At 52.6% G+C, this 137,672-nt stretch overlaps 7 protein-coding genes across 12 annotated transcripts in view; 4 read left to right on the top strand and 3 right to left on the bottom strand.

The window, feature by feature from the left end:
* Positions 1-11,511, top strand: part of WNT2B (Wnt family member 2B) — an 18,596-nt gene extending 7,085 nt beyond the window's left edge. The window contains exons 2-5 of the mRNA XM_054804073.1: positions 6,647-6,867; positions 8,519-8,796; positions 9,200-9,464; positions 10,507-11,511. Of these exons, the coding sequence (XP_054660048.1) occupies positions 6,647-6,867; positions 8,519-8,796; positions 9,200-9,464; positions 10,507-10,736 (994 nt within the window). The 3' untranslated portion in view covers positions 10,737-11,511. The remainder of the gene's footprint in view (positions 1-6,646; positions 6,868-8,518; positions 8,797-9,199; positions 9,465-10,506) is intronic.
* A 7,492-nt stretch (positions 11,512-19,003) lies between these two features.
* On the bottom strand, positions 19,004-41,990 carry ST7L (suppression of tumorigenicity 7 like). 4 transcript variants are annotated; one of them, XM_054803547.1, is made up of 16 exons: positions 41,641-41,990; positions 40,530-40,612; positions 38,824-38,983; positions 38,231-38,285; positions 37,440-37,555; positions 35,813-35,891; positions 34,845-34,999; positions 34,201-34,298; positions 33,447-33,561; positions 31,799-31,871; positions 31,033-31,135; positions 27,765-27,915; positions 27,527-27,619; positions 24,603-24,742; positions 19,768-19,837; positions 19,004-19,530 (listed from the first exon to the last, which is right to left on the bottom strand). In XM_054803547.1, the coding sequence occupies exons 1-15, from the start codon at positions 41,837-41,839 to the stop codon at positions 19,784-19,786; spliced, it is 1,674 nt and encodes a 557-aa protein (XP_054659522.1). In that variant the 5' UTR covers positions 41,840-41,990; the 3' UTR covers positions 19,004-19,530; positions 19,768-19,783. The 4 variants fall into 4 exon arrangements, 3 of the variants coding, with proteins under 3 accessions (XP_054659522.1, XP_054659523.1, XP_054659524.1); XM_054803548.1 differs by lacking the exon at positions 27,527-27,619; XM_054803549.1 differs by lacking the exons at positions 19,004-19,530; positions 19,768-19,837 and adding an exon at positions 19,844-22,765.
* A 139-nt stretch (positions 41,991-42,129) lies between these two features.
* CAPZA1 (capping actin protein of muscle Z-line subunit alpha 1) lies at positions 42,130-53,987 on the top strand. Its single transcript, XM_054803550.1, has 10 exons — positions 42,130-42,283; positions 46,945-47,008; positions 47,267-47,318; positions 48,156-48,219; positions 49,439-49,645; positions 50,060-50,139; positions 50,565-50,643; positions 51,139-51,210; positions 51,810-51,872; positions 52,450-53,987. The coding sequence occupies exons 1-10, from the start codon at positions 42,245-42,247 to the stop codon at positions 52,588-52,590; spliced, it is 861 nt and encodes a 286-aa protein (XP_054659525.1). The 5' UTR covers positions 42,130-42,244; the 3' UTR covers positions 52,591-53,987.
* Positions 53,988-56,122: 2,135 nt separating this feature from the next.
* On the top strand, positions 56,123-63,509 carry MOV10 (Mov10 RISC complex RNA helicase). The gene is made up of 22 exons (XM_054804037.1): positions 56,123-56,363; positions 57,516-57,612; positions 57,735-57,868; positions 57,961-58,199; positions 58,279-58,519; positions 58,768-58,890; positions 58,997-59,150; positions 59,231-59,385; positions 59,528-59,704; positions 59,780-59,927; positions 60,018-60,179; positions 60,274-60,377; positions 60,596-60,693; positions 60,785-60,904; positions 60,991-61,093; positions 61,325-61,448; positions 61,530-61,721; positions 61,864-61,938; positions 62,053-62,178; positions 62,368-62,456; positions 62,627-62,748; positions 62,971-63,509. Exons 1-21 carry the CDS (start codon positions 56,230-56,232, stop codon positions 62,739-62,741), a joined length of 2,910 nt encoding a protein of 969 aa, XP_054660012.1. The 5' UTR covers positions 56,123-56,229; the 3' UTR covers positions 62,742-62,748; positions 62,971-63,509.
* A 402-nt stretch (positions 63,510-63,911) lies between these two features.
* Positions 63,912-74,054, bottom strand: RHOC (ras homolog family member C). Of its 2 annotated transcripts, XM_054804039.1 has the most exons (6): positions 73,896-73,973; positions 72,520-72,592; positions 65,769-65,926; positions 65,376-65,496; positions 64,935-65,065; positions 63,912-64,766 (listed from the first exon to the last, which is right to left on the bottom strand). In XM_054804039.1, the coding sequence occupies exons 2-6, from the start codon at positions 72,524-72,526 to the stop codon at positions 64,593-64,595; spliced, it is 591 nt and encodes a 196-aa protein (XP_054660014.1). In that variant the 5' UTR covers positions 72,527-72,592; positions 73,896-73,973; the 3' UTR covers positions 63,912-64,592. The 2 variants fall into 2 exon arrangements, with proteins under 2 accessions (XP_054660014.1, XP_054660013.1); XM_054804038.1 differs by lacking the exon at positions 72,520-72,592 and having other exon boundaries at positions 73,896-74,054.
* Positions 74,055-75,956: 1,902 nt separating this feature from the next.
* On the bottom strand, positions 75,957-85,385 carry PPM1J (protein phosphatase, Mg2+/Mn2+ dependent 1J). The gene is made up of 10 exons (XM_054804149.1): positions 85,070-85,385; positions 83,592-83,718; positions 82,742-83,065; positions 82,106-82,218; positions 80,518-80,602; positions 78,818-78,936; positions 78,523-78,586; positions 78,237-78,344; positions 77,936-78,087; positions 75,957-77,641 (listed from the first exon to the last, which is right to left on the bottom strand). The coding sequence occupies exons 1-10, from the start codon at positions 85,312-85,314 to the stop codon at positions 77,494-77,496; spliced, it is 1,485 nt and encodes a 494-aa protein (XP_054660124.1). The 5' UTR covers positions 85,315-85,385; the 3' UTR covers positions 75,957-77,493.
* A 7,718-nt stretch (positions 85,386-93,103) lies between these two features.
* Positions 93,104-113,588, top strand: TAFA3 (TAFA chemokine like family member 3). 2 transcript variants are annotated; one of them, XM_054804287.1, is made up of 6 exons: positions 93,104-93,257; positions 100,096-100,180; positions 100,469-100,584; positions 108,613-108,762; positions 109,737-109,861; positions 111,226-113,588. In XM_054804287.1, exons 3-6 carry the CDS (start codon positions 100,470-100,472, stop codon positions 111,235-111,237), a joined length of 402 nt encoding a protein of 133 aa, XP_054660262.1. In that variant the 5' UTR covers positions 93,104-93,257; positions 100,096-100,180; position 100,469; the 3' UTR covers positions 111,238-113,588. The 2 variants fall into 2 exon arrangements, with proteins under 2 accessions (XP_054660262.1, XP_054660263.1); XM_054804288.1 differs by lacking the exon at positions 111,226-113,588 and adding an exon at positions 110,697-110,886.
* Positions 113,589-137,672: the final 24,084 nt, after the last annotated feature.

Below are 137,672 nucleotides of genomic sequence, written 5' to 3'. Positions count from 1 at the left end.
GAGCAATGGGGAGATGAATCAGTTTTCCCAGGGAAGGACTCCACGAAAGCCTCTGATACCACCAAGAAGCCAGACCGCGCTCTCATCTCATCTCAGCCTCAGCAGCAGAGCTCTTGGAGCAGAAGTCAGCAGCGACGCTGCTCTATGCAAAGCAAGCTCCTGGCCCCAGCCCGCGGGCTGGATTGCACAAGAGGCTCAGCATCTCCCACCAGAGGAGACGGGGACCAGGGCTCGGGCAGCTGCTGTCTTCCCGCGCTGATCCAGGAGAAGAGGCTGGGGATGTCCTCACGGGCACAGTGCTTGGGCACACGTCGAGTTGGAAGAGGCACAGCCGGGCCATGCTTCACCTGGGCATGGACAAGGGCAACTCTGGTGGTTTCACAGCACTTGGTTTGCAGAAAGACCTAGAGAAACTCCCAATGCCCTAAGTGATGGCGGAGCCTAAACCAGTGCCACGCAACCCCTGCCAGGGCCGGTTTCGGGAGCAGGCAGCGTTCATGGTTGGCCGTGGCACGGCACGCTCGGGGGCGAGAGCAGAACCAGTGCCAAGGGGAACGTCCCGAGCCAGGACTGAGCCCCAGTTACAGCTCGGCTCAGGGGTGTCTGGTGGCACCGAACGGAGCTGTGGAGGGGCTCGAGGCTCAGCTTCCAAACGGTGCTGAGGGTATTTGCCTGACTCGTATTAGGTGGGGGAGCTGCATGTGACAGGCAGTCGATGGCCATCAGCGGACAGCGAGTCGAAAGGCATGCTGAACGTGGCCAGGAAGAACACCTTGGCGCTTTTCTTGCTTGCTTGCTTTTTTTGTTTTGTTGGTGCTGTTGTTGTTTTAACAACTTGTTCGGTCAAGTTCTGAGCCCCCGAGTGCTGCTGTGTACATCACCACACAGTGCGATGCCGCCTGCGTCCCTTTACTGCCAGAAACACAAGGGAGAGGCTGGCAGGGCCCCCCGGGAGCGGCTGACGTGGCTGGGCACCCGGGGATTTCAGCTGTCCCAACTGTCTTAACCCAGCTGAGAGCACCCTGCACTTCATGGGGAGAGGAGCTGTCAGGAAAGGCAAATAAGCTGAAAAGCTGTTCTAGGGTATCAGAGCCGAGCCTGCTGCCTGTGCTGAGACCCGGCTTCAGGTCGGAGGAGCATCTCTCGATGAGTTCAAAGCCATCGCGCTGACAGGGTTCACGGTGCTGTGTCTGGCCGGAGCACCTCTTGCCCCCCCAGGTGCTGCATCCCCCCCCAGCTGCACTGCCACCGAACAAGGAGTTACAAACAGTTTGCAAAGTGTTTGGGGGATCCTCGGGAAGAGAGAACTGTTAACCTGCCATCGTTTTTCAGCCATTAACTCTCTTTGCATTAACAAGTGACAACGACGAAGCCTCGCGCCTCGGCTCGCCACGTGCCGCAGCGGCAGCCCCAGCTGGAGCAACCCCAATTACCCCGCTGTGGGAATGTCCAACGTTTCAGCAGCTGATTTCATTCTAAAGCAGAGCATGAAAAATTAAGATTTTGAGATTTGCCTGAGAATGGCAACTCCAAAAACTTCCCTTTTGAAGGAAAGTAATGCTCAAATAGGTTTTCCAATGCCATATGAAATGGTGTAAAATAAAATATTAGATACAGCAGTGTGCCTAGTATAAATGTCATTAGAAGCTGGATTAGCGCACTAACATTTCTCTAGAACACCTTGGCATTACAGAAGAGCGACAAACGACCAAGTTCAGATTCCACTTAATTTTACCCATTCCCATTAAATGCTTTCCTCTCCTCAAAACCTCATTTTCCAAGAGACGTTTTCCACCCGATACCTCCTGATGAGATACGAGGAGCAGAGCTTCGCCAGGCTGGCGTACCGACTCCCCGGAGAAATGCCGCTTCAGAGGTGACGGCCGGAGTTGGGTGCAGAAAGGGGCTTCGCTGCCATTGCCTCTTCGGGACTGGAGAGCTGACCCCACAAACCACTGGGTCAGCCAGTAGAGTTTTAGCAATTAAACAAAACTACTGCCAACAACTCTGAGTTACAAAAAAAAAAAGAAAAAAAAAAGAGAAAAAAAAAAAGAAAAAAAAAAGAAAGAAGTCTGGAGGTGCCCCAGGTCTGTATTGCAGGGGGCTGTTTGTCTATAACGAAAGGGAAATTGAATTCCCCTTTGCAGCATCCTCCTGCTTTGGTCTTGAGGGTTACGGTTCCTCTGACCGGGGGTTTTGCAGAGCAGCCCCCGAGGCCCCGTGAACGCAGCCTGGTGCTCCTGGGAGCTGGAGGAAGCCCTCAGCACCCGCACAGCCGGGTTGCTCACCTGGCCGGGCTTACGCTGACGCAGTGGGGCAGGCTGGCCCAGGCTGCCGGAGAGGTCGCCTTTCTCCAAAGTCCCCATCTGCCTGTTGCTAAGGTGCCTTAGACTCTGGCCATGCTCCTGACCCACACCTGGGGTACGGTGCTTTTCCTGAGCCTTTTGGTCTTTCCTGTGAAAGAGCTCAGCAACTGGGAAGCTGCACACGCTATGTCAGTGCCGAAAGCGCGGTTTATTGATGCAGGAAAAGATTCCCAAGCACGGTGAAGGTGGAGAAGGAGCGACGTATGCTGGGATCTGATCCTCGGGACAAGATGCAGCGGATCCCAGGAACTCGCACCCCACTTGCAACTGCAGGGATCCCCTCCTAACCCGCACGGAGCTGCACGTACAGGGAGGAGAGCAGCCATGGATAGGAAAGCTCTGAGCCGTTCAGACTTTCACCAGAGCGGTCTGAGCTGGGGGTAGAGACGTGACATGGGCCACACGGTTCTGGAGAGCACCCTGAGGAGTCTGCGAGTCCTTCGGGAAGCCGGGCGGGCCCTTGTGGGAAGCACGGGAGCGGGACACATACAGCACAGAGGCAAGCCTGGGAAGGGGGTTAGCACAGAACGCATGCTGCCAAGTAAATAGATGCGTCTGCCTCTGATTTGCATGTTTATCTTAGAAGCAATTTAGGTTTCTCCATGTTTACAAGAGTCGAAGTCAGCAGACTCTTAGAACAAGAAAAACAACTGGGAGCCAACATGTGACAGTTGTCTCCTGTTCCCCCCAGTGCATCGGAGCGGCCGGCGCTCGCGGGCTGTTGAGAAAGAGCTCGCTTCAGCTGCACCGGAGGATGCGTCCGTGCAGCAGATCGCTTGCAGAGAGGAGGGAAGGCTGGCAGGGAGCGAGGAGCGCTCTACCTCCTGTGCCTCGCAGGCTCTGAAAGCACTTCCTTGCCTTCGTTACGTGAAGACTCTGGTCTCTGCTGGGGTTGTACAACTTGCTCCTCGTAGGGAACGGGGAAGGGAAGGTGGGAGGCAGAGGTCCAGGGCCACCCGCGGTAGCACAGCGTTTCCCGCGGCGCCACGGCTCGCACCCGCCTCCTGGCAGCTGAACTCCGGGAGCAAATGGGAAATACAGCAAGCTTGGGATCGCACGCCGAGCTGCGAGGAGTAAACGCTGCAGCGTCACGCAGGCAAAGGCTGGCGGAGGGATTGGTGCCAGCTCTGCCGGAGCCGAGCAAACAGCTCTGCCCGTAGCAGGGACGTGATGCGGGGGCTTCACGGACCCTGTGTGAGGACCTTGCAGGAGGCAGCATCCCATGGAACCCCATTTGATGGGGCGGGGGATTATTATCCTCACACGCACGTAGTTACTAACTCGTCCCAGCTCCTCCTCGCTGCAGGCTGCTCCTGCCTCTCTCCTCCTGACCCTGCAGAAGTCCAGGCCCAGCATCAGGAGCAGTTCCCTCTCACAGACTTTTCTGAACTCAGGGCTTGGTTGTTTTTTTCTGCTGTAAAAATGCAGATTCCCCAAGAGTACAGCATTTCACAGGAATTTGCCACTTCCAGCACAACTTCACAAAAACACAAAGGCCAACTTCATTTTTTTTAAAAATGAAGTTCTGATAAGGCAACTCGGGAACATCCATTGTCTTTCCTATTTCAGTGTTTTTAAAATGTCATAGATTTTTAGAAATAAAATCGGAAGGGATGCTTTAATCAATCCAAAACAAATGTTTGGGTTTTTTCCCTCCCAAAATTCTGCTTGGCAGAATTTTCTGATGTTCCCTGTCTCGCTCCATTTCAGAATTACTGAACCCAACTGGAGCATTTCTCACGAAATGGAAGATCTCGGTCTCGTTGAGAAAACCGCAGCCTTTCCAAGACACACGAGGAATTTTCCCCCTTGTTGTGCCATGCCATTTTCCAACACCACAGCAATCGTGGGATTAATTTTGGTACATAATCTCCGATGGAGGCCTGTAGGTACCGCAGCAAACACGCTGCTTGTTTGCAGCCACAAGCGGAGGGAGATGCAGCCACCGACCCCGGCGGGGGTCTGGGATGCTGCACAGCGAGGTGCTCCCTCGGTGCCCTTCACCCTGCTCTCCTTCCACTTTCTCCTGCTGATAATGTTTGCTCTGATCTGGGTATTTGGCAGGAGAATTAACGAGAAGTAATTAGCTCGCAGTGTGAAAAAGGGAGTGCCTGGTGTTTATCTTGTCTGGAGGGTTTTCCTTGATCTCAGTCTCCCAGGGGATGGTGTTAGTCAGTGCTTTATCTGCCGGCGGCTCCTCTGCCAGCGCCTCTCCCCAAAGCCCTGCTTACAGCCCACCAGACAGACACCAGTGCCACGGCTCGGCAGAGGCGGACAGGGGATGGGGTCCCCGGCGAGGGGGAACATTTTACCTTTTCCATCTTTCCCAGCATCTTCAGCGAAGGGGAGCTTTGGCTACTGCTGCAACCTCCATCCTGCAACGCCGCTGCCTCCCCGCAGCCTCGTCCCAGCTCTTGGCAGCGCGGGCAGGGACACGTGAGCCGTCCCCATCCTTGCTGGGACCAGGCAGGCTGGGCAGAATGAATTCAGGGCCAGGGTACTTGGCCACGCTTCCCCACGGGATCTCTGCAGCCCCACTCGAGACCGCTGGCCAGTGCCATCATCCAGCTGGTGGGATGCTCCTCCGCTGTACCGGGCTCACCACGGGAAGGAACCGGCCGTTCTTGCAGCCCAGCACGACCGAGGCAATTAAACACCTGCGGTCGGCATTGCTCGATGAGCTCCTGTGGGTTTGTCTTTCCTAAACAGCTTCCACCATCTCCCTTGTTCCCCTGCTGCAGGATGAAAGGCTGACGACCAAGCCTGTGAAAATAATGCTCGCTGGCCCTCGCAGTCAGGGCTTACAAAGCCATGGGGAGCCGGGTTTATTATCCTCAGCTCCAGCCTGGGATGACCTTGTGCTTCTGCCAGTGTTTAAACAAAATATTTTAAAAAAGGGAACGGATCCCATTGCTTTCTGTGCTCGCAGGGCTTTCCTGAGCCTGCGAGTTCTCGCTGGGGCTGATAGAAGTGATAGAACATGGCCAAAGACAGACAATGAAATACTGCCCAAGCTTATTGCTTTTTAATATTATTAAAGCAAGGTTCTTACTTCCAGTCTGGGGGGGGGGTTTGAGAAATTTGAATCCCACCCAAACCTCATCCCTTCCAGCCAGAATCACAGCTCCGCGCTCTGTGGCAAACATCATCCTCCGGCACAAGCAGCCGCTGCCTGGCTGGGATGAGCGGGCTGCGCAGGCAGGGGCTGACCGGGATGGAAAATTCCACGTTGCCGCCATTGTCGGGGCTGGTACGAGGCTGCGGGGCAGAGCTCGGGGTCCCTCCCCCGTGTCCGTGGAAAGCTGCCCGTGGGGCTCAGCCAAGCTCCACCAGACTGTTGTTTGCGCATTGTCTTTCTGCTCCGAGCTCCCGCCCTCTCCCTGCTGCTGCAGGGAGGGGACCGGGATGAAGGCAGGGTACAGGCAGGACAGGAGACACAGCGTAGTTCTCCTGCTTCAGGGCGTGATCGTAAATGTTCACCAGAGCAAGAGATGCACAGAGAGGACTAGATAGCCAGGGGATAACAGTGTGAACGAGGACTGCAGCAACAAGAGACGAAGCCTGCTTCTCTTTCTGCCTGACCCGAGCATCGTGCGGGTGCCTGTGCCACGGACCCTTGTTCCCACAGCGTGCCCCAGCCAGCGTGCAGGCAGGAGGCATTGCAGAGCCAGCGCCAGCTGTGCTGGTCTCGCTCAGCAGGGCCAGGCTGCAGAGCAGGGCTGGGATGTAGGGAAGAGGGTGGGAGGGAGGTTTTGCACATCAGCAAGTTCCTCCGCTGCGCCCCAGGAGCTCCCAGAGAGCCCAGGCTCCCAGGGGCGCGGGCCCCACGACTTGCAGCACCCATAGCCGGCTGTCTCCCGGGGGAGACGGGCTCCACAGGGCGCCCTGCTCCCTGCCGCAGCGACGTGCGCACAGATCAGACCATCGCCTGCCCCACGCCGGTGCAGCTCGGGATTAATTTGTTAAACACAAAGGCCAAAGCCCAGCGGCTGTGATGGCTCAGCAGTGCCCTGTCCCTGCATCCCGCTTGTCTGAACCACGGCACTGGGATGCGCTGGGACACAGCACCCACCCCCCGGCTCGCCCACACCAAGGGGATGCTGCAAGGAGGGCACGGCTGCGGGGAGACTCCTTGGCAGAGCCTAGGTGACGCAGCTAGAAAGAAAAGAGGGAAAGGTGGGTTCAGGACCTCACCAGCAGGGTGAGGACCCGGGAGCCAGAGCCCTGCACCTTCCCCCGCTGCGGGCAGCGTGGTAACACGGCACCGTTCTCTCTCGCAGGTACATCGGGGCGCTGGGCGCGAGGGTGATCTGCGATAACATCCCCGGGCTGGTGAACAAGCAGCGGCAGCTGTGCCAGAGGTACCCCGACATCATGCAATCCGTCGGGGAGGGAGCCAAGGAGTGGATCCGGGAGTGCCAGCACCAGTTTCGGCACCACCGCTGGAACTGCAGCACCCTGGACCGGGACCACACTGTCTTCGGCCGGGTCATGCTGCGAAGTAGGTTCTGTCCTGTCCCCTTCCCACCGCCGTGTGCCTTATCTCCCTGGGAGAGTCTCTCCTCTCGCTGGGCTGCCGTGCCCGGTGGCTTGGATTACTCCCTTAGGAGAGCTTTGCCTTTCCCCGTAAATTAATCAAGCAGTAATGGGAGCAGAGCACTGCGTTTGAAATAGCTGCACCAGATGAGATGGAGCAGGGGGAGCATTGGGGGAGAAGGGGGAAGGAGGAGACACCTCCAGAGAACAGGCTCATATGTAAACAGTAATGGGATATATAAATATTTGGAGAGCAGGGTTGGCCAGGACTCAGCAGTTCACGTGGGAACTGGCTGTTCCCTTGCATGGCAAGGGAGGCAAGGCAGAGCCACGGCTCCAGTCCTCGCTTCGCGCTCCAAGGTGGAGGAGGACCACGGCTGCGGGGCAGCCGCCAGCCCTGCACCAATGGCTGGGCACAGACCCTGCCTGCTCCAGGTGAGGGACGGATACGACACAAGCAGGGACGTGCCTAAGGATCCAAGAGGAAAGGTGTGATGGGAACAGGGGCGTTTCCAGAGCAGGAGCAGCATCCTGGGCTCCAGCTGCCCTTCGGGAGGGCTCCGGCAGCGAGCGGACCCCAGGAGCCGGCGTGAGCCCCGGCCCACGCAGCAGCGCTGCGGGACAGATGCTGCTGCGCCCTGTGATGTGACGTGCTGGGGTGCATCCAGCCGTGCAGCCTCCAAATCAAAGGCGGCTGGGAAGAGCCTTTCCACTCGCCGGGAGCAGCTCATATGGAGGACATGTGAGCGCCCGCGGAGGGAGCCGGGGAACGGGGGGCTTGCTCCCAGCTGGCGGGGGGATGGGGCAGCTGCCCGGCGGGATGGACGAGCAGCAGAGCCTGCAAGCCAGACCCCTGGAGAGGAGCTGGCTGGAGGGAAGGGGGCTGTAAGCGCTGGGACACAGCACTCACCCTGCCATGCTGCAGCCTGCCCGGTCTCAGCTTCTCCATCCCCACGATGGCACCTTTACTCCCGCACGCATCCTCTCCTGGCAAAGGACAGGGAATGGTGAAAGCTCCTCGCCACAGCCCCATTCTGCGAGGCCCAAAGAGAGCTCTGCTGCCTTTGAAGTTGCTTTCAAAGGCTCTCAAAATGAAGACGAACATGGTTTTGATTTGCAGTTTCTTTTACAGCATTATAAAAACAGCTGTGAACTTGAACCAGAGACATAAAATAGCAGGCGGCACGCTGTGCTGCGTGGGGAAAGCAGAGCCTGGCTGGAGCTGCCGCCAGCTCCCGCACTCAGCATCGCCCCGGGAGGGAGGCAGCCCTGGCTGGAGGGCGCTGGCTGGTCCTGCAGCCTCAGCACCGATGGGCACCGCACAGCCCCTGAGCCGTGGGTCAGCGAGGGGGAGCAGTCGGGCAGCCCTGAGAGCAGCCCAACCCCCCGAGCTGCTGAGCCCTGAGTTCAGCACGAAATTCCCCTTAGTCTGAAAAGTGCCAGGGAAGCCGAGGCCAAACTCGGTGGCCAGCAGGGATGACCGGACTTGATTTACCCATGTGCCGGACAGTTTCCCTTCCAGCCGCAAAGGTGCCGCCGCACCATGCCCCGCTCCTTGGTGGGCTGCGGGCGCCCGGCACGCTCACTCCCCATCCCCGTTTCTCTTCCCGTGGCAGGCAGCAGGGAGGCCGCCTTCGTCTACGCCATCTCCTCGGCTGGAGTGGTCTACGCCATCACGCGGGCGTGCAGCCAAGGGGACCTGAAGGCCTGCAGCTGCGACCCGCTCAAGAGGGGCCGCTCCAAGGACGAGCGCGGGGAGTTCGACTGGGGCGGCTGCAGCGACAACATCAACTACGGGATCCGGTTTGCCAAAGCCTTCGTGGACGCCAAGGAGAAGAAAGTGAAGGATGCCCGGGCGCTGATGAACCTGCACAACAACCGCTGCGGGAGGATGGTGAGTGCAGCCCCCGCAGCCGAGCCCTGTGCCCGGCCAGCTGTCCCACCAAGACCTCCAGGCAGGGGAGCGGGACCCTGGGTGTCCACGGCAGGCAAGTCCTGCTGCATATGGGGGCAGGACACTGCCCTGCCTTCTCGGTGCCCCCCTGCACGCTCTGCCCGGGGAACAGCCCCCGTGGGGATGGCAGGACCCCACATACCTTTGCCCCAGGACGTGTCCTTGCTGATGCTGGCATCAGTGACCATGGGAATGGTCCTCTGTACGCATCATCCCTCTCCCGTTAGGAGCCCGATCCCGCACAGGCGAGGGCTGATAAGCTGCACCAGGGACGAGCAGACCCAGGGACGATGCCTGATGCCCAGGGTGACCGCCGATCCTCACGGCAATCCTCTTCCCGCAGGCTGTGAAGCGTTTCCTGAAGCTGGAGTGCAAATGCCACGGGGTCAGTGGCTCCTGCACACTAAGGACTTGTTGGCTGGCAATGTCAGATTTTCGGAAAACGGGGGATTACCTAAGGAAGAAATACAACGGGGCCATCCAGGTGACGATGAACCAGGACGGCACTGGCTTCACAGTGGCCAACAAGAACTTCAGGAAGCCCACAAAAACAGATCTGGTGTATTTTGAGAACTCACCTGATTACTGCGTGATGGACAAGTCAGCAGGTAAAAACCACAGCTCCAGCCATTGCCCAAAAGCAGCTCTGCCCCCCCCTCCTGACAGGCTGGCAGGGCTGCTTTAGGACACCAGCTCCCCCACCAAACCTCAGGCCCCGGCAGGGGGGTCACACCATGGGGGGGGGGGGGGTCACCCAGGCCCTCAGTGGGTGTTGGTGCTCGCTGGAGCCCTGGGTCCCCACAGCACCTCACGCCTGCACCGACAGGACTGGGTTTGTCCAAACCCCCAGACTTTACACCAAAACTCCAAACCCATCAGGCCCCTTGTAATGAGCACAGCGTTTCCTCAGAGCCTTTCTCCTGCAGAGCAAAGCTCCCTTAAACAGACAATAAAGAGCCCGTTTCGTGCAGCAGGCTGCTGGCTTCTCCTCTGAACACGGCCCAAGGCTGGGATGAGAGCGGGGAAGGCGGCATCAGAGCTGCTCGGCTCCTGCAGGGAAGATCAATGGTTTCCCAGTCTGCAGCATCCCTGGGTTGGGGCTCCGCAGTAGCCGTGGGGGCTCGGTGAGGAAGGCAGCCCGTGCTCCTGCTGCCCTGCAGTGAGCCCTCCGCCCGAGCGGAGGGGACATTTCTGCTTTTACCAGCTGCAATCGCCCGCTCCGAGCCGGCTCGGCAGGCACGCACTGCCCCCAGGACCCCGGGCACAGAGGGGCTGCGCAGAGCCCGTCCCCGTCCCCCCTGCTCTCGCGCTCGTGGCAGCAGCGGGGGCGGGGAAGGGGCCACGCAGAGGGTCCCCAAAGCTGCGTCCCTGGTTGCTGCCCACGCCGCAACCCGTGCCCTTACCAGAGCAAGCCCAGGCTCCGCAACCTCTTTCCCCCGCCTGTGCCCGGCCTCCGGAGGCCACGCTGTGACACCATGCTGCGGCGCGTGCTGCGACAGAAACGATGACTTTTCATGTTTCCGAGGTCTCCGTTGCGGGTGGTAGATACCAAATCTTGCCCGCTGCTAACACTGTGGGGCAGGGGGTGGAGGAAGCATTTGAATAAGATGGAGAAGGAACACCCTGACCCGCTCTCGCTTCCTTCTCCAGGCTCCCTGGGCACGGCCGGTCGCGTGTGCAACAAGATGTCGCGCGGGACGGACGGCTGCGAGGTGATGTGCTGCGGGCGGGGGTACGACACCACGCGCGTCACTCGCATCACCAAGTGCGAGTGCAAGTTCCACTGGTGCTGCGCTGTGCGCTGCAAGGAGTGCGAGGACACTGTGGACGTGCACACGTGTAAAGCACCGAAACGGGCCGAGTGGTTGGACCAGACCTGAGGAGACGGACGGGAGCACAGAGGGAAGAATCCACTGCGACCCCCCCTTGCAATTTTTTTAAACCCTGTGCCCTGTGGGCCACGGAACTCTGGGAGCTGTAGTTCAACTGCATGGCTTTTATTTAATTAATTCTGCAAAGCACTAAAGAAAGGACTACATTTCCCAGGAGGTACTGTGGACCCTTCTATTTGCTCAGCAAAACTAATCCCCTACCTAGGAGGAGTCCGCAATCCTTGCTTAAACTGTGAAACTGCTGTTGCCCGTTGGTCTCTTTGCAAAGGGACGGTGCAACCCATACGGACTTGGAGGACCGATCGTCGGGATGCGATGGCTGAGGAAACCTGCACCTCCCCAGAGAATTTACGTTGCAGTAAAATTTCACCAGCGAAAAAACACTAGTTCAGAGTAATCCACTCTTGCAGAAAGCATTCTTGCTTTTACCTTTTTGCGAGGCCAGAGGCAGGGTGTTGCGAATCCGTAAGACAGTTCCATGATCCCCGCGTTTCCCTCGAGCAGAGCCGGCACCCACCCCCGGCGGAGCTGTAAATTGGAACTGAAACCTGAATGACTGCACAAAGACAAGGGCCGCCCCTAGATGCTGGCAGGCACAGAGGGCTAGAGAAAGCAAAAAAAGAAAAAAAAATAATAATCTGTGAACTTACTGGTAGGTTCTGAAGTCAACAGATACAACGGCGTCTCTGTAAAACTCACTTGTATGTTGTGTATACTGCTTATTATTTTAAGTCAAAATTCATTATAAACCTGTATCAGAAAATGCTGTTCTTTGCTTTTTGAATTCCTACACATCCAGTTGGGCACTTCCCCCCGAGCGGGAATCAGCCCACAGCATTTCTTCTACCTGCTTCCCTGCAGCTCCTGCGGTCCTAAAGCACAGACCTCCCTGCCCTGGGAAATAGCCGTTGTTTCCGAGAAAGCAGAGCCGTGGCATCCAGCGTGCAAAGCCCAGGGGAATCCTTCAGCAGCGGCACACGCTCCAGGACATGTAATGACAGAGTGCTGGGTCAAGCAGGAGATGCTAGGTTAGCTTCCAAACCTTTCCCATAAAACCAAACCAAACCCCCAAAATTTAAACTATCAACTAAAATTGAAGCTAATGAGAGGGGCAGCTGCAGAGCTGCCAGTAGATACAGTACAGAGATCAGTCCCTCTCATCTCTAGAAATTTCATCAATTCTTTTCCCCCCCCAACCTGGGCAAGCAATGATTACAAAGATGCTTTATTTCATGTACAGACATTCTACAGACGCCGGTCAAAAGGTACCAATCCACGCAAACACACTCAATGTACAAGTAAGATGGTTGAACCTGCAAACTAAATTGACCCAAGTGAAAAAACAAAAAAAAAATTCATTATCTTCATCCTTGCAATTCTTGAGCATATGCTGAAGCTGATGGGTGCTTCGACACCTCCCTCCCAGAGCTCGGCTGCCCATTGCCCTGGGCAGGCTGTGCTTTCTCCCTGACCCAGGAAAAACATTGTTAGTTTTCCTACTGTTGATCATCATGGTGCTGATGGGCAGGTAAGGATGTTCCACACACTCAAAGCAAGTTTTCATGAAAGCTATAAGCTTACAACAACAGGAAAGGAGAAGTCAACAGTAATGTTCACCTGTAAATGCTTTTAACTGGGGTCTGCTTTCACACTGCTGCTGGTGCTGGAGGGGCTGTCGAAGCTCTGCGAGAGGTCAGGGTTTTCTCCCAGCAGCAGCGAGATGTGTGGGCAGAGGGAGCTGAGCGGCGGTGTCTGAAGGAAGGTCAAAGTAGCAGGATGGGATTAAGGCAAAGAAGATTATTCTGGTCCTAAGCCACCCATCGGCTACTGCACAAAGAGCATCTCTGAACGGGGATTTTACCCAATGGCCCTAGGAAATATTAGTTTAAGTGGTGAGAGAAAACCACTTTGAAAACTGCTTTGATGGGAACTGCTCAAAGAATTTAAAGTCTGCCATGGGCCAGATTAGAGCACCTTACTCCATGCCAGACCACCAAGATTGCTCATGCAAAAAAAGGACCTTCAGCAGAACTGCTGCAGGGCCACGGACGAGCAAAAAGGTGACATTGCAACAGAGCTCTTAAAACAGTTACAGGAATCCCACCTCCCGCTGCCTAACCTGTTTCTTGTAGAATTAAACCATCTCCCTTTTGAGTCCCGGAGCGACTGAGCACAAGAGCAGCACCTTTCGCTCTTGCAGAACTTGCACTCAAGCCAGTGTTTACCTGGGAGGCTCCGGGTCTCACCTCGAGCCGTTCAAAACCCTCTGAATTTCAAGGAATGGTAATTTCCCCAAAGATTTCCTCCATCTCGGCTGTGCCAAGGAATGCTGGCAGGTGAGCGGGAGGTCTGAGCCAGGCCAAAGGCATTTCAAGCCTGCCGTAGCGCAGCGGCCGTCAGCACGCAGGCTAATCTACTGGGAAGAGCTCCCTCATTTATCTTCATTACTGCTCCACCTACCATCAATTTACGACGGACTTTAAAAAAATGCTGCCCCTTCGGCAATCAATCCAAGGCTCCCTCCCTCCTGCTCCCAGAGCAGGACATGCTCCGCGGGCTGGAGGGACCCAGCGCCCGGGGACGCGGGGTCAGTCGTCAATAAACATTTCTTCCTCTCCGGAGGACCCCTGGGAGATGTCTTCCAGCAGAAATACTGCATCACAGCAGATCTGCAGGCCCACCTGATGAATGACACCTTAATCATCAGCTGCTGCTAAAACATCTCTTCCCTTTGATGCCGATGTTCAACATTTTAAAACAAAGGAGAAAACTCCCGAGGACGGTTTGGCGTAGGTTTATTGGCTTCCCCCTTTTGGTATCATCACCGAGACACTGGAATAACCGTAGCTGAGAAGGCAACCTTCCATAGACGTGCTGGGTCCACTGGCAGGACCAGACTCCCTGCCCAGCTGCCTTCCCTTGCCGCTGCACACCAGTAAATCAGAGGAGGAAAAATACCTCGATGCAGGTACCAGTTATTACAGGGGCTCCTGAAGGAGCAGTCGCGGGGACATCCCAGCTCGAGTCCACCTGACAGAAGAGCTGAGCGTTTCTCCTGCAAAGGGCCACGCGAAACTACGCTCGCTTCTTGTTTATTAACAAGCAACTAGCAAAAGCGCGACGCCTGGGAATCAGAAATACCCTGGTTAGCTGGAGCTAACCCCCAGCGCTCCTGCAGGACAGCATCTATGCCTTCCTGTAGATGAGCCCTACCGAAACTCCCCTTCAGCACACTCATCCTCAGCAAGCAGATGGTTCCCATCTATAAACGTTTATGAAGGCTGCAGTCTCGTCGGGGAACGCTCAGTTCCTCTCACAAGCCCCTCTTAAGTAATCTGCCTAAAATGTGCAGGGAATCTTTTATGCAAGATCATCTTCTAATTATCCTCCAGTCAAAAGCATGTCTGAACTCAAGGACAAGGAGCAGAATTAATTGCTTAATGAGCTTCTGAATAAATTACCTGAAGAAGCTGGACAGGAGGAGGCGGAAGACCCTGGAAGTGGGATCCACACAAATTCAGGGTATTTTCTCTAATAAATCACATGCAAGTGAGAGCGCGCCTTAGCCCAGGTGACACCGCTGGTTTTCAGGCTGGATGCAGTGATCAGATGGATTCAGTTTTTGACCCCCAGCAGTGCCGAGGTGTACGCTGCTGAGCTACAGCCCAGTCCTCACCCCCCTCATCGCTGCCGTGGGCCCGGCCTGTTCACCATCGTACACGCGCACAAGGCTTTGCTCGCGTATCTGCGCCAACGACAGCGTGCTCTCTGGGGTTATCTGCTCTACAGGTCCAGATTTATTGGGGCGTTTCGACTAACATTTGCATAACCTGTCAGAGCCGCATGGGAGCTTTCACATCCCTTGTTGTTGAAGAGGAGTCACGGAGGGCTGCTCCCGCTAGCAGCAGGGGGGTTACTGCTCTGGAATCTCAGCTGATGAGTCAATGCAGGAGAATGCAATAGTCACATACTGTGTCACACTGTTTTGTAACTGATGATAGCCTACAGCCAAATGAGAAAAGAAATCAAGAGGTTCTTAAGAGAAGGGTCCGAGCTGATGAGGCCACAGTATGATTGCACAACTCAATGCATCCAGAGTAAAAGGAAAATGTCACCGGCCAGAAATAACCAAAGCAAGAAGATCCCCGATGGAGAAACATTCATCTTTGTGGATGCACCCTTACTGATGCAGTAAGTGTGGGTGTGTTATCTAGCTTTCCCCAATGACCAGACTCACCGAAGGGCCTACCAAAAAGCACAATTCAACAATCGAAGCTGGAAATGAGGAAAATTCCAAGCCCATGAGCAGCATCCCTGATCACCGCCTTCTTCCTACAGTGCTAAGGGCTGGGGCATGCGGAGCACACCCCACAAAGGAGGCTTGGGAAAGGGAGGAGGGAGCCAGGAGACTAGAGACTGAGCTGGAAACTGAAGCTGCCCTTTCTCTCTATCCACCTTTATTAAAAGCTGGGTGAATTCGGACCGCAGAAGACTGTACGCAGAAGCCCGCTGTGATTGCTACTGTCAACGTGACCTGATGTTTAGAGATTTTTGAACAGCAGATCAGAATAGCTCGCACATCACTGATGCACCCATACAGCCTTTACTGCAGAAGAAGGGAGGAGGCTGTCTGTCCTTCTCAAGAGCAAAACAGGGCAAGCCAGGTACTACTGAGAGGCCGGTAGAGTGTGAACCCATCTGCTCCCTCTGCCCCTGCTACCAGCACTGTCCTCTGCTAAGAATACAGCACCAGTGCACATCTGGTCCCTACCTCCACAGCTGGTCCCGTTCCGAAACCTCAGCACAGCTTCCATGGCTCCCAACCACACACCCCATACATTAGTCGTTTGGGAGGTGCATCCATCTCCCCTCGGTGTGTCATCTTGGGGCAGGGGGAAGGGGAAGAGTAATTTATGCCTGTACGAGCCCCGTACGTACGTCTCCTTTTCTCTAAGGGAGTTTGCTCTCATATTTAACCTCTTCACCCTGCTGGCACTGGAGGCGGATGATGCAGTTTGTAGAGAGGTGCAGGCACTTCACTCTCCCCCTCCCCTTGGAATCTTCCTCTCGCTTGTGGTCCTTGGGATTCACCCAATGTTTCTCAGAAAAAAAGAGGACCTCAAGACAAGTATGCATTTAATAAGCAGTGAGACAAATAAGCTCCAGTTATCCCAGCAGAATTACAACACCAGAGAACAATTTTCTGCATTCCTCCGAAGGCCTGAAGGAACCCAATTGCCTGCTCTCAGCCTAAATAGGTACCAGACACCAAGTGCTCCATAAGCAAACAGAGCCCCCAAAGTGCAAAAATGAAATAAGTAAAAAGCTTCACGTTACATATAAACCAGCCGTTTGCACCTTGTTATTAATGGTCTTGACTATGACCTTTAAACCCTGCCTTGCTCAGAGTCATGGATCTACGAGCCTTGGCACCCTCACAACAATTCCAGGACGAGGAGCAGGGAATAAACAACCCTAGCCCATGCCGGAGTTGCGGGAAGGGAACCGGCCTGTGACAAAGCCGGACCAAGAACCACCCCAGTGCAGCAGCCAGGGCTAAGGTGACTACCTCCACTATGAATTTATCAACATACCCTCGGTGACCAGGGTTTTGGACAGCATGAAAAGTCCTGTTGCCATATATATACGTGCGTAAAAGCTAGTAATGCGTGCATCTATCCCCAGTTTCAAAGCACGAAGGGCTCACAGCATGGTAAATAACTGCAAGAGAGCTCATTCCCTGGAAGATAACTCTGATCGGTCTGTAAGCCCACACGGACTGGAGTTGCCTCAAGCAGACCCTGTTACCCAGAATGACTTAATTCCTCAGATAAAGTAGGTATATAGGAACAGTACACCTGATGGACATTTGTCAGGCTCAAAGGATTAGTGTGTCTAAATGACATCAAATAGCCAACAGCATTTAGGTATTAACTTCCAAATACTTCATTTGAAGTCAGCCAACATTAGAAAGTTGCTTCAGTAACAAGATAACAAATCATGCTTGTGTGATCTCTCCAGACGCACATGCAATAAAAGTCCTGGATCCACAAACATCTTTAGACACTTCATTAAAATCAGTAGTAAGATAGGGCAAATTCACACAAGAATTTAATTGCCTAATCACCTCCCAAACAATAGCTTTACTATCTGTGATAACACTTCCCTCTTCCCTTCCTGTCCTTTTTGGAGATTACTTCTGGAAAAGTAAGAGGTTGGCAGGAAGAAATGCCACATTCCTCTTCATTTGGATCAAAACCAACTCTGTCATGACACGGTGAGGCACTGCAAGCAACAAAAAAACCCCAACGTAACTGAAATCCTGCCTAAATGAATCAGAGAGTATCATTATCCTGTTTTACAAATACACGCCTTAGCATCAGGGATATAAATAAATGCTGATTTGCGAGTTCCTTGACTTTCACTGGCTATTCTGAATGAAATGGAAATTTGAGAAGTTTTCTGACATTGCATGCAGCCTCATGGAAAGGCGTTTGCCATCCCAATGGCTACAGGGTCACGTTGGCACGCGATTCAGGGAAATGGCAACAATCAGTGCTTATCTGTCCCGGGTCATAATTGTCATTTGTTTAATATATTCATGCAACTTAACTGCATGCGGACTGATAGTATTTCTCTGGTATGGATGAGGTGGTAAGTCCCCGCTCCTAAGTGGCAAAGGAATGTTCCTATAAAGCATGAACAATCCTGCTAGGAAATCATAGAGCGCTCCTCCTTCCTCAAGAATCCTGGCACTTCTAGAGAGACAGGAAGATTTTCATTACATAGCCTGTTGCCAGCTATACTTTCAGCATAAGCCCATCCCCTTTCTCTTACTGTTATGTCAGGGGAGGACAGTGAAAGAAAGCAGCTCTTGGGATGATACATGGGAGGCAGCGCTTCATTTATAACCCCACACAAATGCTGGAAAATGTTCAACTTTAAAAAGCATTAGGTTGGTTACCTTATGGGCCCCTGCGGACCAAGAAGTGAAATTACATGAACACAACATATCTATTAATCACCACAATGATTCCACAGCCCCAGTGGCATACGTTCAACTGGAAAGAACGTTGAGAAAATTACCTGCTAGTAGTTAGGCAACTCAGAAAAATTTGGTAGTACCTTTCTTCGTTCTACCTGACTCCTCAATGAATTCGAGTAGTTAACTTGGATTAAAGCCCAGTCGACAGAAATATACAGTGGAGAGTAACAATGGCATTTCTACCTAAACACGTGTGTTTCCTCTCAGCCAGAGTTACAAATAAGCTACGCTTATATGAGATCCATAGGTGACCATCCGCTTCACAGGACTTCATTTACAAGGTAAAGAAGGATTTAGAAAAATAGGAAAAAAACCCCCAAACATTCTCAGTTTTCTGTGTCAAAAGAGATTACAGATCAATTCAAATTGACCTGTAATTGATTGATTTAGGTATTATTTCAGAGAATGGAGTAGGCTACAGCAAGCTTCTTCCATCCAGGATTTAGAAACTAGAATAATTTACACCACCTTTGAAAGAAGTCATCAACATCATAGCTTACACCAATCCTTCACATAGATTAGTGAAGATTAAACATGTAAAATCTCCCTAGTTATTACAGGTAAGTGTACGTGTTTATCTGTAAAATGTAAGACGATGGACCACCTTTCATGTGCTCAGAATTAGCATTTATCCACAAGCCTGTGCTATTTTTATCACTTCCACTTTTAAGAAGCCTTGGCTAACATGACTCACTCTGCTTCCTCAATACCAAGCAGCAGACCCGCATGTGAAAAAGTAGACATTTTCTCTAATGGGGGAGAGTGGAAACGGAGGTCACACCAATTACCTCAAACCACTTGGCTGCCACAGCCATCTTTTCACCTTTGCAGTAAACAAACCCTTGCGGCTGGTCCGTATATGAAGCTATTCCTTTGAAGAGTGCTCCACATCTCGGTTCTCTTCAAGTCTGGATATCAACAATGACAGTACTTTGGAGTAACACTTGAAAGTTTAGGTCTCCCAAAGACTCCCAATGCAGATAGCACAATCGCTTTTGGCAGTTTCAGAAACCATCCTGTTCTTCAAGGTGAAGTGGTTTGAAAGACAAAAGATGCACAATTAAATCTAAAGAAGTAACAATATGAAATAGAGGAGTTTATACTACCATTTCCTTACATAATGCAAGCTTATAGGATACAGAAGAATGAATCTCGTGTTTGCGCACTATAATCCATATTAAACAGACGCTTAAGAAGTCAACAAATTCAATGTGTTAAGAAGCAACCTTTTAATTAAGAAAGCAGAACCATACTTTGCTGTTAACAAATATTTTGAAAAGGGCTTATAAAATTAAATCTAAGCCAATTATCTGGTGCATCTGCAGCTGAGAAGGAAGTGTCAATACTCCAAACATCTGCTCAGTGTGTGTCCTCCCCTTTCTTACAGAGGAAGTGCTAGCTTCCAGTTGTACAAGTGATTAAGAGAGCAATAAGGTATCGCTCAACAAAAACTATTTTCTTAGACGATTACAGACTAAGGCCAAATAAGAAATTCATAAGTTAAGCACCATTACCAACATGGAAGCCTGTCAAAGACACCAGTTTGAATAGCACAGCTTTCTTCCTAGCCCCCATGCCTAGGGGTCAGCTAACCTCCGGGGGCAAGGCTCGTGCCAACGATGAAACCAAACCATCACGGACAGCACACTCCAGTCATTGGAGTCGGCTCACGACTGGACAGCAGGAGGACCTCGATGTTTCCCATACCAAAGCTGAAGGCCAAAGAGTCCCAAAGCACTGGAAGAAACAGAACGCAACAACAAATCATCTCGGTTTCAAAACCGATGTCCTTTCACAGCCTCAAGGCACGAACAAAAAAACCACCCTGTATCTTTCCCACAAGGCAAGAGAGCTACGATCCCCTCATCACTGACACCATGCAACAAGCTTGTAGTAACCATTAAATATTAGCCAAGACACACAAAAGAAGAAAAAACCCTGTGGGAAGCCATGGCTCCAGCCTTGTCCACTCACCCCCAGCACGGTCCGCTCAGCTGGAGGCCAGAACGCTGGGAGCACTCACCGGCCACAGCACCCGCAGCACCTAGGCAGAAGCAGGACGGGTTAGGAGGGCGTTTCTCTGTGCTACACCTCTTCCAGCTGCTCTGAGCACTGCACCTTCACTGTCAAACAGACTGGGAGGAGGGTAGCGCATTTTCTTGGATATTCAGGCATGGATTATTTATAGGTCATCGACTGAAACGTGTGAAAACTGAACAGACCATCCACCAAGACACCAGCCCGTGCTTCCAGACAGGATCCATATTCTAGATGCCATCTAAACAGTTCCAGAAATAAAGATTAGGCTAAAACAAATGGTGCAAACTCCCCTGCACCTTCTCAACCCATCCCCCAAGTATTCCGCTGGGACTCGTGTTATCCTCGTACAAACCCTCTTTTCATGAGGCAGCAGTGACAGGACTCATTTACTTTGAGGGTTTTACTTCGGCCCTCCTGGCTTATATCATAACCTGAAATATTACATTAAAAAGGCTTTTAAAACCTAACATTCACAGCAGCGCAGGAGCTTTTCATTGCAGCTAGCTTCTTCCCTGCCTGTTTGCGTGTGGCACCTTCACATTAAGTGCATGAGTTAAGATGTAGATTAGCAAGGCAAGAAACCTTTGCCCTTGGCATCGACACTCAGCTGTGACAGGAAACTTCAGGCTTTTTTTCTATGAAGTGTAGAACCACTCATTACACATTGGCAGGGAAGTGCACATCTCCAAACTATACACATTTTCTCTTAGATAAGCAAAAGACTCAAGTGTTTATAAATATGAAAAGTTCAGCAGCTGGCTAAAAAGTTAATTCTCCAGTCTCACTTAATGAGCTTTGGGGAAAGTGGTAGGGGGATTTGTTCAGAAAGTAAAGCAGAGTGTCACAGAAAGCAGGACTTGCCAGACAGGGCTCTGTTTAGTCCTACTTTCTGTCTCTAGATGGCTGCTATCAGCAAAATGGCAAGGAATCCTCTAATGGAGAGCTATGGAACAACCAGAATGAGAAATCTTTTCTCCTAATCTTGCAATCATAAAAATTAGCCAATTTTTAATTCAAGTCCCATGACGTCTTTCTTTGCTGTGAAAATATCAAGCAATCCGTATCAAAGCACTATGGAACATGGACTGTCTTCAGATTTTGTCCCATTCCCTGAACAAGGAAGTTGTTTTCAGTAGGATTCAGCAGGAACACTGCTGCAATATTTTTTTCCAATACTTTAGTATTAACTAATAGTCATCTACTCCAATAGCATAAGGTTTGGACTTAAAAAATGGGACTGATTTCCTTGGAAGGTAAGCACGTTGGTTGTTCTCAGGAACTTCTGAGAAGACTATTTACAGTGCCTGCTGTCACTCTGCATCTCTAGTTTTCTTGAAGGCAGACTTCTCGGTGTCTTTACATTACAGAAGGAACTGTGCAACATTGCTTTTGCAAGATAATACACAGCTAACCAATTCTCCACCTGTGTCATTATTAAAAAATAAAAATTCATCCTGAATGCAAAAATAATCACACCCTTTCGTCTGCAGTTTCAACAGAAGTTGTTTCATGTGACAGAATATTTTTCAGCTTGCTCAGTGAACTGTCTAGATTATTGTCATCCCTTTTGCATACCTCCTCCCTTCTGTCACTTATTGAGAAGATTCTGAACAGTAACTACTTAAGAAACAGAGCTGTCTCTAATGATCAAGAGCAGAGTGATTCTCCAAGAGATCAGAAACAAACAGCAAGGCTGAGCTCTTACTCACTCGTACTGCAGGTCGCACGCAGCTGTCTACCACTGCCTATTCCACTGTGCCCCCCCGGCACTGACTCACGGTACATCTTCCCTTCCTCAAAGAACGTTAAAAGTCCGAGTTGCGAGAGAGCCAGGAAGCCACAGTTGGCTCTAAGCAAAGCAGCAAATGCTAAGGACTTCTGCCAGCACCAGTCCCTAGAGCCTGCAAACCCTTCCACCTGCGCACGACAGAACAAAAATCCCTCTGGCGCCTGGTCCCAGGGCCCGGCAGCGCGGAGACAGGGCTGCCTCCCCTTCCAGAGGGAGCCGACTCGCAGCCGGTGCCAGGGCTCGGCTCTGTTGATGGTGTATTACGCTGTATATGTTGGAACTAGTAAATGCTTCATTGTGATTTTTGGCCACTTGGAATATTTTTAGCAATTTGCCAACGTTTACCCTGTGATTTATTATGGAGGAAACAAACTCAAGCACTAACAAATGAAAATATGTAAACTCTGGCTTTTCAAGTCAATAGAAAGGTATTCCACTTCTTAAAACCCTTTAGAGGCATGCTGTTTGCTGTAGATTCAATTGCTGGAAACAAGAGTTTGATTAAGAAGCAACTGAAATGTAATCTAAGTAGTCATATCTAAGTCTCTTAGATATTTATAGTGAAAAATTCCATATACACGATACTTTCCAACTGTCATTCCTAAAACTGTGTTCTAGATTTGTTGGAAATTCAACAATTTGTTGGAAATATATTTTGTATCGCTTTCTCACTAAGGCCAAAGCACCATCTACCATCTAGAACTTTACTATCTCAAATTACTACATTTAATAAGTTAAAGCATCATGAAAAAAGAACTGAAATAATGAAATACACAAGGGAAAAAAAATCATTTAGAAAGCTTAAAGCACTGGAATTACTGCAGATATAACAGTAGATACATCAAATAATTATTGTTTTATTACAGTATTCTTGGGTGGAGAGGGAGGTGTCATTAAAGAGAAGGTAAACTTCCATTTTTAGTATGAAAATCCAACTAGATGCTACTGCCACATCCCTCCAGAACACAAGACAGAATGCTTTATGAAGTGCTAGCGGCCATCACAGTGTTATCTATAGTTGAAATACTGAAGCAATCTATGAATAAAATCATAAGTGTTAGTTTGATATTGAATAGCATTGTTTCTTACAAGTTTTCTGAAAGCTTCTGAAAACATCACGAATGGGAGCAACAGTACAATAACCTAATAATTACAATAAGGAACAATATCAGTCATTAGAGTATGATTGGAGTTACCATTAATTCTGCCTAAAATAGCAGAATACTGAAGATGGTATTTCCTTCCTGGACATCAATCTTGAGAGATTAAACAGACAAGAAGTGAATTCTACATTATCTCAACACATTTTTGCAGTACAAAGCTGGCAGAGTGAGTGGCAAGAACCCCTCTGTGCTTGCCACCACCGTGACTTGGTTGGCAGAATGATGTAGCTGAACAGACACTATCTACCCTTCCCTATAGAAAATAAGTGATATAAACACACTGTCAAATGACCAAACCCTGGGAGTTTTTTCCCCACATTTGGACATGTCACTTGACATTCATAATGCCATTATGCAAAGCCAACTAACTCGTACAAAGTCTTTTTTGGTTCAAGAAACCCAGCAGAGAGAACTTCACCAAGCAATTCTTTGTTAGCATAACATTTGACCTTGTATCTCTTTGGAAATCATACAACTTTGCTAATGCAGTCCTTACAGAATTAATCAAGCAGATAGTTAGACCCTAGTTACTATGAACCCAGCCAATTATGAGCAGCACTGAAATTTGTCACTGGCATGTCCAACATTTTCCAACACAAAGATCAACAGAACCGTGTGGAAATGAGGCCCCACTCTCAGACCTGCATGATTTGGACATTGTGGACTCGAGTCACTAGCAAAGCTGATGCTTTTAGGAACAAAGTATTCTTAAGAAAAAAGGCTTACCTCCTGGGTCTCCATTACCTGCTGCATTAAAACAGCAAGAAAGCGTAACGCCTTTCACCCTCTATTTTGACTAGTAAAGCTAGAATAAGCGATTCATTGAGAGTTCAGAGCTCTTTATTTGCTGCTCCACTCTACTGCATGATATCCACAGTTCAATAAAGGCCAAATATACTGCATGGCTTAGTGGTGAGGGGAAGCTGCCTATGCAGTTTCTTCCTCTGTTGAAGTAAGACAGCACAGCTTTCAGAGTCCAGGGAAAGATGACAAGGTTACAGCCAGCAATGTTGACAGATAAGCAAGGAAAAGAAACCCTAAAAAGGGCAGAGCAGAGAGGAGGAGGAAGGAGATGGGCACAGAAGGCACCCACAGGAGCAAACGGCTCAACAGCACATATTTAGATATATTTAAAGCAGCACAGATTAGAAACATATCTAGCTAAAAGCCATCATCAAGTCCAATTTCTGCCCTTGAACAGGTACTCCAATGACAGAACTGTGGTCACTGAACACGTTCTCCAGCTAGTAACTGGAACCAGACGAGACATAAAACCATTGGTCTAGTTCCCAAAAGGTAAGTGACGGCTCAGTAACTTCTGAGCCTGGCTTGGAAGTTAACAGTTACTTTGCCTCTGTTCTCGTCTGTTCCATTCACATCATACTACTAGCTCCCAGCACTCAGCAAGAGATCTGTTTTTCCTGCAGCCCAGCCTGCCTTTTACTCACTTCTCAAAATCTCTAGGCAACAAATTCATTTTTTCAGGCTCTCACACTGCAGTCTTCCGCTTCTATGAGAATAAAATCCATGTGCTCTGTGGCAAAATTTCTCTGGTGTTGAAATGCTGCGCTCTCACCATAAGAGAGCAAATTAAAGCCATGGTATGTTATAGTAATAGTTCACCTTCTTGTCAAAATAGACATTTTGCCCAAATTTCAACAAGTGTTTGTCTCCAACTAGATTCTTACAAAAGGGGATAAAAGAATCCATGCTCCACAAGCATGAGACTGACTAGAGCCTACTTCACCACGGACCTCAAACCTCCCAAAGATCCCCCAAGTTACCTAAGCAAGCCCCACGAGAGACAAAATACTCACAGCTTTAGCAAAAATGACCATCAGCTCAGGGAACTGGTGCGTGAGGAGGGCAAGCATTGCCGAAAAGGAACATAGGCCTGCTGTGAAATGGATGAAAAAGGGAAGTTCCTTCTGTGGGTAAACGGAGACTTCGTGAAATGCTGAAAGGAAAAAAATGAAGAATATTCACATTTGATAATCCAGGACAGTTTTCTGAATTATTTACACAGCCTTCTAACTCAGTTCTAGACTTCCAGGAGGAGTAAGTGTGGACTCAAGACTACTGTGCAGTAGATGTTAGGTCCCAGTACTTAAACTTCTGAAAATGCTTCCCCTACATTAAATGCTTGTCTTCATTATTAATAGTCATTACATCTTTCTCTTCCCAATCTTCTTTTCACTTGCATGGGCTTTATTTTTTGAAGCAGTTCATCAGGTTTAGTTTTTGGTAACTACTCTTTATTCAGGACAGAGGGAAGCACTGTAAAATTCACAAGCTGTCAAAATCACCTACACCAACTGAAACAATTCAGGTGTTTTCAACCCTCTGAAGCAGAATCCTGTTACCTGAAGAGCACATCTCCCCATCCTATAAGAAGCTCAGCAAGTACAAAACAACCATCATGGTGCGCGCGTGTGTGTGTATATATATGTGAGGTAGCTCCTTAATACTTTCCAAAGATTTCTGGTTGGTAAGCTACAGTAAATTTTTTCAGAGCAGCTGACATAGTAGACCTCAAAGAAAACAGTACCAGGACTAGGTTATAAATTCTGTACATAGCAGCTCCTTGCAATTTCCAACCTATGGTAACAAAATCAAAAGAAGGTGATTAGACAGGCTAAGGGCTGGCATATGGAGCTTTCAGCACTCCAGACACTACTACTGGTTACTAGCCGAGGACCTGTTTGGTGAATTTGCAATTACTTACTGGCTCTGAATACCTGCAGCTCTGACTTTTATCCAATGGTTTTAAAGGGATTTTAAATGAAGAAAAAAATAGTTTCTGTAGACATAAGTAATTATGAAAGGGCTGCACACTTCTTGACAAGCTGTTTTTAAAAATCTAACAAAAGCCTCAAAATGTAAGTACACCTTTTTGTAAAACAAGAAAATACAATTGTATTCATTTTTAAACTGAAGTTTGAAGAGGAAAAAGACACTTTACCCTCCCAGTTACTGTTTCTGAATGCTGGCAGATGAAAGTACCGTTACAAGACCAAGCCCAGCAAAAGTGGCTTGTGCTGTTGCAACTCATTAATGGCAAAGCGCTTGGGGTTCGGTTTGAAGTATATGATTTTGTAGCACAACTACGTAGATCATACGGAGTTCCACGTCTAACACCCATCAGAGATGTTTAATTTTATCCCAGAGATTATCAGTTCACCTTCTTAACGTGCAACTAGCCCTGCTCGGCCATAATATAGTACAATAGTGACGCACTGCACTGAGCAACCAAAAAACCCACTTGTCTACTAAGGAACACTGTTATGCTCTCATCCTATGTAGAAACTCACCTGATTTTTAAAACGTGGAGCAATCTAATTTAGGAAAGGTCCCAACATAAGCTAAGAAAAGTGTGAAAAAAAACCAGGAAGGATTCTTTTTGCACTAGTTTTTCCCCTACATTGGGAAATTAAAATGAAATCTGAAACAGATAAGGACAACTAAAGATAATTCTATACGTTCACAACCATTTGAGAATTGTTACTCGTCAGACCAATTTTTTGAATCATTAATTTGGTCAATGTTATTTTAAATAGATAAATTTTTAAAAAATTAAGTGTCAAGATTTCACGAGGAAGTACTGCAATAAAAGTGTTAAGATGATTTTATTTATGGGTTATTTTATATTTAAAACATAACAGGAATGCGCGAGTGATCGTGTTGAAATATCTGCATGTGTTGGTGTTTAATTATGCTGGGAAGTCTACAATTTAGGGTTAGTCGCTAACCAAGGAATTCCTTGTGCAATATCCTGCATAAGTGAGAAATGAGTAATTTAAAGCAGTCTGGGGGCAAATTTAAATTACACATTTTAAATATAACTTCAGGCTTTTAAATAGAAACACGTATGTGTAGTTTTCCTTTCCACAGCTGTGGTCTCAGTGGGTCTGCTGGTGCTTTTGCAGTAGCCCTTTCCAGTCCCGTGGGACTTGCATTTCTTCACAACGTACAAGTTCACCCCCAAAGGAATTCTATTAACTTGTACAATTAACAGTCCAATTCTAACCTAAATTAATGGTACCTTCATAAATATGATGAGCACAGGCCCTAATGATTTAGTTTGTTTGCCTTACCTAAAGAAAAAAACATGCAGGCTCATAATTGCACAAAGCAATCTTTAAGTAACGGGCAGCTGGAAAAGACTTACCGTTCAGTGTCAAGTGTTAGTATAAATCCATAAAAATACCTACATGGATAAAATGTCCCAGGAAGAATTCTGTCCAGCAGACTAATACGTACCAATGAATTAAGGACAGAAAGCAATACGCATTCGATGAAGCTATAGATTAACCAGGGATTCTCTGTCAGATCACAGACAGGTTCTGCTAGATACCTGAGCACAGGACTGGAACCATGCATTTATTCCTTGCTAAAAGGAAACGGCTCCTCTACAACAGTAGTCAAATCCACGACTGCTTTTAAAAGTACTTAAAAGAACTGGTCCATTTTGTTGTTCCCAAAGTTGGCCAAACTTAGTCTGAATGTACCACACACAGACTTCATCTTTGAAGGACTTACATTATCACAGAATCAAGCTAACATGTACCACACACACGTCAAGTGCTCCAGGATCGTTTGGGAGGGACATCAACAAATAGCTCAATCCCCTTCACAGGAAGCTCAAACTAAAAAAATCACAGTAAGGTAAATACAGAATACCACAAACTGAACATGTCCTCAGCTTATGTTTTATTATCATTACTGCTTAGAAACCACTTACTTGGCAACAGTTCTCTGTCTGCTGTTTCTGTGCAACTCGGATAGGGATAAAAAAGATGACCTTTCTCTAATGGGTATGGGATCATCCTAAATGCTGAAAAAAGAGTGAGTGATGTTAGATCTGTATCTAAATCAAGCGACCAGCTTCTCACAAAGAGAGCCAATCGTGTTTGAGGTGAATAAAGGCAGAGAGATTAGTCTACCGTACAGAAAAAAATAAAATGAGGAGAGATACTTACTGCCTTCCCACGTACAGTGTAGCAGATTTAGAGCCCCTTCTATCCTCTTCCAATGCTGGAGGTGAAAAAAAGCATATGCTACTGCCTCACTGTCCCCTCGTTTCAGTATATGCTCTGGAGGTAGCACTAAGCTTTTCATTTCTAGCAAATACTGAAAGAAAAATGGGAAGTGCGCTCGGTTACATGGAATATTCCAAAATCTTTGATTGTGAAACATAAATGATCATTTGAGGAATAACTGAGCATACCGCAGAGGGGCCAAATTCTACCCGTTTCTTCAACGGCCCAATCCTGACACAGTGCATACAGCCTGCACTCACATGGGACGTGAAAAGCAGAAAAACAGACATCCGTGTATCAGACTTTTAAATTGTGGGTTTCACACACAACTTACCAGAAAAAAATGCATCTTCAGTAAGACAAAATAAAAATACGTTCTTGAGGAATATACCTAAAGTACAATGCCACAGGTATAGTACCAACGAGCTACAAGTTTAGGCTAATAAAAAAAACCCCAAACCAATGGTATTTTTGCTCATCATTTAATCACTGAAAGTTTCAATGTAGGAGGCTAAGTACTTGTTAGCTCTCAAGTATGAGTAGCAAACCAGAAAGTGTCAGTATGCTAACCAAAGGAAGAATAATAAACCAAACCCAGGAAAATCTTATTATAATGTGGTTTTGATGGACTACCACAAAGTATCTCTGATTTCACATTTTTTCAATTTCAGTCTTCTCTCTACATCAGCAGAATATCTGATGCACAGAAGGGTCAAAGAACACGAGGATTAATCATCTTCCATTTCCCTTGAAACACAGGACATGCAATTTTGTTTTCTCATGGTACATTGAAAAAGGACAGGTATTCATTTTAACTTAGCTTTTAAAAACAGATGAGTAATTTTTACAAGAATGAAATGACAGTTTCAGCTCTAGTATTTACCTGTGAGTTGTTCTCTCCTAGCATGTAGTGTCTCATTCAATAACAGCCAAAGTTAATCCACATCTTTGATCAATGTAGCTGGCAATTCCTTTGACTGTCTCCCAAAGTGTAAGAATGCAGCTAACTCACCGATTTATTTCAGCAGATGCCACAAACTATGAGATTATTTACTAATCCAGTTTGAGGACTTAACTTTTCCCATTCAGATTCTTGAAGGAATGTAGGAGGGGTTGTGCCCCGGCCAAATAAAGCACATTTACTGCCTGGCTAGGTTCTTCTCTTAGTGCCTTGGGCCTACACTCCAGAGGGTAATATTCTTGCTAATCCTCTCTAATCCTCTTCAATTTTTTTTAATTTTTTTTTTTTTTTTAACACAGTAAAGGATCACTCACACAGGGCTGCTGTGGGAAAATGGTCTCAAATATCTGACCCTTGACCTGACTCCTCCTGCTCTCCGCAGCACCCACTTTTCAATGGTACCAACTGCGCAGAGCAAGGCGAGACAAAGGCAGCAGCGGTGATGAAACCCCACTGCAAGCATTGCCACAACGTTGAACTCCATGTTTCGGCTGTCTCTGCACCCATGTTACTGCATAAACAGAAAAATTCCACAGCTTGGCAGGTTTTCCTGTCCGTGCTTAACTATAAAACAGGCAAGGTATCGGTACTGAAAATATCTTGGGTTTTGCAGATCTAAGAAAATTTTTATACACAATTTGTAAGATGTTCAGAAGACGATTGGAAAAGATTGTTGCATGCGTTACCAAAATGTAGTTACAGATCTCTCATTTTGAAATGACTTAATAGTACCAGTGTTCTAGCACTGTAAAATGCCTTCCTAACTTTATAAACAAAAACCATCCTTGTAAGAGCCTAACTCAGAGCAAAAAGAAACAAATGTTGCTTTATTTTCCTTATGCAAAATGATGTTATGTGCAAAGACAACCACTTCCATCAGATGCAAAACAAAGGGCTTTCTGCTTGACATACTCATTATTTTTTAGTCCATGGGACAGAACAGAGTGCAAATTCAAACCCCAGCTTTTCTTGCCCACTAATCCACTGTAACCCATCGGGCAAGTTACTTCAAGTGTTTGGACCCTTGTTCACTTGTTTGCTTTGACCATGAGCATTTCAGAGCTCTAGGTAGCCAGCAGAAATAAAATTTTGCCCTGCCATCTAATAAATTGGTGTTTCAAGGCAATATTGTAACAAAAAAATCATGAAGAAAACTGGATAGGTATACAACTAGAAGAGAAGATCAAATTACTGAAACCTGGAGTCAGTTTCTGTTATTGTCTGTAGAACTACAGAACATATTTTGCAAACAGCTTGTTTGAAATGATATCTAACTTCTTTAAAAAGGTACATGAGGGTCCTGAAACAACTGGAGGATATACAATATAAAAGAACTTTTAGATAATGATAATGCGCTATAATCTTCTTCCCCTAAAGGCAGAGGCTAAAGAAAAATCTGTCTGAGACTGTCTGAAATGAACTTGCTACGCTCTTGATCAGTCATGCAAACAAGCAGCAATTTCTCCGAGCAATTAGCTTTCTCAGTGCACATTCTATTAGACTGGACAGGCAGACAGAATAGAGCGGCTGGATAATTCGAGCCTTCACAGCAACAGTCATTTGGACTCCACGATCATTTGCAGAGGATTAGGTCCAGGACTAAGCCAACCTTCTGCATTCAAGGTTTCAAACTGAATGCATCACCAATACTAGTACAGTAAAAATATTTTATTTCTACCCAATGCTCAGTGGAATCCACATCCTGGCCACTTCAAGTAATGCCAGGCATTAAATTACTGTAGCAATACTGACTTTTAATCTTGTTTAGATGTGGATGAAGAAAATAAGTGACTGTAGCTCCTTCAATGACCAGAGTTCTGGAGCCATGCTTGGAAGCACAGCAGAAAGGAGTATTTTCAAATACTCTAAGTGGTTATTGTTTGGAGAACTTAATTTATTTAGCTTCAGGGATTTTAAATATCTAAATTTATATTTATTGATGCTTACCTTTACCCAATAAAGGGCCTTCATTAATACATTACTGGCTTTTCCAGCAAGTTAGAAAATTTTGAGTTTGAGGTTTTTTTGCAAAAAAACCCCCGTTTGATCATCCCCTATTGCAAACTACTAATTCGGGCCACCGAACACTTATGATATAAATACCAGTGTGTTTAACAACTCAATGGCTGGAGTTATAACCAACTTCAAGAAGACCTGAGACTAGAAAGGCTCCAATAACAAGATGATAACATGACTTTTTTCAGAAGACAATAAAAAGTAGTCCAATAGGAAATAAAATACTCTTACCTTTGGAACATGCGGGTTAAACTCCACAGCTCTGTGAATTGCTTCCACAGCATTAATTTCTGCTGTACTAAGCCCTCTTTTGGAGGCAGTTTCTGGGGAGAACCTGAAGGGGAAAAAACCATGCTGAACAAAAGTAATAAATGCTAACCAGGTGTTTATTTGCATTGTACGCTTGGAGTTCATTAAAAATTGACTGATTTATCAAGAAAGATAAACAAACCCTTCCAGGAGACAAATGTTCATGTTAATTTTGGTATCTTGACTGTCATCCATGCCCCTCTGACAAAGTTGTGTTTAACTTTTTGAAACTTCCTGTCAATCAGGTAAGGTAATTGAGTGCCCAGGCTTTTATAAGACAGTTACAACATCACCTACTCGGAGGTAAAGCTCGAATCAGCTGTGCAAACAGACCAGAATGAAAGTGAAATGCCAGCATGAACTACCACAAATATCCTGCACCCAGTCCATAAAACAAAGAACTGCTGAACCTAACAAGACACTGAAAACAAAATTTATACAAAGGCCCACGTGCATACACAGGCTCTTGAAAAACATCTTCACCTGTATTAACTTTATGGATGCTTAGAAGGAACTTTAAGGTATGTTTAACTAAACACACACACACATATATACGTATATATAAATACACTTAACTTGCTCTTAGAAAGGTAACTGCGACATACTGGATTTAGATTTTTTTAATTCATATTTTTGAGCATAACCCAAGATTAGCAACAAACCACTTTTCAGAAATGTGCTTGCTTACCTTTCTGAAACAGCTCTGGCTTTTAACAGGGCTGCTGTGTAACATATTGCTGCTGATTTTGGAAGACTGATATCTATGATAAAATAAAATAATTAAGCTGTAAGATTCTAAGGCAAGACAAACATTTTAAACCCACATCCTTTGAGCTTAAAGATTTTTACTTGGGCAGACAATGAATGTAACATCTGGAACATTTCAGCTATGATTAGAAACTTTGAATTTCTTTGCAGTCTTCTTTCCGGTCACCAGTCAGTCTGAGATTAAAAACTCAGAGCTGTAGTTAGGTGGTAAAGAATAATTCTTTTCTTCTAAACCTACCAAGACACTGAAACTGAATTAAAAAAAGAAATGCATGTATAAATACACACTTAAGAACAGTGTACTTTTTCTGTACTAACCTACAAACATTTAAAATCAGCTTCTTATCTTTGCCTAATTTTGCAACTGTACCTTAACACAGAGTTTTACACAATACTGAGAGACTGACTACATTTCAGACAGGTAGACAAATTTTAATGAAAACGCAGTTTCCATTCTTTTCCAGTTCCACGGGGAAAAATTCTATTAGTTGTAGGTTTTGTAGAATATCTGAAGCCAAGTTTGAGCTGACAATTATAGATTAGAAGGTTAGCACTCCACAGTACAAGTTTACTTTAAAAGCAGACAAAGTCTGGGGTCTAATTCCCAAGTACCATGTTGTGTATAGTCAGATGGCTCTTGCTTTTTTTGTAAATCCCATCCTGGGCTTGTCCATCACTTACTAGAAGTCTGGCTGTCGTGTCAAGCAAAACACAGGGGCGCTACAGAGAGTTTGAAGCTCATGCTCATTTTTCCAGATGCTTAGAAAAAAATCGGCAACTCTTTCTTAAGGAAAAGTGTTGCAATACCTGATGTTAACATAAAGAAGCACCAGGAAAAGAGCAAATGGTTTTGTTAAATTAATAAGAATCACAGCAGAATTACACAAAAGAGTAACAGGAGCAGGCTGCTAGGGTGGCCACACACAAGGGGCAAAACTCTGAGGACAATAAGGAAATAAGTATATATATATTATTAACCTTTATCTAGACTTGCACAACACCTGAAAAGTATGAGCTGAGATGGAAAGTGAAAGACTACTGCCATTTAAAGGACCGAAGTTTGCATGCCACTAATCTCTATGCACTAACGTGCAGTGTGCTTGTACACTGCTATCTCTGGCAAGCAACCGCAGTATTACAGAATCACGAGGCCAAGCCTGGAAGATGACAGAAGGGAAAATGACCATTTCCAGCTTATTTACATCAGTTACTTAGGGGGCCATGTGCTGACTGAAAAAGGCTGATGAATTTAGGCATAACCAGGGATGTAAGAGAGATTAAAAAATTAAAATAACCCTTGAATTGAAGCAAAGTGAGCTCCAAGATTTCTTTACAAATTAGAAGTAACTTAAAAACATAAGGAGTAATTTGTATGCAATTTAGCTTGCCTAAATTTGACCTCATCATTCAAAATAAAAACTGACTTGCACTCTGAAAGCACCTATTCGTTGCCAATGAAGGGAACTAGCTGGGATCATGGGCAGACATCTGCTTTTGGATAAGCACACCTTGCCCACTTCTATACTCCTAGGCAAAAACACCAGTATTTCCCAACGGACATCACTTACCATCATACTTTGCTAAAACTGCTTGGACATCTGCATAGGCCTGTAACTCCAGCAGTGCCTCCAGGAGGTTTTCATGAATATTCAGCATGCTGAGAAGTGGAAACTCTTTCATCAGCTGCAAATGAGAAATAAATTGGGCACATACAGAATTGCACTTGAATCATGAAATATTAGCAATCGGTACAATAATGTAAGCTTTTTCAATGTTCTGTTCTTCCACAGTGTTAGAAACTGGCATGTAAGCAGCATAAAAAGAATTGCATCATTTCTACCTTTAAGGCATCGCTTTTTTTCCTATATTCACCTACTAGAAAAGAAGGATACTGAGGTTCATACAACATGCTCTCAGCCCAAATTTGCACACCTCCCACAGTGAGTTCTTTTGGTCAGTAATATTTTCCTATGCAAAAATAGCTTATGATACACCTTGAGCAAGTGAAGAAAAAATTACGATAAAGTATAAAGTTGGCTATTTTGACAAGTGAGTTGTTGAGTCAATCATGAAGCAAACTGGACCACAGAACTGTGAACATATGACATTGTATTATATAAAAATTTAAAACCAAGACGTAGAACGTAACTAGACATAACTAGAAAAAAACATTCTCCAAAAAAATATCATGAATTGTGATGTGCAAATTTCAGTGGAAAATAATTCAATTAGATTCATTATGATGCCAAGAAAGGAACTTTAAACCATCAATTCAGACAACGTGACTGAAAACAACAGCAGTTGCTCGCTTTTTTTACTTACATCTCTCATCATTTTGACTGCTTCTCGTATTCTTCCAAGTTTTCTTGCACACATAGCTAGTCTTCTTTTCACATATACCAGTACATTGGTGTCTCTTCCTGATTAAAAAGACAAAAATATTAGTCTATCAGTTTCAATCCTTACCTCACCCTCCCTCTCTCACCACCCTTCCCAAAAAACAAACAAAAAAACCAAAACACCACAGACTTTTTCCTAACCACATGTAAAAGCACAAAATAATTACTACTGCTGTCCCAATCAAGGCCCATCCAGACCAATGCCAGCAACTTTTAACCAGGTCAAATGACAAAAAATTCTGCTTTTTTCCAAAATGTTGGGTGGAATGAAAGAAGGTGCTACTGACACACACTAACTGCTTCATTAGCCTGCTTCACCTATCCAACCTTCCAAGACAATGTCAGGAGACAACCCACAATGAATACACAGCGGAATTGCCACTGCTTTGATTCACCTGGGTACTACGAAAGATCACAGAGCACACCACACATAAGCATAGCTAACAGAGTAGGAACTGCCTCACTGAACTGGGAATCAAACTAAAATCACTAATTAGAACTTTAGTTTTACATTTCTGTAAATACCAAGAATAAAACCAAGAATTTATGTGATTCAAAAGTGCTTACTCAGCTGTGCTTCGTGCTGGGGACTTTGGGAATGGCAGTTCTGAGACTTTCTGTAAATCATTTCTCCTGCTTTCAGAGCCTGCTTGAAATACTTCTCAGCGTCCACAATAGTTGTTGCTTCTTCCTCAGCAAGGAGGACATATGCAGTGGCACAACTGTAATAAAGAAAAAACTCACTCATTATTCAAAAAATATTAAACTGTCCCTCAGAATAAGTGCTAAAAGCACTAGAAATGGACAGTTTTCACTTATGTTTAATATCTAAGCTTTGACAATATTAAAGTACCAAAATATGGACTTGAGTTCAAATGGTGAGTTTCAGAAAAACAGAGACTGTTACCATTTTACAGAAAACACACATATTTTGAGAAAGATCAAAAGAAAGAATTGGCAAATTATTCTCCTTGAAATATTAAAAATGCTCTGGGAATTGTCTGGAGAGATATTTTTGTGTTTGGTTTGCTTTGCTTTTTTAAAATCAGATGGTAGACATTTTACATGAAAACAACAAGGCTACACAATAAAACAGTCACAGAAGCGCGTGAAATTCTTTGGTTTGTGTTATAAGAGTATTTTTAAACCCCTTACAGGAGTGGCATCTGTGAACCCCAAATACAGTTATTACCACAATGCCATCTCTGAAACACAGATGATCCCATATCCAATTCGGACTGTTCCAAGGCCGAGTAAGACTTCTCATTTGTTATTGCTACTGATATAAAGATTTTTTAAAAATCTTCCCCAAGAAAAAGGGAGAATAAAAGCTATTTTTAATAAAATAGTTCAATACTTCAGTGCAACTGACAGCCCCATGTGCAATTCTCACAGCCACAGAAGTCCCCCTTACGATAGTCCGAACTTTGCTAAAAGTAAATTATTAGAATGAGAAACTGATGGCGTGCTCAGTATCACCCCGCTTCATCTTCCACACTAGAAATACAGCAATCGAACTTATACTCTAAACCTACTCATTGTTCAACTCCAAAGCTTGATAGGCTGCTTTAATCCGGGCTTGCGGGTTTCTCTCTCGCCATGCTTTCTGCATAACTGTTGCAAAGAGATTGAAAGGCTGGTGAGGGACAGAGACACCGGCGAAACACCTGGGAGGCACCGAGGCAAGGCTGGCTGCTTCTGCCTCAGCTCTCCACTAACATTCGCTTCCATTTTGCAAACTCCTGCTTGCTATATGATTGTTACAGGGAAGAGTAAACAAGCGATTTAATTCCAGCGTGAGTTTCTACCACAATCAGCAGAATCTTGCAACTTCTCATTACACCCCAAATTTAATTTAAGAAAGCAACACCACCAGGAAGATTATTTAGTGACCACTTCAGAACTCCTACACTGAGAAGCAAAGACAGCTTACATAACCAGGCAGATGTACAATTTCTAAATTGCTACAGATTTTTGGAAACATTTCCCAAGACTTGTTGAAAGCTTGGCAGGAGCAATTGTTAAACACAGGTTCTTGCACGGACCTGCACAGAATTTTAATTTAAGCTTTCAAACAGAACTTCAAAGAAAACAGTGAAAGAATAAGCTGTGTCTTGCACAGGTATAGTTTCATACTTATGTATTTAGACAACTACCAGACCATAAAGGGTTATACAATTTCTTTTTAAATTTACAAAGCACAGTTGAGTGGTGTAACATGGCAAAGCCAATTCAAGATATACTATAATAATTTATCACATTATTAGAAAGTATTCTAGGAAACCATTAAAAAGGGTGAAATCTATCTATTCAAAAGGGTCATTTGAATTACAACTTGGACTGAAAACCACGGTCAGATAAGGAGCAAACAAAAGGTCAATGCAGTGACTCCAAACCCCTCCCCACTCTGCTTCCATTGGGGAAAAATGGAAATCCCAAACTGAAAATCAACTTCTAGCAAAAGAAAAACAACATACTTGGAGCTACCATGTTCTATGAAGAACTAATAGCTTTCACCCTAAATAACAGTTCTGAAAGAACTCCAAAACCTTACGTTCATGGAGTTACATCTCTGGCCTATCTCAAGTACGATAAGAAAACTGAAGAATCTATACATGTTTCTTTTGGAACAAACCCCTCTGCTGTCCAGCAAGAATAACGTGGAAAAATGTTCAAGTTTTCTTTTGGAAACAAAATATTAGTCTTGGCTTAGTAAGCGAGACAATACACTCCTTTTGTGAAACAAAACCACATCGTTCATATCAAGCACGTCACAGCCAAGTAACGCTCCCGGAACTTGACAAATTGACAATAGTTCGCACCTAGTCTGACAATAACCAGGTAGAGAAAATTTTCTGCACAAAACATGTGGAACACAATGAAAACATTCTGAAGACTGTACTATTCATTACTAAGGTTTGACTGAGACCACATCTTTGGCTGCTGAGAATACAATCAAGATTTTCAATATCGCACTGTTAATTATTTGAAAAGTGTGAGATCTTCAAATATATCAGGATCCTGACAACCTTAAGTCAGTAGAGAAAGCACAAGGTAAAAAACCCCATCTTTTGACATAACTTGGACTACCTCAAAGTATATCAAAAATACCCACTTCACGCTCTCCAAGAGTTATACACGTTATGCATAGGACATCGGTACCTGTGTCTGAGGGCCGAAGGGCATCTGTATCACACGTGAAAAAGTTCTGATGATCTTGAGCAGACAAATTCATGTCATAGTATGTAAGAGGCTCCTTCCCAGTCACCCACATGTACCTTTACCGGGAGAAATTTCAGTAAGAGGCGCTCCTAACACATAGTAATGCTGATACCAAGGGAGATACCTGATGTGCCTAAAAACTGACGCTAGTGCAGAAATTTTGTTGTTAGTAAGAGACTGGAGCTACTAACCAGAAGTTTTCAAGTACTACTGTTCCATAATCTGTACAGGCTGCCAGAAGGCTTCCTGCAGAGGGGAAAAAAAGTCTTTTTGATCCTAAAGCTCTAAACAACTTAGGAACTGGCTTCCTAGGAAGCAGCTTTTCCTATGAAATAACATGACAAAAGTTACAACACAGCCATATCGGTTTAATAAAAAAGAATTTAGATTCAGAATCAGTCTCAACCTCTGAATAAAGTAATAACAGCTGTAAGACCACAACTTCCATAGAGTTTTTGAAAAGAGGACAAAAGTAATTCTGGGAGTATTCTTCTCCTACTTTACTCTCAAAAAAACCCTGATGATGTTACAGTAATATTTGCATTCTTAACACTGAAACTGCTAAAGCTTGGATAGGTGCCTTTTAAACACAGGATTGGCATCAATCACCCCTATAATCTTCCAAGTCTCAGCTGTCTCCCCATATTACTAGAGCAACCTCTGTGAAGAAGTCACGTGTACGCTCCCAATTAGTTTTAAAAATACACAATGGAAAGTAAGATAATTAATACCTGCTATACTCTGCCCCTCTGAAAAGATTGAGAGGATTTCGCCACACTTTGCACTCTGGAGAAAAAAAAAAAGTACTTTTTGAATTAAGAGCACAAGAAATACTCCCTTGACTTTAAAACGCAGTCATGCAAATGCAATTTTACTTTCAAAAGCCACTTTAATGACATTTTTATACAACCTGAGCATGATCATACGATCTTCTTCTTCATAAACTTCTGCCATTCCATAAATATTTTTGCTCCCCAAAATTGCTGGGGCACATGGTGGAAAGATTAAACGCTGCCATTTACACTTATGCGAGGTTTATCTTGCACACATTCAGAATAGAAAACATCTAATCTTACTGAAACAGTTTTAGCTAAACGCGTAATATATTTTCTAAATCTTATTTTTAATAGTGAACATTTTCAATCAAAGATACATTATTATTTAGTGTGTTTTTACCATTATTAATAAAACACACTGTAACATGTAGGCCTTTCTCCAGTTCTTACAAGCACTAACGCAAGAGTCAAAGCCCTTTAAAAGCCAGTTCATGTGAACCAGCCACCCTGAAGCTTAAGGAGAGCTGCTAGGACACATCAGCCATCACCTGGCATGTTCTGCCTGCTCGTCTCATTCTCTCCAGCCGAGAACGCTGCTGGTGCTGGAGGGCTGTTTTCCACGCCGCCGATGAGGGGCCTCAGATGACTCACAGAAACCTGCTCAATGAAAGACGTGCCGTATTTTCGGAAATGCCACCACTCAAACACCTGTCACAGGAGAAAAAAGCACCAGAAATTTCCTTAGGCAACACCCTTCCAACATAAACATCAGAGATGAAGCCCAATTGTTCACAGCAAGGACATCGCCTTGCAAATCACTATAGATGGAACTTATCTACATATAAATCAACACTAATTACCTGGTTTGGCCTGATCGCCAACATAACATGAAAGAGACTGAAAAAACTAGTAAAATTTTAGTCAAACATACATTCCTCCCTCCCCAACTCATTAGGGTAACTTCTAAACCCTTTCAGAAAGGCCTGTATAGGGAAACTGTGCACAGAGGCAAGAACTGCAGGACGGGTGTAGTTTTGCCATTTCACAAAAACAATGTAAAAGAACAAAGCACAAAATGGACAGTTAAACTGACATGTCCTGCCCGTCAGAAAAGTCCAAAGAGGAAAGGCTGAATTAACAGCAATTGAGTTCACTTACCAGAAATTTTGGGTCAGGAGTATTACTGTCTCTGACGCTATTAAAAATACCTGTGTATCACAGTCTTCAAGCACTACACCGTACGGTCAGCCCCAGAGCAACTTACCTGAGTAGTTTCATGAGGATACAGAAAGGAGCGATGCTTAGACAAAGTGTATTCTTTGTAAAGAAGCATTACTATAAATAGTGGCTGACCAACAACCGCTTTTGTCTCTTAAGAGTAAACCTACATAAAAGACCTATCGCAAGCAAAATTCCTCTCCTTATATGACTTTCCTCCAATCCCTCAAACAAAACCCAAGCGACGTTACTTACGGCAAACAAGCTGTTTCTGCCACATAAGACACTTTTTTTTTTAATACTGGCTACAAGAAAATCACCTACAAAATAGATTTTGCATATTCTGCTACACAGATTTAATTGATGAGAAGAGACATTTTCTTCAGCTTTTAATATTGAAAATAAAGATTAACTCAAAAGATTTGTATACAGTACCACAGCCTGCATCAGGGTCAGACAATCGGCACGGCAGAAACAGCTGCGCTAGCAGAACCCACCATGCAAGTATGCTCTGCTCATTTCACACACAGTCAGGCACGTCTGTGCACTCTGTCATCTGAAGATGAGCTGAATTATCGCCTCATTTTCATGCTGAAGTCGTTAAGATAATGATAACACATGCATAACACCCCCACCCCCCCCCAAAAAAAAAAAATTACTGTGGGAAGCTAAATTCTTAATTATCTAGTTTAAAAGAGATAAAAATCTCAGTTTTCTTTAGACAGAGAGGTCTGGAGAGTTTGTGTGTGTATTTCACATTTTTCTGTACACACACATATTTATGCATACATACATGTGGACAGATATGCCTTAAAACAAGCCTGAGTTATTTTCCTTAGGCTCACCCCAACACACAACGTGCATAGCAAGCGAGTACATACAATACATCAGAAAAGCGACTAAATAACAAGTTCCTTCCTAGTACAAAGGCACCCTCTAGAGTCTGATCAAAAAAGGCTGATTGCATCTACCCCCAATAAAAGCATCCCAGAGGTGCCTAAGTTATTTTTTTAACAAAAAAAAGTGGACTACTTACAAATATCAGTCCAGATATGAAAGATGAAGTCACTGTAAGGGCAAAGTAGAATTTTGGAGTCAAAGTGCTTAAGAACACAGTCACTGTCAAGAGAAACAAAACCAAAGACTTAACAAGCAGAACCGAAAAAACCAAATAGCTTTTTATTAAACAACGTTGAATGAAACATTGTGCAAATAAATAATACAACATAGGCCCAGTAACTTTACAGATAGTGCAACTTTCTTAGAGAATTCCTTCCCTATGTTATTTTCTGTTTGTAAGCATCTGTGACAGTGAATTAGGTTATATACCCAACATAAAAAATTCGGTGTGAGCTCTTAGGCAAAGCACCCTACGGTTTCAACCACCTCATGGCTGGTGGACACCAACCAAGGCAATTTAACTTTTCATGGCTGGCGGGCTGCAACAAACCAGTGTAATGTATTATTTCATTTTAATCTAAAAGGGAAACGTATTGTTTTGATGCAGGTGTACGTTCAGTGTTAAGGACATCCATTTTCCACGGAACTCTCCTTCCCGGGATTTACAGCCCAAGGCAGGAAACAGAGTTTTCTAGTGCTACCCTGCCCGTGAATTTGACCCAAACCGCACACCGGCTCCGTCACCCGCCGCCAGCCCGGGCCGGGCGGGAGGGACCCTGGGCACAGCGGGCAGCCCGGCCGGAACGCCAGGCCCAGCCTGGCCCGGGGGTGCGCGAACCCCGCTGCCGCGGCTCAGCCCCGTTCGGGGCCTCCAGCCCGGCAAGAGGCCCCCGGGGCGGGGAGCGGGTGTCTGCGGGGACACGCAGCCGGACGCGACGTGACAGGGCGTGGGCTGGGGCCGCGGCCCAGATCCCCCCCCGGGGCACCGGGCGGGCAGCAGCGGGGAGCACTCCGGCGGCAGCGGGAGGGCATCACGGGGCTGCCGAGGCCCGGGCTGCGGCCCCGGACACCGGGGTGTCCCCAGACCCGGAGGCGGCGGCACAGCGAGAGCCCCGGGGCCTGTCCGGCCCACACCGGCGGCCCCGCAGCCCTTCCACAGGAGCGCGGCCCGGCCGCCTCCAGGGCGGGCGGGGGCAGCCTTTCCCCCGGCGAGCCCTCAGCCCCCCGGCGCGGCCCCCCGGTCTCACCGGCCGCCAGGCTGTCCCGGAGCCGCAGCGGCACCCGCAGCACCACGTAGAAGAGGCCGAAGCCGGCGACCATGGCCAGGAGCCCGCGGGCCCACGGCGCCGCCGCCGCCGCCCGCCGCCGCAGCTGCTCCCAGCGCCGCAGCGCCACGGCCGCCCCAGGGCACGGCGGCCCCCGGCCGCTCCCGCCGCTGTCCGCCATGGCCACCACCGGGGGACGCCGGGAGAGGGGCGGGCCGCGCGGCGGGGCGGGGCCCGGTGGGCTCCGCCGGCGCGGGCAGCGCAGTCCCCGAGCCCATCACCGCTCCCCTGTCGGCGGGGCGCGGCCCGAGCGTCCCCCCACACCACGGCCCGGGAGGGGCGAAGGTCTCCGCCTCGCCCCCAGCTGCTGCGGCCCCACCGGCGCGACACGGCACGGCACGGCACGGCACGGCACGGCCCTCCCCGTCCCGGGCGGGCCTGCCCGCTCCCACAATGGCCGCTGCGCGGCGTCTGCCCACAGCCGACATGGCGCTGGCCGCGCTTCCGGCCCAGCCCAGCGGCGGCGCCCAGTCCGCCGCTCCCGGCATGCTCCGCGCGGGGCCGGGCCGGGCCCAGAGCTGCCAAAATGGCCGACTTCGAGGACCGGGTGTCGGATGAGGAGAAGGTAGGGAGCGGGCTGCCCCTCCGCGGTGGGCTGACACCGCTGCCCCCGCAGCACCTGCGGGAGGGTGGGGGGCGGAGGGAAGGCTCGGCTCACCCGGTGCCGGCGGGTCGGCCTGCGGCCTGGCCTGGCCTCGCCTCCCACCTCCTCGGGGCGGGCGGGCCCCCCAGACCGGCCAGGCCGCCGCTGCCCGGGCGAGAGGCCGCCGGCCAGGAATCAGCGGTTACTTATCAACGCAACGCTTTGCATTTCGATTTCCTTATTGCCTGGGTGCAGCTGAGCTGCCTCGGCGCGTCTTTGTATATAATTTCTGCTCTTCGGCTTTCTCTTCCCAGACTAACAAATTTAGCAGCGTCTTTAAAAGGTGCTGGGAAACCTACTCGGGTCCAAAACACCTTCAGAGTGTGTTTTCACGTTTTCTGCTTGCCCCAGCTGCTGACAGCGACTTTGATGTAGATCCTACAAATTATACTGGGTGGAAGGGACTAAGCAGAAGCAAATCGAGCCATGTTTTTTTTTAGGAAATGAAGAAATGAACAGATTGTTCCTCTTGCGTAGGAATGTGGAAAAATTACAGTCTTACAAGTAGCACTGAGTTTCATGTAACAAACAGGTAGCGCTTTCTGCAAGTCTGTAGACACTAGATACCTACAAATGGTAGTTAAAAATCCACCGCTACTCCTCCTTACATCATAAAAATATTATGCATAGCTTTTTCTGAAGTGAGGCATTAAGGCTTACAGGTCTTTAAGGGTCCTCGAGTTTGGAGCCTGCTTTCATTTTTCTCTCAAACAGCCAATTTCAGCATCATTACAGCAACAATCATTGTGAAACAAGCAGACAGAGCTTTAAAGGTGCAATTCATCCTTTAGTTAATATTTTAGATTACATGAGTGTTGTTTGAAATTAATATTCCAGAACAGAATTCATACAGTCTTTAGCACATTACTGAAATCTACCTAGTGCTGTATAAAAACAGTTTACTCTGTCATTTGGCTAAATTTCATTTGAACGTCTAAAATCAAAGGCATTGTTACAGTTGATGTGAAAACTAAAACACAAGTAAAGCTGTATCATGTTGGCAGTTATAGTGGTACAGGTTTGAGAGCGAAGGAGGTGAAGTAAATTGGTAATCTAGTAAGTCCGTAACAGAGCTGGAAGGAGAAGTGTAGTCCCTGTTTGTAGCCTATACTTAGGCTGAGTCTGGGGATGACAGTCAGTGTTGCAAGAACCTGGGGTCACTAGGCATTTTTCTTCCTCTCCCGCTGCATTCACCTGGAGTCTCCAGTTCTTTCAAAGCACTTGTGGGGAAGACTTGTCCTTCAAGAAGAGGCCATGCAGATCTGTGTGTGCCCAAGTACTTTGTTTGGCGGAGTAGATGGGATTTTGCTTGAAATTGGAGTTTACGTTCTACTTCATGTAGGCAACCTCGATTCAATTTAAAGTAGCTCCATGCCCAGCACAAGTAGAAAAGGATAATCTTGGGTGAGGATCTGAAAAAGAATCATGCAGCAAAGGTTAGTATCCATTTTATAACCACTCAGGTCTAGAACTTCCTTTTTTAAGTCTGAGTTTACCAGTGCTTTAAAATAAAACAAAGAAATGAAAAAATCAACAGAGCAACAAAATTAATTCATTCCACCCACCCAAACCTCACTTCTTTATTCTCTATAGGCATATTTTAGGTAAGCTAAGGGATTCATTTTAGTTTAAGGTCTAGTGCAACGTTCCCTATTGTCTACTTCAGTTCATTCTGCCTCCATTTTACCAGCTTAAACTGATGGTTGAGCAGCTTCCCTCTCAGACACTTTCCCCATTTTAGAAACAGGAAGTTCGTTTTGCTAGTGTGCTGCGAGCTACCTGAAATGGCAGTGATGGCCAGGAAGTAGGTCAGTTTGCAGAAAGTCTTATTTTCGTGCTTCTGCAAACGAACATCCTGCCACTTTGCTGACACCACTTTGAAACAAATCAACTCTAAAAACCAACAGCAACTCACATGCTTGACATTTAGAATTAATTACCCTGCAGCCGGTTTCCTGCACTCCACTCCTGATTTCAATAGTTTGAGTTAAAGGCTTTGTATTTTATTGCTCCACAGGAGAGGCGGGGCTAGGGATACTTCATAAAAATGAACACTTTTCAGTTGCAGTGTTTCTTGTTTATGGCTGGTTTTGTGATAACAGAATCCCTTCTGTGTGGATTTAATTTTGTTCACCCTTGCAAGTGGAAGACTGTAAAAATCTCTCCTGTAATATTTGTTTGGGTTTTGGATCTGTTAACGAGAACCCATTGACCTAAAAGCCTATTAAAAATGGTCCCTTTTATGAGGGTTCCATGTACCGTACAATTCTGCAGCCACAATATTGTTGGATAAATTTATAAGATACTAAATGTTACAGCTTTTTAGAGGCCTTATTCTTCCATCTGTTGAAGCACCTTATAAAAGGAAATCTGTTCATCTGGGGAGTTAAATTGCAGGATGTATTCTGGTGCAATCCTCCCACTGAGAGGCATCGCAGCATGAAGTGGTACGTAATTGTAAGCGCTTTAGCACAGCGATATGCCTGTACTAGTGCTTACTCTTGCACTTTCTTAGAGTAGCACATGGTGTCATTTCAAAAGTCTTTTCAGCCATTTAGGGCTGGCTCTCAGCAAAGTCCACAGAGGATATGAAGCAGCAGTGTCCCTCTTAATTACTACTAGGTTATCTTCATCACCATCCCAAGTTTCTGATAGTGAAATCTAACAGGATTATGGCAGCAATGTATCCTAATTACAGTTCTTTAAATAGTGAACATTTTCAGACAGAGCTGGTTTTAGGATTGCTGTATACTTACCAACCTTATCTGAAAAGCAGAAAATTAGGAAAAAGTGGCTTGACATTCTGTATTGTATCAATTACACAAGTTACAGACTTTTTAGTTTTCCATTTACATTGTGTAATTAAAGGCATAAAGAATGTATTTTTTTAAATAGATGCTAATTTGGAAAACGATCTATTTTTATCTGAAGCTCAATCCATTTAAGGCAGAGTTGTTACTTGATACTGTTGGAATAAGGCAGTATACCCTTTGTTTGGAAAGGTGTTTATTTCCTTTCATGGCTTGCTTTAAATCATTATGCGACAAACAATACAAACAACAATTTCTAATTAAAACGAGGAAGACTGTTGAGAGAAGCAAGTTACTTCCAGCTCTGGCAATAATTCAGCTGAAGCAGTTCTTTGGTTTACTGCTCAAAATGAAAAGTAGAAAAAGTAATCAGAGTTTTAATGAGCATTGTTCTGCAGTCATCTTCAATAAATGTCTAGTTGAGCAAGAAAGGCTTATTGCACAGCTTTATTAGCTGTGCTTATTGGAAGAAGTGTGACGTTTTTATTATTCTAAGGGAGAGGTTTAATTTTGTGACATTTCCTCTTTCAAGTGTTCCAGAATGATTCAATTCCCTTTGGTCCTGTAAAAACCATAGAAGATTTGATTATGAAAACCATAAATTCTTACTAATTTCAACAGAATCGATACCTAGACCCCCTAAATTCTAACAATGCAAGACATGTACATTGGATTTCAGAACACAGTGCAGTTTTATTACTTTTTAGAAGAGAATGGGTTTTTCTTCTGTAGCTTCAAAGTTTGCAGACATTCAGGTATTTTTGTGCCTGAATTCTTCCACTACCGTGAGACTTCATGTCTGGACTGCAGTACAGTTTCCAATAAAATACTACTTCAAGATGAGAGGAGTAACATGCTACAGAATGGCACAGGCTGTGTGTCTGCTGCTCAGGGTTAGAAGTAACCAGGGCAGCATTAGAGAATCAAGGGGGAAAAAAAGTAAATCCCCTGCTGAAATTTGGATGGTTTCATTTGGAGGTTCTGTGTGACTTCCTGGGTTCATTTTGGCACTTTCCGTCACCCCCATTTCTGTCAGTTCCCAGCTTTTCACTTTGTCTCTCCATACTGCCTTCTGTGCTCTGAGCACACCAGTGGCTTTTCAAAGTCCATGAGGCATAATTAACTCTGGAAGCAGTCCCATGGCAGTTGATGTAATTGATTTACTGCTCCATTTCTAGAGGGATCAACCTCTCACCCTTCACACGCTGTTTGCTGTGAAGCAGTGGCATCTCCTTCAGCCACTCCACTCATCGGCAACAAACAAGTTGCATCACAGGGAATAACAGTGTCTTGCAACATATGTCAGACACTCCTTAGGGATGTGGTTGTGCTGTAGTTTACCATCTAGTTACAGTGCCACTTTTACTGCAGCTGTTTCTTATTCTTTATATATCTTGGCATTTAGGTTTCTGATTACTAGCAAGCATCAGGAAAAAACATTGTTTAGGAATGTCACCAAGAAGGGTGGCTAGGCAGCATTCATATTCATTGAATAGATTAGTACTATGCAGATCGAACAGTTCACGTTTTTACAGGTGCTCACGTGAAGTTTGCACTTCTTCCTGATTACATGTGGAATTCTTCTGCTCGGTTACACTGAGTCTTGTGAGACTATTTCCATTTTGACAATGTATGCCTAGATTTCTCCCTAAATCTGGCACTTTCTATGACTGTCAGAGTTGGTTTTGTTGGTGAATTGCTTCAGTGTAGGTTGCAGTATGTGTGAACTCAGTAAATTGTCTTTAGTTTAATTACTTTTCTGCTTCATTGTAGGTGCGTATAGCTGCAAAATTCATCACTCATGCACCCCCTGGAGAATTTAATGAAGTATTCAATGGTAAGTAAATAAGGAAAAATGATCAGTGGTGTTTTCTTCATGTTTCATCTATTGTAAGAGTCTAAGGCTGTGTCACAATATACTGCTTTTAAGGTTAAGTGGTGAGGGAAAAGCATGCTGTCATTCTGTGACTACATGTGCTTAATGAAATGATTTAATCATTTTAATGTTTGCATTTGTACAGTTGAAAGTGAAATGCATAAAGAGAAATACTCGATCAAAAAATTCAATAACCTACCTGAACACTCTCTTCTCCAGATGTCCGGTTATTGCTTAACAATGACAATCTTCTCAGGGAAGGAGCAGCACAGTAAGTACTAATATTTCAAACACAAGTCAAATTACCATCAGTCACGCATTTGTTTTCTTACACCCATCATTCTGTGACAAAGCAAGCCATTTGTTGTATTGAGAGCAATTTTCTGTAATTCCTTATCCCCCCCAGCAAAATACATAATGGAAGGCATGGATGATTCTTTTTAAAAGCCCTAAATTGGAATTTGTGCTGTAGAGGCCATATAAAACTGACAGGAAGGCACTCTGCCAAAAAGTTTAACTCTGCAGCAGTGGGAATGTCTGATCTTGTTGAAGCATGATTTGTAAAGCAAGTCAAGCCTAAAATACTTAGTAATCCTTAGCCAAAGTTTAGAAAAAGAACTGCACTCAAAAAAAAAAGAAGAAAAACTTTTTAAAATATCTTGTTTACTTGCACAGGCTCATCAGTAGGTGCTTAAAGTTTATGCATACAAGCTTTTTGATGTTAAGATTTTACTTCAAGCTAGGTGACATGTCAGTCAGCAGGTCTTTACATAAGAAAATTGTTGTAAATAATAGTCTACTCATTTGTTTACCTTGCTGCTGTCTCAATTGTAGCTGAGGTGTTCCTGTTTTGCCTTGGCTTGCTCATATTCCCCCAGGCTGCCTGCTGTTCTACCTTTGAACTCTGTACTTTCCTGGTCATCACTAAATAAGCCTGGCTTTAGACCTGGGTTTTTATAGCTATCGTCAATAAAAGGTATTGAAAAATCCTTTGAGTGCTCGTGTGTATTATTTGCCAAATTAAGTTGAATTTTTCTGTAATATAAGTCCCACCATGTGCTTATTCTTGAGTCAAAATGAACGTTCATGTTCTTTTCACTCTTCACAGTGCATTTGCACAGTATAACATGGATCAGTTCACTCCGGTGAAGATAGAAGGGTATGATGATCAGGTAAGAAAACTTTTTACACTTGAGGTTTGTATTACTACACTGTGCAAAAACAATAAAAATGCTGTTTCAACAAGATATTGACTAGTTTCATTCTACTCACAAGTTATCACCTCTCCTCCTTTCCCCCCACGTCATTACATTACCAAACTTTTGTTCTTATAGAAGCAGCATAGGTGAAATGTTCTCTTAAAGTTTTGTCTGATACTGCCTAGTAACTCTAATTCATTGTTCCTTAAGTAAAGCTCCATGCTGAAGTCATTGGAGTTCTACTTAGAGTAGGAATGATTAAAGATTACTGTTTATTTAAAGCTCACTTATGAATCCTTATGTTGCTACCTGCTTATAGTTCCCACTGACAATCAGTAGTAGATTTTTTAATAGGTTGTTTGGTTTGGGGTTTTTATTATTTTTAATCCATTCCCAGCGACCCTAAAAACCATATTGTATCTTTGATTATCTCTAATACTATCCAGTCTATGCCAGCAAAATTATTTTTTTTTTTTGGAGAACAAGCAGCAAGTCCTACAGAAGATAGAAAGCTGGCCTGACCATCTGTTCTATTTGCTGAGCCAAGTACTGACCTAGCTTTTCTGGTGTCCCAGATATGTTCACGGGAGGCAGATATTTGTAAGAGGGCTGTCCATAGAAGTAGCTTTGACAAGAGAAAGTTACAGTACAACCTGAGAAAAAAAAAGTTTGGGACGCTAGAGAATTATCGTGAATAAGGCAAAGGAGAGGGAAGGTACGGTGCTGCTTTGCTGTGTACTTTAGTTTGTGGAAGCAGCCACATCTGTATGCCCTTCTTGACTAGAAGGGGAGCTATTGCAACATGGAGCATGACAATAAATGGTAAATTCCAGAGTAAAATTCTTTATTTCCTTTAGAAATGGGGAAGGAAAACAGCAAACATACCTTTAAAAGCGAAACCACCTCTTTGTATTGTTACGTTATGCTAAATATATACGTTATTATTATACTGCCATTTCTGGGACAGAAGACTAAGTGCAGTATTACTGTGAAGAACAGAGAGTTTACCTACAGCCTCCCTACAACTACTCTTAGTTGAAATTATGACTGAAAAATCCTTGTTTCTTTCTGTGATATAGCTCGATGAAGTAATCTGTTGAAACATCGGTATCTATTCAAATAGTCAGTGAAAACCACAAAACAGCACAATTACAGCAGCATAAGCGTATCTTAATTTCAACTTATTTTACAGGTCTTAATCACAGAACATGGTGATCTGGGCAATGGCAGATTTTTAGACCCAAGAAACAAACTTTCCTTTAAGTTTGATCATTTAAGAAAAGAAGCGAGTGACCCCCAGCCTGAGGACACGGAATCAGCTTTAAAACAGTGGAGAGATGCCTGTGACAGTGCACTGAGAGCTTACGTGAAAGACCATTACCCCAATGGCTTCTGTACTGTTGAGTATCTGTCTTGTTTCACTGAGAGGTCACTGCTCCCTGCCAGTCAGTCCCTTGAGTGGACTTTGGGCTGGGCAGTGCTGTTTGAATTCTCCATCCTCACTAGCCATTTTGCTAACTTTGGGATAATTTCCAAAGAGGGTGCAAATATCTTGGTATGCACGTGATGGTAAAGATGTATTAGATGTTACTTTTCATCGTTGTGACTGCCAAGCACCTCAACGCCTGCAGTTAATAAAAAGGGAGGCATCATTTGCATATAGGTGCAGATGGAGGTGTTGGGCAATGTAATTTGTGGTGTATGTTGCCAGTGAGATACCACAGTAGCAAGCCTCCACGATGCTGCCAAGAACAGAAATTAAGAATGGCTTTCTTCAGTTCTTGGGCCTTTTTAACTCTTTTTCTAAATACAGGTTTATGGTAAATCTATAGATGGGCAGCAGACAATTATCGCCTGTATTGAGAGCCACCAGTTCCAGCCCAAAAACTTCTGGTAAGACTATTTCAACATAATGTCTTTTCTTCCTTTACTGGTCCTCAAACCCATCCCCTGTCTTCTGACACAGTGTGAAGGGCAAGTAGTCTTGGGCTTCCCAAAAAGTTCTGCTGCTCATGCTGTAGTGTGTTTTCCTTGCACTTCCCTAAAGCCTTCAGTGTGGCTCGGTGACCTATCCAGAGAGAAAGGCATTAGCAGAGCTAGACAGAAACCCTCTTACATGTTCCAGAGCACAGGCACGCTGGAGCTAGTCTGTACTGAAGCTGCATTGTATTCAGCTGTGCTTCAGGAATTTAATTCAGTGCCATGTAAGGCACTGTAATATCGGTCATAAGATGACAGCAGAAACAACTTTTGTTAGTTTGGTTCTTTCTGTAGTTAGAGCTTTTTGGAAATAGTTTTCATGCTTTGATTGTTTTTAGGAACGGTCGCTGGAGATCAGAATGGAAGTTTACCATCACACCACCAACAGCTCAAGTGGCTGCAGTGCTTAAAATCCAGGTGAGTTACTTTTTCTGGCAATGGCAGGAGAAGCCATGTTGTGCTTCTCTTACATGTGCATTCAACTCAGAATGAGATGCTGAAATACAGCAAAGATGTCCTTCTCAAGTCAGGATGCTGTTAAACTATACAATTCAAGAAATTAATTCTTAAAACTAGTGTTTTGGACATCATCTACAATCTGGCCTGTGGTTTATTATATAGCATTACCCTATATGCCTCCAAGTCTGCTTCACTGTATAGGGCTAAAACCTATACCATGAATTCTTTTATAATTGCTCTTATTTCAACTCTAGGCGTTTACTGCATTAACATAATCTTGAACAGTCTTGACAAAGAATGAAACCTTTTAGAAAATCCATCCTGCTTTTAGTCTCCACGTAAGCAGAGAAGACTGGCACAACAGTGTTGTTGTGCCATTCTAGTAGCATTTGGGGGCTCTAGGGATTATTAAGTGAGTGTTAATGATAACCTGCGTTTTGTCTCTTCTTTCAGGTTCATTATTATGAAGATGGCAATGTTCAACTGGTTAGTCATAAAGATATCCAGGACTCCATACCAGTTTCAGTAAGTATGCTAAAATATTTGTTACGATAAAGCAACTATTTTATTTCTTAAACATCTTGTGAAGCATGCACTTCTATAACTACATTCTCTTGACTTTAAAGTAATGTAATTTTAGGGTCACTAGCCAGTGTAGTTGTAGCGTTTAGAGTTACATGGGAAACCCAGATTCTCAATTGCTTAAGGTTAGACTGTATTAGAAAGTACATTCTCTACTGGAAAGCTTATCTTAGGAGTTTCAGTGAAAAAGGGCAGAATATGCTTTTCCATCTATGCGCAAGGGAAACGAACAGCAAGAGCAGTGTACTAAGGGAAAATAACAAGTCCTGTAGTACAGTAGAGGGAGCAGTCACAAAATCTCTGTCTATACCATGAAGGTCTACTTCCCTTGTGCTCACTAGGGTGCAGTCCTGTTTCAGTTTGGAGCACAAGCTGTAGCCAACACATAGCTCTATCTTGAACCTCCCAGAGACATCCCTAGCGAAAGGAACCCAGCTATGCAACCTGCCATGTTAGCCACTTCATCTGTTCTCAGAAATCTATTGTGTAGCTGTTGGAAGTTGCTCTTAAACATACAAAAATATTTTTTTTTCCCTTTGTAGAGTGATGTCCAGACAGCTAAGGAATTTATTAAGATAATAGAAAATGCAGAAAATGAGTACCAGGTAAGATCAGTGGTTGTTAAATAAATGTGGTGGAATCCTATCAGTGTCCATTTACAGTTAATGGAAACATGGAAAATTGACCTCTAACTCTGTTTCTGGCTGAATCTGGTATTGACTGCAAGAATTACTTAGAAAAGGGCAGTAGTATTTGCTTAAAGAATATAGTTGTAAAACTATATGGAATTAATAATCATGTTTGCTGTATAGTGACTTTAAAGGGTTACAAATGGTGCCTGGAACAAGCATGGAAGGGGAGTGGGTGAGTCTAAATATTTTCCTCTGTGACAGTTAAAAATACTGAAGAGGAAATCTGTTGGACAGCTTTTTACATTTGTCCCAGCCTCTGTGCCAGGAGACTCGCTGCAGACAAGTCAGTGAAACACCTAAGGAGACACTGCTACATTCACAGGGGAGATTAATCAAAACCCTTTTACTTGCACACACAGTGGTGACTGCGTTATTAATTAGTTAATAGCGTGCCTTCGCCTCGTAGAAAGGGGTTTGTGGCTTTAACACCAAGTCATGCTTTCTCAGAGTATCTTCTTAGTACTGTAACTGAATCTACTTGCCGTTGCAGACAGCAATCAGTGAGAACTACCAGACTATGTCAGACACCACTTTCAAAGCCTTACGCCGGCAGCTACCCGTCACCCGCACCAAGATCGACTGGAACAAAATCCTCAGCTACAAGATTGGCAAAGAAATGCAGAATGCTTAATGCAGAAATAAGGAGATTTACAAAATGTTTGTGTGCAAAAAACAAATGTGGTCCTATGCCAAGTAGATGGTTTCTAAACCAGTGCAGCATTTTTCTAGGGCTTTCAAAGTTAACAGGTTTTCTAGCCTCAGAGAGAACTGTGGAACAAATAGCGTTGTCTTTGTGTTCTGTGTTTCTTGCCGCATAAACTTCCTATTGTGACTGCATTTACTGGTAGGTCATTTTAATGAAGCCACATTCATGGTTCAGAAGTATAGCAGTTTTCAATCACTGATTGTACCGGTTGGAAAACTTCCTAGCTGGAAAAGCCCTATTGCAAATACAGCTGAGGGTGCAGAGCATTCCCCTTACCCATATACAGCACGCCAGGTACTCCAGTAAGTTTGTCAAACCTGCCAACAGCTCAAGGCGCTATGCTGCAAGATAGAATAAATGCAAAAGACAGTAAGTCTTCATATATCCTTATTACTGACCTCCACAAAGCGAAAAGCCTGCAGGCTTAGATTTTACTGTATAAAATGAGTTTACAAGATCCTTTACAGAAATCCCTACACAGCTAGCTCTTCCAGGGACGTAATTTTTTTAATCTGAAGATTTGAGCCATGTTCCCTTAAAAGTGAACATTTTTTGCTCTCCCCTCCCTCACGTATGTACGGTTATCAGACATCTGCATTTTTACAGAACTACAAGTTTCTCTGTTGAGTCACTGCTGATCCGTGTAGGCTGGATGGCGATTAAAAATGCAAATGTCTACGGAATAATAGGTATGTTGTGCTTTAATGCTTTGTGGCAGGTTCATAGAATTTGTATCACAGGTGTATGGATGGATAGTGTACAAAATAAATAAACTTGCACCAAAGTGAGAGAAAAAACCCTTTCCATTTTGTCTCAATTGTGGCCAGTTTTTTGTCATACTTAAAGGAGATTTTGGAATTAATCTCTTCATTGCTCTCAATGCTTGCTCTATGTGACTTTGTTTTTCTTGAAAATCAAAAATTGCAGTCCTGAGGGGAGGATGAAGAGGCACGCGATTGCCTTCTCTCAGTCAGCATTCGGAACATGGATGCGCTGCAAAGTGAAACCCCTTTGGTGAACTCACTTTGCTTTCTTTGCGCGTGGTTATCAACTGGGCCTTCTTGCAGGTTCTGGTTTTTTAAACTGGCTGGTGTCTTCCTGTTTTTAAATACACGAAGCAAGGGATTGGGAAGATAGGGATTGGACTGCCTGTGCAGTACACTTCAGGTACAGTAATTCCACAAAACAAGCGTGTCTATCCTTTGTGAGAAGTTTTGTCTAAATAAAATATATTTGTATTTGCTGTTGAGACTGACCATTCATCCTACTGGCATCCTCTGTATCGAATAGTCGAGTAGAAATACACCGGTCTTTGTTTTAAAGCCGTTTGTGTCTGTTCTTTCATGGTCTCGCTTCTGTTAACTCCTGCTGAAGGCAGATCTACAGGTCACACCCCGAGAGCAGGCGTGGTATTGCAAGCCCACGGGTGATGCTCCCACCCTTGTGCAGAGACCAGGAAACTGGAGGCCAAAGAACTTTCAAATTACAGTCACACAGCTCTAATGAAGCACTTCACCCAGGGAAAACAGCGGACAAGGTTATTCCACTCATCGTCTGGATCTTACTCTAACACCTACCTCGCCTCTTCTACTCGGCTTGTGAAACACTTAAGTGCCGGGTGCGCCCTACGCTGGGCAATGCAGGACCATCTTCTGGAGGATTTGCACGCCACTGTGCAAAGAGCTGCTCAAGGACAGCTCTGCTACCAGCCGGTGTTTGTGGAAAGGGTTTCCTCCCTGCCTGCAGCGCCCGGAGGAGATGAAAGGTTGTGTGGATGAGCACCTATGGTGCTGTGGCTGTGGTCCCATCCAGACAAGCACTGCAGCAATTCCAAGAATGTGAAGCTGAAGCAGGGCTGAGATAAGGCTGTGCACACAACCCAGCTTTTATCTGCCTCAAGGCTAGTCTTTTCTCGCTCTGGGTTAATTACACTGCAAGTAGTTCACCGCCACTTGTTCTAGCCTTAAGACCATTTCTATCTCTATGTCCTTCTCCAAATCTTCAGCTAATCATCCTTCAGGCTGCCTCGTTCCCTGTCTACATCCTGGCACTTCTCCCCCACCAGCCTTCTCTACAGCAGGCTCAGCTGTTCCAGTCCCAGCCCCTTCCCAGATCCTATTTCTTCGTTGGAAAAGCAGCACTTGGCCTGGCTCACCACCGCTGGGACACTAAGCAAGTGCCAGCCCAGCAGGGACACATGCCCATAGGCTCTCTAGTCCTTAAAGCCATCGGCTAGTGTCTGCTGGAGACCAGAGGCTCGAGTGGAGACTGAGGCCAGCCCCAGAGATTGCCGGGCTAGCTCTGTTGAAGGGTACAAAAGTCAAAGCCTGATCCCAGATGAATCACAGTGAGCCAGGGAAGGCAAAGCCAGCCCAGCCCAGAGACAACAGCCAGGCTACCCAGATGCCCCCCATGGAAAGAGCTTTCCTATCTGTTTGCACAATCAAAGCTTAAAGTTCCAGGATTCTGCCTGCAATACATGACAGGCTTACAAGCAACTTCTCCAAAGGCAACATCCCCACTTTTCAAGCCTCAGAGCCCTCCCACAATCTGCAAGGGGCCCAACAGCATCGCAATTTTATCAGGCACCTCCAGATGGTGGCAGGTCATTAGCAGAACTTGGGTCAGAGGAAGAGCCACCCAGGCTAAGGAGGGAGGAAATAGCAGACTTACCCCAACGTCCTTAGCCACAGACAAGGCGAAAGCAGCACCATGAGCAGCGCCAGGGTCTCCAGCCATTTTACAGAAGCAGGTCAGGGATCAGCATCCTCACTGGGCAGGCTAGAGGATGAAAGCACAGGGAACCAAAGACAAACATGGAAACCAGCTCTTGCTGTTGCTGCTGCTGCCCTATTTATAGAGCAGTGGTGTGAGCTCTGGGAGCTCTTGCCCCCATCATTGGGTTCAGCGGTGCAAGGCACCTGGGCACCTCTCCTGCCCTGACAGCAGCGCAGGCAACGACCCGGCAGCCTCTGCTCCCTCCCCGGGGACAATCAGGGCTGCAGGCCTGGGGGGGGACCAGACCCTTCACACTCGACAGCTCCGCTCCCCCCGGCCCTGCAACCACAGCCCGGTTTGGACACATGTCCGTCACTTCTGGGGTAGCCCTGCGAGGGACGGGGGGTGCGCACCCCTCGGGGTCCCGGGCTGGGCCAGCCCCCCCCCCCCCCCGCTCCCTCCCCGCACACAGCCGGGGCAATTCCCGCAGCCGGGACCCCCTGTGGGGCGCGGGACCCCGGGCGAGCCTCCCCCCACCCGGGCACGGGGCGATGCTCGGGGCAGCGGGGCCGGAGGCACCGGGCAGGAGCCACCCCCCCCCGACCCCCCCCAGTCCCGGGCGGGCGGGCCCGCAGGGCGCACGGCCCCTTTCGCTTTCGTTTCTCCCTGCCGGGCCAGTCCCGGCACAGCCCAGCCCAGCCCTGCTCTGCCCTGCCCGACACGGCACGGCACGGCACGGCACGGCACAGCCCGGCACAGTCCAGCTCGGCACGGCACAGCCCGGCACGACACAGCTCGGCACGGCACAGCTCGGCACGGCACAGCTCGGCACAGCTTGGCTCAGCCATGCCACGGTTCAGCGTGGCGGAGGCCAGGCGGTGGGGGGATCAGTTCGTGCAATTCCTGCGGGACACGGGCCGGGAGCAGGAGAGCCGGCGGGACACGCTGCGGAGCATTTACACCCAGGAGTTTCGGGGCAGGTGAGAGCCCTCGGCCAGACCCCGGGCAGCGTGGCCTGGGACAGTCCCGTCCCCCCCCCGCCAGCAGCATCCATTCCCCCGGCCAGCACCACTGGTCCCTGGCCAGCATCACCCATTCCCCTGGCCAGCATCACCCGTTCCCCTGGCCAGCATCACCCGTTCCCCTGGCCAGCATCACTGGTCCATGGCCAGCATCGCTGGGGCCTCACGGGGGGTGTCAAGCCAGCTCCAGCCAGGAGCTGGGTGTGAGGGTAGCACTGGGGAGCAGGGGGGGTCTTCAGGGGCTCTCCATCCCCTGCCGGGGTGGGATGGAGGACCTTGTGCTTTCCAAGCAGCTTGGAGACACCTGGACCAGTTAAATTAAACTGCAGGGGCTCCGTTCTCTCCAGGCACGGAGAACACAGAATGGCATCATTGCTGGGGCAGTCCATGTCCCCCTGGGCTGTGGGTACAGTGAGTGGCAGAGCTGCCTCTCTGGACACCAGCCCTGCGTGCCCCCAAGCCCCTCCATCTCGCCACAGCCCTGCTGGGATGCTCCCTGGCTGCAGGGACTCACCGGAAGCCACCTGCGCACAGCCTCGGGCACCCACTGCCCACCATGCTCCTCGCTTCACCCCACTGACATTGGTCATGCTGTCCCCTGTGCAATGTCACCACTGTTAATCATTGGCAAAGCCGGGGTTCAGCCCACTGCAGGCTGCAGGAAGTGCCCTGGGGTGCGGGAGGAGGCACTGCGGTCGGAAGCACTGTGGCTGTGCCTTGGAGGAGCCCCCATTTACACCAGCTCAGGCCCTGAAGGATCTGGGGACAGGGATGCATCCCTGCCCCGCTGCCACGTGCGTGCTGGCAGGGACAGGGACTGCACAGCCAGACAGCGATGCTGTGGCACTTTGAACGACCGTGGCACAGCTGGAACAGCCATACCACAGCACGGAGTTGCTGGAGCATCCAGCAGGGATGTAAGATTTGCATGGGACCAGTGAAAAGCCCCAGTCCTTCTCACTCTCCTGGTGCAGAGGGGAGTCACCAAGTGCCCTTCACCCCAGCCTCGGTGCACCCTCTCTTCCCACTTGCCTCCTCTCAGCTGCCTGTGCCCTGGCAGCCCAGCCATGCTCCACCCCACATAGAAACCTCTGTCTCTTGTCTGTGCAGGACTGATACAAAAATTCCCAACTTCTCCTGTGTCTTGTACGCGCTGAGGGTGACCCACGGTGCCCAAGTGCGCGGGGAGTTAGTGCACTTCAAGAAGGTGAGGGAGGCGCCGGGCTGGGGCAGCGCAGCAGCTTCCACACCCACCGGGACCGGCTCTGCGGGAGCCCCCAGCCCCTGGCAGGACCCCGGGGCCACACTGATGCTGGCTGCTCCTCGCAGGAGAAGAGGCGCGTGGTGGTGGCAGACCAGTACCGGAGACCCAGAACTAACACAGAGGTGTTGGCGTCCTCATCTGCCTCAGCCCAGCAGCCCAGCTCTGATCCGCAAGTGCCCCAGAGCCGTGCCAAGAAGTGGTATGACTGGCAGCACCCTGCCCACACCTGCCCTGGCACGGCCCCGGGGACCCCCACCCCAGCTGGGAAAGCCTGACGCTCCCTTCCCGCAGGGCTGAGTTCATCCGCGGGAAGCATGGGGTGGAGATTGTCTCAGAGCACGACCAGGACAATGGGCACATCCGCTTCCCGGTGGTGCCCGGCGAACCCCGGACGGTCACCATCCTGGTGCAGAACCGCGGGGTGGAGGCCGTGATGCTGCGGCGGTGCCAGCCGCGCCAGCAGTTGCGGGAGCTCTCCTTCGTGGACGAGCAAGGGGTGACGCAGGGTCAGGCCCTGCTGCTGCACCCAGGTAGGGTCCCGTCCCCTGCCCCGCGCCCTGCCCCGCCGGAGGAGACGCAGGACCCAGCTCTAGCCTCTTTGTCTCGCAGGTGCCGTGCACCCCATCCAGGTGCAGTGCCTGACCACCTGCAATGGGTACTTCTATGCCGTGGTGGTCTTCGAGTTCACCAAGGAGCCGGATGAGCCCTTCAGCATCGGGCGCTCCGTCGCTGCCATCGCCGAGAGCCAGCTGGCCAAAGACCTGGGGCCCTCGGCGCCTTTCCGGCCTTACCAGGCCAGCCTCCAGCGCCCTGTCACCGTCGTCACCGAGGACGGCATCCCCCCCGACAGGTATGTTGCAGGGCCTCCTGCTGCCATCCCGCACAGAGGGCCCTGGCCCGTTCTCCGGCTGGGACAAGGCTCAGCTCCTTGGGACCCGGCTGTGGCTGTCCAGCACCCCGGGACAGTGTTTCGCCCCCGTGCGATGGCTAGTGATGGCAGGATTGGGGACACCCTGCTTGCCAGGGCCACGGGTGGTTGCAGCCCCGGGGGGAGCCCAGCCCTGCAGTCCCTGCGGCAGCACTGTCCCCTCTGCCCAGCTCCCTGAAAAATGAACTGGAGCGGGAAATCCCTCTGGGCACCTACCAGTACCCAAAGAGCCTCAAGGACACGATCCTGCTCGGACCCAACGCCAGCGCCAGCTCCAGCTGGGCTGCCATGCGGTGAGTGCCGAGGGGTGGGGGTAATGCCGCCCGGCCCCACACCTCCCACCCGCTGCCCCTCAGCCGAGGTGTCCCCTGGGCACGACGACATCCCTGCTGCCCACAGGTCGCTGCTGGAGGCTCCTCTGCAGGCTGGGAACTATCAGGAGAAGTTCCAGCTCCTGCTTCACCTGGAGGAGATCCAGATGGAGGTGGACATCCGGCGCTATGACATGCAGGACGTGACCATGGTGCAGGACAGGGCACTGCTGGTCCTTAACGTGCGTAGGAGGAACTGGTGGGGCAGGAAGGGTGCTGGGGCTCCCAGGGTGCCCAGCATCTCACCGGCCATTCGGCACAGGTGCCCGGTGTGGCTGAGAACCGCCCGTCCGTGCTGAAGGGTGACCACCTCTTTGCCCACCTGAGCAGCGAGCGGGACCACTCCCCGCTCATCCAGTACAAGGGCTACGTGCACGGCGTGGAGCTGGAGAAGGTCAGGCTGGGCTTCTCCTCCAAGTGAGTGGTGTCTGGCCCCAGCCAGGCTGGTGGGGTCCCGGCAGCCCCGCTCGGACGCGCCGAAGGCTGGGCACGGGCTGGGAAGGGCCAGGGAGGGCGTGGGGGAGCGTCCCCGTGCCCTGCTCACACTGCTCCTTCCCAGGCTGCAGAAGAAGTTTGTGAACAACCTGAAGTTCGACGTGACCTTCACCTTCAGCCGGCTGCCGCTGCAGGTCCAGCACCGGGCTGCAACCCTGGCCATGCGGCACAGCTTGTCCAGCCTCCTCTTCCCCTCTGCCTCCTGCCACAAGTCCCTCTTCACAGGCACCTTCCAGCCCCGGTGAGTCCTTGTGCCTGCGGGGCGGGGGGTTCGGAGGGGATGGGGACCCGGCACGCTCAGCCGTTGCTTCCACAGATGGTTCGACCGCAAGCTGCAGGCGAACGAGGAGCAGTGCAGAGCCGTGACGCACATCGTGACCGGGATGTCCAGGCCAGCCCCATACCTTATCTTTGGCCCCCCTGGGACTGGCAAGACGGTCACCCTCGTGGAAGCCATTAAGCAGGTGAGCGGCCGGTGCCCAGGTCCAGCCCTGGGCATCACTGCCCACTCTGGCCCGTGGGGCTCAGCACCATCACCCCCTCCTCCCACCTAGGTATGGACGTGCTTTAAGGACGCCCGGATCTTGGCCTGTGCCCCTTCCAACAGTGCCGCAGACCTGCTGTGCCAGCGCCTCATCAAGGACATCGCGCCCCGCTACATCTACAGGCTCATGGCCAGCTCCAGGAGCTACCAGGATGTGCCTGCTGATATCAGGGTAGGTCCCCACCCCTCCATCCCGGCACCCTGCGGCACATCTGGGCTGGTGGCGCCCAGGGAGAGCAGGATGCCACCGAATGCCTGTGTTTCAGCCCTGCTGCAACTGGGATGACGAGCAGAGCTGCTACGTGTATCCGAGCAAGGAGCACCTGGGGCGCTACCGGATCCTCATCACCACGCTGGTGACAGCGGGAAGGTCAGAGGACCTGGGATTGTCCCCACCACCCACAGCGGGTGGACCTGGGGGCTGCCTTGCAACCAGGCTGAGGGCAGCCCTGCTGGGGTGCGGTGGGGAGGGGGTGCGGAGGAGGGCGGGCAGCAGGGGGGACCCCTCCTCTGCTGGAGGACGAGGGGAGGAAGGACAGCCAGCCAGGGCAGGGATGCCGAGGCAGCTTCACTCCACCTCTCTCCCAGGCTGGTGTCAGCCAACTTCCGCCCAGGGTTTTTCTCCCACGTCTTCATCGACGAGTGCGGCCAGGCAGTAGAGCCAGAGAGCGTGGTCGCCATCGCAGGTGAGTGGTGCCTGGCTGCTGTCATGAGAACCGGTGTCTCGCCGTGGCACGGGGACCCCCCTGCCCCCCGCTGAGCTCTCCCTCTGCCCAGGGCTCCTGACTGCCATGGACCAGGAGACCAACCCCAACGGGGGGCAGCTGGTGCTGGCAGGAGACCCCCAGCAGCTGGGCCCTGTCCTGAGGTCGCCGCTGGCCATCGAGCACGGCTTGGGTGAGTGGGGAGAGGGATGGGAGAGCTGCCGGCACCCTGGGGGCCAAGTGGCCTTGTGGGGAGCCACAGGGTCTCGCTGGGCGCAGGCACCTCGCTGCTGGAGAGGCTGATGCTGCACAACCCCCTGTACAAGAAGTCGAGCGGAGGATACAACCCGCAGTTCGTCACCAAACTGCTCTGGAACTACAGGTGGGGATGGTGCCAGCGTGGGGACGGACACAGGCAGGGACGGGGCTGCTCTGCTGAGCGTGGCTCCGTGCAGGACCTGTGCTTGCACCCCGGGCTCCGGCTCCCCAGAGCCTCGTAGCACCCCAGCCGGCGTGGGAGAGGGGAGCGCATCCCCTGTCCTGGATGCACGGTACCCGGGAGGGTGCTGGGGCCTCGTGGCACCCACCCTGGGCACTGTCCTGCCTCTGCCAGGTCCCACGAGGCCATCCTCAAGATCCCCAACGAGCTCTTCTACGACAGCGAGCTGAAGGCCTGCGAGAGCGACGAGTTCGATGTCCGGAGTCTGTATTGCGCCTGGGAGGAGCTTCCCAAAAAAGTGAGGGGGGTGGCAGGGAGGGGACGCGGGGAGGAGCCCTGAGCCGCAGGTGGAGCAGAGCCCAACGCTCTCCACCCCCAGGGCTTCCCCATCATCTTCCACGGGGTTTGTGGGGAAGATCGGCGGGAGGCCAAGAGCCCCTCGTTCTTCAACACGGCTGAGATCGAGGTGCTGGTCCACTACCTCAAGAAGCTGCTGCAGAGCCGGGGCAAGGGGGGCTGCCCCAGCGTCTCGCCCAAGGAGATCGGCATCATCTCTCCCTACAGAAAGCAGGTGAGGGGCATGGCTCTGCAGGCAGGGGACGGGCAGAGACCTCCCCAGGGGACAGGGGGCACTGGGACGGATGGGCAGCCCTGGGGCTGGCGTGCGAGGACAGCTCTGTGGTGGCTGGACCGTGCTGCATGCCTCCCCCCAGGTGGAGAAGATCCGGAAAGCCATCACCTCCCTGGACCCTGTCCTGCGGTCGCTGCCGGACATCAGCCTGCTGAAGGTACAGTCCTGGGCGCGGAGGGGAGAGGAGCTCACCCCACTGTGGGCAGAGGGAGCCCCGCCAGCCCCAGCCCCGGGGTGCTCCCCGGCCCCTCACCTGCTGTTCCCACCCCAGGTGGGCTCTGTGGAGGAGTTCCAGGGCCAGGAGCGGCGCGTCATCCTCATCTCCACCGTGCGCAGCTGCAGCGAGTACCTCCAGCTCGACCAGAACTTCAAGCTGGGCTTCCTCAAGAACCCCAAGGTACCGCTCTGCCTCGAGCAGACCCATCTCCCTTGGCACCCCCCCGCTCCCCTCCGGTGCCCCGCAAACAGGCAAAGCTGCTGTGGGTGCTCGGTGCCGCGCCAGAGCTGCCTGCACCCAGGGGAGGCTGGGGAGGGGGCCGAGAGGCGCTGCTGCGGAGTAAAGCCCCCGCTCTCGTTCTCTTTGCAGAGGCTCAACGTGGCCATCACCAGGGCCAAGGCTCTGCTGATCGTGGTGGGTAACCCGGCCGTGCTCAGCAAGGACCACCACTGGCAGAGGTGAGCCTTGCCTGGCCTGCCTGCCCTTCCCTGCTGCCTGCCTGCCCTTCCCAGCCCCCTGCCTGCCCTTCCCTGCTGCCTGCAGGCAGCGCCAGGCCATGCCCAGCAGTACGGAGGCAGCGAGGCCAGTGCCACCTCCTGCCCACGCTCCCCTCGCTCTGCACCCGCAGGTTCCTCAGGTACTGCAGGGACGAGGGCGGCTACACGGGCTACCCCTACGAGGACGAGAGCCCGGCAGAGGATGGCCTCGCCGCCGACCTCCACGCGCTGCGCCTCAGCAATTAGCAACGCGGTGAGCAGGGCTGGGAGCTGCCGGCGGAGCCCCGGCAGGAGCGGGGTGGCACAGCTGGCCACGCTGCACCAGCACCCTGGGGCAGCAGCACAGCCGGGGCCGAGCCAGGGCACGGGTTCGTGTGTGCAAGGGGTGTGTGTGTGCAAGGGGTGCAGGGAGGTCTTAGGTGCTGTGTGTCCCCTCCCGAGCGAGGGCCAGCTCTGCCATGGGGTTTCTCTGCAGGAAACCCTCCTGGGAAAGGAGGAGAAGCCCCGTGGAGCTCCAGCACCCCTCAGCCCGCCTCTGGCCCGCAGCAGCCGCCTGCTCTCCCCCTGCCTCGGCCCCAGGGTGCTCAGTGTGCTGTGCATCCCTGCGGAGATGGGGCTGAGCCCGCCGGGCAACGGGGTCCTGCTGGCCTTCACTGCCAGCGAGAGCCCCAGCACGGACCATGGGGCAGCCCGGGGCTGACACCTCCCCTCGCAGAGCGGGACCATGCCGGCGCTGGAATGGGACCACTCTCCCTTTTAAACATTTTTTGGCACAGCTGTGGAAAGCCCATTCTCTGTGAATGGTCTCACCATTCCGTGAGAGTCTGGCCTCCAAAGAGCATCACTGGGTGCACTGGGCAGCTCAGTGCTGCCGCAGGGGGTGACTGGGGTGCAGGCAGGGACCCAGCCAGGCGCAGGGTGGCCAGGCTCCCCCACCAGGCAGCTGCCTGACCCGAGAGCTGGCATGGCTGCATGGGCACACTTCACTTTGTTAGCCCAAAATAAATGTTTAGAGAAAAATGTTGTATTGATGTCAAGTCCTGGGCTCTGCTACCACAGCTGGGGCTGCCGGAGCTGGGACGGGCTTGCTGCAGCCCTGCTCTGACCTGCTCCAGGATGGGGACAGAGGGGGGACAGCTCTCGCGGTGACTGCGGTGCCTGTTGCGCCAGGGCTCCGGCAACACGGACTGGACATGGCCAGGGAGCCCCTGCCCAGCCCTTCCCACCTCAGCTGCTCCCAGGGTCTTACCCAAGGACGTGGTGACGAGCCCTGAGCCTGCACCAGCGGCTGAAGCAAGAGGGGCTGGGGGCCAAGCAAGCCCCCCACTCCGCAGCGCATGGACCCGGCCCCCAGGCAGCAGCCCGGACGAGCGCGGGGGCACGAAGGACAGCCAGAAGGATGCCACGTGAGCAGAGTTACAATTACCGAAATACCAGTTTGCATTTATTCTCCCAATTACGCAGTTCAATTTACTGGTGCTAAGTCTGTGACCAATGCAGACTTGAAGAAGGTGTTGCTGGCAGAGCTGGGCAGAGGTGCTGTCCCAGCGCGGGTCCCGGGAGCAGAGCGCTTCGCTCGGTTCCCCTGGCAGGCGGCTGAGCCCGGCTCTGCACACAGATGGGGCTGAAAACTGCCCTGGGCAAGTCTGTAGAAAAAGCTGGTGTGTGCTGCCAGAGGGGAGCGGGCAGAGCACCCAAGGGCCCAGCAGACCCCGCATGCGAGCTGCGAGCAGCAGCCAGTGGCACCTCCTGCTTCTGCAGCACCTGCCCGGAGCTGGGGAGGGAGAGCGAACACCGCGGCAATCCCCATGGGAGAGGCGAAACCAGGGAGGTCAGTATAAAACGGGGTGACACGGAGAGCTATGCAAATGCCCAGCCCATAGAGAGCAGCGGGGACTGAAGGCACTGGTCCCCCACGGCCCTGGGGTCACGCAGGGACACCCCACGGGCTTGGGTGGCAGCTCTCGTGCGGAAGGTTCGGGGCAGGTACCGGCACCATGAGATCCCGCTTCGGCCGTCTGCCAGCGCTCCCTCCCCGCGCGGCGCAGGGCAGCCGGGTGCCGGCGCAGGCAGCTGCCTCCTGGCCTGCCAGGCTGCTCACAGCAGCGGGCAGCCTCTGCGCTTCTTGTTCTTCCGGACCTGCAGGCCTGCGCGGGTGGCCATCTCAAACACCTCCCGCACGCCCTCCTTCGTCTTGGCCGAGCACTCGAGGTAGCCGAAGGCATTGATCCTGTTGGCCATGTCCCTCCCCTCCTCTGGCTTCACCGGCTCCTAGAAAGCGTTAAAAAAAAGGTGTTCAGGAGCATCGCCAGAAAACAGCAGCAAAAAGCGCAGGGACTGCCCTTGGGGCATCCAGCACAGCAAAGGGGAGCCCCAGCGAGGCGGCGTGGGGAGAGACAGGTCGCTGGCCGAGGCAGCGGGACCCAGGGCTGCCCCCACCTGCTTCATCTTCGCCAGCTCCCGCCGCGTGTGCTCGTCGTTCCGCAGGTCCTTCTTGTTCCCCACCAGGATGATGGGCACGTTGGGGCAGAAGTGCTTCACCTCTGGCGTCCACTTCTCAGGGATGTTCTCTGCAACGAGCACGCAGGGACCCCCTGAGCCGAGGGGCTGTTCCCCCCTCCCCAGCTCCCTTGCAGCTGCAGGAACCAGCACCAGGCTTTTCCCACAAGAAGGAGGGGGCTCGCCCTCCTCTCCCATCACCTTCACCAAGCCAGCAAGTTCCCAACATTTTTGTGAAGCACACGCAAAGCCAGGAGATGGAGGGGAGGGACTGCCATCCCCCAGAGGGGCAGCACGGGGGCTTCCCGGACCCTGGGGGGGTTTAGCAGCAGCACCCGGTCCTGCAGGAGCCCCAGGTCCCCCCTCGCTCCCTGCTCCTACCGAGGCTATCCGGGCTGTCGATAGAAAAGCACATGAGGATAACATCCGTGTCCGGGTACGAGAGCGGCCGCAGCCTGTCGTAATCCTCCTGTCCCGCCGTGTCCCACAGGGCCAGCTCCACCTGGGAGGGGAGAGGGACGTGGCTCAGCAGCTCGCAGACGGCTTGGCAGGCCAGGAGCGAGCAGGTTTATCTTCCTCACTTAGAGCTCCAGCCTTCCTCAAACTGGGGCAGGGTCAGGGTGACCCAGAAACGCGGGAGCCGCGGGGCTCCCCCAGCACTGCAGGCGCGCCCGAGCCGTGCGGAACAACCCACGCCGCAGCGCCGGGCGGTGGCACTGCCAGTGCAGGAGCGAGGGGGTGGGAAAAGCTCCGGCAACCCGCGACGGTCCGTACCTGCTTCCCGTCTACCTCTATGTCGGCAATGTAGTTCTCAAACACGGTCGGTACGTAGACCTCGGGAAACTGGTCCTTGCTGAACACGATCAGCAGACACGTCTTTCCGCAGGCACCGTCTCCCACGATCACCAGCTTCTTCCTGATGGCCGCCATCGCTGTGGGGACAAGAGCAGGTGAGCGGGACAGAGAGCCGCAGGCAGCCCATGATCCCGGCCCCTCCTGGCCCCCCCCACGCCCCAAAGTCTCTTGCACAACTGGCCGTGAGGGTACCGGTTGCACGCACCTGCACACGCCAGCGTGAGCAGCCGCTGATTGCCAGGACAGAGGCTCTCCCAGCTCCCCAGCGGAGCTCCCACACCTCCAGCGCCCACACACCGGCTCCCAGGCACTGCAAAAACCAGCCCGACTGGAACCGTTTCCATCCATCACCGCAGCCGCGACCAGGAGAACCGTCACACCGATGCCCCAGCACGTGCCAGCAGCTGCACGCGGGGACCTCACGCAAGATGACGAAGCGCTCTGCCTCACCCACCCCAGCCACCCCACCCCTCCCGCGGTGGCTTTCTCACTGTGCCACCACCCCACACAAATGGCTTTTCTGACGACCTCGGAGTCGCACACACCCGCTGGTTTTATTTCAGATTATAAATTCTTCACGGCAGAAACTGTACTCCAGGTTTCACCCAGGCGCGCTCACCGGCTCCCAAATAATCCGATCAGCAGCAGGAACGCGCCAAGCCGAGCTCTCGGAGGTCCGGGCAAGCGTGACCTGCGCGTCTGGCACCCAGTACTGGGCTGGCCCCATCCCAGCCCGTCTGACAAAGGAGCCTTTGCCACATAACCGCTGAGAGCCGACGCTGGCACCGGCGGCGGGAGAAGCTGCCAGCCATCGCTCAGCTAACAGAGCCAAAATCTCACAGTAAAGCGGGCTGCTTTCTGCCCCAAGTGAAAAGGATGCAGTCCTGCAAGGAAAACTATGCCTTCGCATCCTCGAGTTTCAAAAGGAAATTACAGCTGAGCCTGGGAATTGCCCGGGACGATGCCACGGAATGCCTGCCGGGGCGTCTGAACGAGGCACGGGAAAATCAGCTGTGGTGGGATCACATCCCTCCCCAGGCCCAAAATCACTTTCCCATCCCCAGTTTCCCAGATGCTTCAGTCCAAAGAGCCCGACGCGCTCCCTACGCACCCGCAGCACATCAGCAACTCTCCGTTCCTGCAGAAATCCCGGGCAAGATGCACGACGACAACTCAGGGTTTAATCCCTGGAAAAGCACACGCTGCTCTGCGGGCTGGGGGAAATTACAGGTGACCAGAACACCACTCACGGAGGCAGGGATGCTCCACGTCCTCCAGCCAGCCCTGCCCGTCTCCAAACCCCCTCTGCCCGGGGCGGCAGGACTGGAAGGGGCAGGTCGTGCTTGAAGCATCGGGGAGATTCAGGGGAAATAACCGTGCGGGAAGGATGCGCACAGCCGTGCTAATGCACCGAGCTGCAAGCGCGGGGAGAGGATCACGCTGGGGATGCCCAGCCATCGCAAGCTTTGCATTTAACCGGGGCGCCGACGCTGAGCCTTAACGAAGGCCTTGGCGCCTGCCCTCTCCCGGGGCAATCACACACGAACCCTCCTCTGAAATAAAAGGAAAGAAAAAAGAAAAACCCGAGTAAGGCTGCATCATAATTAGCTGCAAGTGAAGGATTAAGAAATTAGACTCAGTAGCTGACTTGCATTTCAAAAGCGGGCTGAAGAGAGCTCCTCTCATCTGCACACTTAGCAGGTCACCGCTAAGCTCCTGCCTGGAGGAAACCTCCCCAGGGCTGTCACACAAACCCCCCCAGGAAGTCTCAGGCACCACCCCAGCTCTAAAAAAAAATCCAACCACCAGACTATGTGGCTGGGGCAGAAAAGAGAAAGATTTCACCCAAATCTGGAGCAGACCCGCCACAGCCCCGGATCTTTGCAGGTTACAAGCACTTTGGCTCACAAGCCGAAGCAGGAAGGGTTGGTGGCCGCTGAGTGCTGTGGAGCCGTTAACAAAAATAGTAAGCCGGTACTTGCAAGGTGAGAAGAGCGAGGATGAAGGGCTGCGCCCGGCAGGATCCGGCACTCCTCACCCAGGAGCCTCGGCGATAAGCACACATCCCGGTGCAGCAGCCTGTCTATATACAGGGCGAGCACATCTCTGTAACGCTGAAGTTGAAGAAAAAACTTCAGGTGCCCAAAGGGTCCCGCTGCCAGGGGCTGAGCAGGGAGGGAAAACCCCTGGCACGGCTTCCGTCCCCGTTCCTTGTGCCCTCCCGCTCCCGCCTGTCCCAGCTAGGCCAGGGACACCCGCAGCCCCACGCACGGGCAGCCGGACGGGAGCTCATCCCAAGGAGACACGACGTTTGTGTTATGGAGGCAGAAAAAAAGGGCTGGAGGAGTCTGCTGTCTCCTGCCCACTCGAGGAAGGAAAGCTCTCGAGGACATTGTATCCCTGGGGACACAAGAAATGCATCACCTCTGTTGCAAACCATCCTTCTTGTCTGACCAAAGGCTCATCCTCTCTCCAGCCACCATCTCCACAGCACAAGGAACAAGGAGAGGTCATGGGCAAAAAAATCTATTTACTTAGACAGAAAGTTCCTTTGCCTGCAGCAAAATGTGATTTGCTGCTTTGCAACTCCATATCTCAAAGACAAACGGGGGAAGAAAGGTGGTGTGGGATGCGCCGCTATCTAATCCACACAACGCAGGAGACACATCTGCAGCGCAAGGAACAGCGGATGCCCGGGGAGACAAACAGCCCGCTCCCAGACAGACATCGAGACCTGCCCGTGCCCAGCCTGCCAGACATCACACCTAAACAAAAAACAACCGGAGCGGCAGAGCACGGTGCTGCAGCCAGCCCCGCAAAGCTGCCAGCTCCCTGCTGCCGGCTCCCCTGCCTGCACGCCGTCCCGGCGAGGGGGATGGCAGCTGCCTGGACTCTTGCTGCAGAGGCAGCCAGGTGGGGACGGGGCGGGAGGAAGCAGAGATGCTCCAAACCAAGAAGAGTCGCCGCACCCAGAGCTCCTTCCCGTGGCCTCTGGCATCCACCCTGACCTGGGACGGCTCCGGGACCCGGCAGCTCCCGAGCCCGGCGTGATGCCAAGTGGTGACTCAGCAGGCAGAGGCACTGTCCCCACTCGAAATCTCAGCACAATTCATTCCATTACTCACGAGAGTGGCCCAGAAATAGCCCATTACTAATCTAGAGCTGGTGTGCAAAGGCGAGCGGGCAGAGGAGGCTCCGAGCACCGTGTGCCTCGGCGGCCGGCTGGGCTGTCCCCATCCATGCCCTCGCCCCGCGAGCCAGCCGGCATGACACCAATGCCAGATGCCGGTGGCACTCTGCTCAAGGAGAAATTATCTCCTCTGCCAGGGGATGCTCTGTCACTCAGCAGGATGGGGCCAGTCCCTGGGACAGGGGAGCCCGATGCAAAGGGCTTTGCGCTGTTCCCAAATTGCGAGTGGATAAAAGACGGTGGAAAATGTGAAGACAATTTGAGGAGGATAGCTTTACTACAACTGACAGCAGGCCAAATGATTAAAAGGACACAGCTGCCCACATCAGACACGGAAATTCAGATTTTAAACTCTGCTGAGCGTTAACCACCCCGAGTTACAGCAAAGGCTGCCCAGCCACGCTGGCAATCCAACCCGGCCCGTACAGCAACCGCGGTTTTTGGGCGTGAGCAGCCCTTTGGGCGCCTCACTGGAGATGCCTCCTGCTCATTCACGGAGATAACAAAAGGGAGCAGCAACCTTATGCCGGCACCTCCCGCAGAGCGGCACTGCCAAACCCCGCAGGGCTCCCGTGCCCGACCCTGCACCCGCTGCTGCGGGGCCACACCGGGACGGCCGCGGGTTTACTCCGCACCACCGCCGGCAGCGTCCGCGCTGATGGCACCAGCCTAATCCTGAGCAGGCAGCTCCTTCAGCACACCACGAAATAGCGAAATGAGACCAAATTGCTCTGCTCTACTTTCCAAGCAGCTATTCTAAAGCCATCACCATAAAACCAGCCAGGGCTCCAGGACAGCCCTTGCGTTATCGGCCTCTCCCAGCTTTGTGCCTCAAAATGTGAAGTTCCTGCTGAGCAGGAAACGGGGAATTCCTCTGGCAGCAGGACGCATCCATCAGCCAGTGTCTGCCACGGGATCTCAGGAAATGGCAGAGAAAGACGTTAACGCTTTGAAGAAGGGCTCCAGCTAGGACAGAAATTTTTCAATGAACCTCCTCGGCGAGCCTCGAGCTCCCCGAGCCTACAGAGGGGTTTTGTTCTAAAGCAGAAATTCCCAAGCGCTGCTGCTGACGGCCCCACCCCGGCTGGAACCGTCACACCACCTATCAGCAAAACCAGCTGAATTTCTGCTCTGCCCGCAGCCCTGGCCGGAGGCGCAACCCCAAAGCCTGGGCAGGGCAGGGCTGGCGGGGACCGAGCCGTGCTGGGAGCAGCCCTTTCGCGGGGACGCCCCCAGCACTGCCGGCGTGGCAGGGCCAGCTCCCCACGGGCCCCGGGCACCCCAGATGTCCCACTCAGAACAAAACCTCATCCTGAAGGAGCAGAGGAGAGCGGAGCAAGGAGGAGGGTCAAGCTTTGTGCAGCTGCTAGCATTGCCCTGCTCATCTTGGCCAGAGCCAGGAGAACAGACCTGGGATCCCTGTTCCTGCCTTGCAGAGTTGCCACCAAGCATCTCCTTACAGGCTGCTGGCCAGATGATTAGAAAATATTTGTCTGTCCCAGCAGCTCTCTGGTCACTCCCCTCGGGCTGGAAGCTCAGGGAACAACCAGCCCCTTGCACGCAGCCCCGTCACCCGCCCGGACCCCTCCGGCATCGTGATGCAACCACAGAAGGAAAACCGCCTCTTTGAACAGACTGAGATCTTCCTGGCATTGCTGTGGCTCCGGCTTTGCTAAACTTTTCAATGGTTTAACAAACAAAAGCATCCAAGTGCTCAGCTGGACTGTTTTGATTTAACTCGTTTGGGAAGGAGCTGGGCTAACACAGCACAGATCGGGCTCAAGGCGAGAACAGCCACGAGGCACGTAAAAGGATTTAAAAAACCCCAAAACACACGCTTTCGGCTCAAGCTGTGCAACCTGTAACAACAGACAAGACCTAAGGCAGCTCGCAGCATCCAGAGAGCACGAAACCCTAGCAGGGAACACAGAAAATGTTTTCTAACCAGCGCAGCCAAGGACAAGCTGTCTCCACTTCTAAACATGGCCGTGTGTGTGCACAGGGCTGCTGCCACCGCCCCAGCACGCCAGGCGAGGGCACCTCGGGACAGGGCCCTGGAGAGGCACCGCCGGGCAAACAAGAGCCACTTTGGACAGCCCTGGGCCACCACAGGCACCGCCAGAGCCCAGGGGTGCCCCCCTCCAGCACCCCCCCGGAACAGCTCTCCTCCCGTCCCACCCCCAGGTCATGGCTCCCATCAGCACAAGCAGGGTGTCCCACCAAAGCCTGTGTCAAGGCCACTGCTGTCCCCAAGCTAAAGTAATTGGAAGGGGGTTGGAGGCGTTTGGGGACAGAAGGACGGAGGTGCGCGGGCCATTTGCAGGCATGGCCAGCAGAAAGCCCCGCAGTGGTGTTTCACAACGGAAATGGTTTTAGCTGGTCGGACTTGCTGGCACAGCTGGTGCAATGAAAAAGGAAGTAAACTTCCAAATTAATACCTGACAGGTAGGCCCATCGAGGGGAATGTAATTTGCTGAGACATCTAAACCACGGCGAAGGTAGCACAGGACAAACGTCCTGGCAAGTGTCTCGGGTATCAGAGGGACTTTTACACAGAAGCTGAAGAAAGTTCCAAAAAGGGCTTGAAGCGAAGAGCAATGCCAAAGGGAAATGCAACGGCCAGGGCAGAACTCAGGCTCCGAGCTCCTGGGCGGATCGCAGCTCCGAGACGATCAAAGCGGCACTGGTTTTGGCACAGCAGCATCTGCAATTTCACGCTCGCGCAGCCCCCCGGGCAGGCCAAGCTCCGCGTTTCTGTGTAGCACAGAGGAGACCAGCCTCCAGCCCTCGCTCGCGCCAACCTCCATCGCTGACACCCAGAGCACGACCCACACCCACCAGCAACGCCGGCTCCCGCTGCTCAGAGCCTCCTCGTCCCGCCGGCCACTGCTGCCAAAACTACGCAGCATGGAGGAAACTATATTTACCCCTGGCAAAACTGCCTGAAACCTTCTTAAAACCTAGACCTGCCACATCCAAATGACGAGCGATCATCAAAAAAGGAGCTCAAACTCAGTGCTTAAGTTTCAGATCTTACCATTTTTTTTTTCTAAAACTGTGAGCTATTCTTGGGGTTACAGCACGCTGCGGCACAGCAGCAAAGTGCAACTGCCCAGACCCGGAGCAGAGCGGCCAGGCTGGCTTGTTTTCATTGCTAAATCCCACAAAAACATCCACAAGCAAAACAGAGAAAGGGACATGGAACAGAAGAATTTCTAAGCCTAAACAAAGCTTGAACCACAAGTGCTTGAGCTTTGTGGGAAAACGCTGCCTGCCCTTACCTCCTCTTCCAAAGGACATCATGCCATGTTCTTATTTTACCTCCCGCGGAAGTGACAGCCTCCCCGGACTCACGGCAGTACAAGTGTCTCGCTGAAAGCTTCAAATAACATGCCACAATCTCAGCAGATGCCTCTACTTGTGCAATGCCTGACTGCCGCTGCCCCAGGGCCAATCAATATTTGCTAATACATTCCTTACTTTTCATGTCAATACGCCTCTCCAGTGTAAACAGCAAGTTAGGAGGTGAGCCTGGTTAAACGCTCCCGATAACCTGTTGGAAGACAGTGACTTGGCTTATTTTCCACTTAAAAAAAAAAAAAAAAACGTTTCCCTGGGGAAGCTGTAGCCGTCAGGAACACGGATTCAATTTAAAGTCCATAAAATCTCACGCAGTCTCTACCTATTCTACTCGTAGCTGAGAAAGAGCTGAACATAAATTGAAACTGGTTTTGATGCCAAAAGGCACTTGGAAAAATTAAAATAAAATGCAACTGGTCGCAGTGAAATACAGACAGCCAAATCCGCTACCTCCTCGTCTCCGGTTTCACCTGAACGCTTTGCTGGGGATGTGGCAGCGCTGCCGGATTCCCGCTCCCAGCCCACCCCACCCCCCCCCGCATAGATGTGCCCTGCGAAGCAACCCTGGGGATCACACTGCCGTTTTCACGGGGGGACGTCAAGAGGCTGATGCCGGATTTAGGGGGTTTGGCGGCCGCTGGGAAGACTTGGCTGCCAGATTGTTAGTGCTGGAAAGGGCCGCGCAGTCATGGTTTTGGAATGCTCCCTTGCTCCTAAGACATTACACAATTATTTCTCCTCCCCGCAAGCCCCCCTAATATAAATGTTTAAAAATGAGCTCAGCAGTAAGCAAAGGGAACTTGTTTTCTTTTTCTGAAAAAAAAAAAAAACCCACAGAGCGGCCGCTCCGCGAGCAAGGCTGTGTATGGAGCGGGGGCTGTGGGGAGGGATGGCGGGACAGGGCAGCAGCCCGTGGGCTCTCACCGCAGCCCGGCCTGGGTCAGTCACTGGCTGGGATGCTGCGGGGAGCCCTGTCCGGGTGACACCCGTGAGTCGGGACCCACAGCCTTGGGCCGCCCTCAAGGGATGACCGCAATGGCTGAACCGCCGCTGACCCATCCCTGCCCCACGCCCAGGGACCCCCACCCCATCCCAGGCACACCCATCCCGTCCTGTCCTGCTGCACCCCTCCCAAACGGCTGGGGCATCGACTCCCCATGCCCTGCACCCCCAGCACTGCTCCAGATGCCACCCCAGCACTCACCCCACACCCCACCAGTAACCCTACACCCCAGTTCCCCCGGTCCTCACCAGTAACCCCACACCCCAGTTCCCCCAGACCCCATCAGTACCCCCAGCTCTGACCCCACACCTTACCAGTACCAGTAACCCCACACCCCCAGCTGCCCAGACCCCAGCACTGACCCCAGCCCCCGCTCCCTCCCATCCCAGCACTGACCCAACGGCCCCGTTCCCCCCGCTCCCAGCAGTGCCCCCCCCCCCCCGCCGCTCAGCTCCCCCAGACCCCCGCACCCCGAGCCCAGCACGGCCCGCACCTCTCTCCGCCGCTGCCCCGGTCCCAGCTCCAGCCCCGGCCCCGGCTCCGCAGCGCGGCTCGGGCGGCACCGCCCCGCCCGGGGGCCGCCCGCGGAGGGCGGAGCGGGAGCGCTCCGAGCCGTGCCCGGCCGAGCCGAGCCGAGCCGTGCCGAGTCGAGCCGAGCCGTGCCGAGTCGAGCCGAGCCGAACCGAGCCGTGCCGTGCCGAGCCGAGCCGAAGGGCGGTGCCGAGGCCGTGCCCCTTCCCCGCGCAGCCCCCGTCCCGGCTCCGGGAGGGAACCCCCGGGAGCTGCCGCCGCTTCCCCGCGGGCGCCATCCCCGGGCTGGTCCCAAGCCGCCGGGCAGGGAGGTGCCGCCCGCCTCAGCCAGCCTGGGCTCCCCGAAGGGTTTTGTCCCGGTTTAGGTTACCGACGCCAGGCAGGGAGAGGGGCGATCCCGGCGCTGCCAGGAAGGGCTGAGCTGCTCCCAATCCCCCCTCCCGGGTCGGACCAACAGCAAAGACCACCCCGTGCTTTGCCCCCCAACCAGGAATCCTCCGCCATCGGAGCGCTCTCGAGGAGACGCCTTCCCTCCATGAGCATCAGTTATGGCAGCGCCAAGAGCCACCGCTAGCGAGAGGCGAGCTCTGCCGGGGAAGGCAAATCCCAGCGGGGCCCAGCAGCCGAACCCCATCGCACCCCTCCTGCATCCGCCGCATGCTGCCCACTCGGCTGCTCGCTCCTCGAGGAAGGCCCCGTTTCCCACCACAACAGGCACAGCGGGGGCACGAGGGACGTGCCCCGTCCCCAGCATCCTCAGTCCCCTCTACAGGGGCAAAGGGGGGCTGGGACGTGTCGGGCCCCATGCCGAGATGACCCCGGTGCCGCAGGCAGGGGCTCGGGCTCTCCTTGCCCACCGCAGGCAGTCGACAAGGGAGGATGTGGGGTGGCTGCTCGTCCCCACGACGCCCCAGCTGCAGGGCTGAGTCCCTGTCGCTCAGTCAGGGAAAGGCACCCCAGGGTCCTGGCCCAGACCCAGGCTCATAAACTGCTGCTATTTTAAGGGCTCGAAGAGAATTTTTCTTAATTTATCAAGCCCCAGGCCAGGAGCTGGTTCCAAAGGAAATGTTTCCTTAGTAAAAAAGGGAACCACAGAGGAAGCTTTAAATGCAGCCTCTGCCTCCCTGCCTTATGCAGCAGCTCCCAGGCAGCGACCTGGAAAAGCAGAGCCAGTTCTCAGCCACCGGCACACAGAGCACCGTGCCAGGGGAACAGGGCTGTGCAAAACAAATGTGGGGGGAGCTGGGGTGTGGGGAAACCGCGTGTGAGTGTCAGGAGCACCAGGGGTACCGGGTGGCAGTCAGGGGGACATGGGACAGCAGGGATGCTTCCAGCAGGCAGCCCATCCTAGAGGCAGGGGGTAGCTGCTCCGGGATGCCTGAACTCCCAGAGAGGGGTCCTGCCTCTGCGGCGCAGTCACGTCCCTGGGAGCCACAACCTGCAGAGCTGCACCTCCATCCACAGCCCACCCAGCTCCCCGAAGGAGACTCCCAGGGACAGGGAAACCATCAGCCTTTCCTCCTCTCCACTCCCTGTCTGTGTCCGGGTGCTGCCTGCCCCAGGGAGCAGCCGGGGGTGGGGGGGTGGGAGTGTGTGGGGGGATGCCCAGGCAGGCACCCGCTGGTTTTCAGTCCTCATCCGAGCCCAATGCAGTGCTCACCAGCCAGGTCCTGTTTCAGGTTAGTGACCCACCCTGCGACCCTTCCCCACCAGGCTGGCCATCCCCGCTGCCCCCAGCCACCCCGGGGAGCTGTAACCCCCCAGCCAGCAGCCCCCAGGCAGCACCCCACAGAGACCAGCAGCACGACAGTGGTTCCCACTCCCCGTGGGCACGGGAGGGATGCTCTGTGGGGTCTGGCCAGTGCCAAGGGCAGAGGGACAGCGGCTCACATGGCTCTGCCCAGGCCTATTTGCTACCAAGCCTGCCTACATAAATTAATCAGAGCTAATTGGCTTTTAGGTAAGTCTTCTTTGCAGGAGCTCTGCAAGAAAGACTTTGAAGTGGGATTGCAAGTGGAAATTCTTTATTTAAACACACAGTGCTACGCAAGGACAGGCTCCCGGCCCCGGTATCGCTCCCTGCTCTCTTCAGCACAGAAGATGTCAATAGGTTAAAATCTCACTGGATAACTTTCACTTCCCATTAAGTGCACCCAGTTTATTTACATCTCACTGATTACAAGAGACAAACAACATTCACCAGAGGTGACACTTGACAAGAGCTGGCTGCACCCAGCCACAGCAGGACACAAACCACCGGTGCCGCAGAGCCTTTCCAAAACAAGGGACCACGGCCCAGCTCTCCCCATGACCACACTGCCAGGATGGGACCATCCTTCCCAGTTTGGGAGGATGCAAGGCTCTGCAGAGGTCCAGGAAATGCATTCTCCGGGTCAGAGCTGCGTGTGATGCCAAATAAGATCCTGTGCAGAGATCAACTGTGGCTACAGCTCTGCTCAGCACCAGCTTTGAGATTATTAAGAAAAAGGAGGGAGTTGTCTTCCCCCCTCCCCAGTCACAACCAAGCTGCTTTTATTGTGGGTGTCCAGCCCTCGGCTAAGCAGATCCATGCAGCATGTTTAAGCTGTTAAGCTTGGCTGAATAGGGCTGCTCTGTGTGCAACTGCTGCTCAGCAGTGGCCAACTTCGAACCACTCAAAAATATAGACATATATTCCCATCGACTCCCCACACCAAGAAAGGATTTTGACATTTTCCAGCTCAGCTCTCCAGTTAATAATAAATAATTGGCTCCAGAAACACAGCAGTGATCCAAGGCCTGAAGAGGGGTGGGGGCAGAACCCGTGGCACAGCCAGTGCAAGTGCAACAGCTCATTCCTTCGCGGGGGCTCTCGGTGCGCCGCAGCGACCGAGCACTGCCCCATCCTCCCAAACCAGAGACTAAGACGAGGTACGTGGCTGGGACGGAGGCCACGCAGGACCACGAGGGGCCGGAGAGGGCAAGCACAAAGATGGGATGTCAAGTTATGGGGCTCGCCCACCACCACGCCATCCACAACCAGCTGCTGGCAGGGCTTCACCCCAGGCCACGGCCCGTCCTAGCCCCAGCACCCAGCCCCAACAGCAGCTTCGGTGTCACTGGTGCGAGTGTCACGGGGGTGGGGGGGCAGAGGAGATGACTGCAGCAGCAAGCACATGCTTCTCCAGGTACGAGTGCCCCCACCAGCCCAACGGCCATCACACGCTGCTGGAACCAGCGCACCCGGCTCCAGAGTGAGGGGCAAAGGATGCGCCGAGAAGCCAGGGAGGATTTTGGCTTTTCACAGCAATCAAGAAAGTGGCAGCACAAAAAACATCCCTCGACCCCAGTCCCTGCTCTCTGTCCAAGGCCTCTCCATCTCCACCCAGGGCTGGCATGCAGCAGGTGGAGGGGGATGCTCTGGGCAGGGGCTGGGGCAGACGGGCTCCAAGTTTCTCACTCTGCTCACGGTTGGCTCAGGAAACAAGTGCTTGAGGGAGAGGTGGCCCTGAGGCAGCACCGGTGTCCTGCTCGTCTCCGTCCAGGCAAGGCGAGCCCCTCTGCCCCAGGCTCTTCGGTCATCATGTGTAGTTGCCCGGACCGCCCAGAGGGATCACGAAGACAGAGATGTCATCGCCGGAGCCCAGCTTGTCGTTGGCCAGCCGCCAGCCCCGCTCCTTCAGCACCCCCCTGGACCGCACCACCAGCTCCTGGGCCACCATGGTGTACCTGGGGGCAGAGCACAGCAGCTCAGCAACGACCCCAGATCCTGCAGACTCCCTGATGCAGCATGCTGTGGGCCCTGGCAGGGGAGAAGCTGGAGGAGCTAGAGGTGCAGGAAAGGGTCCCTCAGAGAGGAGAGACCTGAGCTCAGACATGCACGTCCAGGGGAGCATTGCACGCTGTGAAGCAACAGCACCAGCCCCGAGGCCAGAGAGACTTGTGGCCACAACACTGCTCCAAGGAGCAAGGAAGATGGTACAGAGCAGGACACGCTCGTCCCCCTGCCCGCTCTCGGCTCACCTGCACGGGTCGTTGGGCTCATAGCTCGTCAGCACCTCCATCACCACGCTGGCCACCTCCTTGTCATTGGTGACATCCCAGAGCCCATCGGTGCCCAAGACCAGGACATCGTCAGGGCAGTGCTCGTACTGCGTGAGGTCGTAAACCCTGACCTGGCGAGCAACAGGGCAAGACGCGAGGGTGAGGGGCAGAGAGGCAGGAGACTCCCACTGCACTGGGTGCACCACGGAGCTGGTCACCCTGACTGGCTCCGGCCGCTGCAGAAACCCCTGGGCACGGAGCGGCCGGCAGCCAGGCTCACCTCCGGGAAGCAGGACAGGAAAGGCTTGATGTGGATGTTGGAGCTGAACACCTTGAGGTCGTGATCTCCCAGGCCGCGCGTGACCCCAATCGTGGCCATCACCCGAGCCTGGGGAACAGCAAAATCAGAAGAAAACTTGAAGCCACTTCATCTCCACCTCCATTCCCAGCTGAGAATCGGTGGCATCGGAGCAGTGACAGCACTAGTGAAAGTGAGCTGGAACCCCCCAATTCAGCAAGGGCAGGCGGGAAGCGATCCCCACACAGCTCCTGCCACAGGACTTCACCTTTTTGCCTTCCCCATAGATAAGTGGAAACTTCAGATCATCCTCTTCTATCTTTTTGTAAGCCCTGGTTAAAATAAGCCAGAGACAACGTGTCAGCACGTGAAGGCTTCCAGCACCTCCCCTGCCCGCTGGGGACACAGCATCCCCCAGGACAAGACCCCTTCAAGACCGGGGTACCCAGCGTGCCACAGCCCCCGCCCGCGGGAAAGGATGCTGGAGCCGGGCAGCCGGGCGCAGCGAGACCCCAGTGCCCCCCCCTCAGCACGGAGCCTGCCAGGCGGGTTGGGGGGGTTACCAGCCATTCATGTTTTGGTCTCTGTACAGCATCTTCTTCCCCAACTCCTTGGGCTGAATCCTGCGGGGGAACTCGAGGTGCGTGAACTCCTTCCCCAGCAGCTCAGGCCTCAGGAACGCCTGCGGGAAGAAACGGCGGCTCAGCCGCAGGGCCGGGAGAGCGAGATCCGTGCAGCATCACCGGCCGGCACCGCCTGCAATGCCTCGCCGGGCACTGCGGCACGGGACCCGCCAGCCTGCTGGGACCTTGGCTACAGCATTTCACAGCGGGGATAACATCAGCTGCTCCGCTGCAACTCGAACAGGAGGTGGTAAAGCAGCTTCAAACCACCGTCTGCGCTATGCCCGGAGGGGAGACGAGCTGGGGACAGCCATGCCAACGTCCAGCAAAAAGGTGAAGCTTTTGCATGGAGAGTTTTGGGAAATAACGATCTCCAAAAGGGATCAAAACCCAGCAAATTCCAGGAGAAGCTGGAATTTGCCCAGGAGTCAGAGCTGCAAACCTCCCGGGATCCCAGGCTCAGCACAGGGCACTGCACTCGCCCGAGGAAAAGAGCCGATGGGTCTTTTCAGAAACCATGTCCTGGCTGCGGCGAGGGAGGAGAAGCAGCACAGAGCCCCTTCCCGGGGCAGCACCGGCAGCCCCAGGGCCTCCTGGAGCACAGCATGCACGGGACCAGGAACAGGGACAGCCTTGGAAAATGCAGATGGAGGAAGAAACAGCTGAAAGAAAGGAGGAGATCCCCTGGGAACAAAGGAGGGTTTGGTGCAGAGGCACAGAGAGCCCCGTCCCGCTTTGGGGGGGGCTGACCGTGGGCATCGTGCAGCAGAGCAAGCGTGTGCCTGGCCCCCTGCCTGCACCCTGCCCATCACGGCTGGCTGGAGAGGATCCCGCTCACAGCAGTTTCCTCCTCTCGGTCATTCAAAAATAGATTCAAGAAAAAAACGCCTCAGTGTTTTTCCAAGTACGTTACAAGCCAGGAAATCGCGTCCAGCAAGACCTCCTCCAACACAAATGCCTCCTCCTCTGTGCTGCCGTCAGAGAGGTCTTTATAACCTTAAAAAGTCTCCCTGTGTGGCACAGGGGTTTGGCCAGGCCAGGCAGGAGAGGAGCTTTCAGGAAGAAAGCTAGAAACCCGCTGGCACACGTCAGCTCCCTGCCTCCCCAGGGAGCAGCTGGGGAAGAAATTAGGACTCGGTGCGAGCGCCGCGGCTCCTTCAACCGTGCGAGGGAGCACAACGGGTGGAGGGAGCAGAGCCGCACTCCTCCCGGTCACTGCACCGGCCAGCCCCGTACTCCCGCAGCAGCGGCGGGCAGGTGCCCACCCCGGGCAGGTGATGTTCCCCATTCCCCAGGCAGGAGCAGGACAAGATGGACCAGATTGGCTCCGTGCAACCGTACCAAACCAGCCCCGTGCCAAGAGCCCAGGATCTCCAGGTCCTGGCCAGGCCAGGCTCGCAGGCAGGGCCCCTCATGCTGACCCCGCAGCAAACCAAGGCTCCACCAGCCACGAGATGCCCCAAGCTGGTGAGCCAGGGCAGCTCCCCGTGTCCCAGTGCCTCTCCCCAACCCAGCAAGCTGGCTGGGACGGACGAGTGCCGTCAGCAGGTCCCAGCCATGGGGCTGCCCTCGGCAGGCAGCGGGGGGGGGCTGGGAGGGTGGTTCAGCAGGAATGAGGTTAGAAGAAAGGTCTTTCTTACTAAAAACTGCAGCCTCTGCCTCTCTGTCTCTGGAGTAAACTCCCTGGACATTGGAATGATTTCCCCGTTACGGATGATAATGGCCCTGCAATGAAACATGGAAGGATGAGATTAGAGGAGAGGAGACGTGGTGGGGGAGCTAAGCCCGGCTCTCTGGGGCCGATTCCCTACATGGATGCCCGGGCAGTGCAACCCCTTCCCCTCTGCTGCCTGCCTTCTTCCCAGTCCCGAGCTGGGGGGTCGGCTTGCTGACTCGGCTGCAGCTAACCTCCCCCAGCCCCCTGCGGTCGGGCATGCCTCCCTCCCGGGCAGGGAGGAAGAGAAAATGGAAGAGATGCGTGGGGCAGAGGGGAATGAAGCAGAGAAAACCAAAGGACAGGATATGGTTAGAAAAGGAGCAGCACAAAGGTGGTGAACCCTCCTTTAAAGGGGAGTCGCACACGGGACAGGCAGAAATCGCCAGCAGCAGGACATGGGTGCAAGTGCCCGGTGCACACCAGCACTGTGGCTCGCTGCTGGGGCCGGTCTGATTGTTCGATGTGTAAAAAAAATAAAAGTCTGATTATGAGATGTTTCTGAAGGTCATGGGGGGATTGAAGATCTCCAACACTGGTGGTCCAGCTGTCCCGCCTAGGGCTGCAGGTCTCCTCCAGGGACGCGGGGTCTGGCTGAGCCCGGCTCTGGCAGCGTCTGGTGCCCAAGGAGGGAACACAGACCCTCGCCCAGAGGCACGGTTACAGCCTCGGGACCCTGTGCACGCTGCCATCCCACAGGGACAATGCCCAGCTGCTGCTGCCATGGAGGGACCCCGCACCTAAAAGTGGAGGCACAAAGGCTCGCCTCCTCCTCCTCCTCCTCCTCTGTCCAGAGCTGGAAGCACGCCCTCCAGCCTCAGACAATTTGCAGTGCCTGTATTTGTTGGCCTAACACAGCTGGGGATGAGCTAACCCCGCAGTAAATACAGGGCAATTCAAACCAGCTTCAAGCTCAGCTGAAGGTGGACCTGCCTTCCTGGCATTGCTCGGGGGGGATGAACACACCCAGGTGCGATTACAGCAACGCACCCAAGGAAATGCATGTATCAGCCAAAATCCTTGGGCTTCAAGTTCCCACAGGACTCGTCTGCACATGGATTTGCGTGTCCTTCTCCTGAAACAGTTCACGGTATGAAGCATGCCCTAAAATGACTTCCTGCACATTTCTGAAAGCTTTGCTGAGGGCAATTTTCACTCCCCAACTCACAGCCCAGGCCAGTGCTGGCAGCAGGGGCTGGGGTATGATCCAGAGCCATCTGGGAAGCAGACGGAATGCTGCCGGGAAGGAAGGGAGCAAAGTCCCAGATTTTGGGAGGTGATTCTGCAGCCCTCTCTGTGCACCAGGCAAACACGGAGATCACAGCAGGGCGTGCAGGCAGGCAGGCAGGGGGTGGCTCTGCCTGCTCCTGTTGCCTCTGCCCTCCCCAAGACAGCCCAGCCTCAGGGATGGAGCCGCGTGCTCCTCACTGACCGTGCCTCCAGCACTGCCCGGCTCTACCAGGGTGCTCCCCAATTACAGGGCGAAAGGTTGGGGCTGCCCAGCGGGGCCGTACCTGCTGTCACCTGCGTTGGCCACGTAGAACTTGCCCAGGAGGTAGACGGCAGCCAGGGCGCAGCAGCCCCCAGACAGGTGCTGGGACACCCGCTCCCGCTCGATCTGGTCGTCCTGGGGAGACAGAGAGCAGCTCCAGGCAGGGCGGGCAGGCAGCCCCAGGCCAGCAAGCAAAGCTGCAAGCAGACAAAACCAGCACCCGGCAGCACCTCGGCTGCTGGCCAAGCTGAGACTCTGCCCCGGGGGGGGAGCAGCAGCCAGCCGGGGCCTGGGCACCTCTCCCCATGCTGGGCGAGGGTCCTGCAGGGCAGCTGGGGACGTGGCTTCACCGGGGCAGGGGAGCAGGCAGGAAAGAGCGAGACAGGAGGGGAGCAGCTGGGAGTGCTGGAACAAAGTGCAATGAAGCCCTCTGCACCCACACAGGGTCAGAGCCCAAAGCCTCTGCACCCTGAACCCCCCAAATATGGGACAGCATCGCAGTACCCTCTCTGAGACTGTCCTGCTGGGAGCCCTCCTGCAGCCCCCTCCTTGTTGCAGAGCTGCCTTTTGCCAGAGGGGACAAACCAATGCAGACACAGACAGCGAGAGATGCTCTCGGGTGATACCTGGCCATCCCCGCAAGCGGGGGCTCGCTCACCATGTGCTTAAAGGCGTTCTCGATGGCACCGATCACCAGGCTCTCATGAGAGACCGCTTTCTCCAGGTGAAACCGCGGCACAGCATCATTGGGGACCTCCCCGTTGTCCTCGGCGAGGGGCACCCGGCTCGGCTCTGCGGGGCCAGCTGTCACATCATGTGGGAGGCAGATGGGAGGCGGGGAGGGGTCCTGCAGGATGTCCACAAGGTCCCGGAGCTGCTCACAGATGTGCAGATGAAGCCTCTTGGATGCCATGACAGCAGCACCGCTGCCCGCATGGCCGTCAAACAAGGCCCAGTAGTGGAAATAAAACCCCTTCCTGCCCTGCGGGGAGAGAAAGGAAGGTTAAGTGACCCTGCGAGGAAGCAGACGGGACGGGGAATTCAGAGCAGCTGGGGTCACCAGCTGAGGAGAGCGACATGGGGCTTTGCCTCTTGCTGGCAGGTCCCAGCGCAGGCAGGAGCGACGTGGGCAGCTGATCAAGGGTGTCCGGACACGGCTGGTCCCTGGCTCGAGCCCAGCCCTGCGTCAGACACCTCGTGCTGCCAGCAGCACGTCCCTGGCAGCCGGCTCCTCCAAAGGAGAGGCGTGACAGGGCCAGCGTAGCAGCCACCTCCACAGCCCGCCGGGGCAGGCGGGCCAGAGGTCTCCTCGGGCCAGCCAGCCCTGGGGTAGTCCAGTGAGGATGATGGCAGGAGCTGGCAGGGAACAGGGGCAGTCGGCCCAGGAACCAAGGGAATCCCCAAGGAAGTGGTGGTTTGCACACATCGCCACATGCCCCATCTCACATCCTGCCGCTGAGCATCCTCCCTCTCACGTCCCTGCCTGCGCACGCCACCCTGGCTCTCACCCTGTCCAGCTCCCCACCGCCTTCCCTGGATGGCAGCCGGCCCCTCGGGCTGGGCCTTCTCTCCACAAACACCACTTCACAGCATGCCTGGTCCTCGTTGTGCTGGCTCTTCCCTGCATTTATCACCCTGCCGGGAGGAAACAAGATATAAATGCTCTTTCTTCCACCCCACGCTCCAGCAGAGGCCACCCCGCAGCACCTCGAACCCCTCGACCCTCATCCGTGTCCCCGGGGATGCTCTCCGCAGGTGCTCCTGCCCTGTCTGGGGCAGCAGCAGCCAGGCGAGCAGACGTCCCAGACCAGTTGCACGGGTTGATCCGGGGCCGGTGGCAGTACTCGCTCCCACCAGCACAGCTGGGTCCAGGGGAGAGCGGCCGTCCAGGCACCCACCGAGGGAGGTGACCAGAAAAAGCTGGTTTTGCTGAAGGTCTCCACCATTGCCTCGAGCAGAGCGATTGCCTGAAAACCTGCACCAGCCTCAACGCACGCACACCCAGCCGGGACTCACAGCCTCATTCGTGTCCCATCGCGCTCAGCACCTCTCAGAGGGAGTAGGTGCCTCGGAGAAGAAGGGGAGAAGGCGATGAAGATGAAACCAGCAGAACTTTTGCAAAAAGATTCACACTAAGTTTTCACAGCCTGTGCTGGCACAGCAGATTTCAGGTGCAGATTGCAAAACCCGCTCATGGGAGGAAGCTGTAAACGTGCACCACAGGATGAGCTCTTTGGGCACAGACTTTTCAAGCGATTTGCAGAAAGAAGCCTTGGGAGATGGAAGAGAAGCCTTGCTGCTGAGCAGAGGGTGGTTTTTGCTCCGGGTGCTCCTACCCTAGTATCTCCTGGGCCAAATTAACATCTCAAAAAGCTCCCTAGGATATCAGGAAGATCAGCTTGTGCAAGGGATGCGGGAGTGGACTGACAGCACTGAGCTGCAAAGGTGGTCTTCGGAGCCTGACCTTCCCCACCTGCCTTGAGTTAAGGGTGAAACTTGCAGTGAGTAAAAGGAGAAGAGAATCAGGCCCTTGAAGGGGAAGTCGAAATCAGGTCCCGCTCCCAAGACAGCTTCAATTCCCTCCTTCCCCCCCCGAGTCCTGCGAGAACCGCAGCAGTTCCTTCACCCCTCGGTGTCAGTTCCCCATCAGTGACACCGGGTATTGTGCAGATAAGCGCAGAAAACAAAAAAGACAGAGTAGCTTGAAACCCTCGGGGATGGGTAAGAGCACAAACCCACGCTGACGGCTTTCCTATCAGCAGGCATTTAAAGAGCAAGCTGCCTATCTGCTACTTCTGAAGAAACAAACGCAGCTCACCGCCGGCTGGCTGCGACCCAGTTTACTTCCCAAGGATCCCGCTTACGAGCCGCTGCCAGTCCCACCCTCCCCGGGCCGCAAAGCCCCGGCCGGGGCGCGTCCAGCCGCGGACAATCCCGGTCCCCAGGGCAGCCCAGGGTCCCCGCCCGGGTCCCCGGCCCCGCTCACTCGGCGTAGCCCGTGCTCCAGGGCAGGCGGCGGCGGCCGTCGCGGGGGCTCTGCACCGCCCGGCCCGCGTGGTCGTCGGCGCGGCGGAGCTCCTCGGCCGTCAGCTGGAGGAAGGCCGGCCGGCAGAAGGAGGCGTCCGCCGGCGACCCCTCGTCCCCGCCGGGTTCCGCGGGGGGCTGCCCGCCCGCCCCCGCGCCCAGCCCCGCCACCAGCTGCGCCACGGCGGTGCGCACCCGCAGCAGCATGCCGAGCCGAGCCGAGCCGGGCCGGGCCGAGCAGAGCCGGGCCGTGCCCGCCGCCCCGCCCCGCGGCCCGCCCCGCTCCCCCGCGCCTTCCGGAGCGGGGGGGGGGGAACCGCCGGCGCGGCAGCGCGTACGCGCATCGCCCCGCAATCACTCGGTGTGCGGGCTGGGACGGCTCCTGGCCCGCCGTGTCCCCCGGCACCAGCCCGGGCGCAGGGACAGCCCCGAGGTGGATCTCCCCGAGGCGCCGCCGGGAGCTCCGGTGGGGAGCTCGCCGCTGTCCGCGGAGGGATGAGCCAGAGCTGCGCGGCGGCCCGTGAGAAGCGGCGCTGGGAAAGACTTTTACCGGCTGCAGGAGGCAGAGGGGAAGCAGGGAGATGGGTCTGTGGGAGAGACAAGGCTCGCCCTGTCCACGCGTGGCTGTTCCCCCTTCCTGTGGCTTGGCCGGCAGAGGAGCAGATGCGTTTCCTGGCTGGATCTTCGCAGGGCTCCCGCAAAGCCACCTCCTCTGCTAGAACATCCCCTTCCACTGACAGGTGCTTTGTCACTCTCCCTGCGCTCATCAGCGAAACCCAGCCCACTCGCAGTCATGCCAGGCTATTAATAAATAGCCAGCCTGCAGAGGAGCAAGGAGTTAACGTGAGGACCGAGAGCTGAATTTCTCACTTCCACTGAGGCTGCCGTACTCCGGCACTGATGAGAATGCAGATTTAGCTGACCCAGAACAACAGATTCCCCACTGGCTGGGAGGAGAAGATCAGGCAGTTTAAACAGCATCACTCACACAGCCCGACCTCAGCCCCTCCCTGCCTCTGGGTTCTTATGACAACAAGAAACACAGTGTGTACCTACTGTAAAGTAAAATTGAGGCTGTTTCCTAAGACTCGTGTGCCCCAGTGCTCTCAGCTCTCCAGAGGAGCCATTCATTCCTTTCCACACAGGGCTTCTGCACTGTAAAGGTCCAAGCAGAAGCAGGGCTCTTACTACCAGCTCCATTAAGCCCTCCGTGCTTTAGCCTTCTTCTTCACACAGAGCTCTTTTAACTGTACCAGACTATTAAGATGACCCTATAGAAGCTATTCAGTACTCCCTTTATTCCCATCTTCTAAGCCCCAGCTTCAAGTTATGCAGCAGCCTGCCTTTTTCAGGTCTTCATACCCCCAAACTCATATCTCCTTTCCCACTCTGCTTTCTGCTGCCTCCTCGCACGCCCCTATTTGAAGCTGCTGCCTCATTTCTTGCCTTGCCTTGCACCCACTGCTCACCTGGCTGGCCCAGCTGTTGCTTGGCTCTCATTAAAGTGTTCCCTGATAAATGTGTTCCCTGATAAATATGTCCCTGGTCCCCCACTATAGGTGCTGTAAGGCTGAGAGTTAGGCAGTGTTAGCTCTGACCTGTACTACTTTGCATTAGAAGCCTAGGTGAGATGCAGGTGAGTTTATTAGCAAGTATATGTACATTTCTTTACTGTATTTCATGTTAGTGGGTCAGATTCTTATTATAGCTTCTTGTTGTTAATGGTAGTGATCCCTGAGCTCCTATGTAAGCTGCTCTGTTGCTAGCACCAAGCTGCCCAGGTAAGAACATCTCTCTGTTCAGGGCTTTTGTCCTTCTGTCTCCTTACAGGGACTGCGCCCCCTTCCCCAGCAGAAGCTGTGTGGTCTTGTGCCTTGGGGTGGGCTGCAGCTCTTTCTCTGCTCCTCTAGCACCGCCGCCCTCCAGCACCCCATTGATCCTGCTGCTGGGGTCTGCCCAGGGGCGCGCAGCGGCAGGAGGGCGGCTGGGGCGGGGGGGGTGGTGGTGGTGGTGGTAGGAAGGTGGCTGGGGACAGGGGGGAGCTGCAGGGAGCTGAGGAGGCGCTGGATGGCGACACAGGCTGCGCTACAGCCCCCGGAGCCGGCCTGTCCCGGCTGCGCGTCCCGCCGGCTGCGCCCGAGTCCCCGGGAACGCCCGGACCGTGCTGGGCAGGAGAAGCTGCGGCTGAGTGCACCGAAAGGGCAGCCCGGCAGCCCTCCTCCTGCCCCTCTCCTGTGAGGGGTGCAAGGATGGAAAGTCTAGCTGCCTCGGAAATAGTCGAGTACAAATCATTTCAGAATTCCCTGGCTCTTTCAGCTCAGTGCAACTCCCTGTAAGCCGCTCTGGAGTTTATCGCAGTTTGGGGGCCAGGGAGACCCGTGGTTTGGCTGAGTTTGCAGCCCTGGTACGTGCATATGGGTTACACAGCTTCACATATTTCTGGCACTGGCTCCCCACCCTTTTCCTCATGGCTTTCTGGTGTGTGTGATCTGGCAGCCTGGACCCCTGAGGGGCTGGGGTGGTTGGGAGCCTCGGGGCTGCCCCAGTATAGCTGGGAGCAGTTGTGCCAGCCTAGGGACCAGCACCCCTCTGGTCCCTCTCCAGCAGCCCTGAGTCCTCTCAGTTGGCTCCGGATGCCTTCCCCCTTATGGCATCTCTGCCCTGCTGCCGGTCATGCAGGGGGGTCTCAAATATTATGACTGCAATATCCTTTGTATTATTAAGGCTGAAAATCACCGGATACTGCTGGGAATGTTTCTCTCCTCTGTAGGGCTGCCAATCTACCCTGTACTGCTGAGTCATCAGGATGCTTTCCTTGGAAAGAAGGAAACAGCACTTTCCAAAATGACTTCTGTAAGACTGATCCTGTTTTGTATTTGTTGTTTCCATTATGTTAAGCACAGTACAGAAAGAATGGTCTGACATAAAAACACGCTGCAAGAATGCTCCCTGAAACAATGCAATGCTGATAACTGTTTTCCAAGAATGAGGGCTATACTTCCTCCTACTCATCCTGCTTGCCAGTTCAATGGGAATTTTCCTGGTCTGGTGCTCCCCTTCGTGAGGCTGCCTGGCACAAGACCTGTGCAGGTCATAGACTGACTCAGACTACGAACTTGTGGAGGCAAATGCCGGTAAATGGCTACTTCAGATGCCAGTGGCACAGACCTTGCCTCTTCCCACCCCTCTGGGCTTCCTGCCTGTGATGCCTGTACTTTCCCTGCCTCCCCATCTCACCCAAAGGGTCCCTCCCTGCCTGAGCACAGGGCCAGGTGCTCACCCTCCATGGGAATGGCTTCAGGTGAGCCTTCAATGCTTTATTTGGCAGACTTGCTGTCTGATGTGATGCCTACCAAAGCCACCAGCTTTCTGTTTCCAAAGGCAGCACTTCTCCCCCGGGCTGCACTGAGGTCTTTTTAGCAAAATTAAATTGCAGCAATTCCCCTCAATTGGGTGCAAAGCTGGGGAGACTTTCTCCTGCAGCCTCCAGAGCTGTTGGGATTGTCAGGCTGACCTAAGCCCAAGGTTTGTATGTAGCTCAGCATCGTTTGAGGATTTCTGCTGGACTGGACAGTGGTGTTTCTTTCCCCCTCTTCAGTTGGGTGCTTCCCTGCCCCACAGCTCCAGGAAGAAGATGAACTCTCACATCCTCCTCTCCTTCCTTAATCTCCGAGAGTTTGCCTATGCAGAATGGAGGGGGTGTAAGGTTATGACATCATCTCTGTTTCTGGACAAAGCTATGCGAAAATGGTAATGAAAATGATTCCTTTTAATCTCTAGATGGGGACTGGAGGAACAATTTTCAAAGCCCTTTTTAAATGAAAAGCTTTATTTCAAAGGAGTGGATATCTTAATTCCTTTCAAAAAGGAATTTTTCTTTGAGAACACCAGCCCTTTTGCTGGTTCTACCTGTCTGTGCAGGACAAGAGGAGCTGAACTCACTGGGGCAGCAGCCATGCATGTGTGCATGAGAAGGACATGCATGGGGAGTGCTGGCACTGGGACCAATAATCCCCTGCCAGCCTCCTGCCATGATAAACACAGATTAAAAACTGGTAACACAAGAATTAGGCTTACCTTACCCTATTTTGCTTCACTTCTCATGCAACTGCTTAGCATTAAAAAAAGCCTTTCTAAGATTCATCATCTGGCTATGTTGCTGAGCCCCAAATGAGGTAGGATGAAGCCAGGGATATATCTTTGTGAAAGAATGGCATGTTGGTGGCATTTAAGCCAGAACAGAAGTAAATTAAACATCTAGATCATACAAGTACCAGAGGATGTTTTAAAATAGGCTCTTTGCAACAGTGCATTAGTTGGCTGCACAGCTTTACTGTGTAATGAGCAATATATTAATTTATAATTAGTGTAATACAGTGAAGCTCAGCAAATAGCTCTGTGCACTCTGGATAATTCATCAACAGAAGAAGCAGCTCTTAATGGTTTCCAAGGTTTGCCTGTCCCCTGTAATTGGGAAGTTCAGAATTTATTGTTATTTCTTTTAAGGGATAATTTGATTGCAACCACACATCTTTATTCCGTGTCTGTTCCTGCTTGAGTGCAGAAAAGCCTTTGGAGCGTTGCAGCTCAGGGTACGTGACCTCTCTGCGGGTTGTTGTAGTTGGTGTTTTGCAGACCGGATGACCTGGTGTTGGTGCAGATTTCCTGCAGGCTTTTACCCTCCCTGCTGCAGAGGGGGAGGTCAGCAGGTTAACCTCCTCGGGTCACTTGGCTTGTGCCCCTCTGCTGCTACCCAAACTGCCTTATCCCTGTCACATCGCCCGAGGGATCTCCATGCTCAATTCTGCTCTTCATGGGTCTCCTGTTCTCATATAACATCACCCGACAGTAGAAATACAGAAGGACAATAATAGATGTAGGATAATAAGGCTACTTGGAATATATGGAGCCTTTGGGGATTTTATTTTTCAGTTTGGAAGCTCAGACCCACATCCCAGGGGGTGCAGGGACCCTGAGCAGGACTTGTCCCTGCCTGTGCGGCAGGCTCCCCGGAGATCCTCCCTCCTGTACTGCTATTATCAGGCTGGGAATCTGCACTGCAATTCCCTGTTGTCAGCAAAGTTCTGAAAAGAGAACAAAATCCTGAGCTGGGTACTCTGTGCTGAGACAGCCTGGAACCAGGACCTCATCAGAGGAAGTGGATAAATAAGCTTGAATTTTAATTCACTGAAAACAGAGTGGGACAAATCTTCCCCAGGAATACAATGTTAGGAGTTCTGCTTTTTCCAGCTTTAATAATAATTTGTACACCTCTGCCTATTAACAGCTGCAGATGAGTTGATCGCACTGTGGATTTAAAGTCTTCTGGTGTGCCCATCTGCCTTGGCATAGCCATCTAACCCAAGCCCTTGTCACAAAACAGAGTTTTCTTCCTGAAGAAAGGTGGGTTGGTCATCTAGAGATGACAGAAGGGTTCCAGGTATGTTGACAGGCATCCAGTCTAAGGGGAAATGAGTTCTTACATGGTAGCAGGAGTGTTCATCACTAAGATTTTTCTAGTGCAGTTCCTTTCCTTGCCAAACCTGTTTTGTTAAGGATACTAAGAACTTGGGGGGGGGGGTGTTTTTTGTTCTTCCCCCAGTAAAATAATGGGCTCCTTGAAGAGTCACAGCCAGGGAAGAACAATGCTGAAAGCTGCTGTGGACAGTCGAACAAGAAGTCAGGGGGGAGGAGGAATTATCATGTTCACCTCCAGTGGAATTTAAATGAAATCAGTTTTACTGAAGTCTTAATTCTTCCCCTGCATTGAAAAGCTGTGATCTGGAAAGCAGCAAGTTTGTATTTCTGTACCATTACATCAATAAAGAGCTTGATTTTTGTAGGCTTCCTTATTGAATAATCTGGCCTAATTTAATTGGAATTTGGCTGGTGTGAAAGGTAGTTTTGATTGCATTTGCTCTTGATCATTTCCATTAAAACTTTGTGATCTGAAGAGTAATATGTTTGTATTTACTTATCATAGCAACAGAGACCTGAATTGGCAGACTCTCTATCAAATTACCTGATGAATATAAACAGTGGATTTAATTTAGTTTCATATTGATTTTTGCCATTATTATTAAAACCCTCTGATCTGAAGAATGAGGTGCTTGTATTTTCTTAATATCTTATTACTGGGGTTTCGGTTAATCTTGCAGAGCTTTTCCCTTTTGAGCAACCAAGTCTAACTGGAATTTTACATATGGCAATTTTGACCCTAAAAAGGGGGAACAAGAGCTTGGTTCCCTCAGATAAAATAGCAGAGAAACCTATTCTTATCACAGGCTTCTTAAAACCAGGAGTACTTTCCCCTGGCTCCCTAAGTGCATTTTGGGGTGACTCTTCCCTGGGGAAGAGGCCAAAGTCTTGGGTCCCCAAGGAGCTGGTGGGTCACCTCGGGGTATCTGTCATTGGGTCTGGGGGTGGCTGTGCCAGGAGGGACCGTGCTCGGGGGGGCTGTCAGTGGCTGGGCAATGCCTCTGCCTCCCTGCTTTCACCAGCACTAATTGTTTTTACTGATCTGAGCTACAGATGTTATAAATCAAGCTAGGATTAAAGAGGGACAAGTCTGGGCTTCTGCTGTGGATGCATGAAGGGGAAAGAAACCTTCCTTGGGGAGGAAACCTGTCTCTGCCCTACATCCTTTCCCAGAAAAAAATCGAAACAGCTGCTGCGAGGTGCTGAGAGGCTGTGGTTTGCTCTAAGTGGCTGCAGAAGCTGGCTTGGATCAGAGGAAGGAAAAGAGGTCAGAAGATGAGGCTTATCAGAGGTGTGGAGCACCAGAGGAGCAGGAGCCATGATCTGGGAAGCAGGACAGGCTGAGACCCGGCCTGCACCAAAGCCATGGGCGAGGGTGCTAGGTGACAGCGAGAAGCCCGGCTTGGTGGTGGCCCACGATGTCCCTGGGTGTGCAGGGAGCGAGCTGCTGCTCCAGCCACGCTACGGGGCTTGTACAAACCTGGGGGCCAGTGGGTGCCTGGCGAGGATGGCCTGAATGTGGTGCTTTGGTGGGGCTTTCAGCAGAGCCCTTTCCAAGGGCTGGTGCCCAGGTGAGGAGAGGGGGGATGCATGAGGGCTTCAGGTGATCTCATGGAAAGAAAATGGCTGGGAGATTTGCAAACTGCCCACATGTGGCTTGTCTGAACAGCTGCCATTGATCTGTAACTCAGTCTGGTCTTGGAAATGATTCAGTGCTTCCAGCTGAGTAGTGGCTTGAAAGGCCCAGGAGTAAACCGTGAGCCCTCTTCAGAAAACAAAGCTTTCATCGATAAGCAAACAGTTTTGTGTAAAGCAAAGAAAATGAGTTATATGTAATTCCAGCCTCTTGCCTCAGCTGTCCTGGCAGCAATTGTTGTGAAAATTCAACCCTTGCTTTTGCTGTTTGTTGGCATTTTACAGCCTGTTGCTGCCAGTTGTCACAGCAGCATGTGCAGAGCCGTGTCCTGGGGTGCTCTAGAGCTGCTCCGGGGAAACAACTATCCCAGGCTGGACCCGGTCTGGGTCCCTGCGTCAGCCTTGGGAGTCTCCTGCAGAGCTGGGTCCGGGTCAATACCAGTGTTTCAGCAGTTCTTGGCTCCAGGAAAGCCATGAGTTTTGGTGGGCTGACACTGAAGCCAGACTCCTGCTTTGAGGAGAGTGCTTGCAGGAGCCAGGCCGGCAGGCAGTCTGTCTGTCCGTCCGTCCCCGCACCACACAGTACCGCTCGTTGCTTGCCGGGGCCATCACACCTTTTTGGGGGGAGGAAATTGGTTTTCAGGTAAATTAGCCGTCTGACCAGTCCTCCCTACTGGCAACATTAATGAGCACCGGGACTAATTAGGGCGGAGCAGCGTCCTTCCAGGAGGGATCGGCGGTGGGGTGGGTTGGTGCGGAGCCGGGTACGAGCAGGTTCCCGGTCCCGGGGCGGCAGCGGGCGGCAGGCGGCGCTGCGCCCCTTCCCGGGCACCGGAGCCGCTCGGCTCCGCGCCCGCCGCCCCCGCCCAGCCCAGCCCCGCACCGAGCCCCGCCGAGCGCTGCCGGCGCCGCCGCCGCCCGGCGATGCCAGCGGCCCCCGGCCGCAGCGGGCCGCGGACGCGGCGCTGATCCGGCGGAGCGGGCGGACGGCGGCCATGGGCAGCGGCGGCCCCGGCCCGCACGGACGGCACCGGCAGGTACGTGCGGCCCGGACGGAAAGTTTGGGGCGGGCGAGGTGGGACGGGACCCCCCGGGCCGGTGCCGAAGCGCGGCTCAGCGGCAGCGCCGTCGGGGCCCCGTGTCCATGCCCGGTCCCCGGGGCTGTGGGAAGGGACGCAGCGCCCGTCCCGCTGCGGGCTGAGCCCGGCCGGGGGCAGGGCCGTTACCGGGCGGGGAGCCGGAGCGGGGGGAGCCACCGGGCTCGGCGTGCCCGCGGGCAGCGGCGGCAGGGGGGGCGCCGGTCCGGGGCTCCGCGGCGAGGTGTGCTCCTGGCCCGGCCCTGCCGCCGCACCGCGCTGCTCGGGTGCAGCGTGTCCCGGCCCCGTGTCGCCCCCCGGGCGGTGCGAGGCTCCCCGGTGCGGGGCGGGGAGGGGGCTCGGGCGGGTCTTTGCAGTAAGTTTCTCCGTGTCGGCTCCTGCCGTGTGCTCGGTTACAGGTGACTCCAAAAGAAGAGATCACCTCTGCCCCCTGCCCACCCTGCGACGGGGGGGGCAGCGCCCGCGGGAGGGGGTGCTCGCTCCGAGCGGGGCCTGGGTCTGGCCACTGGGTCTGGCAGGATCCTGCTGCGGGGCTGAGCTCTGGCCAGGGGTGCAGTTTAGCCCTGGTGAAGCGATTCTGCCAGCCCTGCGAAGCCGCTTGCGGTTTCAGGAGGCAAAGCGCTGCCAGAGAGCTCTGAGGTTACAGTGGCCAAAAACGCTTCTTCACCATGGAAGGGGAAATCAAGACCAACCGTTGCCTGCCTTTGGTGCAAGCTGTCCCCTGCAGCCAAAGCTTTAGGCAGGATGGGATGGGATGCAAGCATCAATCTTCCTCTACTTCGTTCCTCTCTGCTGTAACTCCTTTGGTTGGGGTGGACTTGCTTCTGGTCGATGCCAGGCTGGAGCGGGGCAGGGGTGCTGGCATCCTGCTGCCTCGTGGCGTGGCTCGAGGGGTGCAGGATGGGGAGTCGTTTGCACGGGCTGGGTGTCCCCCTCACCTGCGAGAGGAGGCTCAGTGGTCTGGAGGACAGCATGAGTTGTACCAGTCCCATTTTGGAGAGAGGCAGGAGCAGATCCATGCCGTGGTGTCGGGCAGGGAGCAGCAGTCCCCTGCTCCTGCCGGTTAGCCATCCCTTTTGATACAGGCTTGGGAGACTCTGCAGTGTGCAGGTGCCTTTGTCCTGGGAGAGCTCGTCTGTGCTAGGGCACCCACAGCCCAGCAAAGAGCCTGCACAGGTGAGGTGACGTATCTCCTGGGGAAATAATTTGACCTGTCAAGTCCTCTGCTTTCCTTCACTGACAAGACTGAGCTGCTGTTGACCTTGGGTTTCAACACCCCAATGAGTGGCCACGCTCTGCCAGAGAGAGCATCCTGGCACTGCATGAGCCTGAGGTTCAAGCTGTCAGCAGAGCTGACCCTCAGAATGCCAGCGGCAGTGGGGCGGTGGGATTCACCGAGTGAGGGAGCAGGAACAGGCCCGTGCTTGGGTGGAATTAGAGTTAAAAACTCTCCTGCTCACCTTGGCTGGGGAGGAAATGCTGCAGACACTGGAGGAATGAGCAAGGAGCCAGAAAGAAATCCATGTAGAGGAGAGGAGGAGAGAGCATGCTTGGGGGAAGGAGTCCTCTGCATTTCTGTTTGCTCCCTGCCATCTTTTTGCCAGGTCGGAGGGCATATGCCTCATGTTGCCTTCACTAGCACATCTGTGGGGCTGGACTGCTGTAAGTGCACCCTGAGTAAGAGCTAAAATGAAGTGTGCAAAAGGACTCGGCTCAACCTGAAGCTCTGGGGCTCGGGCCAGGCTCCCCTGCGGTGGGGTTTCCCTTTGGGGAGGAGCAGTGCAGCGTTCAGGGCAGTACGGAGCATAGGAGGGCGCAAGAGCTACTGCGCGAGGCTCCCATCAGCACAGCTCCGAGCGGACACGCCAGCCTCCTGGGTGCTGCCCCCAGCTCTGTGGTCACGGTAGCTCTGACTTCCCAGTTTTGCCTGTGCTTGAGCATCCTCGGTGTTGCGGAGGGAGCTAGGAGTTAGCCGGTCTGCTGGCCTGCACTGATGAACCCGAAGGTGTGGAGGTTGCTGCTGTTGTCAGCCTGTGCTCAGAGGATGGCAACATCTTGCTGACCAGCTTCCCCAGGGACCCACAGCCACCCACAGCTTGTTCCTGGGATGGGCAGCAGCAGAGTGTCTCAGAGGTGCTGGACCCAAACCTCACAGCCTGTGCGTGTCTGAGCGTTTCCTCCCCTGCCCGGGGTGGAGGATTCAGCACTCAGCTGGTTTTCCAGCCTTGGGGGGAGAAGGGAGATGCCCTCTGCCAAGCCTGCCCTGCTGCTTTTGCCCTCTCTTCGGCTGCTGGAGGCAGAGCCATACTGGAGCTTGTGCCGTGCCTTCCTGGGGGAATGTGGGGGTGTCTCCTTGCTTGTCAGGATCTTTCAAGGAGGCGTCAGCTTCTCGGGAGACTCAGCAGCCTCTCCGCGCTGTTGCCATTGCCTGTGTGCAGCCCACGGAGCTGTGCTTCGGGGTGAGGGAGGGACATCTTCCCTGCGGGCACGGAGCAGGCAGGGTGGTCTGGGGGTCCAGGACCCCCTCTCATATGAGGTGGGGGGGTCGGCTCAAACACTGCTGTTACGAGGTTTGCCAGGTAGCCGTGCAGCACGCGGGGATGTGCAGGATCGTCACGGGGCTGGGGCGTGCAGCCTGTTCCCCGGTCCTGCGCAGTGGGGCGTTTGCTGAGAAGGTCTGACTTTTTGCTTCAGGGAAGTATTAAAACAAAATTGCCCCCTCCAACAGGCAGCGTGACTTCCCCAACATCATGGGAAGGTTTCTGTGCCCGCTGGGCTCTGGCCAGGTTTCCTCCCTGCTCCACGGCCGGGGCTGCCCGGCGCTGCGGACCCCTGGATCGTGCTCTGTTGCACCAAAGCCTGCACCTCTTCTTGCACCAAACGAAGGTGCCCGAGTTCCCAGAAGTGCTGAAACAGCAGGAGTATGAAAATAGCTTTCGGAAAACTGGCAGAACTGTAGGGCCAGATGTGCACAAGGGTTGACAGTGTTGGAGCTGCAGCGGGGAGGGCTTGTGTCGCTCAGCACAGAAAACCAGCCAATTTGCCAGCCTCCCCCACCTCTCTCAGTTTCTTTTTTGGGCAGAATTCTGCTAACTATAATTATTCAGCTCACACGGACCTTTGCAAACAATGCTCCAGACTTGGAGGACTTGGAGCATAATTTGGCATGACAGAGTCTCCCTCATTAGCACCGTGGGGCACCGGGCTGCATTCCAGCTGAGCTGCAGAGGAGCAGTCTTGGCTGGAGGGTCACAATTTTACGTGTGGTTTTAATGAAGAAGGAGGAAAAAATCTCTAGCTCCCGTGATCGGCAGAGTGGCCGGGGTCTGGGCTGGTCCCGGTGTGCCCATGTGTCTGGGGGAGCCTCCGGTGCGGGGGATGGCTCGTGTCCCTGGGAAGGACACGGGCCCGTGCGGAGGAACAGTCATCTCTTCCACGCTGGCTACAACCAAGATTTATCTTCAGAGGGGTTCAGGCACTTTGCAGTTACTTCGGGTCCCAGCTCAGACCCAAAAGGTGGAAAGCAGCTAACAAAAAATATTAATGAAAAATTCCGCACAATTCCAAGCAGAACATAACAGAAGAGAGAATGCTGATATTTTCAATCAAAATTAGTGCTTTGACATGCCAGAACGCCACTCTTCATTTCAAAATGACATTCCGGGCTGAAAAATTTCAAGTCAGACCAAACATTTGTAGTTGGAGTCTCACGATGATGGAGGTTGATAACTGTCAAAATAACAATTTCTGCGAAGCTGTGTGTTCTAACGGGAGTTTGTGTGTGAGCGGGAGCCCTGAGTGCCTGTGCCGGCGTGGCTCCGGGGAGGAGCGTTGCTCCGATGGCCGCTGCCGGGGATGGTGCCTCTCGGCCTCGCACTCCTCCGAACCCCGTGCACTCTCCCCGGCCGCCGGCCCGGCTCCCGATGCTCGGCGCGGTGGTTTCCCTTCTGAGCGCGGCGCGGACGGTGCGGGCTGCATTATTGATAACTCTGTGATTTATTTATGCTGCCTTGGCTATATCAAACAGCTCAGCCTTTCCGAGCTAAATATAGTTTGCAGCGGGACCGTGTCCCCATCCTGTGTGGGATGGAGGCGGCCAGCGGCGCACCTGGTTTTTGGTCCAGCTGAGAGATCTGGGGACGTCTCCTGGGGCTTGGCTGCTCTGCTGGAAGCCGCACGGGATGCGCGTTGGTGTCAGGGGCTCATTGCCGCAAGAAATGCAGAGGCTGGCGACAGCCTGGCGTCTGCCGTCCTCACATCTGGGTTGCCAGATGCGCTCCTCTGTGGGGCAGGACAGATGTGTGTTGTGGCACGTGTCCCAGCCCATCTGGCACCCCCCCATGGGGGGGGTGTGTGTGTGTGTACACGGGTGCGGAAGGGCATCGCGCCCCGCTCCTGGCTGGCTGCAGTGCTGATTGCCGATGCACGCTCTGCCCCTGGATTTACGTGAAAGGCTGAGCACCTCCGAAAGGGCTGTTGACTTTTTCATTGAGGAAATAGTACGTGTTTTAAGATGGCATCAATAGTTACATGATGGGCTGTGACATCTCTGAAGGGACTCCGACAGCGCAGGCTGTTGTGTGAAAATCGCCGTTCTGAGGAAGCCTCTTGCAGAGCAGATTCTGCTGACAGCCCCGCCGGAGATTGCCTAAATACGGCTTTACGCGAGGAAGTCGGTGCAGTCTTGTCACATCAGCTCCTGCCCACTTCAGGGAGCGATGGTTTTCTTGCACATTAAACCATCTCGGGTTCATTCTGGCGACGCAGTAGCTCGGGGGGGGGTGGGGGGCTCGGGGCTGCCTCTGCCCTCCGATCCCCGAAGCACGGGGTGCAGCCCGAGGGAGGGTTGTGCTGGAGCAGGATCGGTCCCTTGCCACCCGGCAGGCAGGGATGGAGCCAGGAAGGGGAGCAGGACGCCCGCGTGTCCGTGCCCTCCCCGACCACGCTTGAGTCTGCTCCTGGCCAAGCTGACTATCCCGCAGCATTAATTAGGAGTATTTTCTTACCTCTAAATTTCTTTGCTAGCAAAAAATATGTGTTTCTGTCATATACCTTTCTTTTTTTCTGGGCAAATGTCAACACTTTTGGTGACATTTTCTGTTTGTGAGGTTTTTTTTCCAGCTGGGAGAATCAAAATGGAAAATATCATTTTAAATCAGCATTTTGGAATGAAACATTTTTCATTTTGAAATGTCAGTTTAAAACGGAACAATTCATTTTGAAATGCTTCAAAACAAGAAATGCCCTTTTACCACCTCAAATCACTTTGTTTTGATTAAAAATGTCAACGTTTTCTGCTCTGGCACTTCATTATGAGTCTGTTTCACTGTCTCAGCCTGCTCCAGAGCAGACAGAAATTTAGAAGATGGTTGAAAATTAAAGATTTCTTCTCCCAGCAAGCCCAGGTTTGTCCGGTGCCCGGCTGGCATCCCGCGCTGCCCTCTCTGCCTGCGTCGGTCCCCGTGGGTGCAGGCAGCGGGGCCGGTGCAGCGAAGCTTTCCAGGGAGGGGACCGTGGGCGCGAGCCTTGCACGAGGCAGGGGCAGCCCAGGCACCCACTCCCTGGCCGCGCTCCCGAGCCTCGGCGTCATTGCCGCTTGTCTTCGTGGCCTCTCGTTAATAAATTATGATCCGGCACTGGAGTTTTATGGGGGGACACAGTTACTTGCCCTGGACCCGGTTAGATTTCGGCAGGCGATAACGGAGGCCGGGAGGTCATCACTTCACCTGGCAGATGCCGAGCGGAGACGTTGCTGTCAGCGCTCACGCCGCTGCCTGCGGAGCCCCGGAGCCGCTTCCAGCTGCGGGGCCACGGCTGATAAATAGAACAGAGAACGTTTACAGCAGTCAACAGTAAAATACCAAGTCTTTGGGGACTTACGTTTTTCCTTAAGGGCTCCAGGTGATGTAAAACTCGCCTCCTTCCCAGCACGTCCTGCGTGGCGTGCGGTGCCGGCAGGCAGTGGTGGTGGCACGTGGCTCTGGTGTGCACGGAGGTGCCAAGCAGAGGTTCCTGGGGGACCGGGTGTGTTCAAAGGTAGCGGACGCGGTTTTGTGGCTGGGTGATTTATGAATTTGGCAGCCGTACCGAGAGGAGAAGCAACCCCAGAACAAGGCGTTGCTCTGGGACAGCGGGGTGCGTGTCCACCCAGGCATCGGCTGCTCATCCTCATCATCTTCAGCTCCCCGTGCAGTGCCGGCAGGCCGGGCAGGAGGGTGGCTGGGCCCCGGGCAGGAGGGTGGCTGGGCCCCGGGACAGCCCGTGCGGTCCGGCTGTCTGTCGGTGAATGGGCTGAGAAGTGCCCAGCCCCTGAGAGCCAACCCTTGGGCGTCACTGCAAGGGACCGCGGTGACACGAGAGCGATGGCAGCACGTAACCGCACACGGAGAAGGCGATACCTGGCATGACTCACTGCTGATTTACTCTGGCTCTTCCCACACGCCCTGGGTCTGTATTTGGTATTTGTGATCTGCGTTAATAACGTACTACAGCGGGCCCGATGCTGCGCTCTCAGTAGTAAAAATCAGGAGCAGCTCCTCCGAAGCGGATGGAGGCACGCTGGTTTTAAGGGGGTGAGCAGGGTTACGGGCTGAGTTCCCGCAGAGCTTTTGGTGCGTGCGACGGGCAGGCGTGCGCTCCCGTGCGCGAGAGCGTGTGTGCTGATGTGGGGCCAGCCGAGCCTCGGGGCGTCCCCAGCCGCTCCCAGGGGACTCAGCGGTTCGCACCCCCAGGTCCTTACGGCAGGTATCGCTACCCGTGTTTCTCTTTCTCCTTTCAGATGCGCTGATGTCTGCCCCGTGCAAAGACCTGACCCACCCGAGGTTGGCAGACGCGCAGGTGTTAGCGTGAAACCCCAGTAAGAGGTAACTATCGCTCCTCTGTGCTGCTGCTGTGATCCCTTTCTGTCCTGCTGTGATGGCCCCTGCTGCTGAAGAAGTCCGAGCCCGTCGACGGGCAGCGGGTGAACCCCGGGTGCGTGCCCTGCCTCCCAGGGCCGCGTCCCCACAGCTGGGCTACCCCGGTCCCCGTGACGGCACGTGTTTGGGGGCTGCACCGCTGCATGCAGCAGCATCGGTGCGTGGGGGCTGCACCTCCCAACCCTCCTCAGCCTCTCTTCCTCCGCGCATTTTTTTTTTTTTTTTTTTTGGTAGAATGAGTGAGAGAGACATACAAAGCCTGAGCAAATGGGTTTTCGTGCTCACTCTCTGCCTTACCACGCTGTGGGGAAGACTGACGCTGGCCTCCACCCATCACCGAAGCCATTCAGGTAGGGGAAGCCACGTCCTCGCTGTGTGCGTCACGCTTCTGTGCAATCGCCCAGGGCACCCGTAACACTGGTGGTACCTTGGGGTCTCCATGGGATGCCCAGGGTGGGGGTTATGGGGGGGCCGAGATGTTTGGCGAGGGTCTGTCCCTCGTTCCTGGGTGGGAGGATGAGCGCGGGTGGTCTCGGGTCATGGTGTGCGTCTCTGGGGACCAGAGGCTGATGGCCCAGGGGACCTTGGTGTCTGTCCCTGTCACTGGGGTCCAGGCGGTGAGGATGAGCGTGCCGAAGGCGAGGGGCAGAATCCAGCAAGCAGATGCTGAGAGGCACCACTGTTTTTTCTCCGGTGCCGCTGTGGCAGCTGTGGGATTTGCATTTCGAGTGTCCGTGTGTGTGGGAAACTCCCGGGGCTGCTCCTCGGAGACAGGCAGGAACCTGGAGCCATGCAGCAGTAAAGCTGTTCCTTGGAGTTATGACTTGTAAATACTTAATATGGGGCATTTAAAAACTGTTGCTTGGTGAGTCTAGCTGGTCTGAGGAGCTGAAAAGCGAATTTCTTCATGTCTGTAGTAAAATCTGAGACACATCTATGTTTTCAGGTTATTGCTGAGGTAATTCTAGGTCTGTGAGCAGCCGAGCCATAACTCTTTCCATCAAAGTCTCAATGAGCGTCACAAACCACACTTACTATGCGATGGATACTCTCCATTTTAGGCTTTCATTAGAAATACAAATTTTCAGCCCTCCGGTTGCGAAGACCATCTTGAAACGTGGAACAAGCGTAAACTGATGTAGAACTGAAAGTCTCGCTGGAAAGCATAGCCTTGTCTCTGGGGTGTTAATTTGTTATTCCCAGCGGTGGCTTCGAGATCCCCCTCTGTGCGTGCGCGTTGGAATGCGTCCCGTGCCATCGATCTGACTGTTGGAGGTTACGTGAACCCGCGGTTGAAGTTGAGCTTTGGAGAAGAGAAGCAGCGAAGAAGTGGTGCTCAGCCCTTCGTACCCATCCTGCCCTGGCGCAGGAGCCCGATGGGCCGTGCTGGGGTCGGGTGGGGGGGGACGCGGTCCTTCTCTTGGGGCGTGGGGGGAGGATGGCATGGGGGGAGCTGACGTTGCTGCCGTGCTGGCAGAGTTGGGCGGCAGAGGCGAGCGCTCGGCATACGGAGCGATCCTGGGGCACGCGGCGCCTGTGTCCCGTGCCTGTGTTTGCAGGGGAAGGTATTGAAGGGTGAATTGGAAACTGGCGGTGCTCTTGCCTGACCCCACACCTAACGCTGTCCTATTTCTGTCATTTTTGCCTGACGGTTAAAGCAGTTCTAATCCTGTAATCCCCATCCTCGTTGCTTAAAACCAAAACGTATCTTCCGGCGTGACTCCCTCAACCAACCGGTCAGCGGTTACCTGCCTTACCCTCTTTCTAACCTGTCGCAGGTGCGTGAGAAGATAAAACTCCTCAGTCGTCTCTGGAAGGAGTTTTTGGCACCAGCTCAGGATTCCCGGGATACGGGCTCGGGCACTGCCCGCAGCCGGGCAGGAGCGGTTTGCAGGTTTGCAGGGGAGCTGCTGCTTCGGGGAAGAGTCAGACCTGGCATTAGTAAAGCACCGACTCACCTAGGTTTAAAGTGCAAAACGTGTACTCGTGGGGTGTGAGGGAGGTATAAATCTCGCTCCATCCGGGAGGAGATGGGCTCGTGTATTCACGTGCTCACGGGCAGATCGCTGGGGATTTTTTGCTCACGCAGACTTATCCGCAGCGGACCAAATCTTGTACTTTTTATTCAAGCAAATTCTAACCCGCTGCAAAGAGGGCATACCAGGAGCAAATACTTAAAAGTTCGACCCTGCTCTGTGTCTGTATGAACACGGTTTCTCTCTGGATTTCCATCACCTCAAAGCAGGAATTCACAGCCTGCTTGCTGAGTTCATGGGCTTTATTTTCCTGTTGTCTGCCCTGTGCTTTTGCTTCGTTTGGGACAGTTTTTGGTAAAGGTTATGTTTGGAACGCATTTTCATAAGGTTGCATTCCCAGTTGCAAATGATGTTTTTGTCCTAGGAAGCCCACAGTTCTATTTCTGGATGCGGAGTTGAACTGGAGGTGGGAACGGGGATAGCTGTACCGCTGATGCCTGCCTGCGACCCCCAGAGTCAGAGACGCTGATGGATTGTGTGCAGAAAAGGGGAGGCACATCCAGGGCTTGCGGCCGTTTAGAGCATTGTGTTTATTCACAGCTAAAACCAGGCACGGCACTCAAAAATGAGTGATAGCAGACAAAGACCTTTTAATTGTAACAATCTGGCCACGAGGTTTCAGAGCCCCCAAACTCATGAATTTCTTGAAGAGAGAGCCTGGGTGCAGACTCTCTGTTAGCTGTCCAGGGAAGCCCTGCCCTGCGAGCATCTGGCTGCAGAAATGAGGTTTAATCACTTGTGCTGCCCCAGCACGTGGGGAATGATAATGTGTCCCGGCAGAGCGGTGCTTCCCGGGGTATGTGGTTGGATTTAAATAGCCACATGAATCAAGTGCAGAGATTAAGTCATTTGGAAATGGAATAGGAGACTCCTCGGTGAAGAATGATTCACCAGCAATTTAATCCCCCATATAACGTGGTGAGCTCTACGTGATGAACAAGGCTTGCTTGTCTGGCTACAGCTCCTGCCAAGGTGGCCCCAGCATCTTCAGATAAACCTCTCTAATGCTGATAATCAAAGTGCCATCTTTGCCTTCATTCACTTTCATCACTCATCCCGGAGCAGAAGTAAAGACGTTTAGTCAGCTGGGATTTGCTTTTGGGAAATGAGGTTCTCTGAGTGAATGGAGAGCGCTGATTTCTGATTATCTTGTAAGAAGAGATTTACTGGTCAGCGTGTCGCTGCTTGGAGTGAAGACAGCAGCTCTGTGGCGTTTATTTGTGAGATGCTCCTGCGATATTCCCTCTCGCTTGGGGAAGCGTTGGTTCCTCCATCGTGTGCAGCCTTTACATCAAGATGGAATATTTTCCTAAGCCACCCTCTCTGGATGAGGCAGAAGCCGCGCTGGGTGTGTGGGAAGCACCACTCGGTGCCGCGGAGGAAGGCAGGTTGTGTGTGTGTGGGGGGAGCTGTATCCCCTCGCCGCAGCGCACCCGTACAGGTTCGTCTGTCGCACAACGGCAGAACGCCGTCAGCTGCTCTCGACGCAGTCCAGGCATTTGTTTTTCTGCCTTGCAAGAAAAGTGAAGTGATGGGATTTGCACGAGCAGTTCACGGATGTGCACGCACCCCCACGTGCAATGTAAGGGGGACAGAGCATGATCTAGAGTCTCGAGGTGACGAGGTAGTAAAAAAATCCCAACTGACATGCAGTGATAATGAGCAATAAAAACAAGCCCGCTTCTCTCCAAAACCCTCTTAAATAATACATGCATCTAAGGCAGTAGTGATTTTAAGACTTTAATTATTTAGCGAATATTAGTAGTAGAGTTGTTGCAGGGCACGGAGTACAGATCGCTCACACCACCGGCTGCCTGGGGCTGCCTGCGAGCCGCTCGTCCCCCGGTGCCCCCGAGGCTGTGCTGCCCTCCCAACAGAGCCCTCTGAGTCCCCGCCGGGCACGGGACCTCTGCCTCCCTCCCGGGTTCTGCGGGGTCTCTGCCGTGCTGCTCAGGGCACCCGCACCCACGTCACACGCGGCATTTCGGTGCCCAGGAGGAAAGGGTTTTGATGCAGAGGTTTGGGCATTGCCTGGCAGTTCCATGCATTCAACTTCTCTTTGTTTTACAACTCTCCACCGGCAAGCAGAGCGATATTTTACGCTGAACGTGTGGAGCAGTGCCCATGACATACAAAATGTGTCATTTCACGTTATGCCATAAAAAACCCATGTTCTGCTGCTCACTTAAAGGTCAGCCAGAGTAGGACAGCGTTTTTACTTTATTTTTGCATGCAGGATTCAAAAGCCTTGTGCTCTTACAATGCTTTTATGGTTCTGTGAGATAAGATTTTATTTTAAAAAGGGTTCCAACGGGGAAATACCAGTTAAATGGGAGGGAGAAGCGTGCCAGAAGCGCTGGAACTTATCCCAGGCTCTCTGTGGCTTTCCTGCTCTCGGTGTTAATCACGCCATCCATCCGATTTGCATTTTCAGTCTTATCTGGTACAAAGTTTCCTGCCGCTCAGCGAAAGGAGCAGCACCCACGGGGAGCTCCGGAGGAGCCCATCGCTCTCCCTGCGCTCAGGCTCCAGCTCTCTCCTGGCTTTTCCCAGACGTGCGACATAAAAGCCCGGTGTGGCAGGGAGCCCCTCGGCACGGGGCCGCTCCTCTCCTCTGCAACAAGGAAGAAGCAAAGTCTCTTGCTGAAGTCCCGGGAATCACCGTATCCGATGCTGAGGGATTCCTGTGCGTCTGGTTACACTCCCCCCCCCCACAAACTCCTGAGCTCGCTCGGATGTCGGGGTCTGTGGGACTCGTGTCTGGGGTCTGTGGGACTCGTGTCTGGGGTCTGTGGGGCTGACCTGCTCAAACACAGCCCACAGCTCTGCTGCGAGCTGTCACTCAGGGAGGGGACGCACAGTGCCCTGGTGCCACGCTTCCCGCTGGGGCTGGCGCCCGGAGGGGTCTGCGCTGGAGAGAAGTGCCTGCGGCAAGTTCCCAGTGTAACTGTGCCCCAGGGCGGGACATGGGATGCTCACAAGACCTTTAGGCAGATGAAAGGACCGGGTCTGGGGGGGTCCATGCTGCTCCCCCCAACTCTGGCATCAGCTCTGCTGCGGAGCTGTGCGTCCCCCTCTCTGGGGGTGCCGGTGCCTTGAGCCTGCCTGACCTCCGTGGTGCGTCCATCTTTGAGCTGCTCCCAGTTTGAATCCCGGAGCAGAAGCAGGCGGGTGAGCTGGGACCAGCCTGGCAGCTCTTCCTGGGCCAGAGGCGGCTGCTCCTGGCACTGCGGTTTACTGCCCGACCCCGCTGGCGGCAGCTGCCGGGGCTCTGACTGGCTCAAAGCTGTATGCTTTTGAGGGAAAACAAAGACTTTCTGAACCTTTCTCTTCGGAGGCTCGCAGCTGCCCTCCGTGCTCCCTGTACAAGGGCAGACCTGCACCCCAGGTACAGCTCGGCTAATTACAGCCCCGGGCTGCGTCCGACGGGGCTGGAGCACGAAGCGAGAGCATCTCTTGTCAGCCACGGGTTTTGCCTTCCCTGGGTGGCCTGCCCGCGAGCTGGAGATGGACCGTGTCCGTCTGTCCTGGTGGGAGCATCTTCCTTGTGTCTGCAGGTCTGCCGGGATGGCCAGGGTCCCTCGGTGTGACTGGCAGGGACACGGCGGGTGCCCACGGGCTCCGAGGCTGCGGGTCCGGCACCGCGCTGCCGCCGTGCTCAGCCAGCTGCAGTAAGGCAGAGGAGAGGTGAATTTGGCTTTATCTCCGTGCTGCACCTTTTTGAGCAAATTAAAAGGGCTTTGGCGTGTTAGCAAACTCTTGCTGCATGGCTGTAATGAGCGATTTCTCAGTTCTGTCTGGCTCTCCCTTGGCTGAACCTTTTTAAATTAGCTGAAAATGAGAAGCCGGAGAGCAGAAGTGAGAGGGAGCAGAGGGGTCATCTGGCCCTTCCTCCTGGGAAGAGCTCTGCTAATGAAGCTTTGCAGGGAGGCTTTTATAAAACCGAATCAAAACCACAGAGGCGCGTGAGCACTGAAGTTGGAGGGGATAAAATCCCCTGTTGCGGGGGGAAGGGGGTGTCTGTGTCAGGGTGTGCGGGGTGGGTGAGTCCTGGACCAGAACGTGGTGGGAATGTGGGTTCATGGTCAGCCAAAGCCAAGGACCTCTGCTTATTCCTCAGATTATTTGAAAAATCCCGTTAACCATAAAACCAGGGCAAAACAGTCACATTTATTCCGTAATGAGTTGCTTTCCTTCTCACTTTCACCAAAGTCTACCATTTCTGCATACAAAGAGAATGGAAATTATCATTAAAGCTGAATTATGATGGCATTTAAAAGGGAGGATAAAATTTATGGCCAGAGATGCTATTACAAAATACTTCCAGGATAGGTAATTGTGTAATTATTATGGGCAGAAATGAAAGCGATGGTTCATTAAAAGAAAATGACCATGAAATAACAATAAATAAAGCCAAATTAAAGCCGTGGTAATTGCATGGCCCATCCTGCCCGTGTGCCGGTGGGTGCAGGGCACAGGGGTGTGTGGCTTTCGGCCGCGGCTCCCGACAGAGCAGACCGCGAGGGACGAGCAGCGTTGTCACTGCCCATGTTCACGTTAGGATGTGACGTTCCTGCACGGCCCCGAGCGCGTCTCTGCCCTGGCCCCAGGCTGGTGGCATCGCTGGAGAGCGGGTCCTGGGGCAGCTCCTTGGGTCCTGCCCTCCTGTCTCCCAGCCGGTGCTCACACGTGGTGGGAACAGGAGAAGGACGAGCACTGCTTTGGCTGGAAGCTGGCACGGCCGGCACGAGCCGGGAGGTTGCACTTGGATCAGCATTTCCCAGCGGGGATGTGAAAATGTGACTGCAAGGAAGAGGGATTTCCCCCAGCGCCTGGGGAGAGATCTCATTTCCCTTGGCTTTCATTTGAGAAGGTGAAGTGGCGGCTTTCCAGAAGCTCCTGGAAGGCAGGCGGTGTTTGCTGGTGAGCACGGGTACCTGCTGCCTCTCCCCGGGGACCCACGGGAGCGCTCGTCGTGTCGCAGGTCAGCCGGTCCCTTTCGTGTGGTCCCCACAGAGCCGGGCAGGGGACGCTGGCACAAACCTGTGGCACGATCTCCCTGGGCCAGCCACCTCGCTTTCTGGGGTTGGGGACCCTCCTGGAAGCAGAGCTGGGAGCTGAGGCTGGATGGGCAGGTCGGCAGCTGTGGGTCCGAGCGACAGGCAGAGCCTGTGTGCTGCGAAGGGGCTGAGGGTGGGCTTGTGCTCCTGGGTACCGCCAGCAGCACGCCACGCTGCTCCCCACAGCCCTGCACATCCTGCTCGCACCCTTTACCGAGCCTTTCCTCCCGTGGCTGCCGAGGGCTCCCGCACGGCTCTTGCCCCCATCCCAGGGGTATGGAAGGGGCTGAGCTGAGGACGCAGAGCAGCCGGGTCTGATGGATGATGGATGCTCGTCTGCATGCTTGTCAGGATGGCACACTGCAGAAACGCCGCTTCTGCATCCTCCCCGCAGCCCGGCTCCCGCTTGCTGCAGAGATCAAAGCCTGTTCCCGGTGACCCAGGGGATGTCTCGGTGCGTGGCTCCGCACTCGCTCCTCCAGTGCTCATTAAACAGGACCTGCAGGGATCACCCGCTCTCGGGTCATGGCACTGAAGTCTATCCAGCCCCGTTTCGCTCATTTGTATTGTGCTTGTGTGGGCCATTACCTAGCGCAAGTCATTGATTTGCGATGCTAACTAGCTTCTAAACCTGGATCCCAGAGGTGATAAGCCAGCACATTAGTTTTCTTTCTTCCTTAATATTTTAATGGTACTGGGAGGGGGAACAGCAGAGCAGCCCGGATTTCTGATGAACACCATGACATTTCTGTGTCACCGCAGGGCAGCAATGCCACCCTGGTCCTCCCTCCTCCAGCCAGACGATGGTGTGTGATGGTGAGATGGGAGCGTTGGTTTTAGCTGAGGTTGCGGGTGGTGGTGCTCTGCTTGAAACCAAAGGCAGCACGAGGCACCATCCCCTCTTGTAGCGAAGCGTGCAGCTCGTTATCAGCTGCAATTAACTGATGCGCTCATTCATTTCAATAAAGCTCTTGGCTTGGCCGTGGCGAGAGGCTATTAATTTTGTTGGGTGGGATGGGTGTGAGGGCTGTTAGGAGTAAGAACTCAGATGCCGGAGGCCTGGAGCAGGACCAGTGCTTCTCCTTACAGGCAGGTTAGGGAGATGCTGGGCAGAGCTGCACGTATATCAGCAGCAGCCCTGGGGCAATTGCTGGAGGTCGGGCTCTCCCGGTGCCTCGGTCACGGCACACACCGGCAGTGCTGCCCGGGGCGGTGAGCAGGAGGTGGCCTGGGGGCTCCGGGGCGCAGCCCTGCGTGACGGCGGCTGTTTCTCCTCCCGCAGCGCACGTAGAGCCCGGCACGTGCGAAGTCATTGCAGCTCACAGGTGCTGCAATAAGAACAAGATCGAGGAGCGCTCCCAGACGGTGAAATGCTCCTGCTTCCCGGGGCAGGTGGCAGGGACAACGCGGGCGGCTCCCTCCTGCGTGGACGGTGAGTACCCCGTGGCTACGAGCCAGGTCCTGTGCAACCCCCCGACTGTGTCTTACCGGTCAGCCCGGCTGGTGTGGGGTTTCTGAAGAGAGGAGACCTGCCCAGGGGCTCCTGCAGAGGGGGAGAAGGAGCATTTTGAGGACGCTCTCTGTTAGCACAGCCGCGTTACCCCGCTCCGTGCGGTGTGTGCCGTGGGTGGGTTGTGGTGCTCCAGCAGTTCAAGCTGCTCCATCACTGCGCTGGGGCCAAGCACTGCGGCATCGATCCCTGCGTGTCTGCTCGCCACGCTGCTGCAGCCGGAGGCAGGGACGTGACTCCAGCCATGCAGCACCATCACCTGCGAGGAGCACTAAGCAAAGCTCAAGCCATGTATATTTTATCGAATGGCATCATGTGGCATCGCTGACGGGAGCAGCCGCAGCTTCTGCCAGCGCGGTATCGATTCGCTTGACAGCCGGTGTCCTGTGAGCACGTTTGTGTGTAAGACCGAGAAACGCCAGGATGAATTGTCAGGGAAGGCTTTCGTTGTCCCAAACGGCTTGTGCGTGTCGTGGTTCCCAAAGATAGGGGAGCCCTCTCTGTTACCCACATCGGGTTACAAGAGCCTGACAAAGTCGAGTAGCGGTAGACGGTCCCTTTGCCTCTGAGAGAGGAGCCTGCAGTAGGTTAGTGACCAACGCTGCTCCCCCCGCTCTGGTGGGGAGTGAGGACGGGGCTGTCGTCGGGTGGGGAGAGAAAGCAGGGTGTCCTGGCGGCGGGGGGAGTCAAAGGAGGCCGGGCAGGCGACCAGCGGCTCCTCCGCAGTGTCGCTGCCAACGCGCGTCGTGCCAGAGAGGGGCCGCACCTCCCGCCCTGCCGTCCTGCACCTCCCGGAGCCAGGCAGGGCTGGCAGCCTGTCCCCCACGCTGCCGGCCCAGAGCAGCCTCCCCCGGGTCCTCCGTGCCCCGCGCCACTGACGCCCTCCTCTCCCCCAGCCTCCATCGTGCTGCAGAAGTGGTGGTGCCAGATGGAGCCCTGCCTCGACGGGGAGGAGTGCAAGGTGCTGCCCGACCTCTCGGGCTGGAGCTGCAGTAGCGGCAACAAAGTGAAGACGACCAAGGTACGTCCCCTGGCAGGGGGGACCAAAACCCAGGAAAGCGTCCCCGAAGAGTTCGCGGGGGAAAGGGAGAGCCTCGGCTTCTCCAAACCACGCGCCGTTTGTTTCGGATGCAGAGCTGAGGGTCTGGGCTGTGCTGGCGTCACCGGTGCTGGGGGGGCCGGCGGGGGTAGCGCAAACCCCGAGTGGGTCCCACGGCTTTGCCGATCGATAACTCCCACGGGGAGGCTCGGGAGGTGGGGGCTGTGTGGCTCAGCCCGCGAGTGGACGTGCTGGGGATGTTTGCGTACGAGCCCAGGGCTGCTCTGCCGTCCTGGCTGCTCCCCAGCATCTCCCCGCTGCTCCGGGGCAGCAGGTTGCTCGTCCCAGCCAAGTGACACAGCCCTGAATCCGTCACCGCTCCCCCGTCTGAGGCAATCATCTGTGACAGAGTGCTACATGATTATTATTTTCATGGCTTGCTGAATGCCCCAAAGAACAAGGTATAATTAAAATTTTATCAAACTCATTAGTAATTACATATATGCCATGGTTAATCAGTTGCATAATTTTGTAATCATTGTTCATACTGTTGAGTGCAATTATTCCTTATGCTTTAGTTTTTCTCACCCCACATCCCCTGCCATAAAATTATCGTATTAAGTGATGTTGGGATTTTTTTTTTCATTATTGCTATTATTTTTGTGCACAGAAAGCACTTTCATGCTCAAGGGTTTTTATGGATGTCCGAGAAGGTTCCTCTGGCCCTGGGCATCCATCACTGACTCGTAACTACAGCACTATGTTTAGCTCATTGTCTTTTTCCCATCTTAATATCATTTATTTATTTGCCCCCCAGCTGCTGACTTAGCCCAAAGCCTCTGCTCCGGCTTTGCTGTCCTGGGCTCTCACTGGGGACCGTTCCCGTCTGCAGGACCCCAGGGCATCCGCTCTCCTCCCTGGACAGAGGTCCAGCAGCCCCGACCTCCGTGGCCATCCTCCCAGCACCCCTTTTGGGTCCCTTGCCCTCTCTTCGGCAGGAAGCGTTTTGGAAAGGCAGATTTATGTTTTCAAAAGGATTTTGGGTGATTTTGGATGACTTTGGGTGCCCCCTTAAGAACTGTGCCAGGGGATTTGCCCCTCCCAGACCCCCAGTGGAAGCTGTAGCCAGAGCACAGGGTTCACAAACAATCCATAAACTGAAATTTGGAACGGCCACCCCATTAAACGAATGCAAAGAGCAAATCAGATTTGCATCTCCTGAGGCTGCTCGCTGGCAGTTTGCGGACGGGGGAATGGGCTGGATGTGTTGGGTAACTCATCCCCTGCAAACACATCGACCGTTTCCATCAGCAGGCGCCTGCCCCACTCTTCTCCTCTGCCCGCAGGTCACACGATAACCTCCGTGCGACTCGGCGGCACGGACCAGCCTCCGTGCGGGTCCCCGGTGCTCTGCAGAGCCGTGAGCAGCAGGATGTGGCCCGGGTGATGCCTGCAGAGTCGGGATGCTCCGGGGCTGCTGTCCTGTGTCTGCTGGTGGGACCGTGCCAGGTACCGGATCAGAGCATCTGCTGAGCGCTGGCTTCCTCGGAGGCTGCAAGTATGGGACCCCGGCACTGCTGCAAGACTCCTGTCACTCCCCGGTCCCCTCCTGCCCCGTGGACACACTCACTGACCAAGAAACGGGCTCATTTTCCCATCCTCTTAAATAAAATACTCCAATCACGTAAGAGCTGTTGACAATACAGAGACAGACAGACAGCGATCCTCCAAAAAGGGGCTTTATTCCGAAATAGCTGAAATTATTGCTGTGAGTCGCCTTTCCCCATCTCCCAAGATGTTGAATCAGGGTCGCCGTCAGGAATTGGGAAGTCAATGGTTGTGTGAACCCTCCGGTTTGGCTCACGGCTCCTGGCCCGGTGGGTTCCCAGGAGTGGGCGCTGAGCTCCGGGCCTGATCTGGAGTCGCCGGGGGGCTGCTCCGGCCCCGGAGCGTTGTGCTTTCCCTGCCCCACCACCCGGCTGCTGTGACCATGTGTGGCCGACGCGGTGGCGTGGCCGGGGTGTCTGACACCCCCGTCAGTCCCCAGAGATGGGGAAATGTCTCCATGGAGCATGCTGCTGGTTTCTCCTTCCTCAGTAGTTGCATTAATCAAGCTGCGAGTTTAATATCTGTTCTCTACTGTGCAAGTCCCAGGCACCAAGTTACTGCTTGTGTTTGCAATCGAATTTCAGAATAACGTGTGGGGGAAGCCCTCTTTTGCCTGCGGGCCTGCTGTGCCTGACACTGTGCAGATGCCCAGCCAGAGACCCAGATCGAGCCAGGTTTTGTTGTATTCGTTCCAAATAAAGAAAAATGTACCATCTCCTGGCCCTGAGCTCGTGACCTTCTCCAGGATGCACCGTTTCCCCTGGCTGGGCAGCTCAAGGGGGAGAGGATGGGAGCCCCGAGGTCCCGGTGTCGGCGGGGCTGGGGACACCGGGGCTGCCGCACTCGCGGGGCCAACGGCACGTGGCCTGAGCAGGAGCATCGCTGCGGGGAGCGGGGCCAACGCCTCCCCGGGCACCCCAGCTCCGTGACCCGCACAGGGAGACGTGCCGGCTCAGGCGGGGCGGGAGGCTGGAGCCCGTGCTCCGGCTGCCACCGGCAGGACTCGTTATTTAAACGTTTTTGTAATGGGGTACGTCATACCTGCTCCAGATGTGATGTAAATACCAGACTGTGAAATAATAAATTCATTTTAATCTCTGCAAAGGATCTTTTCATTCAGCAGCGAAGGAAGGCTTCGGGAGTGCTGCTCTTGCCCACCAGATCCGAGGCGGAGGGGCTGGCGGCTCTGCCCTGGCCGTTCTAATCCCAACCAGCTCGCGCAATGGCGGCCGCTCTCATTACTCCTGCAACTGTCTAATTCTCTGGCTCAATAAAATCTTTTGGCTGAGACTTTACGCTCTCTAATTACACGTTGCATTATAAAGGCATACTCTTTCGTTTAGCCAAACCGCAGAGGAACAGTTCAGGTGATGCTCAACGGGCTGATTTTCGTCTCGATTTCACTGACTTTGCCGCAGGGATGTGTCTGCCCGTGTCTCTCCGTTTCCACACGCCGAGATCTGATCGGTGGCAACCTTCTCCGGTGGGCAGGTAGCCGTGCCTCGGGGCCGTGGCTGCTGATGTGCTGCCGGTGTGGGCACGGCGTTTGTCCCGTCGTGGCCCCTGCGTGGCTCGGCTGCTGGGTTACCCGGCAAAGGGCTTTCATTTTTTGTAAAGTGTTTGGATACGCTTTTTGTTACTACCCGTTGCACTGGCTGGAATGGTTTGAGGAGCAGCAGCGGGCAAAGCCCAGCAGAGGAGGAGCCGGCAGCTGCCTGCGGCTGCCTGCGCGCCCGTGGCCGTCGAGCTCTCCCGACGTCGGGACATCGCTGATGGAACAGCCCCGGCTGCGTGGTGGCTTTCTGTCCTGGGGCTGGCACAGCTGAATGACCAAAAATACCCTTGAAATGGCTTTCCTCCATCAAAGGAGTGAGACGAGCCGGGGCCCCGAGTTATCCGGAGAAGGGATGCACAGCAGGAGCCTCCTTCCCTGGGGAGAAAAGACTAAGATGGACAAAAGATACAGGAAAAAAACCACCGTCAGCTTTCTGTACCTCTCCTGATGCAGAGCTATATCTGGGGGGACATCTTAGGAGTTAAAAGCAGCAAATGGAGAAAAAAAATAACAAATTCAGAGTAATTGGCAAGAGATTGCTCAGCATCGAAAAAAAAGAGGATCTGTCCTCGCAGAGAGGAACGGCAGGACTTGTCCCCCGAGCACGGGGCAGCGCTTGGGAGGAGGGAGGCGGAGGGACAGGATGGGACAACTTGTGCCCCGCTCGGGGCCGGGGCACGGGGCGAGGGACAGGGCTGCCGGGCTGGAACCAACAGCCGGTCAAGCTCATTTATCGAGTGCTGTTCACAGCATGAATAATTTACCCCGCTGCTGGCAGCTGACGGCTCGGGGAGCGCAGGGGCTGGTGCGGGAGGCTGGGCTGTGTAAACCAGCGTTTCCCTCCTGCCCCTTCGCTCGGCAGGAACCAGCCTGGTGGAACCCCGGAGCCCCCGGGCTCGTGCCTCCAGCCCCGACGCGGCGTCTGTCGGCAGGAACTGCTGCTACCCCGGGGTGAGGAAGAAGAGCCGTGCACCCCATGAAACGGAGGGGAAGGGGCAGGACCTGGGGGTGGGAAAGGGTTAAAGGGAGCTGTGCGAAGGCAGCTGGGGGCTGCCCGTTCCCCCCCACCAGACCCATCCCTGTTAGTTCAAGGGATCGCTGGGCTGGAGGCTGGCGAGCTCTGGCTCGATCCCTTCTTTCCCTCCCATGTTGACTGCAGCCTGGGTGAGCCTGTACTTGAGGGAAAGAAGAATGCCCAGCTCTGGAGGAGAGCTGAGAGCCTGTTCTGGCCAGCAGAAGCTAATTAGCTCCTAGTGATTCTAGAGCACTGGGCATTAATTGCTCCAGGGGGCTTTGCTGAGAGCTGCCCCCGTCCCTTCTCCTTTGCATGGTGGCTCCCACAGCTGCGGTGCAATGTCCCCCCCCAGATGCCACCCCTCCCCAGGGGCCAGGGCCAGTCTCTGTTTGTACCGTCCCCTCCTGGGAAGCCTGTCCCCACCAAGAGCGTCAATTGCAGCGTGGAAGCCTGGTATTTCTAATAACAAACCCTGGGCTGCTGCTGGGAGCATCCCTGCTTGGCTAAGCATATTCGTAGCCGGCTCATAATGTGAAGGATCCACTCTGCAGAAGTGTTGAGCTTGACACCTACGTTGATATAAAAACATTTTATTCTCTGCATAATAGCCACCCTTAACGCTTATTTTTCACTTACTGCAATACACGGTTTAGTGAGGAAATAGCCCCTTGGTGTCTCTGCTGAGTGCTGACCTCGCCTGTTGTATGCCGTTATCACGGTAAAATACACAAATAGGGCAAATCGCTGCTCCCCTCCCGGCAGGTAAACGCTTTTCAGAGGAAAGCGCTGCAGCCTGCGGTAGTGCTGGTTTTATCGCCCGTCTCTCAGGGGGAGCTGGGGAAGGACGCTCCTGCCATGGCTCCCGGCACTCCTCCCTCGCGCTCTCCTTCTGTATTTTCACGCTTTCCTTTGGCCGTTTAACCAGGCAGCGCGTTTCTAGCAGGAGCATTAAGCCAAGGGAGAGGGTGATGGAGATAGGAATGTCCCTGCTCCTGTGGCAAGGGCCTTGCCTGATGCTCCGCGTCTTTGGTCCCTCGGCGGGACGGTGCCACCCCCCCAGCTCCCTCAGACACCCCGTCCCCTTCTCTCCACGTGGGACCATGCTGCTGGTCCCTGGAGGGCAGAGAAGCCCCCACGGCTGCACCGGCAGCTTAGAGACCCGGGGATCCCGGGCAGGAGCAGCACCGTGCCCAAATCCCACTAAGCTCGGTCTTGGCACATTAGTGCGGTAGCCGATGGGGAGCTCGCGCAGCAAAGATTTGCAAGTTGCCGAAGGGGCGATTAGTCAGAGGAAACTGTCGCAGTTAAGGTACTTTCAATATCATCTCCCTGGGTATTATAATTACACCCCACTCAATTAGTCTTCAGAAAAAAAAAGCCTTTTGTATTAAGACTTGGTAGAGAATTATTAGAGAGTGAATTAAAAGACAAGGATTCCATTTTACTTCACAATAATAAAGGCATAATGTATAAAATACCCAAAAATTACAAGCTGACTAAATTTAGAGCTGTGCTAGGAGGTGAAATGAAAGGTAAAATGAAACCCTTTGAGCAGCTACGATGTGCAGTACAAGGGGGGTATTATCTGAGAAATAAGACGGAAACATAATTAACCACCCGGCATTATGCTGAAAGATGGCAAATTGAAACGGGAGACAAAATTAGGTGAAATTGCAGAGCAGACTCATTTATTTCTGCTTTATAAATCAGTGCTACCTGTCAGCAGTAACGCAAAGCCGTTCTGGAGCAGAAGCTTTCAGGGGGATGCTGCTGGTGGGGACCTCACCTCGTCCGAGCGGGGACCGCTGTGCTCACACCTGTACCGTGAGCCACGCGGCACCGTGGGCGAAGCCGATGCCCCCCCAGAGCCAAGTCCTTGGTGCCCCGTTCCCTTGCCCGGCCGACGGTGCGTGCTGGCCCGGGCTGGTCTGTGCCCTTCCCCAAATCGGTTTGCTCTCCCTGATGTTTTGCTGCTATAACTAGTGCCGCCCTCGTGACTTCTGCCAGCGTCGCTCCTACGTCACCTTGCTGAGGAATGGCGTTCCGTGGCCTCTTCCAGCCCCAGTTTAGGGTTGGAGCAACATTTCCTTTCACTGGCTTTAAATTTCCTCCTCTCAGGCTTAATTGGCTCCCTTTCCCTGTAACGGGAAGAGGCAGAAGTAACCTCTGCCACCTCCACCCTACTGCTGTCGCTCAGCCTGCTCCTCTCTGGCCGTTTGGTTTATTGCTGCTTTTACAATGAATGCAAACAAAGACAAGAACAAGTTTTGTTTTTTCCAGAAGCAGCAAGATTTTTGCAAGAATTGCCTCAGCTATGGAAAAAAAAGTTACCGTGCAGCTCCCATGCCATGTTTAGAAATGTAGAAAACCAAAATTGGGTTATCGGATGAGAAGCAGAGTCCATCTCGTTCAGCCTGTGTGATTCCAGCGGGGGGAAGGTACGTGCAGCAGGTCTGGCAATGGCGTGCGTGTGTTTGCACATGAGAATTGGTTCGATATTTTTCTAGTTTGCTAATACCTTTCAGGAAGAGACTCCATACGGTTTTTCTCTCTCTCTCTCATGCTGTAAGTAGATATATCCCCGTGTGACCCAGGGGGCTGCAAGGGGGCGAAGCGAATGGCTCGGCGTCCACACGTGCTGCCCCGTCCCGCCGGCACTCAGGGCCAGGAGCAGAAGGCGGCCACAGCCCCGGCTGCTGTCAGGTCCCGCTGTCAGGACATGGGGACACGGCGCTGTGGGCACCTTCCCCGTTACCTCGCACGCAGTGGGACTCTATTAGAGCCGCCAAGATAAAAATATAACTGCACAGTGTTTGCTCTGGTTAATAAACTATGATGGAGCTTTTTGAAGCATTAGATGGCTCTTCCAAAAATGCGTCCTCATGTTTTATTAAAATGTGCATTTGTGGAGATGTTCTTAAAGGAGTGAATAAAATATTCAGTCAGATGTTACTGTGCAATAAAAGCAGAGTCGGGGTGCAAACCACTCTGCTGGGGGTCACCTGCAGACCTGTCCCTGCTGCAGGCAGCCTGGCTCCTGTTCTGCCCCAGGAGGGTCCTTGGGGACAGCGACCCTCGCTGCCCCCTTCTCGGGAGACCCCAGCCCCGTCTGATGGCTCTGGTACCACTGCAGAAACCTCTTTCTTCATCCAGCCCTGGAGCAATCGGTGCTGAACGGGGCTGCTGCCGGTTTTCCTTGCATCCTCTTGTCTGCCCTGTGGTTTTAGCTGCGTTTTGGTTGCTCTCCCCTGGGACCCAGCAGCCCGGTGGGTCTGGGCAGGGGACAGCCCAGCAGGGACAACCCTGGCGAGGTGTGAAAGCCAGGAGAGCATTGGCAGCGCAGGGCGGCCAGCATGTCCTTTGCACTTGGCTTTGGGAGACCTGCAGGAGGTTTTGGCTTGCCAGCGGCTGTAATTGCTCCAAATATCAGCCCAGACCCGTCCCTTTGTCCTGTATCCAGGCAGGTGGGACAGCCTGGGGACCGCTGCAGAGGTGGCACCGCACCGCAGAGCAGCGCCCGTGTCCCACCTTGCTGCAGGCAAAGCTCCATCCCCAACTCCCCTCCCAAGGTGGCAGGAAAAGGCAGGATCCCCAGCCCCATGGTCATTGCTGCCTGGCAGCACTTTGCCCTCGTCTCTTCTCCCGGGCACGGCTCTAACTCCGGATTTGGATCCCTGCACATCAGGAAAAGCTAGACACTCTCCCTCCCCAAGCGAAAGGCGCGCGGAGACGGGGAGGGGGGGCTTGCACGGGCATCGGCTCATTCTGGGCAGACTCTGCTTACCGACTGCATCAGGGATTAGAGTCTCATTGTTATAAAGTGATTTCTAACCTTGTTTTCCTGCTGGGGGGACTGCAGTGGCCAGAGCAGAAACAGTGCCTTTGGCTTGGGCAAAGCAGCGAGGGAGATTGCAATTTAATTTGTGCATTTCCCAGCTTGTTGTTAATCTCCCGATTTACTGCCGGTATTTGATTTCTGTAGCATTACTTCATTATAAAGGGATTAGCTAAGACCATAGGTCTTCTCTCTGATGCTCATCTGCTGGGGATTACTGAGAAATTTTGTAGTTAGTTAATGGGTCAAATAGGTAAAAATGGAAATATGCGTATGATTTTCTTGACGTTTGCAGGAACATTCCATCTGTGATCTAGCACTTGCTCTCTCCTGGCCCGTTCAGCACTGCCAGCTCCTGCTCGCTCCTTGCTGGTGCCCATGGGCTGTGCTGCTTGGCCGTGGCACCCCTTGGCCCCGGCAGCTTCGCTCTCCCCATCTTCTCAGAGGTCTCCTCTCTCCAGGGAGTGTCAGCTCCGTAACCCCGACCTGCCCAGCTCACGCTGGTCGCTCGCTGCAGCCGCAGTCCTCGGGAAACGCTGTTTGCCCCCACGTGCACCAGCCTGGAGAGGGCACCCAGGGTGCTCCGGCCACGCGCTGTCCCGTGCCGGGGCTGTGGGTCCCGGGAGAAGCTTCAGCATCGCTCAGCGGCCGGGCTGACGGGGACGGCGGTGGGCAGGCAGCGGTGCCTCCGGCTGGCAGTGTGCTGAGCGTGGTCAGGAGATGCCTTGGGCGGCGTGTAAAACCCCTGCTAAGCGTGGTTCCAATTTTTCCTGCGCACATCAGTGGCAGCAGAGGTTAATATAATATTAGCAGGTTGACCTGAATATAAATAAGTCAGACATCCCTAATAAATGCCTGCTAACTGAAGCCATGGACAAATTAGCATATGTTCCATTGCCTTCTAACGATGTGCTTTTCTCTGGTCCCAGCTTCCCCACGCGTGTTGGGAGCCAACTGCGCCTTGAGTCCCGTGGAGTAGGACTGGCCACCTCCCTCGCCGTCACCTTCTCCTTGAGAGAGCCCTGAGCTGGACCAGTGCACCCACCGCTCCGCAGTGCTCCCTGGCCCAGCCTGGTCCTCTGAGCCACCAGGAGAAGGGTTCTGTGAGCGGAGAGATGCATAATTGATTTATTGGTAACGCGATATACTGCACGGAGCCAGGATCAAGTAACGATCCAATTAAATACTTGTGGCTGCATCCGTATTAGTGAGCTCTAAGTCAATCAATTATTTAAATACATTGGGAATCATGTCCTGTGATTATTAAAGGGGCCGAAATCATGTTGCATTAATGACAATAATAAATATTGGGGACACTCAGTTCTTTAAGAAAATGATTCCATGAGTTGTGAAATCTGTGCAGGAGCCGCAAGGCTGGGAGGATATGAATATGGATCAGCAGAATTATTACACATACCAGCACCAAGGGACAAAATTAAAGAGTGTTTAAAATTCTCTGCAAAGACAAAATGTAGAATGTGAAAACTTTTGCAATCATTTATAATAATGAAATTTTGATTGGAAAGCAAGGATCATGCATAAGTTATTGCATCAGCCCTCCAGGCTAAACAGCGTGTAGAATCGGTGAATTCGGTTGAAAACATTTTGGCTTTGCAGCGGCAGACGCGGGGGTGCCTGAGCTGGCGGGGAAGCAGGATGGGCGATGAGGCTGAGCAGCGAGTGCTGATGGGGGGGTTGGATGTGCAAAATGAACTGACCTGGAGGAGGAGGAGGAGGAGGAGGCAGCGACCCCCCAGTTAGAGGCGTCTTTCTGAAACATCCTCCAGCGAGCGCTCGCGGCGCTGGTGGCTCGGCCCCGCGTGTACCATGCAGAGGAAGGGAATCTTTCTTCAGTGTTTTCTGCCCTTACATAGTGGGCAAAACAGTATATAAATTATTTAAGTGGGCAGAAGATAATTAACTCTAATCAATCTAGATTCTGCCCAGGTTATAGCTGTGCAACAACATTAATCTTACTAATTACTTAATATTACTAACGCAGTTTTCAATGAGTTCAACAATGCAGTCAGTGAATCTGGCATTGAGTAATAGATGTAAAGTGATTGATTCTGAGTTGAAAAGCCCTTCGGTACTGCAAATCTGACCATTTTATTAATCAAATTATCACTCTTAGGGCATTCAAGAAGTAGCAGCTCAGTCTCGCAGGGAAATTTTTTCATTACACTGATGGGGTTATTCTTGGATTGCATTAGAGAGGATGTTATTTCAAGAACATTAAGAAAGAAGAGTTTAGACTAAATTAACAGTATCTCTGATAAACAGTTATTTAGATTACAGGGTGAGGTTAAAAGCCTGGGTTTGATCGATGGAATTGGAGCTTGCATCCAGCTCCATGGTGATCCACCCCACCGGAGGGTTTGGGCAGGATCCATCTGGTCAGAAACCCAAGCCCTCAGCAACGCTTTCCGTCCCTTCGACAGTGCTTCTGCTCGTGCACGGCTCCCGGCGTGTGCCGGGCTCTGCCTGGTGCCCCTGGCCTGAGATGGGCTTCGGAGCATCCCTGGCCATCGCCGTGAGGTGCGGCCACCCTGCAGCTCTGCCAGGCGCCACGAGCTGTGCCAACGCGCTGCAGACGTGCGAGAGAGGAGGGAAAGGGTCCGGCCGGGCTGAATTAACTCCCCGGTAAACGCCAACCGCCGTTTTTAAAGCCAGCGGACAACTTGGTCTGTTATTTTCCAGTCATTCCATCGTGCGAGTCAGAGAAACCTAGGGAAATGAAAAGGTGAGAATGCATTATTGATTAATTACTTAGTCATTTCCAAACGGTTATTGAGCACGGCTGTGACTTTGACAAATTACTCCTCAATTTTTGTGACTGATACGCAGTTTGATTAATGCAGTTTTATGATGCTCCTGTCAGAGGGTGACGTGGAGTCTGATTCCAACGCCTTGCGAAAGGTGATGGTGGCATGTTTCCAGTAATTGATGGCATTTGCAAATGGTTAGCCAAAAAAATAATTAAGCAGTGTGATATTTTGTTTGAAAGGAACACGGGGTTAATAAGTTGAGCTGAAGGTGGAATATCAACTTTGTATAGTCATAGTGACAAGTGAGCTGGTGCCATCGCCACGCAGGGTGGCTGAACCCGACCACGTCAATGTAGTCCCCGCTCACAAGATCGACGTTTGCTGCGGCTGAGGGAGCGCTCGGGGCTTTCCCCACACAAACGTTCACCCTGCGGTGCCCTGGCACAGGGGGAGAGCCCAGGCAGGTCCGCCCCCCCCGTGCTTCAGCCCCTGTCTCTGCCCCTCTCCGGACTGATACTGCTCCTGGAAAAAGGCACGTGTGTGGGCGTAAGCGGAGCAAACCTCCCATTTCCACAAGGAAATGCTGTTAAAATCCTTTGCAAGAAATAGAAGATTAACCACCTGTGGATGCGGTGCCTGGCAGTCCTCACCTGCAGCATCGGTCATTTTATCTTTAAATCCTCAAGGGTTAGCAACCGAAGAGCAGGACAGCGGGGCCCGGAGCGGACAGGCTGTCTCTCTAACAAATAGCATCGGGGATAACAGGGAACATTAGATGCTGCAAAAGGCCATTCTTGTAGACCAGAAGGCAAGTGGCCTCATAAAGAAGGATTTCACACTATTTAAACAATAAAATCCCTGCTGGCTGCCTGGGGAAAATAGCCTTTTACCGTGAAAAAACCTGTGATTTGAAAATAGTGACTGCCAGACACCGTCCCAGTAAAGGCTCATTGCAAAGGGAAAAGCCAGATGAGCTGGTGTAATAACGGCCGCTTCGTGGACATTAATTACTTGTCTGTGGTCCATCCCAGCCGAGTGTCCTCTCGTGCTGGCAGCTACCTGGGTGCAATAAAAAGCCACAGCAGAAAATCTGGCTGTGGGCACAGACCGAGCCGAGGGTCTGCGGGGGGCAGCCTGGGACGGGGAGGGGAGCACCGGGGACCGTTCCCGTGCCCCCCCTCCCTGCTCTGCTCCCCTGCCCACCTCCCAGCGTTCAGCCTGGCATCTCCTGCCCTGGGTTTGCTGCTCCCTGGTTTCCACCGTTAGGTGGGAAGGGCAGGGCAGGCGGGTGAGGACCCCGGTGCCTGTGTGCTGGCGCTGGAGGATGCTCAGGCAGGTGGGTCCGTTTCTTCCAGGACAGAGCTGCTGGTTGATGCCGTAGTTACCACTTTCAAATCTATATTCCTAGAAACGTCCATCACTCATCGCCTGTGCAGTGGTTCTGCTTGTTTTCTCTCCACAGTAATCAATAATTTGCTTTTTAAACAAACTGGCTTTCTGCTCCACTTAGAACCATTTCCCTCTGGTTCCGCTCAGTGCTCCATTTACAATGTCGGGTGCTTAGCAAGCTACGCGCTTTGCCTTTTTCTCACCGAGCCCACGTGCAAAGGGTTTTTTCTTGCTGCTCGTGCTCATCGCTGGGTTGCTGACAACGCTCTGGCGTGAGCTGTTTCTGCACCTCTGTCTCCCTTCCGTTAGCGCCTTTTCCATTCGAGACCTCGTCTGGAGAGCTGACATCCCAGCGCTCTGCCTGGAGCGAGCAATCAGGGACGGTGCACGGGGAACGGGGACTCTTAAAGGTGGCAAGACTAGTAATGAATATTTTAACCGCTTTGCTGGAATAAATTCAGGTTTAATGAAATAAACTGAAACCAGCGGCCTAGTGCTGCAAAATGAGAACAGGGATGGAGCTTACCTCATATCGTAATGTCCCAGCGGTGAGTTTTTAAAGAAAAGCTGTGTTTCAGGCGGAACAAGCTCCGGCCGTCAGATGGTCTCCCCCGCATCGCTTTCAAACGCAGCACGGCTGCCAGGCTGCTTCGGAGCCGGGACCTGGAGATGTGCCACCAGATGTTGGGAATGAAAGAGAACAAGCAAATCTGCCTCTTAAAAAATAAGCCGCTGTTATTTGGGATGGGGCCATGGGACTTGGCATCAGGTTCCCTCTTCTATTAATCAGTATTTGTGTTGGTTTTAATTAGTTTTGATTGCAGTTTACAAATGTAAATGTGTCTCCCATGACATCTCCCTCACCTCCTGGGAATATGAAATGAGTGTTTAGTGTAACAGCATCTGAGTTATGCACAGGAAGGAAAACAAAACGGAAAAGCTCCGAGTACATCCCCAGCGCCGGTGCAGTTTCTGGTGATCTCCATCTCAGCCTGTGGTAAGCGCCAGCCAAACGGAACGGGGAGAAGATGCTCGAAAGGAGAAGGGAAACCCATCTTGAAGGTCCTTCGAAGAAGTGTCTGATGCTCCGAGGAAAGGTCCAAGGACCGTCCCTTTGCCAACGTGAAGTCTGCAGGAGTTATCCGTCCCGTCGCACTCAGGAGGAGGAATCACGGCCGTGCCACGCCGTGGGGGCAGAGGGAAGGTCCCCAACGGGTGGGGGAGCAGCCCACCGCCGCCACCGACAGCGACACCGGGGCCACCGGGCTTAGCCCTTGCAGCAAGCCGGGAGATGTCTCGCCTCCGTTAGATGAAGGAAAGCTTCCTCCCTAGGAGATTAATGTACTTGATTCACCACCCACAGGGATATCATCTTTCTTATTAGTGTTTGCCATTTTATAGTTTAATTAAGGTCACCCAGTGGGCCTGTAAATGACATCTTAATTAATAGCCTGTGATATCTGCCAGGGCCAGCCAGGCTCGCTGCAGAGTCAGTACCCAAGAAGAGAGCGAGAACAGAGACACGAGGCACGCCCGCGGGTCTGAACCTGTCTGCGCTCACGCTGAACTAGCCCGTGCGCGTGCAAACACGAGCAGCATGGCGGCAAACGCCTCAGTACGCGCGCAGGGCACGGCGAGGGGCCGAGCTCTTGCCCGTGGGTGCTGCGTGTCGAGGGGATGGGTGGGCAGGCTGGTAGGAGGGTGCACCCCCCCCTCCTTTTCCCTGCCTGCTAATTGGCGTCATTAAGCCCAGCGACAGGGCCGGCGTGGTTCTCTCGCCGGGCCCGTGCACAGCGAATGCATGTAGGCTGGTGGCAAACGTGGGTGTCACCCGCTGGCGAAGGCCGAGGACACAGCCAGCCCCCCTCTCTCGTTGAGGCGAACGCTGAGGCCCAGTGAAAGGCCTAACTTTCAGGCTGATTTCCTGAGACCAACCGCTCTGCCGTAGAGGTGGGGATTATTGTTAGAGCCCGGCGCTGCCTGCGATTTAGTTCCTGTAAAGAACAGACAAATTAAAGGACCACAGATGACCTCTTTCCACTCCGGAAGGGAAGTGGGAGCTTCTACTCTGCTAATGAGTAGAAGAGCGAGCCAATGCCTGTCCTCAGCATCACCTTCGCATCCCTCCCTTCGAGGCAGTGTCCCCATCCCACCTCCGCACCGTCCCCTCCGCAGCGCTGATCCGTCACGGTGCTCGTGCCCTCCCTGCCCGACGTCACCCCCGCCCGCCCGGGGCTGATGGAACACCTCAGATAACGATGGATTAATTCAATCTGCCAGCGTTCGGAGGTCAGGGAGCGAGCGGGAGCTCCGGGAGCGCGGGGTGCCTCGGAGGCACTTGCAGCGCCAGTTGCTGGGTCAGGGCAGCGTTTGGGGCAGCTTCGCGCCCTGCTCGATCCGTGCTGGAGCTGCTCCAGCGATGGAGGAGCCTGCCTGCAGGCTGGCTGCCCGAGCAGTGGCTTCTCGCACCTTCCAGTCTTGCCTCTTCGGTGGTTATTTCCCCTTTCGCCCTTTCCCGGGCAGCACGGATGGGTGCGAAGGGCTGCGAGCTCCCGCCGGCCCCTCGCCCCCGATGGCAGCACCGTCCCAGATTTACACCTCGGCGTTTACTCACAAACCATGAGATAATGCAGACGCAACCTCACCGGCCCGTAAATCGGAGTGTGTGATCCGACGACACGCTTGCAACTCAGCAGTGTACCCAGATCCATCTCCTGTGATTTATGAGTCAGCTTTGTGACTTATTTCAGAGTCAGTCATAGTTCAGAGCCAACCTATAACTCAGACCCATCACGTATTCATCAGTGACACAGGACTTGGATAACTCGGGGATAACTTCAGAATTAATTGTGTTACTTATGAAGTTGCTGACATGACTTATAAATTGCCACATGGTCAATAAATCAGTGAGACACCTGCGAAATTCATCATATTTTTTTCAGTCAGAAACTTCATATGCCTTATAAATCAGACGTTGGAACAGCTTATTGTGCTTGAAACCCACACTTGGAAAACAGCTTTTTGGGGAGAATATATGTTTATGGAATATCTGTCCCAAACTGCTTAACAGGGTTAAAGAAAACATAAGGGCAAATGAAAGTGAAATGTGTGAAGGAAAAGCGCGCATCACCATACCGCACCGCAGCGTTTGTGCTGATGCAGCCGGCATTGCCCTGCGCCCCGAGCTGGCTGGGTTCCGTACACCAAGACACGATCCTGCGCACCGATGCTGGATGCTCGCAGTGCAGGGAGCACCTTCGCTCTCTCACGCCGCCTCTGACGCTGTGACCGGGGCAGCGGTGGTGGAGCGGTGCTGCGGGGACGTGCTGGTGCTGAGCATCGTCGGGCAGGAGCACAGCAGCGTTTCGGGCAGGAGCGCAGCAGCGTTACGGTCAGGGCTGTGGGGCATGACGCACGGGGTTAAAGCCCTCGTCCCGCTCCGCATCGCTGGCGGCCAAGCGCATCCCCCAGCAAAAGTTGATGAAAGAACGTTTACCAAGACCCACCGTGGAAATCCAGGTGCAGCGTTCAGCCTGCTGCACTTTCACCATCGTTATCTGTGCACAAGTGACGAACTAAAGAGTCGCCACGGCCACGGCTGAGCGGTTCGGGTCGGTGCAGGGCAAGGCGCTGTGTCCAGAGCCCTGGGGACGGAGTGGGAAGATGCACGTGGAGATGACCTTTATATTTCTCAGTTTTGCACACAAAATACATCCTTTCTCTGTTTTGTGCTCGTTTAAGGCACGTATGACAGAAACACATAAAGGCTGAGGTTTTTCCGGTGTAGGACGAAGGTTTTAAGGAATTGCCAGGGCTCACAGGGACACACGGGTCGACCCTCCGGAGCTGCAGCCCGCGAGCTCAGTGGTGCTGCCTGCTGCTATTTCTATCAGTCCCCTGCTCAGAAAGTGTAACAAATACGCTCTTAATGATAATAATCAATACATTCGATGAAGAATCGGATTTTATTTAATGTGCAATTCACTTAGAGCCTGACACATCTATTTAGATTTATTAAAGCAATTCCTGTACATTGACTCAATACTGATTGGTTCTTTGAAATACATTTTAGTGGGGCTTTAAAATCCCAGCAAGATAGACATTTTCTATATCCTGCATTTAAACTACTACAAATGCAACATGTTCTTATCAGTAGGTGTCCCTTTAGAATATAGAATCACCCTATTTTTGTTCTATATAAAATGCATGGAAGAGATTATTCAGGACATATTTAAAGGATGGGGGTTTTTAATGAATCTGTGGGCAATTTACCATAAATTACACATGGAAATGTAAAATCTAATCAACTAGTTGCATAAGCATAGCCATATGTGCAGGAGTTTCACTCCTGCAAAAAAAAAAAAAAAAAGCAAATTAAATGAATACATTGGAGATGATTTGAATACATCAAGCAGATTTTTAAAGTATTTCCCTAAGAAACACAGCCTGCACAAAGCCCTGTCACTAATAGAATGGGAATAGTTGCCAGTAAATATTTACATTAGCAGCTTTTGATGGAAAAACAAAACTCCAGGCAAAACATCTAAGGTTTCCCATCAGATGCGGCTCTGAGACTCGCTCTTTCCTTGCTGCTCTCCCCAGCGCAGCGGGATCCTCAGGCAGCTCTGCCCGGCTCCTTGTGGTGGGACCCCCCTGGGATCCCCCCCCGGGATGTGGTGGGCGTCGGAGAGGGGTCGCCCAGGCGGGCAGCAGAGAAGCTGGATTACCCCGATCTCCCCGCTGCTCCGGGAGCGGGCGCTGAGCCCGTGTCGTGCTGGCACGCTGCTGGCACCCGGCCCGCACAGCGATGGGACGCGGCCGTGCAGCCCCCGCCGCCCTTGTGCGAGCGCCCGCAGCCAGCATTGGGTCTGGGGTTGCTCCACGGTTTTCATCAGACCTGGCCCAGCAAAGCGCACGAGACCGCGTCTGCTCCTTCCCCGGAGGAAGGTGAGGGCTCACCGCTGCAACGAGTTTCAGTGCCAGGAAAACTTCCCATTTAGAAGCACACATCGACCAGAGAAGAAACAAATGCTTGCGGGCAGCAGATGCAAAAGATGAAGCCACAGCTGGAATAAATTCGTGAGATGCAAATATTGACAGCAAACTTTTTGCAGCCTACCAGGCTCCCCCGGTGCCGCGCATGGGAGCACTCACAGCCGAGTCTCATTTTCTGCTGGCAGTCAAGGCGGAGTGGCCGTCCCCAATTCCAGCTATCAGCGTGGCTTTTTTAGGGGTAGAATAAAGGTCTGATGATAACTTAAAAAACCCCAGAAGCCATGACTCTGTAGTGATGTGCTGCTTGGTTTCTATGGGAACAGGCTGAGCTGGTTGATTAGAAAACCGCATGCAGAAGAGACAGGAAAAGCAGTGAGTGGTGCTGCTGATGCAGAGATTAATTGGTGTGACTCAGGCTGGGCTTTTATATAATTTGCAGCCATCCCAAAAGGTGCCTCAGCGCCTGAGTTGGGATGTAATGAGGAGATGTTCACAGGAGAACAATCTCATCACTTGTTGCAATGATTGTAGCTCCTACTTTAAAAAAAAAAAAAAAATGGAGGAGGTGATTTATTTTTGTCTGCTGGTTTCTAAATCACCTGTAACTTCACTCGCAAAGATCAGCGCTAAGGCACGGGGAGCATCTGCTGCCGGTGGGAAAGGGAAGAGGCCGTTCCTCCCCTTGCCCTTGCTCAGCTTTGTCTCACCAGTATTGGCCACAGGTTAAAAATGTTTTTTTTTTTTTTCCCTGTGGGAGAGCCTTCCCAGATGTGGAAAGGACCTGGCCAAGCCATGGGACTGCTGCGTCCCAGCCCTGGCGGTGTGTCACATGTCTCAAACCCACCCATCTCTCCTAAAAAAGATCCCTGAGCTACAAACCTCCCCGCTGTCAGCCTGGAGCATGGAGATACTCCGGCACCGCACCGGGCAGCTGGGAACGGCTCCAGGAGACAACATCGTGGAGAACGATGAACTTTTTGCTAATGACCTGCTTGTAGGTGAGGAGGCAGCCCTGGCGTTTTAAATATCTTCCTTTGGCAGGGCTCAAGTCCAGGCTGAGCCAGTCAGCGTCGGAACTGTCTGCCTATGCGGAGCCTTTGGGGAAGACAAAGCTGCTGCTGGGCTCCGTGTCCGTGCCTTTCCTGGCCCGGATGGACACAGGTTCTGCAGGTTTAGGTGCACTTTTCAGGATGGTGCATGGGCTGGGAGGGTGGTGGAATATTTGTGAAGTGCGTGGAATATGCTCCGCTTCAGTCATTTAGAAATAACGAGTAGAGCTACGGCATCATTTGAAAAGAAAACACATCTGGAAACCAAAATTAGATCCAAAGCTGAAAGATAAACTCTGTTGTAAGCACTTGTAAGAAAGAGTTTAAGAAAAGGATTAAGAGGGATTTGTTGGGTCTCTGAGACAGAGGAGCTCCATCAGTAAATCTGATTATCGGCTCTGCGTAGTGTGCAGTGATTTAAAATGCCAAAAGGCTGATGCTGGAAATAAAATGGATTTTGAGATGCATGGCTGTTGTCCCTGTGGAGCTGGTGGTCATGGAGGCTGGATGGTGCCCGACGGGGTGATGGCCCCATGCACCTCTCCACGAGGTGGCTGGGTTCCCTCAGGAGCAGGGCCTGTTCCGCCCCTCCTGCCCCGGGGACACGCCGTGCCTCCAGGTCCTAGGCAAGAAGCGGAACTGATGGCGGGTTCATTTCCGCGGCGTTAGCTGGTGGATAGGTGAGGTTTTCATCCTCTTCCTAATGAACGATGCTCAATGCAAATCAGGAGATATTACTTACGTGTCAGTGGCTGTTGAATTATTCATTGGTGAAAAAAATCACCAGGGACCAGCCAAAGGAAAGTGCAATAAGCAATTAACTGCCTTCATTGGTGCTGCCTGCCTCTCATTAGTCTGTATTCATATAATCGATACTTTTTCCGAGGGATGTAGGTGGGTCAGAAAGGGAGCAGAGTGCCCGAGCCTTGCAGAGCGCAGGATAACTCCCACTGGTGTTTCCTAGAGAGCAGAAGAAGATTTCTGTTCGGCCCTGTACGACTTACTTTGGTTCTTTGGGCTATTTTTTTGGCTTTTCGTTGTTTGTTTTTAAAGAATTTCTGGCTTCTGCCAGCGCTGAATGGAGCAATCCCATTCGGCAGATGATGTGCATCGCCTTTCTCCCCTCTCCCTTGGAACCCCTCGCTTCCGCGCTGACCCTGCTCCAAAGCCGGCCCCAGCGCTGCACCGGGGGTGTCCAAGCCGTGACCCCCCCCACAGACCGTGGGGCTCGGGCGCTCTCGTCCCGCTGGGGCGAGGCAGGAGGGCGTTCTGCTGTACGTGGCACGTCTGCCCCAGGCACTGACGTTGCTTTGTACCAACTTCTAAGGGTTCTCCCCGGGGCTGGAGGGAACCTCTTAAGCCCGGTTGCTCCCTGTCAGCGGCACCGCTCCCTGCGAGCCTTTATGGAAACTCATCAAACCCCTTCTAAGAAGTACGGTGGATTATTTTTTTTCCCACTGCTGTTGGAAGAGTTTTACAACCCAGACCCACACTGCTCTGAGCTCAGAAACCTTTCTGTAATTTCCAGCCTGAATTTATTCCTCGGTTCGTACCTCGTTACCCCTCTGCTAACGCCGTCCTTTCATTTAGCCAGCTCTCCTCCTTCCCTGGGGCCAGCCTGCACAGATGTGTTGGGCTGAATAACGTGCCTGCTCTCAAGTGCCCCCACCCCAGACCGAGTCTCCGGAGTGGGACCCCCCCCCAGGACACCCTCACCCCTGCTCTGCTGCACTTCCCGCTGTTGCTCCCTCTTTGCAGCGGCGATGCCAAGGCGAGCGGGCAGAGCTCTGCCTCCGCTTCACCTGCCTGAGCACCGCGTCTCCATCGGCATCGCTGTCCCACAGGGTCCCTCGTGCTTTCCCCTCCCTGTGGACCGCCCCCGCTCCTGAAAGATGAAATATGGACCTCGGGGTTCAGGTGAATCGATAGCAGCTCATCACATCACTGTTTCCAGTGTCTGGGTGTTGGGGTTTTTTTTTTTTTTCTTTTTCACAAGGAGAAATTCTTCTCATGAGCTGGTTGAACATTGGCGATCAACGGAAAACTGGTTTTAATTAAATTTACATGCAAAAAATTGGTTGCAATTACAACAATTAGCATGCTGTGGAAGTTGGGTGTGGAGAGAGGACAAAATTGTTCTTGCAAAGAAAAGAATGGAAAATTCACAGTCCCACAGAAATAATCTCCTCAAATTTGTCACTTTGACTTCAATCCTGTCCTTTTAACACATGCTTGGCGCCCCAAGGGTTTAGCTCACTTGCCGAATGATGCCACATATGCAAACACTTGCATAAAAAGGAGAAAAAGTAAAAAACCAGAGCTGCAGGAGCTGCTTTGAAGTCCCCTCTTTCGCCGGTTGTGTTTTCTACCCTTTAACCCTCTGGTGAGACGTACCCATGCTTGCTGGAAAATCGAGACCTCTTGGAGAGCTGAAATACTCCTGGGCACTTAATTACGGAGGGTTCTTTTTATTTAAGATTGGGAAGGAGGAAAAAAAATAAATAAACAAAATACTTGGGATTTTAACCTAAAATGCTTTTGCATTCTTGGGGAGCGCAGCTCATGTCCTGAAGCAGGTAACGACGTTTCGCAGAGAGAAAACAGACGTCGCTGGGAATCACCAGGATCGACACCGTCAGATCGCAGGCAGAGGAAAAAATGTTCAAAATTCTGTTTGATCTCGTTACGATTTTACATATTTTATTGGTCCTAATGAGACGGGAAAGGAAATAATCCAGGGCGGTGTAGTAAATGGGGAGGGAGGAGACGGTAAGTCCACGGATGTTTCTTGGCCTGTTGACACGAGGGAGAGCCGCTATCAGTTCCATTACCAATTTATTAAAACCTGGCTTCCTCCTCTGCTATTAAGACTCATAAAATTACACATCCTCTTCCTTCTCTGCCTGTTCCCATCCCCTGCTTCACCTTTCTGTACGAGACCTACGATTTGAGTTCATTTTCTACGGCGAGCAGCATTTATTCGTAATTTGCTCAGCAGGTTTTGCTGGGCAGAGCCAGAGCTCAGCCCAGCCCCGTGCCGCTCGGCTGCCCGGACGGAGCTGGGACCCCCGCGTGTCCTTGTGTCCCGGCTGGTGGCAGCAGCCATCACCCAGGGTGCATCGCACGCGTCCCTCGTCAAGCCTTATTGAGCAGGAATATCGCAGTCGATAGTAAATGAAGTGGATAACAATTGCATTTATGCCTGTGATTTAATTAATTTATTTAGAGTTATAAGTGCATCCGTCCGGTGTTGGCGGCCGACACCAGCAAACGCTTCGCGGTGCCTTGCCAGCCCACGTGCCCCAGGGCTTCCCGCAGGAGGAGCGTGTAAAGTCCGCAGTAAAAAGAAATATGTCTTAAATTCAGTATGCATTAACTCATCTGCCTAGCAGAAAGCATATTGTCTGGAAGGCTGTGCCATCTCCTGATTTCGTTAATAAGGGCAAGCTAGTTAAATAAAACTCAATAAAAATAACATTTAGAGAGGCAGTGCTGTCCGACGGGCTGGGGGGGGGGCACGGGGCTGCTCGGAGCCTCCCCAGTTCAGCTGGGCTCGGCGGGGAGGGAGGGAGGGAGGGAAGAAGTGGGGGTTCGGCGGCTGAGGCTGGATCAGATGCGTCCCTCACGTCTGCTGCGCTGTACTCATCACCATTTCAGAGCAGCCCAGCTGCAGCTCAAAGCCTCCCGCATTCACGATGCGGCCTCAGTGCAGTGAAACAGTACTTAGGAGTTACGTTCCATTCAGAACAACTGTAGCCTGAACAAAATTACTCTTAAAAAATGCAAATGAACTGCAGTTTCTTTTCATTTTTCCCCTTTAACTGCAGTTACTCTGTCGCTGGTGGATTTATGTAGTTTGGCTGCAGGTTTTAATTGCTGTTTGCATACACAGCGGTGTTTTATACAAGCGCTAAAAGTGTATTTCCATTTTACATCCAAACCTGAACCGCTGCGGAAACCTTATTGGTACGTGTGTTTTGATACCAGCTACATCTTAATCTGCCCTTAGAGCTGCTGAGGAGAAAGGACTAAGTATATTTGTTTTATTTTAAGCGCTTTGTAAAATACCCGGTGAAGCAGAAAGGAAACCAATACCCAGTCGGAGGCCACACAGGACACAGAGGCTCTGTTTGACTTCACAGCTCAAAGAAAATACAACAAAAACTTGTGTTCCTCCGTCGGGATGAGATGAGCATCCCCACGCCCCTCCGCAGGGGCAGCGGGACGTGCTGGCCCGTGGGTTCACCCCCGTGCCCCGGTTTGGCGGCCACCGAGCCCCGGGGACAGCAGGGGTGGCTCTGGGACCCTGCCTGCCACCCCTTCGGTACAGCACCAACCCCGGGGCTCCTCCGAACGCCCATCCGCGTTTCCTCTCCAGCTCCGCACACCAGCCAGGTGCCTTTCTTCCCTTCTTTTGCTTTTTCTTTTTTTTTTTTTCCCCCTCTTTCTTACTCCCCGGTTGATCAATTATTTAACACATTTCATCCCAGTTCAGAGCTCCCTGAAGTGAGTTGTTTTAAATTAAATACATTTCTCTTTGAGTCAACTTGAGTCCCTGGGAAATTTTTAGCTCTGCAAATGAGCTCATTTGAATTTTTGAGGTGTACCTGAAGCTTGCCTGTGTGTTTCTTCTTTATTTTTATTATTTCAAATCTCATTCCACTTTGTTCTGGGTCCAATCTTTTCCCTGCAGCAGTGCCCTGTGCGCTGACTTATCTGAATAATTTCAAAAAGAGTGTATTAAAGGGCCCAACATGAAATTTCCTTAGAGAATTGCTGTGGGTTAACCGTCTGTATCTTATTGTGCTGGCTTGTTTGGAAGGCTTCTAGCAACCATCCATTATAGTTATAAGGCTGAATGATGACTACAGTTACACTAGGAAAAAAAAAAAAGGGAAAGAAAAAAAAAAAAAAAGAAAAGCATTTTCTATGAATAACTGCACTGGGGTATTTAAAACACTATTGCACGCTTTTCAGGCAGCCTGTGCTGAAAAATGCATTTCTCCCTTAATAACATTTATATCCCTTGTATGATGTGGGCTTTCTCTAATCCTCTAAATATGTTTGGAGGAGACAACAAAAATACTTAAATCACGCTACAGATTATGGCTCCCAGTATGGAAACTACCCCTTCATCTTCCCGTGCACGCAGGGAGAAAAAGGTATTTTTACAGCTGCGATACCCGCAGAGAACAGCCTCCCGTCACCTCTCCTGTCCCAGCAGGGAGAGCCGCACCAGCCGGGGGGGCACAGACCCCCGGGACCCCCCAGGACACCGGCGAAGGCAGCGGTGAGAACAGACCCGAGCGAGGGGGGACGGGCAGAGCCGACCTGGGGGTGTCTCTGGGTCGGGAGAGCTGCGTGTCAGCAATGGGGGTTTGATGCCAGCCCCAGCTCCGGAGCATCCGCACTCCTCTCCCTTCTCTACGCTGCAGGAGGCCGGCTCCATCGCACGCTGCCCGGGGTGAGGAGCTGAGGGGTGCGCAGCGGCTGCAGACCCGGGGTCCCCGAGGCCACGCGCTCTCTGCCTCCTCTTCTTCCCACGCAGCCCAGGCAGGAGGCTGCTGGCGCTGGCAATGCCCCGGCTGCTGGCGGCGACCCCAAAGCACCATGGACACAAATACGTTCAATAAAAATGATGTAATGAGTAAGTTACTGCGCAGCTCCCGGGGATGACGACGACGGCGAGTTTTCTCGATCCCTCAAGCAGGTGAGGGCAGCGCCAGGCTCCGACAGGTTTTACTGCCAAGGTTGCTGAACAACCTGGAGGCTTTTCTGCGGTCTGCGTCCAGCAGTGCCGGGGGGAGCTTCGTGCATCCCCCTCCGGAGCGAGGTGCCGGTCCCCACCGTGCCGTGGCTCTTTGGCAGCAAGCGGAGCAGCGGCCAGGCAGGGCTGCGGAGATGTGCTGCGGGGGGCACCCGGCCTGCTCCGAGCTCTGCCCGCAGCTCTGCCCTCACCCCAGAGACACCGGGCAGCTCCCCAGACCCCCCCAGCACTTGTCTGGAGTGGATTCTGCAGCCAGTGGGAGCAGGTTCCCGGGACCCCGGGAGCATCCCAAGGGCCGTGCCCCGGCCTCCTCCAGCCCCCAGCTCTGGCTCCCAGGGTGCACGGCCCTGCATCCCCCCCCACTTCACTTCCTTTGGGCAGAGTTTCAGCGAGACAATAATTCAAGTACTATAGGCCAAATTCCTATACCCCTGTACACGGTTTTAGCTGGGGAGTAACTGCGTTACCTCCCATGGAGACAGGCTCTGAGCCGTGCAGCCAGGGAACAATTCGGCAGCACGTGTGCCTATGTATTTTATTATACCCAGAATGGAAATAATCATCTCCCAGATCTGTAAGAGAGAAACGCTCCCAAGCATGGAAGCTAAGCTGCTTTGCCGTGCTCCTGGCAGCCAGTTGGGTCCGTGCCGGGGACAGTTCGTACCCCACCAGCTCCCCGGGGAACACCACGCACCCCTCTGCCGTCCCCGCTCTGCGAAGGGGCTCAGCTCCTCACAAGTGTGATACGGGCCTGTCATCACCGGAGTCAGCTCTTCAAAGGACAATTTTCACTAGCTTTTAAAGTCGGTATTGAAACAAGATATATAATTTATACCTGGATCTGATCCTTTATAATGCAAATATGCAGTACTTCAAACACCAGCTGGCTCGCACTCGCAGGGGACAGCGATTTAACCCGGTGCTGGAAATGACACTTTTACTCATCAGGGCAGTTACGTGTGTCCTGACCATTTCCCTCCCGTCCGTCAGCTCCGGTTCCTGGGTCTGGGGCAGGGAAGTGGTGCCTTTACGCTGGTGGGCAGAAAGAATGTCACTGAGGTGACAGCAAAGAGTTTTAAGCCTAAATCAGCAATAAAATAAGTGGGTACAAAAGTCACTGGCTGGGATTTTCTGAGGAGGCTCCAGGCAAGACTTGGGCAGCCGGTCCAGAAAGCGTGACGGCCGGGGAAGAGCAGAGTCGGGATGATGTGCAGGACCACGTCTACCGGTTCCTCACGCTTTCTCTCCACTGCCAGAGGATTTATGAATGGGAAAACATTTCAGATATGAAATGGCATGCGGGAAAAGTTTATTATTTAAAGCAATGTCAGCACGAGGAGATGTCTTTCTGCTTTGTTGGCTTTGGCAAAGGACTGTGGGGATGTTGTGGAACACTGGGGTGATATTTGTCGTGCAGAAATGTTGAAAAGAAACTGCACAAATAAATCTTGTTGTTTTAAGCAGAAACAGAAAGATGAGAAAGCCACGACCTGCCCCTCTCGCTCGGGCATCAGCAGTGGAAAAGGTGGGATAGGCAGGGCCGGCTCCGGGTGCGGCGATCACAGCTGGCACAGCTGGATCTCCCTTTCCCACACACAGCAGGCAGCTCCAGCCCGCTGTGCTCGGAGAAAGACAGACCACCGTCCCTTATAAATGCTGCAAACACACTGGAGAATCCAGGAGAAAAGGAGCAAAGGGAAAAAAAATAGCAGGAACCTAATCCCCAGCGTGGCAGAAAGAGCAGCAGCTCGAAGGGCAGCGGGCCCAGAGGGAACCGCTCAGCGAGGTGAGCACAGAGCAGGATCAGAGCTGAAAATCCCATCGGGATGGAAAAATGCCGAGAGGGTCTGGGGGAGCTGTGGACCCTGCACGTCTGATGGTGCTGGATTAGTCCAGTGAGCCCGTGAGCCGGCCAGGAGCCTGTTTGTTCTCGCATCTGCATTTATGTCTCACTCCAATGAAAATTTTTTCCAGGAAAGACTCCGATACCTGGTTTTCGCAGGACACACAAACCGCCTGCCTGAAGCTCTGCTGCTTTTCCCATTCCCTCACAAAAAAAAACCAGACAAGGGTTAACAAAAGCAAAGCCAGGCAGGTTTACACTGAAATCCCCCCTGCAGGTCCCCAAACAAAAGCTGCAAAACCCGCCATGAATAAATTTCTTCCTGTTTGGCTGCATTTCCAGTGTTAAATGGACTATTTATGTGCTTTTGTTACCCCAGCAGGGAGAGAGGTCTGGTGTGTTTACAGAGTGAAGGGAGTTCAGTCTGCCTTCTGCTGTGGTGTTATTTCATTTTAATCATTACTGGTTTAAAGACCCAATAATCACGGGTAAGCCCGAGTGAACTCTTGTTAAAGCCACCCGGCAAATAACCAGCCCGGCGCTGGCGGCTCAGCCCAGGCAGGGACCTGACGGGGCTGGGAAATTGCTTCCGTCCGCTCTGCTGCTTTCTGACGCTCGAGGAAATGCATCTTTTGATCCGCTGACAGTCAAAACTCAACTGTCCCATTGAAAATTTAGAACAGCCTTGTTTCTTTCAAACAGAATAATTTGCAGTTTGTTCCGAGTTTTTTTTAAGCCAAGCTGTTTCCTTGCTTATTATCTGAATTTGCCATTTAGATAAAAGAGCTGCCTCCTTTGTTCAACAGCGGTTGCGGGCTTACTGCTGCAGCTTATTCTTGAGAGGAAGAAAGACCGAAAACCAGAAGAATATCCCAAATAGGGTTCTGCCTCCGAAGGGAATTGCACTGTCACGCCTGGACCCGTGGGTTTTGGTGGACGTGTGACCTCCCCGTGCGTACGAAGGAGAGAAGGAGTGTGAAGCCATCGGGATTAAAACAAAACAGCCCGGACTGTTTGCCCTCCACCCCACAATGCTCTCAAAACTAGGAGGCGATGGGCAAGAGCATCTTCTCAGTGACGCTGATCCTTTGGTTGATCTGGAGGCACCACCAAGGTCTGCACGTTGGGAAGGACCACGCGCTGGCGGTGCTGCCACGGTGGGCGTCCCCAGGAACAGGGGATCGCTATATCGGAGGCAGCCGCGGGGCCACGGTGCAGGATCGGTCCTTTGGGATAGGGATGGAAAGGGCTTTGTCATTGCTGTGGCGTGTGGCGCTTTCTCGGTGCTCGCTGCCACGCGGGTTTCCTGCCGCGCCAGTGGCAAAAACCCCGTTTCCCGAAGAATGCAATCTATGGTTCTTTCTCAAAATACCTAGAAAATGGAGTGTAACTTGTGGAAGGAAAAAAAATGCCTGATGTGTCATTTTATGAACATACTTTGGGAGAAAGAAAGAGGTTACTTTCAAATAATGAGTTTCATATTTTGATAACAGGGGCTGTTAATTAGCTCTGGGTGCCGCTGCTGGCAGACATCAGCTTTAACAAGAGTGTGAAAACTTACACTTCTGGAAGTCTTTTAATAGCCCCGTTAACATGACACTTGGGAGGAGGGTTTGTGCAAGGAGTCACAGCAGTCTCAAAGAGAATCAGCTGAAAACCGCAGACGAAGAGGGAGGAGGGCAGCACGTGGGGCTCCTGCAGCGCAGAGCCGCGGGCCCCTCCATGCTGGGCACAGGCAGCCGGGGGATGCTCTGCCGCTCGGTCGTGCACCGACAGCCTGAAGCTCCTGGACCATGCACGGGGAACGAATGTATAGTGAAGGCAAACCCTCGGGTGGTGTTTCCCAGCTAACATTTTCCCTCTGCACCCATCTCTAGGTTATTGCTCTTCCTTGGAGCAGAGATGGGTGGCAGTGGCTGTCCATCCTCACAGCCTTGGGAGGACTTTGGGGCAGAACTTCAACTGCACA

The sequence above is a fragment of the Grus americana genome, chromosome 25, assembly GCF_028858705.1.
Source record: "Grus americana isolate bGruAme1 chromosome 25, bGruAme1.mat, whole genome shotgun sequence".
NCBI lineage: Eukaryota > Metazoa > Chordata > Aves > Gruiformes > Gruidae > Grus > Grus americana.
This window is presented reverse-complemented; position numbering and strand designations above follow the sequence as displayed.

What these genes read in the sequence shown, in the direction of transcription:
- MOV10 (XM_054804037.1), top strand. Translation starts at nt 56,230, where the DNA reads ATGCCACGGTTCAGCGTGGCGGAGGCCAGGCGGTGGGGGGATCAGTTC. An exon ending in AGTTAGTGCACTTCAAGAAG is followed by an intron (nt 57,613 to 57,734) that starts GTGAGGGAGGCG and finishes TGCTCCTCGCAG; the next exon opens with GAGAAGAGGCGCGTGGTGGT. An exon ending in AAACTGCTCTGGAACTACAG is followed by an intron (nt 61,094 to 61,324) that starts GTGGGGATGGTG and finishes TGCCTCTGCCAG; the next exon opens with GTCCCACGAGGCCATCCTCA.
- RHOC (XM_054804039.1), bottom strand. An exon ending in CGACAGCCCGGATAGCCTCG is followed by an intron (nt 65,066 to 65,375) that starts GTAGGAGCAGGG and finishes TGCTCGTTGCAG; the next exon opens with AGAACATCCCTGAGAAGTGG. An exon ending in AGCTGGCGAAGATGAAGCAG is followed by an intron (nt 64,767 to 64,934) that starts GTGGGGGCAGCC and finishes AACGCTTTCTAG; the next exon opens with GAGCCGGTGAAGCCAGAGGA.
- CAPZA1 (XM_054803550.1), top strand. Translation starts at nt 42,245, where the DNA reads ATGGCCGACTTCGAGGACCGGGTGTCGGATGAGGAGAAG. An exon ending in ACCCCAATGGCTTCTGTACT is followed by an intron (nt 49,646 to 50,059) that starts GTTGAGTATCTG and finishes TTCTAAATACAG; the next exon opens with GTTTATGGTAAATCTATAGA. An exon ending in ATGCAGAAAATGAGTACCAG is followed by an intron (nt 51,873 to 52,449) that starts GTAAGATCAGTG and finishes TTGCCGTTGCAG; the next exon opens with ACAGCAATCAGTGAGAACTA.
- ST7L (XM_054803549.1), bottom strand. Translation starts at nt 41,839, where the DNA reads ATGGCGGACAGCGGCGGGAGCGGCCGGGGGCCGCCGTGCCCTGGGGCG. An exon ending in AGAGGGGCAGAGTATAGCAG is followed by an intron (nt 37,556 to 38,230) that starts GTATTAATTATC and finishes CTCCCGGTAAAG; the next exon opens with GTACATGTGGGTGACTGGGA. An exon ending in GCCAGAGCTGTTTCAGAAAG is followed by an intron (nt 31,136 to 31,798) that starts GTAAGCAAGCAC and finishes TTTCCCCTTCAG; the next exon opens with GTTCTCCCCAGAAACTGCCT.
- PPM1J (XM_054804149.1), bottom strand. Translation starts at nt 85,314, where the DNA reads ATGCTGCTGCGGGTGCGCACCGCCGTGGCGCAGCTGGTGGCGGGGCTG. An exon ending in GCGGTGGGGAGCTGGACAGG is followed by an intron (nt 83,066 to 83,591) that starts GTGAGAGCCAGG and finishes CTCTCCCCGCAG; the next exon opens with GGCAGGAAGGGGTTTTATTT. An exon ending in GCCAACGCAGGTGACAGCAG is followed by an intron (nt 80,603 to 82,105) that starts GTACGGCCCCGC and finishes GTTTCATTGCAG; the next exon opens with GGCCATTATCATCCGTAACG.
- TAFA3 (XM_054804287.1), top strand. Translation starts at nt 100,470, where the DNA reads ATGAGTGAGAGAGACATACAAAGCCTGAGCAAATGGGTTTTCGTGCTC. An exon ending in CCATCACCGAAGCCATTCAG is followed by an intron (nt 100,585 to 108,612) that starts GTAGGGGAAGCC and finishes CTCCTCCCGCAG; the next exon opens with CGCACGTAGAGCCCGGCACG. An exon ending in GGCTCCCTCCTGCGTGGACG is followed by an intron (nt 108,763 to 109,736) that starts GTGAGTACCCCG and finishes CCTCTCCCCCAG; the next exon opens with CCTCCATCGTGCTGCAGAAG.